The sequence below is a fragment of the Pongo abelii genome, chromosome 3 (assembly GCF_028885655.2).
Source record: "Pongo abelii isolate AG06213 chromosome 3, NHGRI_mPonAbe1-v2.0_pri, whole genome shotgun sequence".
NCBI lineage: Eukaryota > Metazoa > Chordata > Mammalia > Primates > Hominidae > Pongo > Pongo abelii.
In genome coordinates, this window is record NC_071988.2 from 101,308,000 (window position 1) to 101,428,751 (window position 120,752).

A 120,752-nucleotide genomic window follows, 5' to 3' on the forward strand; every position below is an offset into this window, starting at 1 on the left:
ATCCCATTTCCATTTGTCTATAATTAAATAACCTTATGCAAAAATCATTTGTAAGAACTATGCTCCCGTCACTCTTATTTCACATGGAATCTTAGCTCGTCTTCTTGTAAGCAATTCCTCTCCCTAAACCATATATTCTTCTTGTCAGCATATTCTCAGTACCTGGCATGCTGCCTGACCTATAATTGGTGTTCAGTAAATGTTTGTGAAATGAATGAGTACTAAGACCTATCCCTCAGTTAGAGGTTTAGTTCAGTTTAGCAAGAAAGATTTGGAGGTTATTGTCATTGTTGTTTTCAAATGGAGCTATGTCGCGTCGATGTTAGCAGTATAATTATAGAGAACAGGAATGAAAACCTCATGAGAAACTTCCCTGTACTTCCTTGTTCACAAGTATCACAAAATATGAATCTTTCTTAAGATATTTTACATGATTTTTACTTTAGATGGTGTCTCAGTCCATTTGGGCTGCCATAACAATACTATAGACTAATTAGCTTATAAACAACACAAATGTGTTTCTTATCATTATGAAGGCTGAGAAGGCCAAGATCAAGACACCAGCAGATTCAGTGCCTGGTGAGGGCCCACTTCCCGGTTCATAGATGGCTATCATCTCACTGTGTCCTCATACAGTAGGAGGAGTGAGGGAGCTCTCTGGGGTCTTTATTATAATGGCGCTAATCCAATCTAATCACTCCCTCCAAAAGTCCCACCTTTCAAATGCCATCACCTTGGGGGGTTGGGATTTCAACACTGAATTTTAGGTGGACACAACATTCAGTCTATAGGAGATAGAATCTGGAAATTCAAGACAAGAGGAAAAATATATGTAATGTGTAAATGTTTCATATTTGAATCTTATCCTCAAACTCAGATATTCAAGAATTTCATATTATTTATTTTGTTCTAACTAGTGAATTTCTACTGCAGCAGAAAGTCCCTGGACTGATAAAACAATTTCAGTTAATCCTGTGACTCCCCCATTCCCTTTTCTAATATTTATCTACAATTATAGGGGCTTCCTCAGTGACCAAGTATGTAGATATGTGGAACCAGTGGAGGGAGAACAAGTAGAATCTGGTCTTCAGTGTCATCTGTTCAGTTCAGTTGGCCACATGCCAACCAGCATTATTCTGAAAGAAGGGAGGGAGTGGAGGATTAATTTAGGAGAAAGGATAGTGGGAAGGAAAAAAGAAATGCAAAGAAAAACTTGATTAATATCTCAAAAATATTATCTCACCTTTTTAAATTAGAATCCCATATTCCAGTTTTTATTTTATCACATCCCTACCCAAACTTCTTCCTTGTTTTTATTCGTCTTTCCACAAGCTCTCTGCACCCCATTTCCACTTTCCCCAGGGTCTGATTTCGCCTGGCTCAGGCTGTTTGTTTCTGTCTCACAGTTGTCCTGCTGCCAATAGGGTGGGATGACCAGGCTGGGCCAAGCTATCCGGATAATGTCATTCCTGGCAGGAAGAGAGATTTGCAACAGTAACACACATTGCGCCTTCCTCACATTCCGGACACTCCCAGGAATCATGAGGGGCCCACTTATACAAATTTGGCTCTCCAGTTCATTCATCTGGCAGCCAAGACCCACAAACTAAATCTGGTTTCCAGCAACAGCAGTGGTAACATCAATATCAAAACTGGTTTGGTGCATTCTACAAATATAAAAATTTGCTCTTTTTTTTGGCTTTGACAAGTACTCCTGCAAGCAGTGTTTCTGGAAACCACCTCCAATCATTATTTTTACTGAGAATTTAACTTTTTATGAATAATAACAATAATGACAACTGACATACAGTAAGCACTTTTCTAGGCTTAGGCTAAATATTTTACACACCCTCTCTCTCTAAATTCTCATTACAATATCATCTCCATTTTACCAGTAAAGAAATAGGATTTGGCTGGGCATGGTGGCTCATGCCTGTAATCCCAGCACTTTGGGAGGCCGAGGCAGGTGGATCACCTGAAGTTGGGAGTTCGAGACCAGCCTCACCAGCATGGAGAAACATCATCTCTACTAAAAATACAAAATTAGCCAGGCGTGGTGGCGCATGCCTGTAATCCCAGCTACTCGGGAGGCTGAGGCAGGAGAATCACTTGAACGTGGGAGGCAGAGGTTGCGGTGAGTGGAGATCATGCCACTGCTCTCCAGCCTGGGCAACAGGAGCAAAACTCCATCTCAAAAAAGAAGAAAGAAAGAAAGAAGGAAAGAAAAGAAAGAAAGAAAGAAAGAAAAGAAAGAAAGAAAGAAAGAAAGAAAGAAAGAAAGAAAGAAAGAAAGAAAGAAAGAAAGAAAGGAAGGAAGGAAGGAAGGAAGGAAGGAAGGAAGGAAGGAAGGAAGGAAGGAAGGAAGGAAGGAAGGAAGGAAGGAAGGAAGGAAGGAAGAGGATTATAGAGAATAGTTTAGCTACTTGCTTAAGGTCACATGACCTGCAAATATTGAGTCGAGAATTAACCCAGAATTATGCCAGACCTGGAACTCATATATAGATGAGGTACAGGTGTACACGTGTCTTTTTGATATAATGACTTCTTTTCCTTTGGATGGCTACCCAGTAGTGGGATTGCTAGGTGGAATGGTAGATCTATTTTTAATTCTTTGAGAACTCTCCATACTGTTTTTCACATAGGTCATACAAATTTGTATTCCCACCAGCAGTGTATAAGCACTTCCTTTTCACCACATTTGTGCCAAAATCTTTCTTTTTTTCTCAGCTTCTTAATAATGACTATTCTTGGCCAGGAGCAATGAATGTTTTAATCCCTGCATTTTGGGAGATCGAGGTGGGTGGACTGCTCGAGTCCAAGAGTTCAAGACCAGCCTGGGCAACATGGTGAAACCCCAGCTCTACCGTGGTCCCAGCTACTCAGGGGGCTGATGCAGGAGGACCTCTTGAGCTCAGGAGGTGGAGGTTGCAGTGAGTCAGGATCACACCACTGCACTCCAGCCAGCCTGGGTGACAGAGCAGAACCCTGTCTCAAAAAAAAAAAAAAAAAAAAAGGCCATTGTGGTTGGGGTAAGGTAGCATCTTATTGTGATTTTAATTTGCATTTACCTGATGATTAGTGATGTTGAGCAGTTTTTTTATGTTTGTTGGCCGTTTGTATATCTTCTTTATATATATATATGTATATTTTACTATACTTTAAGTTCTAGGGTACATGTGCACAATGTGCAGGTTTGTTCCATATGTATACATGTGCCATGTTTGTGTGCTGTACCCATTAACACATCATTTACATTAGGTATACTGTTGGTGGGACTGTAAACTAGTTCAACCATTGTGTATATCTTCTTTTGAGAAGTGTCTATTCATGTAATTTGTCCACTTTTTGAGGGGATTACTTGTTTTTTTTCTTCCTGATTGGCTTGAGTTCCTCATAGATTCTGGATATTAGTCTTCTTTTGTATGCATAGTTTGCAAAGTTTTCTCCCATTCTGTGGGTTATCTGTTTACTCTAATGATTATTTCTTTTGCTGTGCAGAAGCTTTTTAGTTTAAGTAGGTCTCATTTGTTTATTTTTGTTTTTGTTGCATTTGCTTTGGGGTCTTAGTCATAAATTCTTTGCCTAGGCCAATGCTCAAAAGAATTTTCCTTGGTTTTCTCCTAAAGTTTTTATGGTTTCAGGTCTTAGATTTAAGTCTTTAATCCCTCTTTAGTTGATTTTGTATATGCAGACCCTGAACTCTTAACCACATCATATTGGCCAACTGAATTGATACAGAATTTGTAAAATGATCTGTAACCTAAAAGATAATACCAGCAAAATCAATGTACTACAAAAAAGAGAAAATTAGATTTGTATCAGTTGTTCTGGTTTAAAAAAATGTTTATTTCTCAATTAAAATACTAGCATAGGTTTATAAATTACAGTGAAATATATCCTAAAGATTTATACTGTCGCAATGATGAAAGTAGTAACCGGAAAACCAAAAACAAAACAAAATAAACAAAAAAAAACCTATTCAATTAGGTTTGCTAATTCAAATTTCCACCTTTGCTCCTTTTTATAATTTTCTTCTCTTGGTACTTGGGGAAAAATACTATGGATATGTTCTTACTGTCAGTTAAATTTTAAAAATAATAAAATAACTGTGGAATGTGCATTTTTTTATCTTCACGCTATGAAAAGAAAGCCTGAGGTAGCTGAACCACCACTAAGCTAGGAATTAGAAACTACATTTAGTGAAAACTCAACCACTAACTGACTATGAAAACTTAGTAGACACATTGCTTAATCTCTCATAACTAAAAAAACATTCTGCAAAATAAGAGGGCTGGACTGAACAAGTTTGCAGGTTCCTTCCAGCTTGAAAATTCTATTACATCAATTATGTGGCTCAAATTACCAATATCCCTTTTCTGAACTAGCGGGCACAGAGGGAGTTCTTAAAGAAGAAAAACATACCAGGAAATTAAAAATAATTAAGAATATCATTAGAGATTAAGTCCAAAGTTCTACATTTCTAAAAGATAAGTAATTCTACTCTCTCAACTGTTGATGTCCTATAAATTCAGTTGAAATGACCCAACAATAGAATTTTTATATAATCAGGGGACATTTATCTTAAGTATCCCTCCACCTCCTTTATAGTACTGTCTCACTTATTCTCATATTGAACATAATTTACTCCACAAGTTTTCTCTGACATCCTCTGGAAAAAGATAAATAAGTGTATCCCTTATACACCCTAATACTCTGTGCATTTCCTGATACAGATTTTTAATGATTTACTGTGGTATGAATTGACTCTTCTTCCAATAATATCATAAACTCCATCTGAGAATCTCTTTTTCTCACCAACACTTACAACATTTCCTGGCACATGGTAATTGTTCAATAATTGTTGACTAAAATTTTCTGTAGTGTAATTTCCTTATTTTACAGATGAGAAACTGGGGCTCCGGGACATGAATGCTAAATTCCCAGTAAAGAGCTCTTTCCAACACACACCACTGCCTCTGAAACTTTGAAGTATGTATTATATATTTTCAGAGTAACTTTAAGTAGAAATAAGCATGATAATAATCATAAGATGCAAATATGATAAGACGTATGTGGAGTTTAAAAATCTTGCTCTAAAAAAATACAAGCAGAAAAGTTTTTGAATTGCTAGCTGTGGTATATAGATATAATCAAAGAAGTTGGTGACAATTACTCAGCTTTTAAATTAGATCATAACCATAACCGCTTAATATAACATAGATGTTTACCTCCAGGCCATGGCAACAAGATGAGAAAAAACTCAGAATTATAGGACTTAGAAGGAAAGAGAAAGTTGGAAACTTTTAATATCTAGTTAATAGATGGAAAGCAATAATTTGTAAGCACACACACACACACACACACAACACCACACCACATATACACATATACACAACGCTTTTAAAAATATTCACAGGTATACTTGTGCATTATACAAAAATATTCTGCCTCAACTCTATAAAGTTATAAAAGATTAGATGAGTCATCAGTATAGGTCTACTATGAATCAAACACTATACACATGATTTTATTCCTAAATCTGACTCTGACTCATTGAATCATTTTGAGTACTTAAGTTCCCAGAGTCCTCCACAGGCAAAGTGTAAGAAGCCAGTGCCCATTTACTGATATGGAGCCATCATCAGCCCACCTCCAAAACTGAAGGGAGAAGAAGCCTAAAGTGGAGGATAAGGAAGATAAGATAGATATTAGGTTGCCATTACTTTCAATGGCAAAAACCGTGATTACTTTTGCACCAACCTAATGTCAAGAGAAAGAAAACTAAAAGAAAGCAGAAATGGGTCCTCAAACAGAGCCCAATTCCACAGCAGCCACCTGGGGCCCATAAGAAAGTACTATGGGAACAAAAGCCAATGTTTTAAGGATGGCAGAGTAAAAGAGGAAAAAGGGTTATGACTATCACTTGAAAAGATTCTTATGATTCAGTATAGTTTACTATAACAGAAGAATTCACTGAAGAGAAGTGATTTATATTCTAAAATCAAACTATTTAAATCTCACTAAAAAGTTTAAAATAAGCACCTCACACAGATAGCTCATTTATAATCTAGCATTTATATATACTTATAACTAACAACATCTAACTGGTAATTACCAATACTTAGTAATTTGTATATTAATTAAAGTATATTAATTTTTGTTTTTGTTGCATTTGCTTTGGGGTCTTAGTCATAAAGGGAAACTTCTTTCCTATTTCTTTTTAGAATCCTTCCTTTCTTCTTATTTGCAAATCATTGAAAAGTTGTCTCTTTCAAAAGCTTTTGGAAGGAGAACAAACATACCTTTCCCTATGTAAACAATCCAATAATTTGGTTATAAAAATATATCCCATACTACCCTGAAATTCACAAGTGCCAAGGTCACTAGGAAATGTAACCAAGTGTCTGCATCAAAGGCAAAGTGTTTATATTAAGATAGAAAAATATGACTTCCACATTGGAGATTTCTCATAAATATTTAGAATATTATGAAATAGCTTATCTCCTTTGATTTAGATGTTATAAATCAACTTACAATAATAAAAATAGGACAACTGTGCATTTGTATGCAGAACAATGCTTGAAAAATAGAGAAGATTAATTTTTTTTAAAAGGCAGAGTCTCACTATATTGTCCAAGCTGGTTTCCAACTCCTGGCCTCAAGCAATCCTCTCTGCTTAGCCTCCTGATTAGCTGAGATTACAGGCATGAGCCACCATGCCCAGCTATAGATGCTAGATTTTTTAAATTGCATTTTTTTAAAGTATAAAATATGTATCACTTTAAAATATGCTTTAGTTTCAGCAAGGTAAAATAAACCATCAAAACTTCAGAGATCCTTTAGAGCGTTTTATAAAAAGAAAACTAGCAGAATTATTATGTGACTAAAAGTGAAAGAACTCCTCAATCCATGCTTATGTAGAAGATTTTTAAACTTTAATCACTAAAGAAAATGACCTAAGTTGGGGTTATCACTTCTTTAAGGCCATGCTATCTACCTTACCTAATTTGACTTTCTGTCCTTACTAATCTCAAACCTTGAGTGGATTCTTACTCAAACTCTGTCTCTGCTTCTTTGCTGTGTCTTCCCCACAGCTTGGCTTGGTGTATTTTTTGTTGTTGTTTTTGCATTTTTAGAAAAATATAACAAATGAAAAGTACTGCTTCCTTCTCATTGCCATTTTATGAAATTTTCAGGTTATAAGATTTTCCTCTAAACGTCTGTTGAAGAAAGAGGAATCCTTAAAAAAAAAAGAAGTGATCACTCCTTCACCAGGAGTAGGGATGGGAAGAAATAATAACCCAAGGGAGAAAAAGTGATAAAAAACAACTGCTTATAGTGGTGTTTGGAGAAAATTATGTAAATATTTATGCAAAGACAGCTTTGCAGAACACATCGAGCTGCATTAGAACTGCTCGTGCCAGTGTGCACAGGCAGCCTCACAGTTGGATCAACAGCCTGAAAAGCAGATGTGCCAATTTCCTGTATTTGATTATGATGATTCCTAATTATGCCAAAGCTGTGGCAATGTCCTTCCCTAGAATGACTCTTAATTTTGTTTTGCTAAACCACACACACAACCTGTTTTGGATGTGTAATTCATTGTCACGTTAAGTCTATGAAATACTCATTTGTTTGCTTAATAGTTCTGAGGACAATAATTCTCAGGGATGCTGTTTTTTTTTTAATTTTGTATTCTCAAGCACACAGTGGAAAAAAGAAAGAAAATATGCATAGTGATATAGCCATGCTGTTCAAAATCAGTGAGGCATAGACTTTCCCACCACTGTCTACAAATTAAGGGAATACTGTTTTATGGTTGTTCTTCAAAGGCCAGTTTTCTCATTTCACTTGTTTACATTTACAATGTCATTATCAACGACAAAAAGAAAACCTCAGCATTGGCTGGGCATGGTGGCTCACACCTGTAATCCCAGCACTTTGGGAGGCCGAGGCAGGCGGATCACCTGAGGTCAGGAGTTCGAGACCAGCCTCAACATGGAGAAACCCTGTCTCTACTAAAAATACAAAATTAGCCGGGCATGGTGGTGCATGCCTGTAATCCCAGCTACTCGGAAGGCTGAGGCAGGGGAATTGCTTGAACCTGGGAGGCGGAGGTTGTGGTGAGCCAAGATTGTGCCATTGCACTCCAGCCTGGGCAACAAGAGTGAAACTCGGTTCAAGAAAAGTAAAAAAAGAAAAAGAAAAACAGAAAACTTCAGCATGGATTGTAAGTTATAGAAAACTAGTAAGAAACATATCAGATGCCAAAATTAACAAATAGCATGACCATTTAGGTACTTAGAACTTAATAGTAAGATAGCTGAAGGGGAAAAAAGCAAAATATGATTAATTAGTAGAGCCATAAAACCTTCCGTAAGAACGTGTATAGTTACAGGAACATTTGCTAACCAAGACTTTAACAGATACATTATTTTGCAGCTCTGATCCCATAATATTCATATTTGCTTTATAATTTAAAATGTGCTTTTTATTTATAATCCCTTTTTATTCTGTACAATGATCCTAAAAGTTCAATATTGTTGATATTTTCATTTATAGATGTAGAAATGAGTTCAAAGAGGTTAAATTACATGTTCAAAGTAAACAGTAGAACAAGGACTTAAGCTTTGACCTGTAAGTAGACCATCAATTATTTATTAAGTACCTATTTATTAACTAGGCTTGATCCATATGAAAGATAGTGACAGGGCAAAGCTTAAGTCTGGCACCCTCCCGTTTCAAACTTTTAAGGAACTGCAATGTCATGTCTCTCCCTTCCAGGGCTCTAGCGCCTTCCTGCTGCTCCATGGATGAGGAAGCAACTTAGGCCCTTCTACCCCAGGGAGTGACCCATGCTTTAGATATTTCTCTGCAGTTTTCTCTCAAATTCCATCTACTTTTCCTATTTCTCAGCCTAATCTAAGCCTAATCTCCTCATTATGGAGAAACTTAGAGAACTTGATTGTGATTTGCACTCAAATGTAAGCTAGGTGAAGAAAAATTGTTTGTTTTCTTTTATCTTACATTTCCAACAGAATCTCTAATGTGGACCTGGAGATACTGTAGGCTTAGTACATTTCTGTTAAATAAATGTAGTTGTAGTCCATCCTTAAACTCACAAAGCTGGCTACCTGCCTGTCTTATTTTTTATTTTTAAACAAAGTACACTTAGAAGAAAGAATGCAATATGCAATATACAAAATTAAGAACTTAATGTAGGAGTTGAGAGTATATAAAAAACCAAAAGAGCCTGAGATGGGCCTAGATAGAGGTAGTTTATCTGAAAAATGTTCTCTAGAAGCAGGAATGAGGAAGTGTGTGGAGAAAAAACACCCAATATAGAGTTTTATAAGCAAGATTGCCATTGTAGGTGATAGGAGCTTGACTCTCTCAAAATATCTTAACAATGTACAGAACACATTCCAGACTGTCCAGTGACAAACAAAAGGTTGGATAATTCATCTGAGAGCTCCAATGATGGAGGGCCACCATCACAGTGTTAATATCCCTACACTTCCAGTAGCACAAGCAGGTTCCCAAAGCTTTGTAGAAGGCCCTGACAAGGAAAGTAGAAAGACAGGATAGTGGATGCTATTAACACAAGATGAGTCTGAACTTACATGGAACTAAACATGGGAGCAGCAGCTAAAATTTAAGGTTGGTGGAGAGGATGTGACACAAAGCACCAAAGGCATCTGCTCCAACAACACAAAAGAAAATCAAAAGATATTAGTGGTATAATTATTCTAGTTACTGAAACTAGAAGAAATTTCTAGAATTCTTGGAATTCAGGAAGAATACTATCTTCTGATCACTGAATTAACCAAATATCTCAAGCATTGTTACTTCTCTTTTCAGCTATTCACCAATGTTGAATGGCACCTAAAAATCAGTTCAAACTTACAGAAATGCTGCAAGCTTACCAACAGGATTCTTAAACCACATGTTTAAGCAGAAAAGAGAAATCTAGGGTATATTGTCAAATTAACTTACACCTGAAGACTGAAACATAAATTTAGGAATAAATAAGATACTAAATCTAAAATAGTACTTTGTGGGCATGCAATCAACTACAGCATTTTATAAAGGATTGAGAGTGTGTAACATTTGGATACTAAACTAGAATTTATTTTTAAACATAGTACATTTAGAAGAAAAAATACAACATATAAAATTAAGAACTTAATGTAGGACTTGAGAGCACATTATATAAAAAAGGAAAATAATCTTTTTCATTTAGAAGGAATCCCCACATTACTTAAATCTGAGAAAGGTAAACTTAGGCTGTAATATGTGCCCTGGACCAATTTCCCTACCAGCTTTTAAGAAAACTATGAAGGCTTAGGGTAGATTTACATGGTTCAGGTAACTATTACATACAAAACCATTATATGCAAAATTTCTGGATGCTGCAGAAATGATGACGTGAATAAGTCAAAGTACCTGACATAAGGAAACCTACACTTGGTTTGGAAAGTAAATCTCTTGCTTTTGTACTAGTAGTACAGTCAATGCATTACACTTGCTAAATAAAAGATGAGGGAATAATCCATAGGAGGCAGATAATGCTATGAACTTGGTTGTAAAACATAGCTTCATAAACAAAATTAAATTTGGACTAGGTATAGAAGAATGAAAATAATGAAGATTTGGAAGACAGAGGAGAGCTTTTCAGGCAGGAGAAATCTAAATATTACTCTTGAACAAAAATCTTAAAAATAAAAAATAAGTTTAAAATAAATAAGTGAGTAGAAGTGCATCCCTGGAGCATTAGATAAATTTTTCTCACAAAATGAAAATATATTTTGAGGAAAAAGGTAACATAAGATTGGAAAGCTAGATAGGAGTCATATTTAAGAGAATTGTGAATGCCAGCACTGAAATTTAAAGTTTAGACTCCGAACAATAGTCATTGACGATTTGGGGCAGGTGGTGGAGTGAGAGGAAAAACATTGTTTTCAGAATATTGGAACAATGTCAGTGATGGCTGAAGGGAAAAAGATCTTTTGTAGTCCAACTTCAAATGATCCCAAAATCTCCACCTGAATTAAAGGCATAGCAAAATGTCTTTAATTTGAAAAATAAATGTAAATCCTCTCTGGAGAAAGATACTCTTTCTCAGGCCTCAAATTATGTCTACAATGTTTCATATGCAATGACAGACAAGCAATTTAAATCAATAAGAAAAAAAGCTACAACCTAATCAAAGCAAAACAAAACAAAAACACATGAAAAAATAAAAAAAGAGCTAGGGGATGCCATCAGAAGCTTTAAAAAACTGTTTGATAAGTTAAAGAGAATAAAAATATTTTGACCGAACTAGAATTTATTTTGAACAAAGTAACATTTTAAAAAGAAAAATGCAATAAACAAAATTGAGAACTCAATGTAGAGTTTACAGCAGATTATATAAGTTGAAGAGAAGACTAATGAGCTGGAAGGTGGATCAGAGGAAAAGATTCAGAGAGAGTATAAAGAGACAAAAGTATTAAAAAAAAGAAAGAAAATCATATTAAAATTATAGAAGAGTAACAAACCTAACATATGTATAATTGGAGAACCAAGAAGGAAAGAAGAGAGATAATCAGGAAGATGAACAGAAATGTTGGAAGTCAGAAGAACATAAGATGACTTCAAGCTACTGAAAGAAAATGACTGCCAACTAGGAGTTTGACACTACAGAAAAGTATCTTCCAGAAACTGAGGAGAAATAAAATTATTTTAAGACAAATATAAACAGAGGATGTGTTGATTTCAAACCCATATTGAATTTTAGGAAATTCTAAAGAGTATTCTTTACACTGGGGAAATATGATCCCAGATAGAAATTCAGAAATGCAATACAAAAATAACACAAAGTGGCAAATATATGAGTAACTCTAAATAAATATTAACTGTTCAAACAACAATAATAATAATGTCTTCTGAAGTCTAAAATTTACCAATAATGTAAATAGATGGCAATACAGCATAAAAATTGTGAGGGAGATAAATGGAATTAAAGTGTTCTAAGATCCTTCTATTATCCAGAAAAAGAAGAGTACTAATTTATACTTCTTTGATAATTTAATGATGCACACTAATTTCTAGGATAGTCACCAAAAGATAATAAAACAATGCATGGCTTTTAAGATAAGGCAGGGGGAAAAATAGAAAAATTCGAAAATCCTGAATGAATCCAAAGAAGGAAAGAAAAAAAAAAAGACAAAAAGAAAAACTAGACCAGTTGGGATGAATAGAAAACACACAAAAGTATGGTAGATTTAAACAAAAATCTATCAAAATTGAATTAAATGTGGCTAGCTTATGTTCCAATTAAAATATAAGGATTATTAGAATGGAATTTATAAAACAAAACTCAACTACCCGCCTACTAAAATAGATAATGCATATATAAGTGCAGATAAAAATGGGGGAAGGGAGAGCATCAGGATAAACAGCCAATGCATGCGGGGCTTAATGCCTAGGTGATGGGTTGATAGGTGTAGCAAACCACCATGGCACAAGTTTATCTATGTAACAAACCTGCATGTCCTGCACATGTGTCTCAAACTTAAAATTAAATTAAACTAAATTTTAAAAACAGAAAAAATTGAATGTATAAGAATAAAGTAAAATGAGGTTTATATTGCAAACACTAATCAAAAAAAGCTGATATCCCCATATTAATATCAAACCAAGTAGGTTTTAGGGCAAAAAGCAATATTAGGGCTCAAGAAAACATAATAATAAAAAAAAGTTTAATTCACCAGGAAGATATAGTTCTAAACATGAGAAGCAAAAATTGAGAGAACTAAAAGAAGAAATAAATAAATCTACACTCATAGTGGGATATTACAACATACTTCTCTCCAAAACTAATAGAATATGCAAATAGAACATTAGTAAAGATACGAAAGATTTATCAACATGATTGACAAAATAATCTAATTTTGTCATGTAGTAGATACTGCTTGCAGCAATAGCAAACTACATATTCTTTTCAGATGCCCAGAGAACACTGACAAAAAAGGACCATATGCTGGGACATAAATTAACATTGTGTACAAAGTATTATCTTAAGCCACAATGAAAATAAACTAAAAACCTATAATATTAATTAAAAATGATTACTGGAAAAATGTTTATGTGTTTGAAAATTAATAATAAACTTCTAAATAGTCAAACGGTTAATGAAGAAATTAAATTTTGAAATTAGAAAATATTTTAAATGCATAATAGTGAAAGTTCTGCTTGTCAAAATTGTGGGATACAGCTAAAGCTAAGTTTATGATCTTAAATGAATATTTTTTAAAACCATAGTTGAAATTCAATGAGACATGCATTCATTTCAAGAGAAGAAAAAGACCAGCCCAAAGAAAATAGAAAAAAAAGAAAATGAAACATAAAATTAATGAAATAGCAAACAAACACACCATAATGAGGATCAGCCAAACCAAAAGTTGATTCTTTAAAAACAAGGCACAGCACATTGAAAGGGCATGTGAAGAAAGGAAAACACAATGCAGTAGTCACAGATTTGGCTAACAGGAAAATTCGAAAATTGAGTATCAATATTTCATCTTTAAATGACCTATAACACTGATAAAATAAAGATTCTTATCGTTAAATTTTTAATGTTAAAACTTGGTACTCTTGCTTCTGGTCTAAGCTCCTCCAGTCTCTCTCTCCATCTCATTACTTTCAGTGGGATAATGTGAAATTCCTCAGTGATGCACATTGCCTTAGCATGGTTTATGAAGCCTTTAATGGTATAGTCCTTATCTATCCAGTATCATTTTCCACTACCCTCTATCCTGTACTTCATATCTCCGAAATAACTACTTGTAGTTTCTCAAACACGTTCATGCTTAATTCTACTTGCAATTTCATGTGACATTAATGGGAAATAAATGATATTCTTATTTAACCAACTTGTATTAATAGCTATCCTTCAAGAAGGTATTAAGTATTCTCATTGTGGTCTTTCCTGATGTCCCACCTACACCCAAATAAATACACTTTCCTTTGTGTTCCCATATACTCCATGTTCCCACATCAACTATAACACATACCTTACCATTTTATAATTACTTAAACTTTGACTTTCTCAAGTATTTGTGAGCAGCTTCAAATTTTAAAACTCCATCTCTAGGACTTTAATAATTATGAACACAAATAATTGAAAAAATAGAAACTTCTATTGAAAACCTTCTTACAAAAGACAGACCACTATCCTCTATGTGATCCCTCATAGAATGCCTAATTTTTTTAACTACTACCATGCAAGCTTCAGAAGGTAGGATGTTTTTAAATTAGAGGCCATTACATTATAATCCATCTGCCAGACTATTTTTAAAAATTAAGTTAACCCTTTCTTTCATTATGTGATCTTATGTCCAACATCCACTGTTGATCAAGGCACTTAAATAAGCTTTAAAGTAGCAACCAGGTGGTCCTGCTAAGTTTTGAGGCTATAACTCCACAGGGACACAGGGAATTACTCTCTACTTACTTAAAGTCTAGTGTGAAGGCATGCCATGATGAGAACCACTCTAATTAATAGACCATGTATCTGCAGGACCTATGCACCTTGGGTTTTGGGGGAATAGTCTTGGTTTCAGTTAGTCTCTTCTATTTCCCCATAAGTACATAACAATCTGTGAGATATGTGTTTCTTTACGTGTGTTTGTGTGTGTATACATACATATATAATATATATATACACACACACATAAATATAGTCATCCATCTCCTATCTGTTATCTGTCTATCCTTCCCCAAATGTTTCAAAAAAAGATGTTAAGATGAATTATGAGAATAAATATAAAATATTTTCAACAAAAAGTGCTGGAACAACTGAATATTCACATGCAAAGAAAAAATGAATCCTAATACAGATCTTATACCCCTCACAAAAATTCACTGAAAATAGATTATAGACCTAATTGTACAACACAAAACTATAAAATTTCTTGAAGATAACATAGGAGAAAATCTAAATGATCTTTGGTTTGGTGATGACATTTTAGATACAACACCAAAGGCATAATGCGTAAAAGAAAGAATTGAAAAGCTGGACTTTTTCCAGAATAAAATAATTTCTGCTCTGTGAAAGACACTGTCAAGAGTATAAAAAGAAAAGCCAGAAACTGGAATGTGCAAAAGGCAAATCTGATAAAAGACTGTTATCCAAAATATATAAAGAACTCTTAAAACTCAGCAATAAGAGATCACTCAATTACAAAGTGAACCAAAGGCTTTAACAGACACCTCACCAAAGAAGACACATACATGGCAAATAAACATATGAAGGAACATCCACTCCACATCATGTCATCAGAAAAATCCAAAGAAAAACAACTGTGAGACACCATTACGCATCTATTAGAATGACCAAAATCCAGAACACTGACACTACCAGATGCTGGCAAGAATGTGGAGAAACAGGAATTCTACTTCATTGCTGGGGGGAATGCAAAATGTTGTAACCACTGTGGAAGACGGGCAGTTTCTTACAAAACTAACACGCTCTTACCATAAAACCCAGCAATCACACTTCTTGGTATTTTCCCAAAGCAGTCGAAAACTTATACTTACAAAAAAAAACTGTAAGAGATGGTTACGGCAGCTTTATATATAATTGTCAAAACTTGGAAGCAACCAAGATGTCCTTCAGTAGGAGAACTGCCAAATAAATTGTGGTGCACCAAGTGAATGGAATTCTACCGAGCACTCAAAAAGAATTGAACTATCAAGCCATGAAAAGATATGGAGGAAACTTAAACGCATATTACTAAGTGAAAGAAACCAATCTAAAAAGGCCGCTTACTGTATGATTCCAACTATATGACATTTTGGAAAAAGAAAAACTATGGAGACAGTAAAAAGATCAGCGGTTTCCAGGGGTTAGGAAGGATGAATCGGCAGAGCACAGAAGACCTGTAAGGCAGTGAGAATATTCTGCATGATACTATAATGGTAGATACATGTCATTACACATTTGTCCAAACCCATACAACTTACTACAACAAGTATGAACCCAAATGTAAACTGTAGGGAATAATGATGTGCCAATGTGCGTTCGTGAAATATAACAAATATACTACTCTGGTGGGGGATGTTGATAGCGGGGAAGGCTATGGATGTGTGGAGGCAGGGTATACATGAAAACTCTCTGAACCTTCCTTTCAATTTTGCTATGAATCTAAAACTGCTCTAAAAAGTCTTTAAATTAATTAATTAATTTAATGTAATGTAAAAGGGTAAGATTTTAAACCAAATCTAACTTCACATGCCTGTAATCCCAGCACTTTGGAAGGCCAAGGCTGGAATATTGCTTAAGGCCGGGAGTTTGAGATCACTCTGGGCAACATGACAGAAATTCATCTCTACCAAAAAGAAAAAAAAATTAGGCGTGGTCGCGCGCCTGTAGTCCTAGCTACCCTCAGGAGGCTGAGGTGGGAGGATCCCTTGAGCCCAGAAGTTTGAGGTTACTGTGAACCATGATTGGGCCACCACATTCCAGCCTGGACCACAGATGGAGTTTCTCTCTCTTAAAAAAATTAAAATGAAAATAAATAAATAAACCTAACTATAGCTAGCTGTGTTAGATTCTCTGGAAACACAGAATCTAAAAAAAAAAATGTTTAAAGCTCTATGACAATCATAATACATTTTTTAATGATTTATAAATAAAATAAGGTATTTTAGAATTACTTCATTGGGAAAATTTCTTCCCAAGTCTTTTAGACTTAGACAAAATGAAGACAAATAACCTGTTACAAGTCCAAGGATGGTGAAGTACTCAGAAAAGCCTATTTCCAAAGCGTGTATTGAATAGGTTCACTTTTCTCCATCCTCGCAGCCACTCCATCACGGTCCAAGCTACTATTATCTCTCCCTTGGAAAATTAAATGGTTTTCTATCTAGTTTCTCCTTTTCCACTCTTGGCAGTCTTTAATGCACGTTTTACATAGCAGCTAAATTGATATTATAAAACCACAAACCTGATAATGATACTTCCCTGTCTACAGGGAAGTGCTTCAGTGGCTTCCTACTGCACTTAGGATGAAATCCAGATTCTTAGCCTGATGGCCCCTACCCACACCCCCAGCCATCTTGGGTTATTCTCCCCTCATGTTTTATGCTCCAGGCATATCAGCGTTCTTCCCACTCTTTCCTTCCTTGAGGTCTTTAAACATACTACCAATTCTTCCTGGAGTGTTCTTTCCCCCACCCATAACCTGGCTAATTCTTAAACATCAATTCTTCGGAGTTGACTTCCATTTCCTCTTCCCCCACAAATCTAGGTGAAGTCCGTTGGTTTGGGTTCTCTGGAAACCAGATTCTGAGATGGAATTAGGAGTGTGAATTGTTTCTGAGGGGCAACGCCTGAACAGGAAAGCTGAGAAAGCAAGATTGAGCAAGAGATAGCTTCAGACAATGATGCTGAAGACACATTCTCTGCCAGACCAGCCAAAAGATCTGGAGCAAAGATTCTCCATTGCAAGGGTCTCACATTGGATAGCAATGGCTAATCCCTTACATGACTGCCTTTTTCAGCCACGGACTAGAGTCACCTCTTCAAAGCAGAAGCTAATCCTTATGAAGCTAAAAGCTGAAGATTACGAGCTAGCCACCTGCCTTGGGTCTTGGCAGGAAGTTATTTCTTTTTTATTTTATAATTTTTTAGAAAATACAGATGGGTTTTTGCTATGTTGACCAGGCTGGTCTTAAACTCCTGACCTCAAGTGATTCTCTCATCTCGGCATCCCAAAGTGTTGGGATTACAGGCATGAGTCACCACAACTGGCCAGCAAATTATTTCTTTATTTTAAAATTTTTTGAGGTAAAACATCCATATAAAATGCACCATATTTGCCATTAAGTGTACAGTTCAGTGGTGCTCTAAAAACAGTCTTTAAACATAAGAATACATTTATATTCTTTCCTTTTCCCTTCATCCCCCTTCCTGCTACCCTTCCTCCGCTCTAGTAACCACAAGTCTACTTTCTATCTTAATGAGATCCACTTTTTTAGCTCCCACATATAAGTGACAACATGTGATGTTTGTCTTTCTGTGCCTGGCTTATTTCATTTAATAAAATGACATCCAGTTCTATCCGTGTAGCTGCAAGTGATAAAATTGTATTTTTTTATGGCTAAATAATATTCAATTGTGTATATATACCACATTTTCTTTATCCATTCATTCACTAATGAGCACTTAGGTTGATTCCATATCGGGGCTATCGTGAATAGTGTTGCAGTAAACATACGGTGCAGATATCTCTTCGATATATTGATTTCCTTTCCTTTGGATATATATCAAGTGGTAGAATTGCAGGATCATATGGTAGCTCTATTTTTAGTTTTTTGGAGGAACCACCACACTGTTCTCCATGGTGGTTGTACTAATTTACATTCCCATCAACAGTGTATGAGGGTTCAACTTTCTCTACATCCTCTCCAGCATCTGTTAATACCTGTCTTTGATACAAGGCATTTTAATTCTAATGAGATGATATCATTGTGGCTTTGATTTGCACTTTTCTGATGATTAATGATGTTGAGCATTTTTCATATATCTGTTGGCCAATTTTATGTATTCTTTTGAGAAATGTCCATTCAGATATTTTGCCCTTTGTTTAATTGGATTATTTGGTTTTTTGCTATTGAATTGTTTGAACTCCTTATAAATTCTGCTTATTAATCCTTTGTGAGAAGGATAGTTTGCAAATGTTTTCTTCCATTTAAGGTGTCTTTCCACTTTGTTGATTGTTTCCCTTGCTGTGAAGAAGCTTTTTAGCCTAATTTGATCCCACTTGTCTATTTTTGCTTTGGTTGCTTGTGCTTTTGAGGTCCTACACAAAAGTTATTTGCCAGGCCAGTGTCCCAGAGGATTTCTCAATGTTTTCTTCTAGCAGTGTCATAGTTTCAGCTCTTAGCTTTAAGTCTTTTATCCATTTTAATTTGACTTTTTTGTGTGGTGAGGGAGATAGGGGGTAGTTTCATTCCTCTGCATACAGTTATCTAGTTTTTCTAGCACCGTTTATTGAAATGACTCTCCTTTACCCATTGCATGTTCTTGGCACCTTTGTTGCAAATGAGTTGGCTGCAATGCATGAATTCATATCTGGTTTCTCTATTATATTCTATTGGTCTATGTATCTGTTTATATAACATTACCATGCTGTTTTGGTTACTGCAGATTTGAAGTAAATTTGGATGTCAGGTGGTGTCATATTTTCATATTTCCAGCTCAATTCTCTTTGTGCAAGTTTGCCTTGGCTATTCAGTCTTGTGGTTCCATATAAATTTTAGGATTTTGAGGGGCCAAGATGAGATCTCCAACAAATGTGTCTACAACTTAGGCAAGGCAGAAGGTCTGCACATACCCCTTGGAAAGGGGGTAGAATCCAGGGATCCAAGCAGCATTGTTCTGCAGGCCCCATTTCCACAGCACTTCAAAAGATAAGACACACTGCCTTGGAATCCCAACCAGCCACCAGCAACAGGGTGGAGACTGCCTGATATCTAATGGAGCCACTGGGGAGAGGGGCAGGCACCATCTTTGCTGTTCGGTCAACTCAGCTGTTCCAGCCTGTGGGCTTTGGAAAGTCCAAACAGTCCAGATGAGGAAAGGTGCCCCTAGCAGTGCAGCACAGCAGCTTTGCCAGATTTTGGCCATACTGTGCCTTTAAGCAGGCCCAATCCATTCCTCCTCACTGGACAGGGCCTCCCAGCCAGGCCCTCCAGCCACCCCCACCCACACATATTTCAGATAGAGCTCTGATCTCTCCCAGGGATGGAGTGCCCGGGAGAGGAGGAAGGGCCACCACCTGGGTTGGTTGTACGACTACATCTCAGCCATTCCAACCGACAAGCATTGGAGAGTCCAAGCTGACACAGGCAGAGGCGGTTCTCCAGCATGACGCAGTCGTTGTGTCAAGATGTGGTCAGAATGCTTCTTTAAGTAGGACCCTAATCTGCTACTCCTTGTGGCGGATCCTCCCAGCTGGGTCTTCCCAGTCGGGGCCTCTGGCCACCCCCACCTGTGTTCTAGGGGCCAAAAAAGCTCTAATTTCTCCCTGGGACAGAGTGCCTGAGAAGCAAGGCAGGCCACCAACTTGGTTGTTCCGGTTTCTCAGCCCATTCAGCCTGTGGGCCCTGGAGAGCCCAAACCAATTGAGGGCTGAAAGTTATCCTCAACACAGCACAGCTGCTCTACCAAAAAGCAGCCAGACTGCTTCTTTAAGCAAATCCCTGATCTCATTCCTCCTGAATGGATAAGACCTCCCAACTGAGGTCTCCAGCCACCTCCTACAGGAGCATTGGGGCGGGAAATAGGTCAGTAACCCCCCGGGACAGAGCTTTCATAGGAAGGAGCAGGCTGCCATCTTTGCTGTTTCACAGCCTTCACTGGTGATACCTCCATGTACAGGAAAAACTGAGGCAATTAGGGACTAGAGCGGATCCCCAGCAAACTACAGCAGCCCTATGGGAGAGTGGCCTGACTTTAAAAAAACAAACAAACAAACAGAAAACAACAACAACAAAACTCAACAAAAACCCTATCCAAAGGTCAGCAACCTCAAAGATCAAAGGTAGATAAGCCCACAAAGATGAGAGAGAATCAATGCAAAAATGCTGGAATACAAAAAGCCAGAGTGCCCCTTTTCCTCCAAATGACCACAACACCTCTCCAGCATGTGCTCAGAACTGGGGTAAGGCTGAGATGACCAAATTGAGAGAAGTAGGCTTCAGAAGGCGGGTAATAACAAACTTCACTGAGCTAAAGAAGCATGTTATAACCCAATGCAAGAAAGCTAAAAATTGTGATAAAACAATACAGGAGCTGACAGCCAAAATGGCCAGTTTACAGAGGAACATAACCAACCTGTTAGAGCTGAAAAACACACTACAAGAACTTCACAATAAAATCACAGGTATTAATAGCATAATAAAGCAAGCAGAAGAAAGAATTTCAGGTCTTGAAAACTATCTATCTGAAATAAGACAGGCAGACAAGAATAGAGAAAGAGAATGAAAAGGAATGAACAAAACTTCTGAGAAATATGGGATTATGTAAAGACACCAAATCTAAGACTGATTGGGGTACCTGAAAGAAATGGGGAGAATGGAACCAAGTTGGAAAACATACTTCAGGATATCATTCAGCAGAAGTTCTCCAACCTAGCAAGAGGGCCAACATTCAAATTCAGGAAATCCAGAGAACCCCAGTAAGATAATCCATGAGAAGATCAACCCCAAGACACATAATCATCAGATTCTCCAAGGTAAAAATGAAAGAAACAATGTTAAGGGCAGCCAGAGAGAAAGGCCAGGTCACCTGCAAAGGGAAGTCCATCAGATTAACAGCAGAAACCCTACAAGCTAGAAGAGATTGGAGGCCAAAATTCAACATTCTTAAAGAAAAGAATTTTCAAAACAGAATTTTATGTTCAATCAAAGTAAGCTTCACAAGTGAAGGAGAAATAAGATTCTTTTCAGACAAGCAAATACTGAGAGAATTTGTTACCACCAGACCTGACTTGCAAGAGCTCCTAAAGGAAGCACTAAATATGGAAAGGAAAAACCATTAACAACTATTACAAAAAACATGCTGAAATACACAGACCATTGACACTATAAAGCAACCACATAAATAAGTCTGCAAAATAACCAGCTAGCATCATGATGACAGAATCAAATTCACACATAACAATACTAACCTTAAATATAAATGGGCTAAATGACCCAATTAAAAGACAAAGAATAGCAAGTTGAATAAAGAACCAAGACCCATCAATATGATGTCTTCAAGAGACCCATCTCACATGCAAAGACACACATAGGGTCAAAATAAAGAGATGGAGGAAAATTTGCCAGGCAAATGAAAAACAGAAAAAAAGCAGGGATGCAATCCTAGTTTCTGACAAAAGAGATTTTAGACCAACAAAGATAAAAAAATTCAAAGAAGGGCATTACATAATAGTAAAGGGTTCCATTCAACAAGAAGAGCTAACTAACCTAAATATATATGCACCCAATACAGAAGCTCCCAGATTCACAACAAAGGTCCTTAGAGACCCTCAAAGAGACTTCGACTCCCACACAGTAATAGTGTGAGACTTTAACACCCCTGACAATATTAGACAGATTATCAACAGAGAAAATTAACAAAGATATTCAGGACCTGAACTCAGCTTTGGATCAAGCGGACCTGTTAGATATTTACAGAACTCTGCACCCAAAAACAACAGAATATACATTCTTCTTATCACCACACAGCACTTGCTCTAAAATTGATCACATAGTTGGAAGTAAAACACTCCTCAGCAATGCAAAAGGACTGAAATCATAACAGTCTCTCAGACCACAGCACATCAAATTAGAACTCAATATTAAGAAATTCACTCAAAATTACACAATTACATGGCAATTGAGCAACCTGCTCCTGAATGACTCTTGAGTAAATAATGAAATTAAGGCAGAAATCAATAATTTATCTGAAACAAATGAAAGCAGAGACAACGTACCAAAATCTCTGAGATGCAGTTAAGGCAGTGTTAAAAGGGAAATTTATAGTACTAAATGCCTATATCAAAAGGCTAGAATGATCTCAAGTTAAAAACCTAACATCACAAATAAAAGAACTAGGGAACCAAGAGCAACAAACTCCAAAGCTAGCAGAAGACAAGAAATAACAAAGATTAGAGCTAAACTGAGGGATATAGAGACAGAAAAAAAACCTTCAAAAAACCAACTAATCCAGGAACTGGCTGTTTAAAACATTAATAAAATAGACCGCTAGCTAGACTAATAAAGAAGAAAATAGAGAATGTTTAAATAAACACAATCAGAAATGATTAGGGGGATACCACCACTGATCTCACAGGAATACAAACAATCATCAGAGAATATTACAAACAACTCTATGAACATAAAGTGGAAAATCTAAAAGAAATAGATAAATTTCTGGACACATACACCCTCCCAAGACTGAACCAGGAAGAAATTGACTCCTTGAATAGACCAATAATGAGTTCTGAAATTGAGATAGTAATAAAAACCCTACCAAACAAAAAAACCCCAGGACCAGACAGATTCACAGCTGAATTCTACCAGAAGTAAAAAGAAAAGCTGGTACCATTTCTACTGAAACTATTCCAAAACATTGAAAAGGAGGGACTCCTCCCCAACTCACTCTATGAGGTCAGTATCATCCTGATACCAAAACCTGGCAGAGATACAACAAAAAAAGAAAACTTCAGACCAATATCCCCAATGAACATCGATGCAAAAATCCTCAATAAAATACTAGCAAGCCCAATCAAGCAGCACATCAAAAACATGATGCATCAAGATGAAGTCAGTTTCATCCCTGGGATGCAAGGTTTGTTCATCATACACAAATCAATAAATGTAATTCATCACATAAACAGAGCTAAAGACAAAAACTACATGATTATCTCATTAGACACAGAAAAGACCTTTGATAAAATTCAATATCCCTTCATGTTAAAAACTCTCAATAACTTAGTTATTAAAGGAACACACCTCAAAATAATAAGAGCCATATATTACAAACCCACAGCCAATATCATACTGAATGGCAAAAACTGGAAGAATTCCCCTTGAAAAGTGATGCAAGACAAGGATGCCCTCTCTTGCCACTCTTATTCAACACAGTATTGTAAGTTCTGGCCAGGGTGATCAGGCAAGAGAAAGAAAGAAAGGTATTCAAATAGGAAGAGAGGAAGGCAAAACATCTTTGTTTGCAGATGACATGATCCTATATCAAAAAAACTCCCATTGTCTCAGCCCGAAAGCTTCTTGAACTGATAAGCAACTTCAGCGAAATCTCAGAATACAAAAATCAATGTGCAAAAATCGCTAACATTCCTATATAACAACACCAGGCAAGCCAAGAGCCAAATCATGAGTGAACTCCCATTCACAATTGCTACAAAGAGAATAAAATACCTAGGAATACAGCTAACAAGGGAGGTGAAGGACCTCTTCAAGGAGAACTACAAACCACTGCTCAAGGAAATCAGAGAGGTCACAAGCAAATGGAAAAACATTTCATCCTCATGGATAGGAAGAATCAATATCATACAAATGACCATACTGCCCAAAGCAATTTATAGATTCAATGCTATTCCCATTAAACTATCATTGACATTTTTCACAGAATTAGAAGAAAGTATTTTAAAATACATATGGAACCCAAAAAGAGCTCATATAGTCAGGATAATCCTAAGTAAAAAGAACAAAGCTGGAGGCATCACAGGAACAAAGCTGGAGGCATCACAGTACCTCACTTCACACTAAAAGGCTATAGTAACCAAAACAGCATGGTACTGGTATAAAAACAGACAAATACACCAATGAAATAGAATAGACAATTCAGAAATAAAACTGCACAACTACAACCATCCTATCTTTGACAAACCTGACAAAAACAAGCAATGGGGAAAGGATTCCCTATTTAATCAATGGTGTTGGGAGAAGTGGCTAGCCATGTGCAGAAAATTGAAACTGGACCCCTTCCTTACATTATATACAAAAATTAACTCAAGATGGATTAAAGACTTAAATGTAAAACCCAAAGCTGTAAAATCTCCTGAAAAATATCTACACAATACCATTCAGGACATAGGCATGGGTAAATATTTTATGACAAAGATGCCAAAAGCAATTGCCACAAAAGCAAAAATTGACAAATGGAATCTAATTAAACTAAGGAGCTTCCACACAGCAAAAGAAAATGTCATCAGAGTGAAAACACAACCTACAGAATGGGAGAAAATGTTTGCAATTTATCCATTTGACAAAGGACTAATATCCGGAGTCTACAAGGAACTTAAACAAATTTACAAGAAAATAACAAACAACCCCATTAAAAAGTGGGCAAAGTCCGGGGGTGGTGGCTCACGCCTATAATCCCAGCCCTTTGGGAGGCAGGGGCAGGTGGATCACGAGGTCAAGAGATGGAAATCCAGACCATCCTGGCCAACATGGTGAAACCCCATCTGTACAAAAAATAGAAAAAACTAGCTGGGCATAGTGGCACACACCTGTAGTCCCAGCTGCTACTTGGGAGGCTGAGGCAGGAGAAGCGCTTGAACCCAGGAGGCAGAGGTTGCGGTTGCAGTGAGCCAAGATCATGCCACTGCACTCCAGCCTGGCGACACAGTGAGACTCCGTCTAAAAAAAAAAAAAAAGGTGAGAGGATCACTTGAGGTCAGGAGTTCGAGACAAGCCTGGCCAACATGGTGAAACCCCATCTCTACTAAAAATACAAAATTAGCCAGGCATGGTGGCTGGCACCTGTAACCCCAGCTACTCATGAGATTGAGACAGGAGAATCACTTGAACCTGGGAGACGGAGGTTGCAGTGAGCCGAGATCATGCCACTGCACTCCAGTCTGGGCAACAGAGCAAGACTCCATCTCAAAACAAAACAAACAAACAACAACAACAACAACAACAAAAGACATACATGCAGCCAACAAACATATTTTAGAAGCTCAACATCAGAGAAATGCAAATCAAAACCACAGTGAAATACCATCTCACAGCAGTCAGAATGGCTATTACTGAAAAATCAAAAACAACAGATACTGGTGAGGTTGTGGAGAAAAAGGAATGCTTTTACACTGTTGGTTGGCATGTAAATTAGTTCAGCCATTGTGGAAGACAGTGTGGTGATTCCTCAAAGACCTAGAGGCAGAAAAACCATTTAACCCAGCAATCCCATTACTGGGTCTATACCTAAAGGAATATAAATCATTGTGTTACAAAGATACATGAACATGTATGTTCCTTGTAGCATTATTCACAATAGCAAAGACATGGAATCAACCTGAATGCCCATCAGTAATAGACTGGTTAAAGCAAATGTGGTACATATTTACCATGGAATACTATGCAACCATTAAAAGGAACTAGATCGTGTTCTTGCAGGGACGTGGATGGAGCTGGAAGCTATTACCCTCAGCAAGCTAACACAGAAACAGAAAACCAAATACCACGTTATCACTTATAAGTGGGAGCTGAATGATGAGAACACATGGACACACGCAGAAGAACAACACACACTGGGGCCTGTCAGAGGGTGGGGTGTGGGAGGAAGGAGGACATCAAGAATAGCTAATGGATGCTGGGCTTGATACCTAGGAGATGGGATGATCTGTGTGGCAAACCACCATGGTGCACGTTTACTTATGTAACAAACCTGCACATCTTGCACATGTACCCCTGTACTTAAAATATGGAAATCAAATAAATCAATAAATAAATTCTATTTCTGTGAAGAATGTCACTTGGTATTTTGATAGGGATTGCTTTGTGTTGTCTTGCCATCTTAACAATATTAATTCTTCCAACCCATGCACATGGAACATTTTTTCATTTTTCTGTGTCTTCTTCAATTTCTTTCATCAGTGTTTTATAGCTTTCCTTGTTTAGCTCTTTTAATTTTTTGGTTAGATTGAGTTCAATGTATGTTATGTTGTTTGTAGCTATTGTAAGTGGAATTGCTTCCTTGATTAATTTTTCAGATTTTTTTGAAATAGAAACAGATACTTGAAATAGAAATTGTATCAAGTATCTTAGTTGGTGTATATAAATGCTATTGATTTTTGTATGCTGATTTTGTACCCAGAAACTACTGAATTTGTTAACAAGTTATGACAGTTTTTTGATAAAGTCTTTAGTTTTTTCCAGATATAAGATCATGTTACAGAAACAGGGCTAATTTTACTTGTTATTTTGCAATTTGGATGCCCTTTATTTCTTTCTTTTGCCTAACTTCTCTTGCCAGAACTTTCAGTACTCTGTTCAGTAAAAGTGGTGTAAGTAGGCATCCTGAGGTTGTTCCAGATTTTAGTAGAAAGCCTTAAACTCTTTCCCATTTAGTACAATGTTAGCTGTGGGCTGGTCATATATGGCCTGTATTATTTTGAGGTATGTTCCTTTTATTCCCATTCTGATGAGGTTTTTTGCCATAAAGATGTTGAATTTTATCAAATGCTTTTTTGGCATTTATTGAAATAATCATATGGCTTTTGTTATTGATTCTTTTAATGTGGTATATCATGTTTATTGATTTGCATATGTTGACTTATTCTTGCATCCCAGGAATGAATCCAACTTGATTATGGCAAATAACCTTTTTAATACATTGTTTTGTTTTGTTGTTTTGAGATGGAGTCTTGCTCTGTCGCCCAGGCTGGAGTGCAGTGGCGCAATCTTGGCTCACTGCAAGTTCTGCCTCCCGGGTTCACACCATTCTCCTGCCTCAGCCTCCTGAGTAGCTGGGACTACAGGCGCCTGCCACCATGCCTGGCTAATTTTTTGTATTTTTAGTAGAGATGGAGTTTCACCATGTTAGCTAGGATGGTCTCAATCTCCTGACTTCATGATCTACCTGCCGCAGCCTCCCAAAGTGCTGGGATTACAGGCATGAACCACCGCGCCCAGCCTTTAATACACTGTTGAATTCAGTTTGCTAGTATTTGTGTGTGTGTGTGTGTGTGCGTGTGTGCTTTTGCTTGTTTCTATTACTTTATTTGTGATCAAAACATCTCCTTAAAATAACTTGCTATATCTTTAAGATGTTTTTCATAAGCCTCATGATAACCACAGTGCAAAAACCTGTAATGGATACATTAAAAATAAAAAGCAACAAATAAAACATCTTACCAGATAAATCACTTCAACACAAGCAATATAGTAAGAATGAAAAAGTCTGAAAACAACCAGAAAATAGGCAATAAAGTGGCCGTAATAAGTCCCTACTCATCAACAATAACATAGAATGTAAATGGTCTGAAATCTCCATGTAAAATGCATAGATTGGCTGAATATAAAAAAATCAAGACCCAACTATATGCTGCCTTCAAGAAACCCACTTTACCTACAAAAATGCACATAGATTGAAAGTGAGGGGTTAGGAAAATGTATTCCATGCAAGTGAAAACCAAAAATGATCAAGAATAGCTATGTTTATATCAGATAAAACAGACTACAAATCTAAGAATGTAAAAAGAGACAAGAAAGGTCACTGTATAATGATAAAGGGGTTAATTCAGCAAGAGAAAATATAACAATTATAAGTATATATTCACCCAACACCAGAGCTCCCAGGTATATAAAGCAAGTATTAAAAGATCTAAAGGGAAAGATAGAATGCAATACAAAAATAGTAAGGGATTTTACACCACACTGTCAGTAATGGGAACATCATCCAGACAGAAAATCAACAAAGAACCAGTGGAACTATACTGCACAATAGGTCTAATAGGCCCAAGTGATGTTTACATAACATTTTGCTCAACTGCTGAAAAAAATACATTCTTTCCACTAGTGCATGGAACATTCTTCACAATAGACTATACCTTAAGCCACAAGACAAGTCTGAACAAATTCAGAATAATAGAAATCATATCAAGTATCTTTACTACCAAAATAGAATAAAACCAGAAATTAATAACAAGAGAAACCTTGGAAAATGCACAAACATGTACAAATTAAACAACATGCTCCGCATTGATCAATGGATCAATGAAGAAATTAAGGATGAAACAAATGAAAATGAAAATACAACATACCAAAATCTATAAGGCACAGCAAAAGCAGTACTAAGAGAGAAGTTTAAAGCAATAAACACCTATATCATAAAAGGAGAAATAAATAACCTAAAAACACATCTCAAGGAACTAGAAAAGCAAGAACAAACCAAACCCAAAATTAGTAGAAAGAAAGAAAGAATGAGGGCCAGAGTAGAAATAAGTAAAATTGAGACAAAAAAATACAGAATATCAACAAAAAAAATGTTGTTTTTTTGTAAAGATTAAAAATTCAACAAATGTTTAGTTGCACAAGGAAAAAGAGAGAAGATCCAAATAAATATATAAAAATAGAAACAAAAAAGGAGAGATAACAACTGAGACCTCAGACATACAAATAATAATTCAAGACTAGTGTGAGCAACTAACTATATGCCAACAAATTGGAAAACCTAGAAGAAATGGATAAATTCCTAAACACATAAAACCTACCAAGATTGAAATATGAAGCAATAGAAAACCTCAACAAACCAGCAATGAGTAATAGAATAAAAGCCATAAGTCTCCCATCCAAGAAAAGCTGAGGACCTGATGGCTTACTGCTGAACTCTACCAAACATTTGAATAATCAATCAAACTCTCAAAAAAGTTAAAGAGGAGGGAATACTTTCATAAATTCATTCTATGTAGCTAGAATTACCCTAATAACAAAGCCAGATAATGACTCAACAGAAAAAGAAACTTACAGGTCAGTATCACTGATAACCATAGATGCAAAAATTCTCAGTAAGTCTTTTCTTGAAGGAAGATCTGCATAGCTCATCTCTGTGTCCAGTACAATGTCCCTGCCTTTCTTCTCCTCAAAGCATTTTTTACTTTTCCTTCATTTCTCTATAATTTGAAACTTGTTTTTGTGTATTTATCTGTCCAATTGCTGATTTCTCCACCAGATGGCAAACTTCATGAGAGCAGAGGTTATGTTTATTTCATTTTCTACTATACACCCAGCACCTAGCACCATGGCTGGCACATTGCAAGAACATGAATGTTTGATGAACAAATGAATAAATGTTGCTGACACCTTAGGATAATTTGCCTTGAAGGTATTTGTAACCAGGATCCTGAGTGGTCAACAGATGCAAACCACTGCACATGACCCAAGCCTCTACAAGATTCGGAAAATTCTGCTTTTCCCTGCCAGGGGTATTGCTTTTTCAACTAACAGGCCTTAGTCTAGCCTGTGAAGTTTGGTCTCAGACTCTTGTGGTCTGACCTATCTTGTTTCTATATCCAGCTTAGAATAAAATAGTGCCTTCAGCTTCCAATCCTCCTGAGTTGTTGAGAATCTAATTTCCTTTCATCTGTGGCACTAGGTAAAGTCATGAAGAGCTAATTTGAGTGAAGTCCTGGTAACATCATAACCACATCTACTATCAGCTACTGTTTCCTGCCCCCCCAAAAATCTAAATTTTCTTCTCTCTAGGCATTGAAGTTTGTATGTTTCCAACATCTCTTTTCTCCCAAAACTATTTTCATGCTGTGTTATACTGGGTTTTATTGCCCACTCTCCAGCTGAGCAGTCCTCCTGACTCTTAGCTTGCAGTTCTCATTCAGGAATTTCTGCTACCCACTCATGGGGCAGAAGGGAGGGGAGAACAGCCATTAAGGCTATCAAATATTACAAAATTGAAGATCCCACTGCTGAAATTTTAACAGCTGCTCTCCATACTGTCTCCTAATCTAAGCTTGACCATGTGGTTCTCAATAACAATTTAGGGAGGAGGAGTTCAGAGCATCTAGACTATAATTATTAAATGGGGAGAAAAAATTGGAGACCCCAACAATGATCAATTTGGTGCCTTTACAGAGGACTAGCCTCACCCAGTCATCATTAGGAGTTTCCTTTCAGTCTTCTCAGTAATGTGGTTGAGGAAAAGGATCCCCAGGACTGGGTTCAAAGCCCAGCTCTGTCATATATTAGTTGCATAATGTTGGGCAATTTACTTAACTTTCCATGTCAACATCTTCATAAATATAAGGAGGTAAAATAAAAGCATCCGCATATGAAGTGTTTGTAGTGATTAATAAAGTATTGTATACAAGTTGCCTAACAAAGTTTCTGGCACAGAAACAGAAGAAACACATAAAAATGTTATTGATTATTGTTATTTTCTGTATCACCACTCTTTTCTTTTGTTCAATTGTCACTCTCTCTCACCTTCCTTCCTCCTACTTTCTAGTCGCTCTGTCTCATTCTTTCTCTGAGTTTTTCTATAAACGAGGGGAAAAAAGAGGCTTATCTACTCATGCCTTCACTAAGAAATTAGTCATTTGTTAATAATGAGAGGCAATATTGAAAAGTGGTTGGTATGGTAGACTCTGGAGCCTGATGTCTTGTTTAATATTGTGTCTGCCACATCCTTTCCTGTGTATTCTTGGGCAAGATACTTAACTTCTCAGTTTTCCTATCTGGAAAATACAGATAATATTTGTGTCTGCTTCACACAGTTATTTTTAAGATAAAATGATTTATATGAAGTACCTAGTGCATAAGACTTCTGGATAAATATTAACTTTATTTCTTACAGCTTATTTTTATTTAAAAATAAAGAAAAGAATTACTAAAAATAATAAATAAATAAATACTAAAAAAAAAAAAAAAAAAAACTCTGGCATGAACAAGGGAGCTATCAGGGGTCAGATAGCCTCTCCCTGTTATACATCAAACCTCCAAGGTACTGTGTCTACTGAAGACCTTACTTTAATAACTTTCCCAACAGTCAATTCTCTTTCAACTAACTTTTCTCTTCTCTCTTGGGAGATTTCCCCTGGGTTGCCTGTTAGTGACTCACTTCCTACTGGCAGTCTTGTTCACACTTTAAACTTCCTGACAGTTAGTGAATCACCTCTATATCCTGCCTTGTTATTTATTTATTTTTGCTTCTCCTTACCTGCCCCTACCCCCACCCCACACCAGCCACCTAATTCTCCTGGAGAAATCAAACAGGGAAGAGAAAAGATATTAGGGGCCAGAACATTGGATATCCATGGAAACTCAATGCCTTAAATACCTTTGGATGAAGCTTCAACTCAAATGTTGGTAAAATGTCTCCTCCCTCATTTCTCTTAATGTTAGAACCTACAATCTTTCAATTCTAACCTGTTATTTTCTTCAAAGCCTTCAATTAAAACCTCAGGTACAAACACTTGTATTTGTTTAGTGAAATATTTTTTACATGAAGAAGACTTTGGAAGATGAAATTCTAGACAGAAGAGGTAGTGTGATGAGAAAGAAAGAGAGGATGAGAAGGGGAGGATGAACAGCAACGGATACCTGTAAAAAGAATGGGGATGGTGATAGTATAGGTAAAGAGAGAGGATGAGCAAGAAAGAGAATTTGGAGAGACTGATGAAAAAAAACAGAAAATGAAAAATAAAAACTGAAGAAAGTAGAATATAATTAGCCTGGTGATTAAGAGTACTGGTTTTAGAGTTAGAGTAACTGTTCACTTTACAGCTTTAATACTCACTAGCCATGTAACCCAGAGCAAGGTAGTTAACGTTTCAGTACCTCAGTTTTCCTATCTTTAAAATGGGAATAATAGTAGTACCTACCTCTTAGGGTTGCTGTGATTAATGAGCTAATGCATGGAAAGCGTTGTGAACAATGTCTAGAATGTAACAAGTGCTCAATAAATGTAGCGGTGGTTATTATTAGTAGGAATATTTATTCTTATAACTAAGGTCATCAGAGCAATTATTGCTTTCTTAAATTATCAGTATTTATAGCTATGACAACTTCTGAATGTCTACAAATCCAAATAATTAGAAAAACTTTTACTAGAGATGCCCAATATATTTGTCAGTGATATTAAATGTTACTATCTCACTAAGAATGTGCTAAAGAAAATTCAGCAAAACAAATTATTTACAACTTGCACAAATGTGCTACAAACATCCAGAAGAAAAATTTAACTGCATTTTTGTACTGCACTTAATGTATCTATTTTAGAATATCGAGGCACTTTCCTAGAGCCAGGACATCCTGTTTTAAAATACTAGGGTCAGCGGGGAGGGAAGACTCAAAAGTCTATGTGTTAAATGTGTGTCCATACATTTCTCAGGGAACTGACCCCAAATCCCAGCGTGTGTGTGTAACTGCCTCAGATACCTGAAAGTAAACAAAGCGGATAACTAGTCCTGCCTATTGAACCAACATAAAAGCTCTGATCAAAGAGATCGTCTCATCAGATGTTCATATATTCAAAAGTTTACTGCATCCCATAATGTGTTGACATGTTTACTGTGATTTGCTAAGAAGCGGGAGAGACTTTTTTCCACTTAACAGGAGGCTTCTTCAATCAGGCTCCTGAAGGGTTTTAGCAGTTCAAGCAGGTGAGTGACAAATGTGATTACAATCAACAGGAAATAGAAGCTAGATCTTCTGCATATTCTCCTACCCATCCCTCCCCTATAAAATATCTCACATTAAACTGCCAACATGATGAACTTCAGAAAATATTCACAGCCCAGTGACACTCACATATTCAAGCTGCTATTAACAACTACTCAGACACCTAATATTGCCTTGTTTTGTGTGACTTGAAGACTGATGAACCTGAGTTCTTTCCTTTTCACTGTTATCTGATACTATCATTTTATAGTAGTTGGAGCAGAAAAGGAAAATTGGTCTCGAGGAAATGGAAGACAATGTTTATGATATTATAGTAAAAGAAATGGAATACAGTTTACAGACCCTGTTTTTGCCACTAATCATGCCTTTGCCAATTAAAAAATGAAAACCATGTGTTTTACATGTAGTACTTTCCACGAACTTTTCACACATACAACCTCTTATAATCTTCTCAATGATCTTGAGAAGACTTACCCTCTAAGATTAATCTCTTGAAATATCTTAGGGCTAAATTTCCTGACCTATGAACAAAAAGTCTAAAATCTTGAGGAAAGAATGTTTATAACAAAATAGTCTTTTTCAAGCCTAGTAACTGTGTTACCCTTTTTTTTTTTCTTCTCTCCCTAGAAGAAGTATGAAGCTCTCAGGCAACGAAAGTAAGATTTTCTAAAATGCATGTTTTATTGTTTTTCTATAAATTAGTTACTTATTTCTCAAGTTTGTTCTAATTGAAAAGTTAACTTTGCTAATTCAAGGTGGGTCAGTCCCTTTCAAATATCTCAATCTGTTTTGGTTTCAAACTCTGTTTCATGTTTTTCCTCTTTCTCCTCCCCTTAAGGATAATCTAAATTCTAGGAGACTTACTTTTTGTCTCCAGGATCAGAACTGGAATGTCTATAAAGTATGACATCATCCTCCATCCACACTGGCCAAAGTTGAGTGTTTTGTTCATTCAGGCTTTGGGTACCATTCTGTCCCTTGATGCTTGTCCTGGCTTGGGCGGTGTATCCTGTCATATACCAGCCTACATTTAACCCTTGCTTCTAGAGTACATGGGGGCTCTGGGAGGTTGTCTTTGGACCTATGATCAGACACCTCTTTCAGTAATGTTCCATTGTCACTCAGGCATGATATTGGACTTGGGACGTCTTTTACTTTGCAGTTTGGGAGCTGCACCCTCTGAAGCTCCATCTGCTATGGATCCCCATACACTTAGTCAGGCTTTCTTTTGTCCTCCCTGTGAGGTTTACACTACACAGAATGGAAGTAAGCAGGAGCTCTTCTGGCACCCATTAAAGCCCTAGTAGGGCCTTCTCAGACTTTTCTTTTGCCACCAGCTGATCAGAATTTCATCTCCTTTAAGTGATCAAAAAAGTCCCTGATCCTATATCATCCTGCATTTTTGTCAACTCTATAATGCACAGGATAAATTACATATCCTGCATCCTCTTGATGTTCAAAATCTACCTCTTGAAATTTTAAGGAAAAATATATTGTCTCTCAAGAAGGCTCATGTAAATCAAAAGCACTGGCTTTTCGACTGCTAACAGTTTCTGATGTAGAGTAGTAATAGTCTATTTAGTCTACTCTTAGAGTCAGTAATATGTAGTGATTAGGCACTTGGTTTCAAGGGCCAGAATGCCCAGGTTCAAATCTCAGTGTAAATGTATACTAGCTATCTGACGTTACATAAATCAACCTGTCCAGTTTCTTCATCTGGAAAAAAGAGCATAATAAAGTTTCTGTCTCAAAAGGTTGTTGTGATTAAATAAGCTGAGCACTTAGTACAGTGTCTGGAATGTATATAGTGTTTAGGACGGTATGTGGCATATAGTAAGCAGTTTTTTTACTATTAAAATTATCAAAATTATTGTTAACTTAGGAGCTGAAAAAGTCAAGAATTTGACTTAGGTCTTGCTGAGATCTCTTGTGTTTCTCATCTTAAGGCAATAGTCTGCAACCTAAATAGGGAAATATTTAAAGATATAATTCTGCTATAAAGAATTAAATCTAGTAGCTTTCTAACTACTGTGTACCCCACTTAGACTGTATTGAACATAAACAAGTTGTTATAATGGCTAAAATGGACCCAGTAAAAGATAGCAGTTTACACCTTTTTCAAGTGTATTTAGATTTATCTAAATTTAGATTCAATAAATCTAAAAATACTATCTCATAATTGTATGTACTCTGTGAGGCCTTTCTTGATGCGTACCCTCTGCCTTCCCATAGATTCCCAATACTCCTCCTCCACCATCCCCACATAAAACTAAATGTGATTTCTCTACTTCGAAGTCTCATAACTCTTTTTCTATCTCTTATGTGTACTTTCACTAAATATCAATTACTGCAATTTTTATACTTGTTCACTCTCTCAATTTGGATTGCTTGCAACAATTCCTTTTTCTTTACTGACAGTGTCTGCTGTAATGCTTCATACTAAGAAGGTTACAAATAAATGCTGTTGAAACATCTCTATGAAATGAAGCCAAGTAGTAAACTAAGTAATAAAGTAAAAAGATGATAAGAAACACTGAACGAGATAAATGCAATGAATCATAGTAGTTAACAGTATAGACTTTATGTAAAGCTGTAACAGGTTTCAGTCCTAGCTCTGTTATGCTGTGACCTTGTACAAAAGTCTGCACAGTCTTTTCATCTTAAGCTGGGGACATTTAAAACCATATGACAGGATAGTTGTGTGAATTAAGATTACGTGCAAAGTACTCAGCACAGCATTTGGCATATGGTAGCCATCAATTAATAGCAGCTATTAAGCCTGAGGAGGTGATACCAAAAACTTTGTATGTACCTCAGAGTTTTGGCTAAATGGGTATTCTGATTAAAACTATTCAATTAGAAAGTTAGAGCCTGTGCTAGTCTGAAAAATGGCCCACCAATATATCCACATCCTAATCCGCAGAACCTGTGACTATTACCTTATATGCCAAAAGGGACTTTGTAGATGTGATTTAAGTTAAGGATCTTGAGATAAGGGAATATCCTGGATTATCTTGGCAGGCTTAAGGTAATCACAGGGATTCTTCCCCAAAAGAAGGAGTTCAGAGATTAAAGAGACGGTAGGAAATGTGAAGACAGAAGCCACATGCTGTAGTGATCGTGAGCCAAGACAAGCAGGTAGGCATTAGAAACTTAAAAAGACAAGAAAATGGATTCTATCCTCAGAGCCTCCAGAAGGAGCAAGCCCTAAGATTAATTTTGTACTTCTGACTTTCAGGACTGTAAGATAATTAATACCAGTTGTTTAAAAGCACTACGTTTATGGTAATTTGTCATAATGGCAACAAGAAAATGAATCCAGAGATTATGAAATAAAAATCAAGGTATTACTACTTTGAAAAATAATTTGATAATTTATTATAAAGTTAAACATACATTTACTCTATGACCAAGCAATTCCACTTCTAAGTACATTCCCAAGAGAAATGGACACAGAGTCTTATACACAGTTATTCATGGCAGCTTTATTCATAATAACCCCAAACTGGTAAGAACCTATATGTCCATCTGAAGGTGAATGGATAAGCAAATAACAATGCATTCATTCAATGGAATGCTACAGCATTGCAATAAAAAGGAACTACTAATACAATAACATGGATAAATCTAAAATATTTTCCTGGCTGAAGGCAGAAACAAAAGCATAAGTACTGCATCATCTCACTTTTACATGTTCTAGACAAGGCAAAATTAATCTATAGCAATAGAAATCAGATCAGTGGTGGCCCCTGGGTATGGGGGCATTGGCTGTAAAGGAACAGAAGGTAGGGTGAAGGAAACATTTTACATTTTGATTGTGGTGGTGGATATATGGGTGTGTAAATGTAATAAAACTCATTAAATTGTCCTGACAAACCAATGGCTGTATTCAAGACCTTAAAAATGTTGAAGACGTTAGTCTAAACTACAGCTTTAAATCCATATGGATTCCAAATATTTCATTCTAATTTCCACAAAGTAGCCTGGGAAATTGCCTGAACAAATACATATCTAATAAATTACAAGTAGTAGAATTTAAAAACTTATGCTATTCAAAATATGTAAAGCATAAAAGAGTTGCGCTTTTTTTTTTTTTTTTTTTTTTTTTGAGACAACGTCTTGTTCTGTCGCTCAGGCTGGAGCACAGTGGCATGATCTCTGCTCACCATAACCTCCACCTTCTGTGGTTCAAGTGATTCTCATGCCTCAGCTTCCCAAGTAGCTGGGATTACAGGCACATGCCACCATGCCTGACTAAGTTTTGTATTTTCAGTAGAGACAGGGTTCCACCATGTTGGCCCGGCTGGTCTTGAACTTCTGGCCTCAAGCCATCCACCCGCCTCAGCCTCCCAAAATGCTGAGATTACAGATGTGAGTCACCGCACCTGGCAAGAGTTGTGATTTTTTTAAAGTATTCTTTTTTGGGGGGACATGTCTCTTTGAAGAAGACATATGTTTTAGATTGAACTACATGAAATTATCCTGGTAGGTTAAAAAAATCAAATATCAGCGATTTTGTATGATTTGATTTAAAGAGAAGTCAATTTTTCGACTAGCTTCATTTCTTAGTCAAGTACTAAAACATAACTAAAATATTGACATTTTTCTTAGAAGGTAAAAAATTATATCTTTGAGTGAATATCCCCTTATAATGTACACTTTAGAAATTAGAATAGAATGATTGTTATAGTTTTATCCTGTCAATTGCATTTCAAAGATAGTATATATTTTTTAAAGTATTTTTTTCATACAAAATGCTGTCGGTTTAAAACACCCTGCATATATTTACATTCCAAATCAGTGTCACTTTCATCATATGTTACCATAGAAGAATGTTTCTTCTGTAGTGAATTTTAAAAAAGAGCAAAAACAGAGTATTCTTAAGCAGGCAGACTTTGACAAGCTGCTCTGCAAAGCTTAAGCGCATGTTTTTGATTAATTCAGGTATCTATAATTATCTAAAAAGCAATCTAGAGAAAACCAATTTCAATCCAATTCAGGTCATTCCATGCTTCTAGTCTCAGGTTAAAATGGTGGTCTTGGTATGTTTGGAAACTGCTATCTTAGGAGTGACATGGGGCAGTAGAGATAAGATGAGTACCTATTGTAATCATAAAATAAACAGGTCAAGGCATATACCTGTGCTATCTACTTCTATTTGGTGGTAGCAGCCATAATTGACCTGGAGTGAGGAGAGTTCTGGGGGAAACCTGTAACACTTATGTCTCCTTTCTTGCTTTTTCTTTCTATTGGATTAAAAATAGAGGAGATTAGATAAAATATTTTAGTCCTTTGGAAATATACCTACTGAAAGCATAGTTCTAGGAATCTTTTTTCTTTGACCAGAAGGTGCTTAAGTGAGTTTTGGATTCAGAAACAAAAAAACAGAAGTTCTGTAAAAGAAGAATACAAAGTAATTTATCTTATTAAGATAGGAGATTTGGGTCCTGGGAGAAGTGTCTAATAAATTCCACTTTTCATTATAGAATAATACCCAAACTGCTGCAAATAAAGCAAAGAGAGGTGGTACCACCACCAGAATATATATTTTTCCCCTAGATAATTAGGAAGTATCCAAAACACATTACCTTCCATTCTTAAACTTAGAAAATAATATATATATTAATATTTTGCTTTTAATTTTTTTCTGAAAAGTCCTCCCTTTGGATGCTGTAGAAAGTGTTTCATAAAATTGTTAATGTTTCCCTCCAGAGCAATCAATTCCTTTCTCTTGTCAAACCACTCCTGATCTACTTTTTCCCAAGATCTAATTGTCCTTCCTTTCTCAGTAAGTCCAAACTTCCATATCCACTAAAATTGCAAATTAACAAAGGATATAATTCTTAAGTGTGTTTTTATATTTTTGCTGGTATAGCCAAGTCCACATATAATTCAGTGACTGAAAATAACTATGTTTGGGGGTAAGGAGACATATTTTAAATACCTCCTTTTGAGATGAAAATAAAACCCTCTTGTTTGTTTCTCCTTAAGCAATCATACTTTTAACCTTCTGTTTGTCAGATGGTGGAACTGAATATCCACTTAACATGAGCGTGGTACCTAGGTAGGATAGCATGAGTCACAACAGGAAGAAAAATAGGAATGTTTATTTCTTTATGATCTTTTAAAGTATGCTTTTTATTTTCTCCTCATTTGCCTGACTCTGAGGCACTGAATACTGATTATAAAAGACACATTGGTGCACCCAACTTCAGTCCGTTTTATCCATCTGGGTAGAGAAAGTTTGACAGGCGTGCGTGGGAGTGGATGTGTGTTGTGAGAATGTATAAGCAGGAATACAGGCTTGAGAGAGCGAGAAAGTGAGAGTGAGAAAATGGACTGTGAAAATTTAAGTCTACCCCAAATCCTGATTAACAAGTCTGTTATTTAATCTTCATTTATCTTTACTCATTTTGTAGTCAGGGCACACGGGCATGATTTTTGTCAAGGAAGTGTTCTCTGATTAGAAATGCAGAGCCAATAGACCCGAGGGCTCTTATTTGAAATGCTTCCCTGGACCTTATCTTTGGATATCTGTCAGTAAATACAGAGACACTTGGGAAGGTCTCAAGTGTAACAACTAAAGCAAAACGTAGGAGATAAGATGGTCACCCTGGTAATGGGAACAGACACATTCAGGCCTGCAAGCTTCCTATTCAGTGCATTGCCTGTAGGCTCTGATCCCTACCTTCAACTAGACCTACTTTCATTAACTGTGCCTTATTATTTTTCTCCTATACTCCCATTATTGGCTCTATTTTGGTTTTCCCTCTTATCTTTCATCTTCCACTTCTTTCATTTTCTCTAATTTCTCATCCTTTTCCTCTTAAATTCCTATTATCCTTTATGTCAGCTACTATAACTCCTATTTTCTCTTTTGACATATTTTATAATTTTTTTCTTCTATAAACATGCATTTCATAAAATCTTAAAATTATCAGATAATTTACTTTTTTTTTAGTGAAGTAGATTATATCAGATCCTCCTTGGACTTACTTCTCACTTAGGGGAAGTACACGGAGTTAATAAGCCTACAGGGTTGTTCACAAAGGGGAAAATGGCACGTGTTAACCAGTGACCCAGAGTAGCGATAGCAGTGACTAGTATTTGTAGAATATTTCTACAAATTCCTTCTCCTTAAAATTATTTAATTCTCACAATTAATCATGTTAGAATGAAAGAATCAAGACTTAAAAGTTAAACCTCTTCCTCAAAGTCATACAGTTAGCAAATAGAACAGTCATGAGCCCAGGCCCTCTGACTGTAAATATTATTGTTTTTAAACATGTAATCTTCAGCAGAGAACTGGTCTTAAAAGCAAAAGTCTACTGTATACACAGGTTGAGCCGAAGGTGTTTCCTGTGAAATATAAGCTTTAATTTAATGTATTTACTATTGGTTGGCCTGTGCCTGCTTTTGTAAATGAAGTTCTATTGGAAGAAACAGCCACACCTAATTGTTAATGTATTGTCTCTGGCTGCTTCCACATTATAATGGCGTAATTGAAGAGTTGCAACACAGACCATATGGTACAAAAAGCCTAAAGTTTTTACTGTTTGGACCTTTTCAAAAGTATTTGCTGACTCCCCACATTAGATAAATTTTTACTATGGTTCATTCATAAAAATCAGGTAAAGGAGTAAGAATAGATTGTAACCAGCAAAGTATTATTTCCTTAGAAGTGGACTGTGTCTATACATAGCTGCCAAATTAACTATTTTAAGATTGTTTTTGAATAACATCAAGTGCCAGTCACACTACAGTTGACTAATTCTACCCTGGGGTACTATTAATAAGTTATTGAAAATCAATAGTACTGAAACAATTAGGTAGTAGTCCAGTTATTTTAAACACATGAACTCAAATCATAGAGAAATTCCTGAGTTTCCAAGTGGTATTAAGCAGAGATTTTTCTGATATTAGCTAATCTCCCCTAGATGAGAATTAATTGATTTGCTTAAGAGAGAAAAATATTGAGAAATATTTCTGTGTTTTGCAGAGATTAAATCTGTTGGATGTTCACTGCCTTGTCTCGATAACAACTAAACAATATGATGTGACAGATGTTTCAGAAACTCATGTAATAATTATACGTCTCTGTTTTTAACTTCTCAATTCATGAAGCTATTGGCCCTGAGGAGATGCTTTTTACCTCTGTTTCTGGTGAACACCAAAGGATAGTAAATGAGAATTTATTAATATCCAGCTTAAACAGCTAGAGATAAATCCAATAAACATTATTTTTTCTTGAGTAACAACTTAAATGCATACTCTAAGAGTTTATTAAGTTCTTTTTGGAAATTCTACTTTTATCAGGTACTATTTCTCTAAGAAATGAGTTTCATATATCTACTCTATGCTGAATCTTTCAAATAAAAATTCTTTTGATTTTTTTCTTTCTTTTGCCTCTTTTACAATAATTACCTGGTTTTTACATACAAAACAAAATTTTTAACAATTTTGAAGATTTTGGCTTTATTTTCTCTCAAACTTCGCCATTCCATTTTGGAGCTTAAATCTTTTTAGTTTACACTTAATGTGGCAGCATGGCCCTTCTTCCTGGTTGTTTCAGATGTCTTACCCCTTTTGCTTTCCTTTCCATCATATTCTTGAATATAGGGATCAGAACTGTAAATAACAGACACATCTGCACCTTGATTTTCTGTAAGAGGACATTGTGTTCTATTTTGTTTCCTTTCCCTTTCTTGTGATTGTCAGAATTCCATCAGCCTTTAATGGACTCCTCCCTGTCCTCATAGAAGAGTTCACAATGATCCCTGTGTTGTAATAGATAACTCCAAGACCATTACTCTGCCGGTATAGTTTGGATTATTTTTTTTCTAAGTTCATTGACTCATTATTTTATCTTTGTCCCTTTTGTGACTCATATATCAATTTTCTGTCCATAAACGTAGCTTCATGAAGTCTTTCTGCAGTTTATTTCCATCAGCTTGGTATTTTCATTAACCAGAAGAGTTTAAGGTCACTGGCAAACTTGGGAATTTCAATGTGAACATTTTCTTTTCCACAGTTTATGAAGATGTTAATAAGAGCAGCTTCTGAACCCATCCCTAATACTAAATTATTAAATAGATCACTAAAATACAACAATTTATGGGGAAGAATTAAACCTTACATGTATTATTTCAGTTATAACACAGTTTTGAATTAATGTGATTTAGAAAATGGATGAACTAAATCAACTGTTGTAGAAGGTGAAACAATATTTAAAGAGACCTTTAACTATTCACATTGAGACCCTGTAGAAAATTGCTACCTTTCTCAACAAAAGACAAAAAAGGGACAATCTCCACAGTAGTGAATTTGAGATTCCTCTTATAGATTCCTTTACTCTTAAACTACTACCAGGACAGATCATGTAAGTGCTATGGTCCCTTAAAATTAAGAACCAATTGTGAATATCAAATCTTTTACTTAATATCCGTGAGCACAATAGAGAACAAACTAGAACATTTCAACAAGGTTTTATTTAATGCCAGAGGATAACAAAAGAAAAATATGCACAGAAAAACTTGGACTTAGAGAATCTGGGCTACAAATTACAACTTTTTTTTTTCTAGAGCTTAAGTTGCTCATCCCATCCAAATTCTGACTGGCCTCCAAGAAAGAGGTTCTTGTTAGCATCCACCCCTAAATAACCTAAGTTTTCACATTCAGTTTCCTCCCTGGGGACTGCCCTCAAAGTCAGTGCAATATAAAGAAAATATTGACTGGATCGGTGGAGAGATGGATAGCTAGATAGACACATACATACATATATAGATACATAGATAAATAGATTAAAATAAATTAGATATCTAAAAATAGATATAGATTAAAATAAAAATACAGACATATCGATATATCTGACAGTTCTGGAATTTGAAAGCATTGCAAATGATTGTTTAGTTATACCAAGCCAACAGTTAAGCCACATATTGATGGGATGAATGTGGCAAATGTTTTTCTTCTTTTTAATATTTTCTGAATCATACTTGGAGCAGATGCTTTGTAAGCCTTGTACCACATCCTGTCAGTTCACATGTGGGTTTCAGCTGCAGCTGTGGTGGAAAGACAGATCCTGTGCAAGCTGCAAGCATCTTTACCTGTCTCAAGTGTCTGCTCTTGCCACCCCACCTTTCTTCATTATGCTGCCACAGGAGGCAGCCCAGAAGCTGGGGGAAGTTAACCCTCCACCAATTGAGGAGAGTCAATAGAAAAAGGACCCTGTCCCCTGTCCTCCCAGTCTCCTGGTCCTTTGGAGTGATAAATGTGAGTGCATTTTACATGGCTCCTGAGAGGATCCCCAGTAGGATCAAGCTCCAGTTGTACATACCAACACAATAATATACCACTTATCAACTTTCCATCATTTCTTGCCTCATTCTCCTCATTTTTAGCCATGATTTCCCCCCACCACTACCAAATAAACTGACATAATTCAAAGTTATGTCTCAGATTCTGCCTAAGGAAACCCAAAGTAATACAGTATCTGTATATCAGATTGAAAAACACACTTCTCATTGAACAGTACATTTTACCACCTGAAAAAAATGACAAGTTATCATAATAGCATTTAGCAATGATAACCATGGGTATCATGAACGCCATTAACAAATAAAAGAAAAACAGTGTTCACCCATTAAGAATGATATTGTAAGGAGCTGAAATCATAGAATGATGAAAAGTATAATACAGTTCTGTCAAAGTTGTGAAAATATGTGCTTGTTGTGGTAAAAAAATGCAAATCGAACTCTAGATATAAATTGTGGAAGAGGAACTGCATTCATGACGAGAAGTTACATAACATCACAATAGTCGTCATTTGTGAGTAACTACATTCAAATCAGAAAAGCCTTGTAAATTTTAAGCTATGTTCTTATGGTTTAAAGGTACAATAATGTTGGGATGGGAGTAATAAACAGCACCCTCTTTCATAGCCTCATTTTGGACTAATTAAGAAGAATCAAGCAGACAGAAATTTAAATATCCCTTTTATTGCTTTGAATGCCCCACAGGTTAGGGCCTTTTCTCATATTTACTCATTCAGTCACAGAAAAAACTGGCCACCATAAGCATCCCCAAATGGAAAGTTTGCCCTGTAAAACTTAATGCCAGGAGGAACCAAACTTCTCTGTGCAGCTAGATCGCAAAAGAAATAAGAGATGAGAGGACTAAAATACACCTTCCTAGTTCCTCCTTCCAAACTCAGCTTTCAAATAAGTCACTCTTTCTTCTGTAGTGAGGAGTAAGGAAGAGGATCATGAATGTCACCATGGGAAGAGGCCATGAACGTCATACTAGTTAGTACTCTCCATGTAGAATGAGACTCAGGCCTAGGGAAAGAGCAAGCTGTCAGCCCCCAGCAGACTGGACAGTGGTTGCTATGGATCTGTCACCAGATGAATTATCCCGCAATCTCCTACAACTCTCAGCATTTTCTACTTCTAGTTTCTCTACAGAAAAGAAAGTATTTGTTTCTTAAAGTGGGTTTGGTCGGGCACAGTGGCGTTCACCTGTGGCCCCAGCTACTCTGAAGGCTAAGGCTGAAGGATTATTTGAGCCCATACTACACTATGATTGTGCCTGTCAATAGCTACTGAACTCCAGCCTGGGCAACAAAGCGAGATCTTGTCTTTAAAAGTAAACAAACAAATAAATAAATAAAATCTATATTTTAAAAGTGGATTGAGTCTGTTCAACATAGGGACATCCAAGGAGGTTTAATGTATCAGTAAGAGTATCCTTAATGTCCAATTTACTTATCTAATGAAAACATTGAACATGTAATAGTCTTTCAAGCATTAAAAATTATCATTCCTGTAAATATCTACACTGTATTTACATAATCAATAAATCAACATTTATCCAAATATTTGAACATTGACTACAAACTTATTTGCTTGTATTACTGTAAAATTCAATTTAAAACAAATCTACTATATTATAATCTCCTGATGCTCTAATGCTTTAAACTCCTTAAGAAATAGACAAAGCACATGCTCAAAATAACAATAATTTGAATTTATTATTGCACTTATACAAAAACCAAAAAATTTAAAGCATTTCAAATTTTTTTCTGGAATTTAAAATCCACATATTTACATTTTATTTCTTTATTAGCTCTATTCTTGTTCTATTGCTTGTGCTTATTCTTATCTATGTGTTACAGCGAGGTTAGCAGACAAAACTTCCTAGCACAAATCTTAACAGACACAAACGAAAAAGCGTTCTATTCATAGCCTAAGCAGCCAATTCTGCATTATCTGTCAACAGATTCCTGATTGGGATATGGGACAAATATACACCTAAACTTCATTTCCCTAACATTATCATTCTTGGTGTACTACTTACTATTGCTGCATAACAAATTATTCTTGAAACTTAATGGCTTAAAACAAAACTATTATCTCACAGTTTCTGTGGGTCAGAAATCTGGGGACGGCTAAGCTGGGTCCAAGATAAATTTCCAATTATATCTCATTATGATTAGTAGAGTCATCAAGAAGTCTCATGTCCTAGGAGATAAAGGGTAAATCATGTGAAGATGAAGTTCCTCTGTAAGACACTTACCTCAGCATATACAATTAAACCCTCTTTCTATGTGGTTATTGAGAATTTGACTAGTGGCGTTGATTATGGGTAGCCACCAGTACTGATCAGTACTTTTTGTTTATTCCTACTTTTCCAGGAACCATTTGTTTTACACATTGTTCTCTGTATTAGTCATATTTACCCAGAGAGAAAAATACATCACTATAATTTGTAAAATTCATACTTTTAATGGAAGGAGCAAAACTGTTCTCTACTTATTAAAATTATTCTTGAAACATAATCTTATTCTGCTATATTCTCTTGCTTTTTTGTTTTCAAATTTTCACACAACTTTTTCTTTTTGATATGTTATTATGAATTCATAGGCTTTCACACAATGTATGTCAATTAATAATTATTATTGTGATTTGATGCTCAATTTTTAATAAACAGTAGACTTTTCATTAAATAGCTCCTTTATCTTTTCAGGCTTTATCCCCTGACATTTGTAAAAACATCTTTTCTCTCTGGTAAAAACTGTATGTTTCAGACATATTGCTTCAAATCCTAACTTCTTCCTGCTTCAAGTCATTGAAACAGCTACCCTCTAAGGAGTCATGATTCTCTTCAGTGAAAAACAGCATCAGAAAAAAAAATTCTGGGCATTAGTGGTACACACATTTGTGTTGTTGTAAGAGAGAGGGCTAATAATTGTTAATTTTAGAAAAAGATACGAAAGAGTTTACCTTTTTAAGACCAAGTTTCAAGTTGATTTTCCTAATCTAATATGTTTAATATTACGTTGTTTTATTTTACTTTTTAAAAATGAGTTTTTGCAGACTACTAACAATTTCTAGTACATGAAAGGCAACCAGGTGAGTAAAGCTCACCATTCATAATTTCCTAATGAGGAAATGAAGAACTTCCTGATTTAGTCCAAGCAACTCACGTCAACAGAATAGTAAAACTCATTTCAGTTCAGTAAACATTATTGAGCAATCTTTGTGTGCACCCTCAACATTTCTCAAAATGTGCATTCCTGTGATTTTTTTTTTTCTCTATGATTTAGCAGCTTCTCAGTGATAAAGTGCAAAGGCTTTTCACTCATGCCTGTTTAAAACTGCTTTTAGGTAAAGAAAGAAAAATCTGTCTGGAATGTCTCCAAACTCATCAACCATTGTTAGTATTTGGGAAGCACATCCACCATCTCTAACACTTCTCCTAAATACAGACAAATATCTTTACTTTTATAATTTCTACCATTTCCTCTACCAACCACTATCCCCCTACTCTTTCTACATTTTAAAGGGTAAACATTGTTATATACACAGAAGATAGAATGAACCACATATGCAGTGACATGCATGTGTGAGTGTGTGTGTTTATATGTATAGTTGGGTAATGTTTTTTGCATACCTTCTGTGGCAAACGTTGTTATTTGGCTGAGCCAACATTCACTCCTGTCCTCATTTGCTCTTGCTGCTTCACATGGTAGCAGGTAGGAAAACTAAATTCTCACTTGAATGATCACCAGCACAATTAGGCCATGTGACATCATCTGGACAATGAGATAAGAGCTGCTAAATCTACTTGCAATTGAATCTTTATTTTAGAATATTTTTCTGGAGGAAACCAAAGTAAGGCAACAATGGAAAGGTGATAGCTTTTGTAGTACTCTAGCAACACAAAAAGCCTTACTTATGGTGAATTGGGATGAACTACAGGTGAAAGAGGATATGTGGTATGTGCAGCATCTCAAGGGTTTGAGAGTAAAGGAAACAATAAGATCTGTGGAGGTGTTTGTGTGTTCTTGTGCGATAAAAGTGGCAAAGGAAGATAAGATAAGAGTAAATCAAAAAGTCAGATCACTCAGCTATCAACTCAGAACACAGTGTGGAAACCATTGGTCTGGTGTGACAGTACTTAAAGAGACCCTTATCTCCAGCAGCCAGAGGACAGACTCTGCTAAAATTAGGCTATGGATTTTACTGGGAAAGTAAAAGTTACAAATAAGGCTAACTGTACAATCCATTAGCAATTCCCTATGTTACAGTCCTGGCCCTGACAAGAAAAATAGAAAACTAAAATTTAAAATCAGAATATCTGAGTATATACACATGAATATATTAAACCACTAAATCTCCCGAAACTTTTTAGTTAGCAGAAGCAGCTTTCGGCTCTTGGGCAGAGAACAGCCTTTCCTTACCTGGAGACCATGAAAAGGCCTCATCTGAGGCAGGTGCCCCACAAGATGATATCTGACTTTCTGAAGATCTGCTCCCATTTCTGCTCATGGCTTCTAGGTAAGTGTTTCTCAAACTGTAACATGGATCTGTATCACCCGGAAAGCTTGTTAAATCATGGATTACTGAGTCCCCATCCCTAGATTTTCTGATTCAGTAGGCTTGGGATGGGACTTGGAATTTGCATTTCTAACAAATTCCCAGACAGTACTCCTGGTCCAGAGACTGTGCTTTGAGAACCACTGCCTTAGATCAACAATCAGGAATAACTTTCAACCTAACCCTGACTAGGGAAGTACTATATCTGGTATAAAAGAAAAAGATTATTTACCCCCAAAACCACAGAAGCTGAGGCTGGGTGTGGTGGCTCACGCCTGTAATCCCAGCACTTTGGGAGGCTGAAGTGGGTGGATCACGAGGTCAGGAGTTCGAGTCCAGTCTGGCCAACATGGTGAAATCCCGTCTCTACTAAAAATACAAAAAATTAGCTGGGTGTGGTGGTGTGCACCTCTAATCCCAGCTACTCAGGAGGCTGAGGCAGGAGAATTGCATGAACTCAGGAGGAGAAGGTTGCAGTGAGCCAAGATTGTGCCATTGCACTCCAGCCCATGGGACAGTGTGAGACTCCATCTCAAAAAAAAAAACCATAGAAGCTGACAAACTTGTATTCAGATCATGACCAAAAATGAATCTGTGGGCATAGAGTAGCAAGGGGCAGATATAAAGCTGTTTAAGAGAGTGTGTTGATCTACAGACACTCTTCCATGATCAGGACCCTGGGAGCAAAGATGCTTTGAGCCAATCTTATCTTGCTGCTGGGATAGTCCTTGAAACATGAAGATGATAATGGCCTATAATAAATGAGGTAGAATTGCTAGAATTGCCTTGGTAGAGTATTGATGATGGGGCCAAAATCTCATATTATTATATATGACAAGAGAACCCACCAGTCATATTCCACAGGAGGGCTAAGAGGATACTTCCTTTATTAAAGCACATCATAATTTATTTAGTAATGCACTCTTTGTTGGCTTTCTTTCCTTCCTCGTCTCACTCCCCCACTCCCTTACCAGTGTTCCACAGATTATCCCCCAGATAAGCTACTTGCACTCAAATGTTTGTTTCAAGGGAGGAATACATATTAAGATATACAAGTAAGCAGAGAGGAAAATAAAAAGTTTATTTCCTTTCTCATTTAGGATTCTGGCATGATCATCACCTGCATTGCCTGTCATTAACAAAGGATGTCCAGGAGATTAGAATCTGTCATGTGCCCATTAGGCACAAAGAAAAGACCAGGAATAGCACCCACTGAGTCTTTCTCTTGTGAGGTTTGTAAGAGATTTAGAAATTCTTATGTGAAGTAAATGAGTTAAAAGCCAGACGGCCAGCTAAGGGGGATGAGAAATGTGGTGGCATCATTGTTGAAACTGCTGAGGATTGGTAATGCTGCCAAGACTTATGGGGGAGGCAGTTCTGTAAGTGGAGGATCCCTGTTCACTGGCCATGCCAAGAGACCCCACCACAAGTTTCATCAGATGCAGACTTTGGCAGGTGATTCCAGAAGGGTACCTAGTTGACTATGAGGGACAAAGAACATTTCCCAGAAGGCAGGGAGAACCTAAAGCCCATCTGAGATCAAGCCCACTGCTCCTATGACCGAGAAGACCTATATGCCCTCTTGAATTCAGATGTTATCTTTCAAGCAGAATAGAAGAAGGAATTCTCAAAGAAAGCTGTACTTTGAGATGTCTGAGTAGTTATATTTGATAGGACTGTTTTAAGCCAGAAAAGACTGAGATAATTTTAACTGGAAGTTTAAATTCTGCCACTGCACAATCCATACCATCCAGCACAGGGGGCTCCAGAAGAAGTTTTTACATGAATATCACCTCCACTATATACAGATTTAATGTGTTCAAAGAAAGAAGTGTACCCACGCTTTTCTTCGCTTGTTATGGGAAAAATGCTTTTGATAAGTAATTTATTTTAAAATGTAGCCCTTGAATATTCCAAGAAGTTCATGTGTACACAGAGACTTTCCAGAGATGTAGAGAAAGAAAAAGGCAAGGGCATCAGCACAGCAGGTTGCATAGACAAAAAAGTCCTTGGGACGCAGCCAGCTGCACTGACCTGAGACCAGGAAAGAAGTGGGGCCATGAGCTAGAGGATTCCAAACTTCAGGAAACCTGAAAGCAGGCCAAAAATGGATAACAACCTTCTCTGTCCCTTTTCCTCTCTCTGGAAACTCTTGTCCTCCCATTCAATTCTCGTGTATCTATCCTATGCCTTCTCTTACCAATTCAGCCACTCTGAACCAAAATATTATTAAGAAAGATAATCCCACATAAAAGGCAACTCTAGATACTTTAGGCCTAAAGAAATTTGTTTAAGACAAAAAAGTAATGTATATTGAAATCATTAAAATATATTGAATTAAATATTACAAAATGGGTCCTGATACAGCAACCAGAAAAAGCAATGTGAGGATCTCAGAGGTTAACTTGCTCACACAACTGTGAGAATGAGCTTCAAATCCATGTCAGTGTTACAACGCCTTGAATCACAACTCTATAGAGGACTTTACAAAGTGTATATAAAAAATGGTATTGTTATCAGAAATCTAAAACAGAAAAGATAATACCATACATAAAATTTCCTTTACAGGTGGAATCTGATCATTAGTATGGGGAAAGGAAGAATGAGGATTAGGCCATCCATATGGCTGTGAAGTAAAGGAAATGTTGGTAATGAGGGAATCAAGGGGTATCACTAAACCCTCTGTCAAGGAAAGTAGCAAAGTAAAATAATTAAAGCCCGACTTTGATACCAGATAGGTTGGATTTTAATCTTTGCTCTGTCACCTGCTACCTGTGCAATCTTGAGCAATTTATTTAACCTTTCTGAGAATGAACTGAATGTTGTAAAGATTAGCTGAGATCATATAAAGTTTCAGGAACATCATAGATACCCAGTAATTACTAATCTTTTCACTCCATTCAAACCAGTCCCCTCATCTAAGAGAAGGAGAAGTGGAACATAAGGTAAATTAGACTAAATATACAGGGAAAAAGCTAGAAATCCAGAGAAAAGCACAGAAAGAAGATAAAAAGTCAAAACACTTTGCAGAAGGTGCCTTGATTTTCTAGCACATACATTCTGATAAATCAGAATATTTTTATATTTGTGTATTTTTATTTCTAATCTAAGATTCCAGGTATTTTCATCATTATGACACCTATCAGGTCATTCCCAGCCTCCTCAAAATCCTCTGGAGTGGCTGGGCGCGGTGGCTCAAGCCTGTAATCCCAGCACTTTGGGAGGCCGAGGCGGGCAGATCACCTGAGGTCAGGAGTTCAAGACCAGCCTGGCCACCATGGTGAAACCCCATCTCTACTAAAAATACAAAAATTTGCTGGACATGGTGCTGCGTGCTTGTAGTCCCAGCTACTTGGGAGGCTGGGGCAGGAGAATCGCTTGAACCCGGGAGGCGGAGGTTGCAGTGAGCTGAAATCATACCACTGCACTCCAGCCTGGGTGACAAGAGCGAGGCTCTGTCTCAAAAAAAAAAAAAAAAAGAAAAGAAAAGAAAAAAAAATCCTCTGGGGTCCATCTGAGATCAGGGCCAAACTGAAAAATTTGCTAAAATGATTATCCCAGACCCTATGCCCAGAGGTTCTCATTTAAAATATCCTACTGCATGTTTACAAAAGAGGCTAATATTTTGAGATAACAGGTTTCTCTCCCCATTTCTCACCCCTATTACTTAGTTTTCTTGTTGCTTTTCCCCTATTCAGTCAGAAGCAGCATTACTTTGAGGTACAAAAAGAACAAGAACCTAATTATTACTTTTTAATATACCTTTAAATTCCACGAAGTCTACAGCTTTGAAAGAAGGAAAAATGCTTATTTTGAACAACAAAACCAAGGATTATTCATAAACAATAGGTTCAGGGATGAGCTAGATACACCCATTCTCCACCTACCCTTAACCCTGACAAGGAAAAGGAGCCTAACAGAGAGAGAATAGAATTCAGTGTGATTGTAGAATTCCTGACAAGTAAAGATGAAAAGGAAAAAAAAAAAAAAAAACAACCTCCAAAGCTTAGGTACAACCTCAGGAAACAAGGCTGGAGTAGAAATTTGAATCTGAATTGAGAATAATCCTTAATTTCCAGGTTTAACTTAATGTGGGTAGATTAATTTTTCTGTCATCAATTGGGAACAGTGGCTCTAAGCAGAAATTAAATTCAATTACATGACAACTTTATAAAAGTTATACTTTTCCACATATTTAAAAAATGGTACTATCTACTATAATTTAAAAGTTTCCTAAGTACTTTTGATACAAGTAGTGTGCAAAACACACTGAGAAGTACTGTGAACTTTACTGAGTAGTTCTAGATTCCCTCAGCACAGACCTCAAGCCTTTCTATAAAATAAGAATAATGGTATCTACTTCATACGGTTAAGGTAAAGATTTAATGAAATTATGTGTATTACTTGGTACATAGTAAGTTATCAATAATTATTAGCAGGAAAATATTTCTTATCCCTTCCTGATATTTTCTTCCATATTGGAGAGACCTTAATTAGCACAACTGCTGGCATCTTTTATACAACTTTATCATCTGTCCCAGGAAGTGGAATGACTTATCTGATTGGTAGATTTTGGAAAAATAAACAAGAGTTTTGTCAGCTCAGTTTCTTCCTCCTTCCTACTGGGAAACTATTGCTAGTGGCCTTTTACTGGGAGTTTCAGACCGTAAACTCTGTCTCTGGAGGAGTAATTAATATGATGAAGCTTCTCCTGGTCCAGGATTATCTGTCCTTGGGCAACTCTACTTACCCTGTGTTCAGTTGGCAGGCTTCTTTAGCCCTCACACCACCTAACTTACCTTCTCTAGGCAACAAAGGTGCCATTTTGGCTTACAGCTGGCATTCCTTTTTATTATGTATCAGTTTGTTTTAAAATTATGTAGTCAAGAAGACTGTTATTTAGTTAGTTCCTAAGGAATCCGAGCACTTATTTTAGATGGGTAAGTAATATCTATATAATTTACAAAAAATAAACCCTTGGTTTTTATGTACTCTTAGATCAGAAATTTTATGTAAAGAAATATTTGAAAGAGTATAGAAATATATCTGCATAATATTTTCATAATATTTATGCAAAACAAGTTTCATTATTGAAAAAAGGTAAATATGCGATAATAGGTCATTAGTTTAAATATGGCACATCTATAATATGGAATACTATGCAGAAATTAAAAATGATATTGTAGACTTCCAATGTTGACCAGATGAAATAATTCAAATCAGATTTACTCTCCCACTTTAAACATGAAAAACATGAATAAATATATGAAATATATGAAAAAAATACTTTTCAGACATGAGACAGCAGGCCAAACAGGACTGTGATCTCTGAAAGTTGGGAAACAAACAAACTGAACCCTACATTTGCACTAGCTTACAACTTGCAGAAAGTTTACAGGCCACAGTCGAGGAAGAGCCAGAGACCAGTAGCATTGCTGAGCTGAGGAAGCAGAGATTGGAATTCATAAGAATTCATGTATTTGAAGGGCACAAATCTTAGGAGTAGTACAAATAGCAAGTATGACTATGAAATCATAGATGATGTTCTATGCATCTAACCTGTCGAAAATAAAAAAGTAATTTCAATTAGCTATGATAAATAAATATTCTATTCTCTTTACTAAAAACAATCCTACAACATTTTTGTCACAAGAGAGGCAATCAAAGTGTATGCAACAGAGGCTGAGACAGGAGAATCTCTTGAACCTGGGAGGCTGAGGTTGCAGTGAGCCAAGATCCTGCCACTGCACTCCAGACTGGGTGATACAGTGAGACTCTGTCTCAAAAAGAAAAACAAAAGTGTGCAACAAAAAAGGACGAAGAAAATATTATAGAGATGCCAGATATTGATTTAAAACTCATGTTGCTTCTATTTTTCTGGATTTTATAATGTTTGTAATAATTGCCAGCTTTTCCATTTCTTTAGTTTTTATAATTTACTTTCTCCTTATAAATAAATATTTACTATTCTGCCTACATTTCTATTCCTAATTTTGTATGTTTGTTCTTAATGAAGATCTCCAAAATTCTATAAGCTTCAGGTCCCATAAAACCTGGATCCTCTCTAGACATAAATGTTAAGGTCTACTTAAAGAATGTCTTATTGTGTACCACTGAAATATGAAGCACACTTAGGAGATAATTAAATTTATTAATGCAACAGTCCATGTGCTTCCTTCCAACAGAATAGTTCTGAATTATCAATGAGATCATCGATGGGAAAGCACTCTGTAAAGTATGAAGTGCTGTATCAATGCAAACTATTATCTTTATTATCCTTTTAAATACAACCAGCTGAAGTTCTCAACATTTGTTTGATAATTCTTTAGTGATGTTCCACTAAGTGCATGGCACTTCAGGGGCTGTGGAGGGTATAAAGATGAAATACATCCAATACTTGCCTTCAGGGAGTTCATTGTTTCCAGGATGAAAATACTGTACTGAACACAGAATTAAAAGAGAAACTCTATGTCAGTGAATTTCAAACTTTTTTTTGTTACAATTCACATTTTAAAGTGGAGATCATGGCCCAATAAAAACACATACATGCACACTTACGAACACACATATTCATATACCCACTAAAAGTTTCACAAAAAAATTACATTTACTACATACTATAATACTTTTCTGTAGTTTTCTATTCTATTTTACTTCAATCTTTAAAATGCTGATCACAAGTTTTTAAATAGATTTTATAACCTCCTAATCAATCACAAGCTACCATTTGAGAAATACTGTTCTAGATGATAATTTTGTCCTGCTGGGTATATGGACTTAAAAATCCATGAACATAAACTCAGTGAAAATCTCCATTAGCTCTAATAAAATTTGAAGTCTACTGGGTGAAAAACTAAAGACATTGAAGTCCTACAGAACCCTTTGCCAATTATTCATATATATTTTATTAGATCAGAGACATCAGCTGTCCTTCTATATACATACATACACACATATGTGAGAGCACACACACATATGCTCTCACACGCCTTCTCTCCCTGTATCTATATGTTAAATTTGATTGCTTTTGCACAGTGACAACTGCAGTGAAAGCTCCCTGCAGGGAATCACAGGAGTCTGAGTGAAAGGGTTATTTTAGTGGTTCTTCACTATTCGAGAATTACATTGAGGCACAAGAGCTTTCTGACAGGACTTGGCAAGCTTTGCATTGTAGTCAAGATTGTTTATTCTGTTGGCAGATTTGTCATAAAGGGGTTTGGTTCTTTTCTAAAGTATGTTGTGGAAATATGTATTTATAAGTATTCCATAAAATATTTTATATTTATTTTATAGAATGGATATATAGAAATGCTTTCTTAAGTCCTTATTGGCAACATTTGTACATGAGTTTTTATGTATGTGCCATTATAATGGTAAACATTTACTTAGAAAATGCATCATGTTGATGGAATAATGCTGAGATCCTACCTCCTCACCACAGAACTTACCTGTATTTAAAATTTACTTCCCATCATCAACTCTATGTGTGTTCAGAAGAAGATGATTTACAAGAAAAGATACAGTCACAATAAAAAGAAAATATGGTTTAAAATAAAATATTAATAATTTTGTATTCTAGTTGATAAAATGTTTACTCAATGTATTTCTCTCTTTGCATATGAATGAGCAATTATAGCATTGCCCTTCTTTGTATTTTGCTCTTCATCAGAATTCACCAGAAGATTCACTCCCTTTGGCCATTTCAAGCATGGGCAAAACTAGGTTGGAGTAAGGGCCATGACCCAACAACTTTGGGGCATCCAAGAAATGTCCCTGGTATAACTCCTGGAGTCATGCACAATAGCTTGTGCTAGTTGCTTATAAACCCTCAGCTGGTTTAGCCATGCTACAGTGCCATGGAGACTAGCTACAGAAACATTTAGTGAGGTGGTCATCAGGAGGTGAATAGGATGAAGGGATAAGGAGGTGGGGGAAATTAGAAATATGTGATAACCTGTTGTTGATTGAACAATAATTTTCTTGCTGTTAAATTGGTAGTACTGCACTTCCCAATCTCCAAAATCTCTATTTTTTCAGTTCATCGGCCAAGTTCATTTTTGCTGTAGCCCACTGTTTCCATAAGTTCTGTTTTTCTGTGTCCTAGTCTTTCCGATATGACTCTTTCAGATCTTCTAAGTCTGCTAAATGCTGTTTCTTCCAATTGAAATGTCTTCCCTTACTCTCCAAAAAAACAGGCTCCTATTCATCTCTCAAGATCATGCTTAGATATGTGTCCCTCTGTGAAGCCTCTTCTGACCAAGTCCAGTAGAACGAATCACTCTTTTTCTCATACCATGATTAAAATGAGTCTTGCATAGTATTTCGGTCTTTTCTTCCTCTTCTACTAGATTACAAGCTTCTTGAGAGTTGAATCTGTGTTACGTTTTTATTCTATCCTCAGTGCCTCTTATAGAAGCTGGTTCTAGGGTACTGAATTGATTTGTTGATTAATTAATCTATTGATTAATGTGTCTGTCTTGGATTCTCTGCTGTTCTTGAGACCCCTACTTTATTCTGAAGCACTTTTTTCTATTCTTTCTGAATTTTCAAAAATGTATTTATTAAAAGTTCATGAGAGTAGCTTGTACCTATTTTGAAGTCTGCCTTCTTTACTAAAAATTTAAGCTATATCATGACCCAGTCTCACTTGAGAATTGTTACCATCAATGGTGGATGATACCACTCTCTGGAGTATGTCTGTATTACTTTGTTTCTTTCTAACGATCAGAGATAAGCTATTTTGAAAGCTTTTGTCTTGACTATTACTTTTTTTTCTGAAAGATTTTGCAATTAGAACAGATAATCTAAAATGACATGGGTTTATAAATAAAATCAGGACAGCAATTTGTTACTGTTTCTGCTGAATTTGAGAATGCTTTCCCCTCTAAGCCAGACATGTTCTCTGTCCAAAGATGAAAAATTTTAAGTGTCAATAGTCCCTAAGTTGTCATCATGATTTCTCAGTAATTGCTAATTCTCTGTAGGTTTTTTCCTGTCTACTATACCTGGGAGAAAAGTATTCTTCACTTATTATTACTTATTATTTTTTCCAGGCAGCATTTGCAAGTATTCCACCTGTGATGAAACTCAATTGTAACTTCCTTTTGTCTTGCCTAGAATTCAGAGACATGATTTTTTCCTATTTTATGTGTGGATCTAAACATATCAAAAGACTAATATGATATAATTTCAAAACAAAAGGAGCTTTTATAAAGGAATTTTATTTATTTATTTTTTCAATTTAGTGACAGAACATTACAGAAAAGAGAGCAGCAAACTTAGGCCATCTTTTTTAAGAAAAATAGCTGGATTTATCTGTCTTACTGTACCTATGGGAAGGAAATTATTATTACATGATAGCATTCAAGAGATCTCAGGCCCCATTTGGGGATTTTTTCATAAGCTCCCCTATAACATAGCTCCATCTACTTTTCCTATATAAAGGTCAAACCATAGAATCACTCCTTCCAAACAATCGTCACTTATAGGTAAGAAGAGGTTTATCCCCGAACCCCAGTTACTGACAATGAGACTACAGGGCAGGCAACTTTAATAGTTGTTCTAATGCAAGTTTCATTACTATATGTGTATGTATATATATATATATATATATATATATCTTTTTTTTTTTTTTGAGGTGGAGTTTCGCTCTGTTGACCAGGCTGGAGTGCAGTAGTTCAATCTTGGCTCACTGCAGCCTCCACCTCCCAGGTTCAAGCGATTCTCCTGCCTAAGCCTCTCAAGTAGCTGGGATTACAGGCGTGAGCCACCACACCCCGCTAATTTTTGCATTTTTAGTAGAGACAGGGTTTCACCATGTTGGCTAGGCTGGTCTCAAACTCCTGACCTCAGGTGATCCACTCACCTCAGCCTCCCAAAGTGCTGGGATTACAGGCATGAGCCACTGCACCCAGCCTCATCACCTTATATTAGAGTTTCCTGATTCCTGATCTTATTTTCCTCTTTAGAACAACTCTTAACACCCCTTTCATAAGTATTCAGTTCCTCCTCCCAACATTCTGTTACTGTCCTTAACATCTGTTTATAATTATATCTTGGATCTCAGACTAAACCTGGAGATAATTTGCTGACCTTGCCAACTATATTCCTACTCCTCTTCCCAATCCTTCAAATTACTATTGTTGCTGTCACAGAGAATTATTAGGTTGAATATTAGATGGGGAATATTTCAACAATCTTAGCAAGAAATAGCTGGACTGTGGCAGTGGCAGTGGACATAAAAAGTTCACATTTGAGAACCATTTCAGAGTTACAATCAAATAATTTGATAATGGGATGATGAAAAAGGAAGAAGCTGGTAAGCAGAAATGGAAATCAGACTGCGCTTCTAGTTAATAGTTACTGCAGAAACTTGAAAGGAAAAAGTGAGCATGTGCGTATGTGATATCGTGGGAATCCATCAAAACAGCTAAGGATGACTAAATAGTTTGTCTTACATTAGATCATTTTTGACCTATATAGTTTCATTTGTTTCAACCTAAAAGAACTAAACCCAGAAGGAGTCATTCTCATCATTGACCATCTCGTTGGTACATTCACAATTTTCCATCTCCAATATTCCTTCTACATTTTTGTGCATCCTGAAAAACAGTGGTGAGTAGTACGAGCCTCCTTAGATCTCTAAACTACCAGTAAATCTACAGATGCTTTCTTTTTAATAATAAAAATGCTAGATAAGTGCACTTTCACAAAGATTATAGCATATTATCCTCACAGTAATATCCCCAGGGAAGATATTATCCTCATCATACATATGGAAACAAGCTCAAAGAGGTTAAACGGCTTGTCTGATGACAAGTGGAACATAATGACCTCTAAGTACTCTCGCTGTTCTTTCCACTTTGTGTCTACTGCCCATCTATGAAACAGAAAGGAGGAGGTTATTTTCCATCAGCTATGTGCAGTTAGCAGAGAAAACAAAACAAAACAAGGCTGACTTTTATTTCTTACATAATGATTATCTCAAAATTGTGATTTTTTTTACATGGGCCTGAATGCTTGTAGCAGCTTAAAAGTATTAAAATTCTCATTGTTCACCTTTTTAAAAGTAATCATATCCATAAACTTCCTCTTACATTACATCCTATGGAACTTCAGTGTGGGAAAGACCACTGGACACCCTCACAGTAAAGAAACTTCTCCTCTTCTTCTGCCAAAATTTGCCTTTCCTGGTGTTATCTGCTTTCGCCTCGTGACTGCATGTTGTCTAGAGAACATACCCAGTGCATTTTCTTTGTTTCACAGAAGAGGCCTGCAGAAGACTTTGGATTTTATTTTGAAAAATAAATAAATGCCCTTGAAAAAGGATGAATGTATTCCCCTAGGCCTCTTTCATTAATATGAGCTTCCTGAAACATAGAGTTCAGTAGAGAGATTGAAGGTTAGAGTCAGAAGACCATACAGACTTGGAGAGGCCTTAAAAAATAAGAGAGAAAAATGTGGTTTATTAGTTATACTAGTTACAGAATGAACAGCATATTGTATGTGCTGTGTTAGAGGTATGTTATGAATAACAAAAGCCCTGGAGCATTTACATATTTGTTTTCAGCAATCCTGGCAGTTGGATTTCACCATTCTATGCCTCTTTGCCAGAATCACTAAACACTGGTACATATGGCATCTGAAGTACCATATGCCATAGAAAATGTTAGCTGATGCCTATACTTCTATATTATATTTTTATTTCAGATTTTTGCAGTTTGAACAAAGAATAGTAGAAAAAACAAAATATTGGACAAGCAGTAAACAGTAAAGTGAAAAAAATGCCTTCAGAGAAAGCAAATAAAGGAAATGAATCCACCATGAGTTAACATAGCTATATGGTAATGAGTCAAATATGGGAAGTAATTGTTTTGCATGAACGAATTTCCATAGCCTTTCATTCTATTATTTTGGAGCTAAAGGCTGCAGCATGAAGAGTGAAGGCCGACATATTATTTTTACCTTATTCTTTCTGACATTTCTTGCTAGAATCAGAGTCTTCATTTGATTGAAGTTAATTAGCATGAAGGCTATAGTCAGCAACGTATAATATCCTAGTTAAAACAGAAAAATTCAAGTATAAGAAATTATTTTGCAATATTTATTCAGGTTATTAACTGGGATTTTCAGTTAATATGTAGGGTTTTTGTTTTTGTTCTTAAACACAGCAAAACTATAACATTAAAATCAATAATAATTGAATAGCTAGGTTTTTCAAATCAAGCAAAAATTTCATGGCCAACCTTTTATCAATAAGAAAATTATCAAAATAGCTAGATAGCTTGATATGTAACAGGTAAGTGATGGCCCGCTGGGAATGACTTGATAAATATATTAATTCCAGAAAAAAATGCTCATTCACAATTTTCCAAACATTGTTATAATAGCCTCAAAAACTAGAGGCAAACTTCTTAATCTGAATTTGGATGATGGTGTGGAATAGGCAAGTGATCCAAAATTGTGGAAACTGATAAGATGTCACGATAAATGACTCAGTGTTGGAATTAATTTAATGAAATAGGAATGAGGGAGAAAACATGTTAGCATAAAGTGTAAATGTTGAAATATTTCAGCTTAAAATCATCTAGCAATATTAATAGCTTTAAAGTACATTTGTGTGGTGTCTTATAGCTTAAAAAGCATGTTCACATCCTTTCTCATGTAAAATAAACACGATGCAAGTTAGATCCTAATGCTTTCCTCTTTCAAGGATAAGAAAACCAGCTCAGAAAAGTTGCCTTCTTGTCCTTATGTCCTAACTACCTACTGAAATTACCTCCCATTGTAGAAGTAATCCTGCTACAAATTGGAAGATTAAAAACAACATACCTTTTCAGTAGAATCCTATATCGCCCAATGAGACCCAAAATTGAATTTGACATAGAATCTTATGCTTTCTTAAGAGTTGCTCTTCATGGGGGCTATTAAGAAGTCTGTGTAAACTTAGGGCTGTATTTTCTGTCACGATCATTTCAAAAACAAGAATCCCAGGCTCCCAAACGTACACAAAGAAACAAAATGTACATGAGGGTTCTTCTATAATACCAGTGTGATCCTCACTTAAAAGAGCTCTAAATCTAAAAATGTAACAAAGTATATGTATTTGTTTCCTAGGGCTGCCATAACAAGTTACCACAAATGGTGGTTGAAAACAACCAAAATGAGTTATCTCATAGTTCTGGACACCAGAAGTCCAAAATCAAGGTGTCACTCTCTTTGAAGGATTTAGGGGGAAATTCTTCCTTGCCTCCTCCCTGATGGCTCGAGGTGATTTCCTGGCTTGTGGCTGCATAACTCCCATCTCTGCCTTTGTCTTCTTATGATCTTCTCATCTTCCTATGTGTTGCTGTCCTGTGTTTCTCTTAAAAGGATGTCATTGGATTTAGAACTCATTTACATAATCCAGGTTGATCTCATATTGAGATGCTTAATTGCACCAGCAAAGACCCTTTTTCCAAATAAAGTCACATTCTCAGGTTCTGGGGATAAGGATATAGACATATCTTCTGAGAGTGGCATCATTCAACCTCCTACAGTCCACCCTCTGGCCCCCCAAAATTCACACCTGTTCCACATATAAAATATACTCATACCACTCATATTCTGCAAAGTCTCAACCATTACATCGTCCATTCTAAGTACAAAGTCCCATCTAAATATCATCAGCTCAAAAGTCCCAATCTCATCAACTAAATCAGGTACAAATTAGTCTGAGTGTATTAGTTCGTTCTCATACTGCTATAAAGAATTACCTGATACTGGATAATTTATTAAGAAAAGAGGTTTAATTGACTCACAGTTCCAGAGACTGTACAAGAGATATGGCTGGGGAGGCCTCAGGTAACTTATAATCATGGTGTAAGGGTGAAGTGGAAGCAAGCACCTTCTCCACATGGCAGACCAGGAGGACGACAGAGAGCAGAGGGGAAAGTGCTACACATTTTTAAACAACCACATCTCATGAAAAGTGTATCACGAGATAGCACTGGGGGGATGGTGCTTAACCATTAGAAACCACCCCCATGATCTAATCACCTCCCACCGCGCCTGACCTCCAACAAGATCACAATTCAACATGAGATTTGGGTGGGAACATAAAGCCAAACCATGTCACTAGGTATGATCCCTTCTGGGAAAAAAACTTTTTCTGTGGACATGTAAAACAAGAAAACAAATTATCTGAATCCAAAATACAATGGTGAGACAGGCACAGACATTAAATATAGACAGTATAAACTTTCTCATTCCAAAAGGGAAAAATTGGAAGGGATAAAGAGCCACCAGTTCCAATTCAGTTCGAAATGGGACAATTTTGTTAGGTTTCAAGGCCCATGAATAATGCTCTGTGCCTTGATACTATGCCATCTGAAATTGTGGCAGCTCCACAGGCCTCTGTTCCACCTGCACGGTCTCCTCTAAAGGAATAATAAAGAGAGTTATTATTCCTTTTGCTTAAGTGGGAGCACATGTTTGCAGTTGCAGTTTCCTGCCAGTGTAGTTTTGGAAGCCCAATGTCTTTCTCTCATGTTGTCCTTTCTCTATTCCTTTCAGTCCAAGCTAGGAGTGTTCCTGCTGATATGACATTCTCAATAACTTTGTGGATCTCCTGCGTATGTCACAAGGGTCTATGGCATTAGACAAGAAAGTCCTCCATAGATCTTTCCTGGATAACCCCATCTCTATCCCTGGCTTCCACTGAGATGGCTGAGTGGATCCATTAATCACAGACCTAAGTGCATCAATGCAAGTTTATCCAACTATTTCCTTGGCATCTTCTCCATTGCACACTTTCCTGACAGTGACTTTCCTCATTTTAGCATGCTTTACAATCTGGATAGAACAATAACCTCCTGATTTATCAAGTGCAAATTCCTTTTTGCTTAACTGTCTTACTTTATCTCTTTCCTACTGCTTTTCACTAAGCAGGAAAAAAAAATAGGCCACACCTTCAATGCTTTACTTGGAAATCATTTTAGCTACCCATCAAATTTTATTGTTTCTAATCTCTGTTTTCTCCTCAACTATAGAACACAATACAGCCAAGTTTTCTGCCACTATATAACAATTCCTCAGTTATGTATAAAATGTTTTCAATCTCGATAACATGTTCCTCATTTCCTGACTCCTTAACAGAATTGCCTGTAACATTCCGATTTCTACCCACGGTCTCTTCAAGGCAATCTAGGGTGTTTTGTTTTGATTTTTATTATGTACCCTAATTTCCTCCAGCCTCTACCCATTAACCAATTGTTATACAATTACACTAATTATGACCTCTGAATATTGGCACCTAGGTTGTTTACTTCTTCACAGCAGGCAAGGATCCATTAATTTATAAGCATACTAGGGCCAAACTCAAATTTTCGTATATCTCATTGTTTTAAATATTCCACAAATAAGCATATTTTAGATGTTTAGAGCCTGTTTGCTTTGAATGCCCCGTGGAAGTGCACACAGCATCTCCTAGCCATAGGATAAACTCCAAATCTGTAAAGATCCCAAACTGCTGCTATGCTCTGGAACCCTCTCACCTAGAGAATCCCTTCTGGGCTACTGAGTGACATCATGTAGACACATAAGTTCCGTCTCCTAAGCCCTCTCCCACAGAAGTACCCTGTCTTATTTCCCTTCAGAGTGGTGGCCCCCACACCATAGCCTCTGGAGAGTCTCGTGCAGTGAGAGACTTTTCCTAATATACAAATCTGTCAAGGCATTTTCCTGATAAAGCCTGCATGTGGTACCACCACCCCATGCCCATATCTCTTCTTTACCACCCCATAAATATCTTGAATCTCCCACAAGTGGCAATGAGAATAGGATATCCACTTCCATATTTTTAGACATTTGTTGCCACCTTCCAGCACTACAGTGTTTTGTTTAGAATGTTGCTTTAAATAAAAACAAGTGTGTAACTTCTTCAGATTATCTTCTTTCACTCAGCTTAATTCTTTTGAGATGCATCCAAGAATTGTATACATCACTAGTTTCTTTCTTTTTCTTGCTGAGTAGAAAGTGTTCCATTGTATGTATATACCGAAGTGGTTTATCAATTCATCCACTGAGGATATTATGCTTGTTTTCAGTTTTTAGAAATTACAAATACAGCTGCTGTGAATGTTAGTTAATAAGATTTTGTGAATATGTTTCATTTCTCTTGGGTAAATACCAAAAATATGGGATTGCTTGGTTATGTAAGTGTATGTTTAACTTTTTTTTTAATTGCTAAACTATTCCAGACTGTCTGAACCATGATCTAATCACCTCCCACCAGTCCTGACTTCCAACAGTCAGGATCACAATTCAACATGAGATTTGGGTGGGAACCCAGAACCAAACCATATCACTAGGTATGATCCATTCTGGGAAAAAATAGTTGTCTTTCTGTGGACATGTAAAACAAGAAAGCAAGTTGTCTGAACCCAAAACACAATGGTGGGACAGGCACAGACATTAAATATAGACAGTATAAACTTTTTCATTCCAAAAGGGAAAAATTGGAAGGGATAAAGAGTCACAAGTTCCAATTAATTTTGAAGTAGGGGACAATTTAGTTCAGTTTCAAGGCCCGTGTAACTCCCATAAAGAATGTATGAGAGTTAAAATTTCTCTGCATCCTCATCAGCAATAGGTATTTTCAATATTTTTAAATTTAACTATTCAATATTGAAAATTATGTGGTTTTAATTTTCATATCTACAGTGATGAAAAATAGTAGATATCCTTTTGTGTGGTTATTTGTATCCATATATCCTCATTGTTGAGTATCTGTTCAAATTATTTACCTATATTTTAATTGAGTTTTTTATTTTCTTACTGTTGAATTTTGAGGGTTCTTTTTCTATTTTGGACAGAAGTCCTTTGTTAGATATATACATTGAAAATATTTTATCCTAGTACATAGCTTATCTTTTCATTTTCTTAACAGTGTCCTTCCGAGAGCAAAACGTTTTAAATTTTTAGTAAAATCCAATTTATCTTTTTTATAAATGAATTGCACTTATGATATCATGTCTGATAACTCTTTGATATCTTGCCTAACCCCAATTCATGTGTTCTTCTAACAGCTTCATAGTTTTAGGTTTTACATTCAGATCTATTATCCACTTTGCATTAATAGTGATACAGCCTTTCCGCGCTACCTACAGAAGGGTCCATACAGCTTTGTTATGAATTCCCGTCGTAACTTAAAGGGAAACTTTCACAATGTCCGGAGCCCTTGATGTCCTGCAAATGAAGGAGGATGTCCTTAAATTCCTTGCAGCAGGAACCCACTTAGGTGGCGCCAATCTTGACTTCCAAATGGAACAGTACATCTATAAAAGGAAAAGTGATTAGATCTACATCATAAATCTGAAGAGGACCTGGGAGAAGCTTCTGCTGGCAGCTTGTGCCATTGTTGCCATTGAAAATCCTGCTGATGTCAGTGTTATATCCTCCAGGAATACTGGCTAGGGGGCCAAGCTGAAGTTTGCTGCTGCCACTGGAGCCACTCCAATTGCTGGCCGCTTCGCTCCTGGAAACTTCACTAACCAGATCCAGGCAGCCTTCCAGGAGCCATGACTTCTTGTGGTTACTGACCCCAGGACTGACCACCAGCCTCTCATGGAGGCATCTTATGTTAACCTACCTACCATTGCTCTGTGTAACACAGATACTCCTCTGCGCTATATGGACATTGCCATTCCATGCAACAACAAGGGAGCTCACTCAGTGGGTTTGATGTGATGGATACTGGTCCAGGAAGTTCTGCCCATGCGTGGCACCATTTCCCGTACACACCCATGGGAGGTCATGCCTGATCTCTACTTCTACAGAGATTCTGTAGATTGAAAAAGAAGAGCAGGCTGCTGCTGAAAATGCTGTGACTAAGGAGGATTTTCAAGGTGAATGGACTGCTCCAGCTCCTGAGTTCACTGCTACTCAGTCTGAGGTTGCAGACTGGTCTAAAGATGTGCAGGTGCCCTCTGTGCCTATTCAGCATTTCCCTACTGAAGACTGGAGCGCTTAGCCTGCCGCAGAAGACTGGTCTGCAGCTCCCACCACTCAGGCCACTGAATGCGTAGGAGCAACCACTGAATGGTCTTAAGCTGTTCTTGCACGGGCTCTTAAGCAACATGGAAATAAGGTTGACGAAAAATAAATATCAGTTTCTAAAAACAAAAAAAAAGATATAGGTGTAAAGTTTAACTTTTCCTTCTGTTATGTTTTGTTTGCATGTGGGTGTTCAATTGTTCCAACACCATTTATTTTTTCAAAGAAACCACACCTGTTCTTTCTCTATTTACTTATTTTGCACCTTTGCCAAAAATCAAATAGTTATACCTATATGGATTTATTTCTTGATGGTCTATCCTGTTCCAAGACTGCTCTAGACTGATGTATGAGTCTGTTTCTTTGCTAATACCACATTTTCTTGATTATTGTAGTTTTGTAGTATATCTAAAAGTCAGGTGCTATGAATTCTCTAATTTTTAAGACTGCTTTAGTCATTTTAATTCATTTGGCTCTCTATATAAGTTTTAGAATCAGCTTGTCTACATCTACAAAAAAAACCCACAAAAATTTTGTTAGAATTTTGCATAAAATTATAATTTGGCCAGAATTAACAAATTTCCTCCCTTTAATATTCTAATCCATGAGCAAGCTTTATCTTTCTGTTATTCAGATTTTCTTTGATTTCCTTCATCAGCATTTTGTAGTTTCAGCACACAGATATTGCAGTTTGGTTAGGTTTGTATTTCTTCTATGTATTTCTTCTCTGTAGAGAGTTTTGTAATTTTTTTTAAAAAATTTGTTATCAAATTGTTCATTGCTAGTGTGCATAATAATGATTGTTTTGTGTTTTGACCTTGTAAACAACAAGGTCTGTGTTCTGTGTTCTGTAACCCTGCTTGACTTACATATTTATCCTTGGATTTAAAAAATAAATTTCTGGGAATTTTTATGTTGGAAATCATGTCATATGAAAATAAGCACAGTTTATTTCTTCCTTCTCACCTCATACATCTTTTATTTTATTGTTTTTCTTGATTTATTGCAGTCACAACTGCGATTACAGGTGTGCGCCACCACGCCCAGCTAATTTTTGTATTTTTAGTAGAGATGGGGTTTCACCATGTTAGCCAGGATTGTCTCTATCTCTTGACCTCATGATCTGCCTGCCTCGGCCTCCCAAAATGGTGGGATTACAGACATGAGCCACTGGGTCCAGCCTGAAATTCTTTATCAAGAATGGGATACTGAACATATGCAGAATAATAAAATTAGACCCTTTTATCACCCCATATACATACATCACCTGAAATTACAAAACTAGTAAAATAAAATATAGAGGAAAAACCTTCTTGACATTGGTTTTTGCAAAGATTTCTTGAATATGACCCCAAAAGCACTGACAATAAAAGCAAAAATAAACAAACTGGATTTCATCAAACTAAAGAGGTTCTGTACAGCAAAGAAAACAACTAACAGAGTGAAGAGACAACCTATGAAATAAGAGAAGATACATGCAAACTATACACCTAATGAGAGGATAATATCCAAAATATGTAAGGAAGTCAAACAACTCAATAACAATAAAACAAATAACCTGATTTTTAAATGGGCAAAGGACCCAAATGAACATTTCTCAAAAGACATTGAAAGGGCTAACAGGTTTATGAAACTAATCATCAGGAAAATGCAAATTAAAGTCACAATGAAATATCACTTCACATCTATTATAATGCCTTTTATGTTTAAAAAAAGATAGAAGATGTTGGTGAAGATGCAGAGAAAAAGGAATTCTTGCACATTGCTGGTGAGAATGTAAATTAGTATAGCAATTATGGAAAACAATATGGAGGTTTTTCAAAAAATTAAAAATAGAACTACCATATGAACCAGCAATTCCACTTCTGGGTATGTATCCAAACGAAATGAAATCAGTATGTGAAAGAGATATCTGCACTCCTGTGTTTATTGCAGCATTATTCACAATAGCCAAGATATTTAATAAACTTAAGTGTCCATCAACAGATGAATAAATAAAATGTGGTACATATGCACAATGGAATACTATTCAGCCTTAAAAAAAGAATAAAATTCTGTGATTTGCAACAACATGAATGGAACTTGAGGACATTATTCTAAGTAAAATAAGTCCAGCACAGAAAGACAAATACTGCATGATCTCACTTATATGCGAAATCTTTAAAAGTTGAATTAAAAGATGTAGAGAGTAGAATGGCAGTTACTAGGGGCTGGCTGGGGACAAAGAGAGTATGGGAAGATGCTGGTCACAAGGTTTAAAGTTTCAGTTAGACAGCAGAAATAAGTTCTGAAGATCTATTGTATAGCATGGTAACTATAGTTAATAATAATGTACTGTGTACTTGAGAATTGCTAAAAGAGCAGATTTTAAATATTCTCACCACAAAAAAAAGTATTTGAGGTGATGTACATGCTAATTGTCTTGATTCAATTATTCCAAATGTATACATATATCAAAGCATTATGTTGCACTTCACATATGTACACAATACAACTTTTTAAAAATATAAGCCAGTGCGGTAGGTCATGCCTATAATCCAAGCACTTTGGGAGGCTGAAGCAAGAGGATGGCTTGAGCAAAGCTGTTCAAGACCAGCCCTGGCAACATAGTGAGACCCTGTCACTACAAAAAATAAAATAAAAAATTATCCAGGCATGGTGGCACACACTTGTAGTCTCACCTACTCACGAGGCTGATGTGGGAGGATCACTTGAGCCTGGGAGGTAGAGGCTGCAGTGCACTGTAGTCACATCACTGCACTCCAGCCTGGGTGACAGAGTGAGACTGTCTCAAAAAATTTGTACATCTATATCTATATCAGATATACATCAAAAATTGTCAAATGCCAATTCAGGATCAATTGATAAAATGTGGGTTTTTCTTCTTTAGATTGTCAATATGATGAGTTACACAGATTACTTTTCAATTATTGAACAAACTTTGCATTATTTGAGTAAATTGCATTTTTCCTTAGTGCTGATTTCCTGTTTACTTTTTATATAATGCTGTGTTCACTTTCCTAATATTTTACCAGGGACTTTGTGTCTATGTTCATGAGGAATATATTGGTCTTTGGAATTTTTTTTCCTGTATCACCTTTGTTTGAATTTTATTCATGGTTTCATAAAATAAATTATGAAATATCTCCTTTATTCCATTTTCTGGAAGAAAATATGTAGCATTAGTGTTATATCTCCTTTAAATATTTAGTAGAATTTAACTAGCATTAGTGTTATAACTCCTTTAAACATTTAGTGGAATTTAACAGTTAAGACACCTAAGCATAAAGATTTCTTTTTCAGAAAGCTTTTTAGGTTAACTTTGAATTCGAGTTTTTAATAGCTGTAGGACCGTTCATATTATCTATATCATTTTGGGTAAGTAGTGGTAATTTGATGTTTTTCAAGTAATTTGAATTTCACATAATTTGTCAGATTTGTTGCATTTATCAATAGTATTAATTTAGTATCCTCTTAAAGCCTGCAAATTCAGTCATGATGTCGCTTCTTTTATTCCTGATATTGGAAATTTGTGTCTTGTCTCTTTTTTCTTTGTAAATCTTGCTAGAGCTTTATAAATTGTATCAATCTTTTAAAGGAATCAGCTTGTGTTTTCATTGATTATTGTGTTTCTGCTTTTTATTCATTTAATTTTTGTTGTTATTTTTACTATTTCTTTCTGTTTTTTTTTTCTTGTTTCTACTTTAAGGTGGAAGCTTAGATTTTTTTTTTTGAGAATTTTTTTCCCCCTCTCTTTCCTTTCCCTTCTTTCCTTACATTCCTTCCTCCCTCCCTCCCTTCCTCTCTCTCTCTTTCTCTTTCTTTCTTTCTTTCTCTTTCTTTCTTTTTTCTTTCTTTCTTTCTTCTTTCTCTTTCCTTTCTTTCTTTCTTTCTTTCTTTCTTTCTTTCTTTCTTTCTTTCTTTCTTTCTTTCTTTCTTTCTTCTTTCTTCTTTCTCCTTTCTTTCTTTCTTTCTTTCTTTCTTTTCTTTCTTTCTTTCTTTCTTTCTTTCTTTTCTTTTCTTTTGAGTCTCACTTTGTCACCCAGGCTGCCTCAGCACAAACATGGCTCACTGTACCCTCCATCTCCCAAGCAATCCTCCAGCTTTGGCCCCCAAGTAGCTGAGAAAACAGGCACACATAACCATGCCCAGCTAATTTTGTATTTTTCTTGAGATGGAGTTTAGTCATGTTGCCAAGACTGATCTCAACCTTCTGAGTTCTAGCGATCTGCCCAGTGTGGCCTCCCAAAGTGCTGGGATTATAGGCATGAGCCACTGCACCTAATCTCTTCTTTTCTGATAGATGCATCTTGTTGTCATAAATTTTAATCCAAAGAGTGAATTAGCTGCATCAAAAAAAAATATTTATGTATTTTCATTTTTCTTCATTTCAAAATATTTTGTAATTTCTCTTGAGATTTCTGCTTTGATACATGGGTTATTTCAATATGTGTTATTTAACTTCCAAGGGTCTAGAAATTTTCCTGTTAATTTTCTGATATTTGTTTCTTGTTTAATATCCACTGTGGTCAGAGAACATCTTCATATATTCCAAATATTTTAAATTTGTTAATTTTTTTTTATGTTCCAGGACATGCCTTATCTTGGTAAATGTTCCAATTGCATGTGGAAAAAAATGTATATTTTGCTGTTGTTTGGGGGAGTGTTCTATAAATGCCAATTAGATCCAGTTGTTCAATAGCGACATTTTTTCTTCTATATCCTGCTTGATTTTTTGGTCTACTAGTTATTCTGTTACTGAGAAAATAGTATTGGGGTCTTCAATTATAATTGTATATTAGCCTATTTACCTTTTAACTTCCATTCATTTTTGTTTTGTGTAATTTAATGTACTATTACTAGGTGCATACAGATTGAAGATGGTTTTATCTTATTGAAAATTTGACTCTTTTAACATTATATACTGATCCTTTAATCCCTGGTAGTTTTTTGGCTATAAAGTCTATATTGGTAATCATTATAGCCACTGCAGATATCTATTGATTAATATTTTCAGGTATTCATTTTTATCACTCTTTTTTTTTTTGCAGCTCAGTGATTTTATTTTATTTATTTATTAATTAATTTATTATTATTATTATTATTATTATTATTATACTTTAGGTTTTATGGTACATGTGCGCAATGTGCAGGTAAGTTACATATGTATACAGGTGCCATGCTGGTGCACTGCACCCACTAACTCGTCATCTAGCATTAGGTATATCTCCCAATGCTATCCCTCCCCCCTCCCCCACCCCACAACAGTCCCCGAAGTGTGATGTTCCCCTTCCTGTGTCCATGTGTTCTCATTGTTCAATTCCCACCTATGAGTGAGAATATGCGGTGTTTGGTTTTTTGTTCTTGCGATAGTTTACTGAGAATGATGATTTCCAATTTCATCCATGTCCCTACAAAGGACATGAAATCATCATTTTTTATGGCTGCATAGTATTCCATGATGTATATGTGCCACATTTTCTTAATCCAGTCTATCATTGTTGGACATTTGGGTTGGTTCCAAGTCTTTGCTATTGTGAATAATGCCGCAATAAACATACGTGTGCATATGTCTTTATAGCAGCATGATTTATAGTCCTTTGGGTATATACCCAGTAATGGGATGGCTGGGTCGGATGGAATTTCTAGTTCTAGATCCCTGAGGAATCGCCACACTGACTTCCACAATGGTTGAACTAGTTTACAGTCCCACCAACAGTGTAAAAGTGTTCCTATTTCTCCACATCCTCTCCAGCACCTGTTGTTTCCTGACTGTTTAATGATGGCCATTCTAACTGGTGTGAGATGGTATCTCACTGTGGTTTTGATTTGCATTTCTCTGATGGCCAATGATGGTGAGCATTTTTTCATGTGTTTTTTGGCTGCATAAATGTCTTCTTTTGAGAAGTGTCTGTTCATGTCCTTCGCCCACTTTTTGATGGGATTGTTTGTTTTTTTCTTGTAAATTTGGTGGAGTTCATTGTAGATTCTGGATATTAGCCCTTTGTCAGATGAGTAGGTTGTGAAAATTTTCTCCCATTTTGTAGGTTGCCAGTTCACTCTGATGGTAGTTTCCTTTGCTGTGCAGAAGCTCTTGAGTTTAATGAGATCCCATTTGTCAATTTTGGCTTTTGTTGCCATTGCTTTTGGTGTTTTAGACATGAAGTCCTTGCCCATGCCTATGTCCTGAATGGTAATGCCTAGGTTTTCTTCTAGGGTTTTTATGGTTTTTGGTCTAACATTTAAGTCTTTAATCCATCTTGAATTGATTTTTGTATAAGGTGTAAGGAAGGGATCCAGTTTCAGCTTTCTCCATATGGCTAGCCAGTTTTCCCAGCACCATTTATTAAATAGGGAATCCTTTCCCCATTTCTTGTTTTTGTCAGGTTTGTCAAAGATCAGATAGTTGTAGATATGTGGCATTATTTCTGACGGCTCTGTTCTGTTCCATTGATCTATATCTCTGTTTTGGTACCAGTACCATGCTGTTTTGGTTACTGTAGCCTTGTAGTATAGTTTGAAGTCAGGTAGTGTGATGCCTCCAGCTTTGTTCTTTTGGCTTAGGATTGACTTGGCGATGCGGGCTCTTTTTTGGTTCCATATGAACTTTAAAGTAGTTTTTTCCAATTCTGTGAAGAAAGTCATTGGTAGCTTGATGGGGATGGCATTGAATCTGTAAATTACCTTGGGAAGGATGGCCATTTTCACGATATTGATTCTTCCTACCCATAAGCATGGAATGTTCTTCCATTTGTTTGTATCCTCTTTTATTTCCTTGAGCAGTGGTTTGTAGTTCTCCTTGAAGAGGTCCTTCACGTCCCTTGTAAGTTGGATTCCTAGGTATTTTATTCTCTTTGAAGCAATTGTGAATGGGAGTTCACTCATGATTTGGCTCTCTGTTTGTCTGTTATTGATGTATAAGAATGCTTGTGATTTTTGTACATTGATTTTGTATCCTGAGACTTTGCTGAAGTTGCTTATCAGCTTAAGGAGATTTTGGGCTGAGACAATGGGGTTTTCTAGATATACAATCATGTCATCTGCAAACAGGGACAATTTGACTTCCTCTTTTCCTAATTGAATACCCTTGATTTCCTTCTCCTGCCTAATGGCCCTGGCCAGAACTTCCAACACTATGTTGAATAGGAGTGGTGAGAGAGGGCATCCCTGTCTTGTGCCAGTTTTCAAAGGGAATGCTTCCAGTTTTTGCCCATTCAGTATGATATTGGCTGTGGGTTTGTCATAGATAGCTCTTATTATTTTGAGATACGTCCCATCAATACCTAATATATTGAGAGTTTTTAGCATGAAGGGTTGTTGAATTTTGTCAAAGGCCTTTTCTGCATCTATTGAGATAATCATGTGGTTTTTGTCTTTGGTTCTGTTTCTATGCTGGATTACATTTATTGATTTGCCTATATTGAACCAGCCTTGCATCCCAGGGATGAAGCCCACTTGATCATGGTGGATAAGCTTTTTGATGTGCTGCTGGATTCTGTTTGCCAGTATTTTATTGAGGATTTTTGCATCAATGTTCATCTAGGATATTGGTCTAAAATTCTCTTTTTTTGTTCTGTCTCTGCCAGGCTTTGGTATCAGGATGATGCTGGCCTCATAAAATGAGTTAGGGAGGATTCCCTCTTTTTCTATTGATTGGAATAGTTTCAGAAGGAATGGTACCAGTTCCTCCTTGTACCTCTGGTAGAATTCGGCTGTGAATCCATCTGGTCCTGGACTTTTTTTGGTTGGTAAGCTATTGATTATTGCCACAATTTCAGCTCCTGTTATTGGTCTATTCAGAGATTCAACTTCTTCCTGGTTTGGTCTTGGGAGGGTGTATGTGTTGAGGAATTTATCCATTTCTTCTAGATTTTCTAGTTTATTTGCGTAGAGGTGTTTGTAATATTCTCTGATGGTAGTTTGTATTTCTGTGGGATCGGTGGTGATATCCCCTTTATCATTTTTTATTGCATCTATTTGATTCTTTTCTCTTTTTTTCTTTATTAATCTTGCTAGCGGTCTATCAATTTTGTTGATCCTTTCAAAAAACCAGCTCCTGGATTCATTAATTTTTTGAAGGGTTTTTTGTGTCTCTATTTCCTTCATTTCTGCTCTGATTTTAGTTATTTCTTGCCTTCTGCTAGCTTTTGAATGTGTTTGCTCTTGCTTTTCTAGTTCTTTTAATTGTGATGTTAGGGTGTCAATTTTGGATCTTTCCTGCTTTCTCTTGTGGGCATTTAGTGCTATAAATTTCCCTCTACACACTGCTTTGAATGCATCCCAGAGATTCTGGTATGTTGTGTCTTGGTTCTCGTTGGTTTCAAAGAACATCTTTATTTCTGCCTTCATTTCGTTATGTACCCAGTAGTCATTCAGGAGCAGGTGGTTCAGTTTCCATGTAGTTGAGCGGTTTTGAGTGAGATTCTTAATCCTGAGTTCTAGCTTGATTGCACTGTGATCTGAGAGACAGTTTGTTACAATTTCTGTTCTTTTACATTTATTGAGGAGAGCTTTACTTCCAACTATGTGGTCAATTTTGGAATAGGTGTGGTGCGGTGCTGAAAAAAATGTATATTCTGTTGATTTGGGGTGGATAGTTCTGTAGATGTCTATTAGGTCTGCTTGGTGCAGAGCTGAGTTCAATTCCTGGGTATCCTTGTTGAATTTCTGTCTCGTTGATCTGTCTAATGTTGACAGTGGGGTGTTAAAGTCTCCCATTATTAATGTGTGGGAGTCTAAGTCTCTTTGTAGGTCACTCAGGACTTGCTTTATGAATGTGGGTGCTCCTGTATTGGGTGCATATATATTTAGGATAGTTAGCTCTTCTTGTTGAATTAATCCCTTTACCACTATGTAATGGCCTTCTTTGTCTCTTTTGATCTTTGTTGGTTTAAAGTCTGTTTTATCAGAGACTAGGATTGCAACCCCTGCCTTTTTTTGTTTTCCATTTGCTTGGTAGATCTTCCTCCATCCTTTTATATTGAGCCTATGTGTGTCTCTGCACATGAGATGGGTTTCCTGAATACAGCACACTGATGGGTCTTGAGTCTTTATCCAATTTGCCAGTCTGTGTCTTTTAATTGGAGCATTTAGTCCATTTACATTTAAAGTTAATATTGTTATGTATGAATTTGATCCTGTCTTATGATGTTAGCTGGTTATTTTGCTCGTTAGTTGATGCAGTCTCTTCCTAGTCTCGATGGTCTTTACATTTTGGCATGATTTTGCAGTGGCTGGTACCGGTTTTGCCTTTCCATGTTTAGCGCTTCCTTCAGGAGCTCTTTTAGGGCAGGCCTGGTGGTGACAAAATCTCTCAGCATTTGCTTGTCTGTAAAGTATTTTATTTCTCCTTCACTTATGAAGCTTAGTTTGGCTGGATATGAAATTCTGGGTTGAAAATTCTTTTCTTTAAGAATGTTGAATATTGGCCCCCACTCTCTTCTGGCTTGTAGGGTTTCTGCCGAGAGATCTGCTGTTAGTCTGATGGGCTTCCCTTTGATGGTAACCCGACCTTTCTCTCTGGCTGCCCTTAACATTTTTTCCTTCATTTCAACTTTGGTGAATCTGACAATTATGTGCCTTGGAGTTGCTCTTCTCGAGGAGTATCTTTGTGGCGTTCTCTGTATTTCCTGAATCTGAATGTTGGCCTGCCTTGCTAGATTGGGGAAGTTCTCCTGGATAATATCCTGCAGAGTGTTTTCCAACTTGGTTCCATTCTCCCCGTCACTTTCAGGTACACCAATCAGACGTAGATTTGGTCTTTTCACATAGTCCCACATTTCTTGGAGGCTTTGCTCGTTTCTTTTTATTCTTTTTTCTCTAAACTTCCCTTCTCGCTTCATTTCATTCATTTCATCTTCCAGGGCTGATACCCTTTCTTCCATTTGATCGCATCGGCTCCTGAGGCTTCTGCATTCTTCACGTAGTTCTCGAGCCTTGGTTTTCAGCTCCATCAGCTCCTTTAAGCACTTCTCTGTATTGGTTATTCTAGTTATACATTCTTCTAAATTTTTTTCAAAGTTTTCAACTTCTTTGCCTTTGGTTTGAATATCCTCCCGTAGCTCGGAGTAATTTGATCGTCTGAAGCCTTCTTCTCTCAGCTCGTCAAAGTCATTCTCCGTCCAGCTTTGTTCCGTTGCTGATGAGGAACTGCGTTCCTTTGGAGGAGGAGAGGTACTCTGCTTTTTAGAGTTTCCAGTTTTTCTGCTCTGTTTTTTCCCCATCTTTTTGGTTTTATCTACTTTTGGTCTTTGATGATGGTGATGTACAGATGGGTTTTTGGTGTGGTTGTCCTTTCTGCTAGTTTTCCTTCTAACGGACAGGACCCTCAGCTGCAGGTCTGTTGGAGTACCTGGCCAGCCGTGTGAGGTGTCAGTCTGCCCCTTCTGGGGGGTGCCTCCCAGTTAGGCTGCTCGGGGGTCACGGGTCAGGGACCCACTTGAGGAGGCAGTCTGCCCATTCTCAGATCTCCAGCTGTGTGCTGGGAGAACCACTGCTCTCCTCAAAGCTGTCAGACAGGGAAATTTAAGTCTGCAGAGGTTACTGCTGTCTTTTTGTTTGTCTGTGCCCTGCCCCCAGAGGTGGAGCCTACAGAGGCAGGCAGGCCTCCTTGAGCTGTGGTGGGCTCCACCCAGTTCAAGCTTCCCTGCTGCTTTGTTTACCTAAGCGAGCCTGGGCAATGGCGGGCGCCCCTCCCCCAGCCTCGCTGCCTACTTGCTGTTTGATCTCAGACTGCTGTGCTAGCAATCAGCTAGACTCCGTGGGCATAGGACCCTCTGAGCCAGGTGCGGGCTATACTCTCCTGGGGCACCGTTTCCTAAGCCCGTCGGAAAAGCACAGTATTCGGGTGGGAGTGGCCCGATTTTCCAGGTGCCATCTGTCACCCCTGGAAAGGGAACTCCCTGACCCCTTGCGCTTCCCGAGTGAGGCAATGCCTCGCCCCTGCTTCGGCTGGTGCACGGTGCCCTCACCCACTGACCTGCACCCACTGTCTGGCACTCCCTAGTGAGATGAACACGGTACCTCAGATGGAAATGCAGAAATCACCCGTCTTCTGCGTCGCTCACACTGGGAGCTGTAGACGGGAGCTGTTCCTATTCGGCCATCTTGGCTCCTCCCTCATTTTTATCATTCTACTATTGACCTACATCAAATATATTTGAACACACTATTTTGTAGACAGCATAAATTTGTTTTGTGGTGGTTTTTTTTCCATCTTTTCCATTGGTGTGTTTAGAATATTTTCATTTAATATAATTATTGATAAGTTTGCATTTAGAGCTACCATTTTATTATTTGTTTCTGTTCAGTGTATCTCATTTCTGTTCTGTTTTCCCTTTCCTATTTTAGGTTAAGCATTTTTTAGTATTCTGGATTATATGGTAACTTTGTGTTTAACTTTTTGAGAAATTACCTACTATATCTTTGCCAATACTTATTATTATTTTTTTCTTACAACCATTCTAGTGTTGTGAAGTGGTAGCTAGTGATTTAGGTTTATCCATTGTTTTTTATTAAATCTTTTTGTATAGCTTTTAAGCAATTGCACTAGGGCTTATAAGATAGCATGCTAGTTTTGCGCAGTCTACGTGGAATAAGTATTTCACTACTTTAGGTAGACTATAGATATATTACCACCATATGTGTCTTTTTACCCTCCCTCCACATTAAAACCCCATCAAAGAATATTCTCTCACCTGCAATGTGTGCAGTTGTGATAAAATATGCGTACATAAAATTTACCATCTTAACACTTTTCCTTAAGTGTACAGCTCAGTGGCATTAACTACATTCACATTGTTGTGCAACCTTCACCACCATCCATCTCCAGAACTTTTTCATTGTTTCAAACAGAAACTCTGTACCCACTAAACCATAACTCTCCTTTCCTCCTCACCCCACTATTCTACTTTTGGCCTCTATGAATTTTACTAATCTAGATACTTCATACAAGTAGAATTATAAAATATTTGTCAATTTGGATCTGGCTTATTTTCCTTAGTATAATGTTTTCAAGGTTCATTCTTGTTGCAGCATGTGGCAGTATATCATTAGGTTTTATGGGTAAATATTATTCCATTATATACATATAAGATATTCTGTTTATTCATTCATCAGTTGATGGATATTTGGGTTGTTTCTACTTTTAGTTATGAATAGTGATCCTATGATCATGGGCATACAAGTTTTTGTGCGAACATATCTTTTAACTTCCCTTGAATATGTTATCTAAGGATAGAATTTCTGGATCATATGATAACATAACCTTCTGAAGAACTGCCACATCCTTGTCAACACTTGTTATTATCTGTCCTTTTTATTATAACCAACCTAGTATGTGTGAAATGGTACCTCATTCTTTTGATTTAAATTTCCCTCATTACTAATAATGTTGAGCATCTTTTCAAGTGCCTATTAGTGATTTTTAAATCTTCTTTAGAGAAATGTCTATTTAAATCCTTTGCTCTTTCTTAATTGCATCACTTTTTTATTATTGAGTAGCAAGGGCTCTTTCTATACTGTAGCTATAAGACTCTTATCAAATATATGATTTGTCAGTTCTCAATATTTTTGTTGCTTTTAATTTGAATGTCATATTATAGAATTCTTTAGAAAATCCAAAATCATGAAGATTTTACCTCTATGTTTTCTTCTAAGAACATTCAGTTTTTAGGACTTTGATCCATTTTGAGTTAATTTTTGTGCGTGGTATGAGGAAAGGGTTTAGCTTCATTCTTTTGCCTGTGGCTATCCAATTGTCCCAGCACAATTTGTGGGGATTATTCTTTCCCCATTAATGGTTTAGAACCCTGTGCACAAAATGAGTTGGCCATGGAGATATGGGTTTTGTTCTAGATTCTCAATTCTGTTGCATTGTGTTATGGACTGAATTGTGTTTCCTGCTCCCCATATACATGTATTGAAGCCCTAACCCATCTATATTTGGAGACATAGCCTTTAAGAAGGTAATGAAGATTAAATGAGGTCATAAAAGTGGGACCCGAACCCAATAGTACAGGTATGCTTAGAACAAGAGGAAGAAACACCACAAGTGCAGGCTCATATAGAAGACAGTGAAAAGGCAGCCATCTGCAACTCAGGAAGAAAGTTCATACCAGAAACCATTCCTGATGACACCTTGATCTTGGACTTTCAGCCTCAAGACCTGTGAGAGAATACATTTCTGTTGCTTAAGTCATCCAGTCTGTGATATTCTGCTATGGCACCTAAGCAAACAAATAAAAATGTTTGTCTTGTGCCAGTATCACTCTGTTATTATTACAATTGCTTTGTAGTAGGTTTTGAAACCAAGATATATAAGCTCTCCTTATTTATTCTTTTCAGGTTTGTTTTGGTATTCTGAGATCCTTGCAATTTCACATTAAGTTTAGAGTCAGCCATCAATGTCAGCAAAGTCAGCTGGGATTCCAATAAAAATTGTGTTGAATCTGTAGATCAGATGGGCTATATTGCCATTTTAACAATATTAAGTCTTACTATCCATGACCATGGTATGTTTTTCACTTATTTAATCTTCTGTAATTTCTTTTAACAATATTTTGTAGTATTCAGGGTATAAATTTTGCACTTCTTTTGTTAAATTTGTTCCTATGGGTATTTTATTCTTTCTGATGCTAATATGAATGAAATTGTTTACTTAACCTATTTTCTTATTGTTTATTGTAAGTGCATAGACATATAAATTATTCTTGCAGAGTGATTTTGTATCCTGCAAAACTGTTTAACTTAGTTATTAGTATAGCCACTCCAACTTTCTCGTGGTTGTTGTTTGCTTGAATTTTTTTTTTAGATAGGATCTCACTCAGTCACCCAGTTTGGAGTGCAGTGGCATCATCTCGACTCACTGCAACCTCCACCTCCCAGGTTCAGGTGATTCTCATGCCCCAGCTTCCTAAGTAGCTGAGATTGCAGGTGTGTGCCATGATGCCCGGCTAATTTTTGTACTTTTAGTACAGATGGGATTTCACCATGTTGGTCAACCTGGTCTCAGATTCCTGGCCTCAAGTGATCTGCCCACCTCAGCCTCCAAAGTGCTAGAATTACAGGCATGAGCCACTGCACCTGGTCTTTGATATTTTTAAATCTTTTTATTTTCAATCTATTTATGTCTTTGAATATAAAGTTTCTCCTGCAGACAACATATAGTTAGAGCATGTTTTTAAATCAAGTCTGATAATCTCTGCTTTTTGATTTAATTGTTTAATTTACCCTGATAAGAAGTTTCTGTTGCATGTATTTCATCCAGTATACAATTCATACTTTTCCATTCTTTTGCATGTTCATAATTTGTTGTTAGAAACTGCACATTTTAGATAATATATCATAGCAACTCTGGAAACTGGTACCCCGCCCCCCTCTAGGATTGCTATTATTATTTTCTTATTTATTTGTTTAGTGAGTGCTGAGTTATTTTAGTTGAAGTCTATTCCCCGGCTTCCATTCCCTCACTTCTCAACATACACACCATGGTAAGCCTCTGATGCTCTCTGATCGGGGAGGCACAGTTCTGGGTGTATCCAACAATTATCCTGGGATGGTAGTGGTACTGGTAAGATTCTCTCCCACCCTTTCCCTGATTACACCTAGCTGTTAAACTCTACTAATTTCTGGCCTATTGCTTAATTGTTTCCAACAGTGCCCTGGAACATAATTTTTTCTTTACAAATAAATCCAATTGGCTGGGCATGGTGGCTCATGCCTGTAATCTCAGCACTTTGGGAGGCCAAGGCGGGTGGATCACCTGAGGTCAGGAATTTGAGACCAGCCTGGCCAAAATGGTGAAACCCCATCTCTAATAAAAATACAAAAATTAGCTGGGCATGGTGGCAGGCACCTGTAATCCCAGCTACTCAGGAGGCTGAGGCAGGAGAATAGCTTGAACCCACGAGGCAGCAGTTGCAGTGAGCCGAGATTGTGCCATTGCACTCCAGCCTGGGAGACAGAGTGAGACTCTGTCTCAAAAAAAAAAAAAAAAAAAAAAAAACAAATAAATCTAATCATATTGTGACACTTTACATGAGAAATTTTGTGAGATCAGTGTTTGCTATTTGTATTAACTCCAAGAGAGCTCCTCTCAGCTATCTTATTTCCCAGTTCTCTCTTACAAACTAGCTGGCCTACAGTCTAGGCTATATCTTCATTTGGTCCCAAAATTTCCTCTCAATTGCTTTTCACCACAACTTCTACTATTCTTGAGAGTGTGCTTAAGTTTAAAATTATCTACACTTTGTTTGGAATAAAGTAAGATCCCTTGGGAAGAGATAGGGAGTTGCCTGTTTTATGGCCTGATTCTCTCCCTAGGCAAAATTTCTGAGCTAGAGCTCAGAGTTGGGGGTGGAAACAATGACAAGCTTCTCTCTGAGTGACACCCTGGCTCTAATTGCTGAATGCTTGGTGGACAGGGTGAGACAGGAGTTTGCAGGTCTTTCAGCTTGCCACTCATGGCGTGGAACCTTTACTTCAAAGGCCAAGGAAAAGGCTCCCAAGGCTCCAGTATTCCTGTTAACAGCCCAATTGGTTCATCTTACCCACTGCCCAGAAAAGCCAATTCCCTGAAAACAGCAGATACTGCAGCAAAGAAAGATTTTAAGTATTGAAAGCTCAGAGGCTAAGGATAATTTGGCAGGCAGGGGGTTAGGGACTAGGTCCTGCTGATTGGTTCAGGATGAAATCATAGGTGTATCCAAAATGTTCTTCATGTGCTGAGTCAGTTTCACGGTAGGGGGTCACAGGATTGGTTAAGCCAATTCCCTGGTATGAGTCACAGACCCAGGTGGCATCAACTGGTCGGCCAAAGTGCAAAAGTCTGAAAAATACCTCAAAGACCAATATTGGGTTTTGACAATACTGTTGTTATCTATAAGAGCAATTAGAGAACTTACAAATCTTGTCACCTTCGGAACTGTGGCTGATTATCATTTAACTACATCTACATCTTACCACAATTCATTCCCCACTCATAATCCTAAGCTTTTGGCCTTTCATTAGTCGGACGAAGGTGGTTCCAGTCCCCAGAGGGGGTCAGTTTTTTGGAGAGACTATTATCCTTTATTTAAAGTTAAACTATAAACTAAATTCCTTCCACAATTAGCTCCACCTACACCCAGGAATGAGCAAACACAGTTAGCTTGTTAAGTTAGAAGCATGGCAGTGTCAGCTAGGTTACATTTCTCTCACTGTCATAATTTTTGCAAAGGTAGTTTCATTCTCAATGCACCACACCCAAGGTACAACTTCCTTTTTACAAGAAAGTGTTGGGTGGGAGAAGGAAGCTTCCTCCTCCCAATTGTATTCACCTAATACTTAGCCTCAGCAACAGGCAGCTAGGGGCAGGACCAAAAAATCTCAAGTTATGTCCTATTGCAATGAAAGCCCTGCAGCTGACACCTAAGGAATATAAAGAGTCATATTCTCGGCTGCAGCGTCTGGAGTAGAGTCTCTGCCTCACTGAGCTGGGAGGGGCAAGGAAAGCAGTAGTTTCAGTTCAAATGTCACAGATTCACCTCTCTTGACAGATATTCATAGATATCCTCGAATAGGTATTTCTTTATTTGCCGTTTGCCCTTAGGACCATTTCCAGAGAATTTAAGTGGTTGTTTCTTTACACACAATTTTCACCAGTTTCACTGAGGGGTGGCTCAGCAGAGTTTCCCACATTGCCATTCTAGAAGTCAATCTATTTCACTTGTATTTATTGTTTAGCTATATATGTTACTTACAAGACTCACCTTTGCTTTCCACTCCTAATTTTCTGTTTTCCTATAGCTAACTCTGTCTCTCTCCTTTGAAACAGTGACTTCCAACTTTGTATCAGTCCTCTCAAGTTTTCAAACTATTAGTTTCTAGGAGATTTAGAAATCAGGCTTTTGTTTGTGCTGATGTTTACAGTGAATACTCAAGACCCTGATATTGGCTATAATTTTTTTTTTAGAGTTAGGGTCTTGCTTTGTTGCTCAGGCTGGATTGCAGTGGCACAATTTTAACTTACTGCAGCCTTGAACTCCCAGGCTCATGCAATCCTCCCACCTCAGCTTCCTAAGTAGCTGGGACTACAGGCATGTGCCACCACAATCAGATAATTTTATTTATTTATTTATTGTAGAGAGAGAATATCGCTATGTTGCCCAACCTGATCCTGAGCTCTTGGTTGCAAGTTATCCTCCCAGCTCAGTCTCCTAAATCACTGAGATTGCAAGCATGAGCCATGACAACAGGCCTTGAGTATAATTTTAATCTAAGGCTTCAGGAAAGAGAGCATCCTTCTCCACCACTGTCCTCTGTCATTTTTTTGTCTGTGGGTTAGTTCAGGTTCAGGAGGAAGAGATAGGGATGGCAAAGTTGGAAAGAGAAAATGTTACTTCAATCTAAAATCTACACAGTTTGTGAATTCAAGGGAAGCCATTAGTAGGAGTTCCTACTGCTGTGTGGCTGATTTGTTATGAGGTAGTCACCCTTTGTTGAAGCCTGGCCGGCTTCCTTGAAAACAATCAGCAAGTGACTAACCAGGCATAGCAAGACTGGTGCTGACACAGGAAACCACCAAATGATGAGAGACCTGGGGATGCCCAAAGGAAGTCAATAAAAGCATACTCTCAAATTCTTCCAGATTTTGGCTTGCAAAGCCTCCCAAGACTTCTGGAAATCCTTCCTAAATGCTACTAGGAACGTTCCAGCCAAAGGGCTCTGAGAAATGATTCTTTAAAATCTTGGATGCTTAAGTTTACAAAGCCCGTTAAGTTGTTACTCCCAGTTGAAATTGTGCATGAAAAAGATGTTTTCAGAAAGAGTTCTCAGATAATTCTATTTGTGAATGATAGTAGTAATGTAATGGTTATTCTCCATTTGTCTCTCCAAAATCCATTCTCTATCCTTTCCTGGCTGTATATTGCCAGAGGCTGACTCATGCAGATTCGTTAGCATGCTCCAGAACCCTGCTGGTTAGTTAGTTTCCAGTTGGGTTAGGCCATTGGAAGGCATTAACATGAAATTGGAGCATGTGAGAAGAGAAAAGATGAGTTATTTCTTCCCTGTCCTCTCCTTGCTACACCATTGCCTTTGTGGCAGTAGCTGTTTCTGTAGGTCTCTCACCGGGCCCTTCTTCCAAGGTTCCAGTCCTTAGCATACTGTAGAAACACTAATTCCTCTCCTAAAATATTCTTGTTTTGCTAGTTTCTGTGTCCCTCACTCTCTCGTTTGTTCTCATCACCTGGTCCACATCTTTATAGCACTCCCTTACCTGAGGATGGGGCAATTATTTCCAAGACCACCAGTGGATGGCTAAAATCACAGATAATACCAAATGCTGTATATACTATGTTTTCTCTGATACATACATACCTCTGAAAATAATTGATTTATAAATTAGACACTGCAAGAGATGAAAAATAAGATAAAATAGAACACATATAACAATATACTGTGCACTCACCTATATATATACATATATAAAGGGGAATTTATTAAGTATTAACTTAAACAATCACAAGGTGTCACAATAGGCTGTCTGCAAGCTGAGGAGCAAGGAGAGCTAGTCCAAGTCCCAAAACTGAAGAATTTGGAGTCTGATGATAGAGAGCAGGAAGCATCCAGCACGGGAGAAAGATGTAGGCTGGGAGGCTGGGCCAGTCTCTCCTTTTCACATTTTTCTGCTTCCTTTATATTTGCTGGCAGCTGATTAGATTGTGCCCACCAGATTAAGGGTGGATCTGCTTTCCACAGCCCACTCACTCAAATGTTAATCTCTTTTGGCAGCACCCTCATAGACACACCCAGGATCAATACTTTGTATCCTTCAATCCAATCAAGTTGACGCTCAGTATTAACCATCACAAGTCCACCCCTTGTCAACTTGAACCCATATATATCTCCTGAGATCATACATAATCTTCAAATAAAGACAATAATAAGGTCATAATTACACTTAAAATAATACAACTATCTTTCATACAACCGGAAATGCACCAACACCCCCATCCAAATACTATCACATAAGGTTAACAATACTTAAATGCTGATATGAAGTCAATTAATCTTATATCACATGATAAAGGAAAAGGAAATAAAATGAAGATAATTTCTCAGTAAAGTGTATACATGCACAAACATGTTTTTAACAAAAGAAGGAGGAAATACTCATGACAGTTACAGTCCTCCTTTCTGCAGCTGGTCAAGTGGTCATAGCTGGTATTTATGACTACCTTCTCCTACTGCCCGTTCTGTATTCCCTTTATCTTCAGGAAGCACCTCAGCACGTCATTTTTTTTTCCTGGTGGAGTGACCCAAACCTTCATTCCTGAGGGGTCTGGACCATTTGTAGTTCTGCCTGGATTGGGCTGTTGTACTTTCCCATTGACCTTAATCACAGGGCATGGTGATACTAAGAGACACCCTAATGGATCTCCTGTATTCCATGCATATTCTTTCGTTACCTCTGTTGTGGAGTAGTAGACTGATTTCATCTTGATAGTCTGGGTCAATAACCCCAGCCAACACTGTAACTCCCTTCTTAGTCTGTTGACTTAAAGGTAGGAGGACCCCAAACTGTTCAGATGGAAATCTTAACTTCTAGTTTAATGGAATGGTTGTTGTGTCTCCTGGTGGCAGCGTTCCTCCCTCCAGAACTAAGACCTCTAGGTCTGCAGAACGTGAGGTTATGGGAACAGGAAGCAAAACTTTTGCTAGTGGATCACTAGAGGTGATGGTGAGTGGTGCCACTTCCACTTCCACCCCTTGATTCCTGGACCTGTGAATCCTGGCAATGGGGGTAAGAGAACCATATATTGGACACTGATTCAGAGCATACATGGCCTTCTAGAGAACTTTGCCCTAGCCCTGCAAAGTATTGTCACCTAGTTGGCATTGTAATTGTGACTTCAAAAGGCCATTCCACCATTCTGTCAATCCAGCTGCCTCAGGATGATGAGTAACATGCTAAGTCCAGTGAATTCCATGATCATGAGCCCACTGTCACACTTCTTTAGCTGTAAAGTGAGTGCCTTGGTCAGACGCAATGCTGTGTGGCATATTGTGATGGTGGATAAGGCATTCCGTTAGTCCACAGATGGTAGTCTTGGCAGAAGCATTGCATGCAGTATAGGCAAACCCATATCCGGACTAAGTGTCTATTCCAGTGAGGACAAACCTCTGCTCTTTCCATTATTGAAGAGGTACAGTATAATCAACCTGCCACCAGGTAGCTGGCTGATCACCCTGAGGAATGGTGCCATATTGAGAGCTCAGTGTTGGTCTCTGCTGCTGGCCAATTGGGCACTCAGCAGTGGCCACAGCCAGGTCAGCCTTGGTGAGTGGAAGTTCATGTTGCTGAGCCCATGTGTAACCTCCATCCCTGCCACCATGGAAACTTTCTTCATGGGCCCATTGGGGCAATGAAAGGGGTGGCTGGGGAGAAAGGCTGAATGGTGTCCACAGAACAGGTAATCCTATCCACTTCGTTATTAAAATCTTCCTCTGCTGGGGTCACTCATTGCTGAGCACTCACATGGGATACAAATATCTTCATGGTTTTTGACCACTCAGAGAGGTCCTTCCACGTACCTCTTCCCCAAATTTCTTTGTCACCAGTTTTCCAATACACTTCTTGCAAGTCCCTGACCATCCAGCCAAACCACTGGCTACAGCCCATGAATCAGTATATAATTGCACATCTGGCCATTTCTCCTTTCATGCAAAGTGCACAGCCAGGTGGCCTGCTTGAAGTTCTGCCCACTGGGAAGATTTCCTTTCACCCACTGTCCTTCAGGGATGTCCTAGAAAGGGGCCATAGTGCTGCAGCTGTCCACTTTCGGGTGCTGCCTGCATATCGTGCAGAACCATCTGTGAACCAGGCCCTTGTCTTCTCTTCCTCTGTCACCTGATCATAGGGAACTTCCCATAAGGTCATTGGTGCAGGCTGGGGGAGAGAAGGCAGGGTGGCAGGAGTGGAGACCATGAGCATTTGAGCCACTTCCTCGTGTAACTTGCTTGTGTCTTCAGGACCTGCTCAAGGCTGATCAGATATATACCACTTACATTTGATGATGGAATGCAGCTGTGCAAAACCCACCTTGTGGCTGGATGGGTCAGAAAGCATCCAGTTCATGATAGGCAGTTCAGGTCGCATGGTGACTTGATGACCCATAGTCAAACTTTCAGTTTTCACTAAAGCCCAGCAACAGGCCAAGAGCTGCCTCTCAAAAGGAGAGTAGTTATCTCCAGAAGATGACAGCAATGGAGGCCTAGAGGCCTCCACTGTGATTCACCTATGGGGGCCTGCCAAAGGCTCCAAACAGCATCCCCATCTGCCAGACACCTCAAGCACCATTAGATCTGCGGGTCATGTGGCTCAAGTGGCAGAGCAGCTTGCACAGCAGCCTGGACCTGTTGCAGAGCCTTCTCCTGTTCTGGGACTCACTCAAAACTGGTAGCCTTTTGGGTCACTTGATAAGTGAGCTGGAGTAACACCCCCAAATGAGGAATGTGTTGCCTCAAAAATCCAAATAGACCCATTAAGCATTGTGCCCCTTTTTGGTCGTAGGAGGGGCCAAATGCACCAACTTATCCTTCACCTTAGAAGGAATATCTCAACAGAGCCCACACCACTGTACCCCTAGAAATTTTACAGAGGTAAAAGTTCCCTGAATTTTAGTCAGATTTATTTCCCATTCTCTGGCACATGAATGTCACACCATTAAGTCCAGTGTGTTTGCTACTTCTTGCTCACTGGATCTAATCACAATAATGTCATCAATGTAATGGACCAGTGTGATATCCTGTGGAAGTGAAAAGCAATCAAGATCTCTCCAAATGAGATTGTGACACAAAGCTGGAGAGTTGATATACCCCTGAGGTAGGACAGTAAAGGTATATTGCTGACCTTGCCAGCTGAAGGCAAATTGCTTCTGGTGGGCCTTATGGACAGGAATGGAGAAAAAGGCATTTGCCAAGTCAATGGCTGCATATCAGGTATCGGTAGATGTGTTAATTTGCTCAAGTAATGAAACCACATCTGGTACAGCAGCTGGAATTGGAGTCACCACTTGGTTAAGATTACAATAATCTACTGTTATTCTCCAAGGTCCATCTGTCTTCTGCACAGGCCAAACGGGACAGTCGAATGGGGATGTGGTGGGAATCATCATCCTTGTGTCTTTCAAGTCCTTGATGGTGGCACTAATCTCCACAAGCCCTCCATGGTTGCAATATTGTTTTTTGTTTACTAATTTTCTAGGTAGAGGCAGCTCTAATGGATTCCATTTGGCCTTTCCCAACAAAATTGCCCTCACCCTACCAGTCAGGGAGCCAATGTGGGGGTTCTGCCAACTGCTAAGTATATCTATGCCAATTATGCATTCTGGCATGGGGGAAACGACCACAGGATGAGTCCAGGAACCCATAGGACCCATTGTAAGTCAGACCTGAGCTAAAACTCCATAATTACCTGACCTCCATAAGCCCCTACTTTAACTGGAGGACCACAGTGACATTTTGTGTCCCCTGGAATCAGCATCAGCTCAGAGCCAGTGTCCAATAGTCCCTGAAATGTCTGATCATTGCCCTTTCCCCAGTGCACAGTTACGCTGGTAAAAGCCTGGAGGTCTCCTTAGGGGAGGATGGGAGAAAGATTCACTGCATAAATTGTCGGTAATGCAGTGGGGTCCTTTCTCAAGGGGACCTGGCCTCCCCTTCATTCAAGGGGTTCTGGGTCTGTAAACTGGCTCAAGTCTTGAAATTGATTGAGGGACTATGATTCTCTGTTTTTATAATTCAAATTAGTCTTTTGTTCATTTGGACTAGAAGATTTCTGCTTGCATAAATTAAATAGGAACATAATAGGCTTCCTATCATTTTACTTCTAGGAACACTCTGATTAATTAGCTCAGAGCTCTACATGAGTCAGACTATTCTGATTGCTACTTTGCCTCTGCTGTCCATTACGGTAGCTATACCCCCCTTGCCTTTGACAGTTGAGTGCTACTGCTTGGCCCCTGCCACCTTGGGATCCAATTATTCCCATTGTATTTAAATTTTGTAGTTGAGTTACTGTGGTTCCCACTGTCAGATCTGACACATAGAGAAGAGCAATTACTGGGCTTGTCAAAGATGCAGGTGCTGCCCTCACAAATCTGTTTCACAAGGCATTGGTCAAGCGTATACCTTCTGGACCCTCCCAGCTGGGATGCATAGGTCAAAAGTGACTAACCCACTCCATCATCCCAATCTCCCTAAGCCTTTGGATCCCTTCCTCTACATTAAACCAATGGAGATTAGGCATTTCCAGCTCACTGGCAGTGGGCCATCTTTTAATCCATATTTCAGCTAACCAAGCAAATAAACTATTGAAACTGTTTAACTCCCCAAGCTGCAATATTAAATGCAGAGTCCCAACTTAGTGGGCCCAAATCAATAAATTCAGCCTGATCCAACTCCATGTTTCTTCCACCATTATCCCATACCCTAATATCTATGCCTGTTCTCCAGATTTCTGTTTATATAAATTAGAGAACTCAAAGAGTTCTTTTCGAGTATAGTGTCCCTCCTCATGGGTCACACTCTCAACTTCACCTCTAGGGGCCCTCCGGGACTTCCATCTAGTTATAGGTCTAGAAGCAAACAAAAGAGTTGGGAGTGGCTACTGAGGAGAATCAACATTATCTTGCCTGAAAACTGCCACAGGGGAGGCCATCACTATTGCCTCAGGCAGTGCAGGATTTATCTCCTCAGACAAAGGTGGAAAGGCTGATAGCTGCATGGGTTGGGGAGGGGATGTTGCCACTACTGTGGATGGGGAAGCTGTTTCTTCTGGCAAAAAGATTCATCAGAGTTTACAAACTCAGTGTCCCCAGCTTCATCTGGGTCCTCCCACACATCCCCATACCAAGTTGCAGGGTCCCATTCTTTTCCAATCAATGCCCCCACTTTAACAGTAGACACGTGGCAAGGCTGTACACGCATCTTTAATTGCAGGAGAGCCACTAGCATGATAAGAGCTTGCGTCTGTTTTTCCACAGTTTTAGCTCTTTCTCTACACGAGATAAGACTCTCACTTAGTGCAATCTTAGCAGATTTGAGGCTCAGATTGAAGCTGGGAGACAGAATCCCTGAGTTCATCATTTTCTTTCCACATTTTGTCCACTGAACTTAGGAGCAACCAACCAGCTTCATTATGTTCCTTGGTTCTCCGCATATGGTCAAAGGTATTATGTATAGAGTCAGTAAACTCCTTTTCTCATATATATATATATAAAGGGGGGGTTTATTAAGTATTAACTTACACAATCACATGTCCCACAATAGGCTGTCTGCAAGCTGAGGAGCAAGGAGAGCCCAGTCCAAGTCCTAACACTGAAGAATTTGGAGTCTGATGTTCAAGGGCAGGAAGTATCCAGCACAGGAGAAAGATGTAGGCTTGGAGGGTCAGCCAGTCTCTCTTTTTCACGTTTTTCTGCCTGCTTTATATTTGCTGGCAGCTGATTAGATTGTGCCCATCAGATTAAGGGTGGATCTGTCTTCCCCAGCCCACTGACTCAAATGTTAATTTCTTTTGGCAACACCCTCACAGACACACCCAGGATCAATACTTTGTATCCTTCAATCCAATCAAGTTAACACTCAGTATTAACCATCACATACTGTAATAAAAGTTATGTAAATATGGTCTTTCTTTCTCCCTCTCTCAGAATATCTTATTGAACTGTACTCACCTATTTTCCAACCGCAGAAAACAGAATCACAGATACAGGGAGACTACTCATCTCTTAATATGATTCATTTGGTATTTCTGATTCCTCTTGGGTCTCTGAGAATTGCCATATTTCAAAACCTTCTATGTGTATCATGATCTCTAAACTTCATGATAACCCTCCAAGGCATCAACATTAACCCATTTTATAAATGGGGAAATATTACTTAGGTAAATAAAATACCCAAAGTCACACGCCCAATGAGTCGCAGAATGGGAATTCAAATCCCAGTCCTTGTAACATCATGAGTCATTTTCTTTGTTTCACTTAAATTTGTAAGTACATTCTAATTATATTACTAATGCAAATACTAATTTCATCTAAATATAAGATAAATTTTACATTAGCTGTCTTCTGAACAAATTAAGACCAAGCCCTTATTTTGAAATATTTGATAAAATTCACAAAGAAACTGCTAAACTCAAGAACAGTATCCCTTTAATCACTATAATGAAAACAGAAAACTTTTATTTAAAACAATGAAAAAACTTGATAAGCTATACTCTTGTTTAATGTTAACAGGAACTCTTCTTTGATCTTCAGTTTCTTTGTCAGACACCTTTGATTGCAACCCAACAACCATCCCCAGTCCCTTATCCCTATCTTTTTATACTTTAAAGGCTAATTTTCCCAGACTCTTTTGCATGTACATGTGGTCAGGTGATCCAGGTCTGCCTAATGAAAGTGAAAGTATTCCTTTCACTGATTAAGCAAACAACCACAGTTGTTTGCCCCGTTCCTTTCTTCATGTTTAAAACGATGGTTTGATGCTTGGAATTACAGCAGCTATATTGTGACCACGAGCCAGCATACCCAAGGTTGCTAGATTTAGCAAATAAATATATGTAATGGCCAACTAAAGTTTCAGTTTTAGATAAAATATGAATAAATTTGTAGTATATGTCCCAAATATTTTATAACATATACTAAAAAGAGTATAACTGTATAGATAATACACACAAACATATATATATAAACTGAAGAGCTTAAGTTAGAGTCAACTTAAACACCAAGTTCCATAAACTGTCAAAGCCCTGAGTTTTGTTGTTGCTTTATTAAATTGTGAATGGATAAAAAGAATGTAAAATATGTATATGGCATAAAGAAAAACAATACACTGAACACTTTGTTAATTGCCACCCAGCCTAAGAAAAAGAACAACCTCAAAGGCAACCTCTATCCTGGATTTTGTGTTTAATCTTCGTTTGCCATTTTAATAATTTCCTTACTTTCCTTTGTTCATCTTTATCCCCTCTGAAAAGCTAAGAATGGAAATAAGACCTTTGCCTTTTACGATGCACTGAAGATATCCTGACAGTCTTCCTCCCCTTAGCCCCCAAATTACTAGTCTATGAGAATTATGCAAAATTTAAAACAGGAAGGTGCTCTTCATCTTGGTCCTCAGAAAAAAACATGACAAAGGTTGACCTTTAGAGAGGTAGTTAGTTTTCTAGATAAAAAGAGATACAAGTGACAAACCAAAGAGAAGGGGAAATCCTACACTTAGGGGGTTGAGGTTTTGGTCTTTGTGTGTTTTTAGAGAAGCAACCTCAACTTTCAGGTTTCTGAAAGGGCTCCCCTGCTTTTCCTTCAGCTTAGCCCTAGGCAAGCAGACCCCCTGCCCAAGCCTCCCTCCTGAGATCCTGCATATGCTTTCTTGCTAAATGACTCTTAGCACTGTTATCTCCTCACGGGATACATCTGTTGGGTGCCTCGCATCCTCAGCTCCACTTTCATCTCTTCTATCTCAACACATTGTTTCCTGCACTCCTGGTGCCAGGGTGGAAGGAAGCCATCCCGCCCGGCCGCGCTTGGGGATTGGCAGCCAATGAATGATTGGCAGCGGGCATCTCTGTCAGAGCTTTGGCATGCTGCAGAGTAGAAGCCCCGTGCTAATGAATGCCATCTACACCTACCAGATGTGCCACTGGGTGACATGCCAGATCTTTTACATAATGCCATTCTGCCGGACACAAGACAGCTGGGGGGTGGGGAGGTGCGTCTTTTAATGCTTTGGGATGGGAGTAGATCTGGCTTTCCCTTATTTTATTTCTTATTCAGACCACCCGCCACTGCCCATACACCCAATCAGCTCTCTTTACATTGGGCTAAGGCTCAGGGCATCTCTCTCAGAGACAGTGGCGAAGCAGGAGAGTTTGAGTTCCCAGGACATATCTCCTGTCCATGCTCATCATTTCCTTGAGTTCGCTCCCTGCCCGCATCCAGATTCAGGAAAGGGAAATAGTTTTCGAAATTAAAGAAATAAAAGCACTAATGGGATCTGAAATGAAAGGAAGGAAGGGGAAAAACTACACTTCCCATCCTCCCCCTCCCCCTATCCCCTAATATTCTCTTCTTCCCTAGTCTAAACGTGCAAGGATGAGCTTCCCACACCCCATCCCTCTGGCAGCTTCTCCTGTTCTTTCCTCTTCCACCGTCCACAGGAAACTGGAGCGTGTTTATCCCCAAGGGTGATATCCTGTTAGTGCCTGTCCCACGTTCTGGCTGAAGTAGCTGTCTCAAGGTGGAGGCGTCCAAAAATCCGTGTTGTTTGGGGAGGAATGTTTCCTGGAGTGGGATGGACAAGGTGGGAAGAGAAGAAAATGAGCAAACCACTTCTGACGGACAGCGGGTGCGTGAGCGTGTAGGAGTGCTTGGGTTGTCCTCGCCCAGCTCTCCATCCCCGGAGGGAAAATGGCTGGAGGGGGCTGGTGGTTGCCAGGAGGGTCCCCTCTCTTTCGCTAAACCTGCGGGTACCGGGCTGCCCTGTAATCGGCGGGACTTGAGAACGGCAGGCCTCCGCTCCTCCTCCCCAGGGGCCGTGACCCTCACACACCTCCCCACACCATCCCTCCCACGACACACACGCAGTACTTGGAGCGACTGGGCGCCACTCCCACGCCAGAGCCCTGCCCCGCGCCCGCCTGGGGCCGAGCAGCCTGGCCCCTTCTCTTGTACCCCCACCCCCGCCCGCTGCCGAGGCTCCAGATGGCTTCTCCTTGGGCTCGGCTCGCGGCCCCCAGACGCCGCTCGGCAGCAGCCGGCGGTCGCTCCCTCCCTCCCAGCTGCTGCAGCAGAGACCGGGGCCATTTCGCTAGGCGGACGGGCTCCGCGGCAGGCTCGGATTGGGGTGGGAGCGCGGCCGCCGAGGGGCCCGCAGTAGCTGCGCTCACGGGGAAGGAGCCCCACAGTCCCCAGGTAAGGAAGCCGCGGGGCAGGCGAAGGGCGGGTTAGGAGGAGCCTGAGCGTTCCAGTACCCAACCCTCTCTCTTTCTTGACCTTCCTCCCCTCTGCCCCTTCATCCTGGGCGTGGAGGGCGGAACAGTTTCTGGACCAGAGCACCCGCGAGAAGCAGGGAGCTGCCACACAGCAGCCAGAAGGGGGCGCCAGCACCCCGGGGCCGGGGATACAGGGCTGGCTCTGCCCCGGCGAACGCTCCCTCCGCCGCAAAGATGCCCCCTTCCGCTGGAAAGCGGTAATGCCCACCGCCCACCGCGACCAGCCCTTCCCCATTTTTCTCAGTTCTAATTGTACTCCTCTCTCGTTTCCTTTTTGCTTCTCTCTCTCTCCCCGCTCCCTCGTCCTCTCTTCTTCTCTCTTTCTCTCTGCCCTTGTTCTCTTACTTCCCCCTCCCTCCCCGCTTGCACCCCGGTACTTTTCCTTCTCTTTTCTGATCACTGGCGGGGGGGAGGGTTTGTCGCCCGCCGGGAGGTAGTGTGGAGGGGATGGACGTGTTTCACGCTCTGGTTCTGGCTCTGGCTCCTCTCCATAGGTGCCTCCCTGGGTGCTCGCGAAAGCAGCCCTGAGAATGGCAGCTCTCAGAGGTTGAAGTCATTCTTTTCGGGGGACGGGGCACGGCGACTGTTTGATTGGGGGGTGAATTATGCATTTGGGGCAGCGCTTCCCTGGAATGCAGAGCTGGGGATTTCCCTTGCTAGACGGATGCTTAAAGTTCAGTGGCTTTGTACTGAGCCCCTTTCTCCCACCGAAAAGTCATGACAGTCCAAAGTATCTCTCTCTCTCTCTCCCCCCACCTCCCCACCTCTCTCCAAAACCCTAAAGACAGCCTCCCTGGACAGTCTTCACCGTTTTTTTTCAGAAGCAGTTGCGCTGGAGGTGGGGAAAGGGAGGGAAGGGACATTGAAAGGCCGCAGTGGCTGGCATCTCCGCGCCCGTCAGATGTCCTCTCTAATACCCCAGTGTTCTGGCGCGTGCCCACAGTGCCCCCAGACCCTCCGCTCGCCCGTGCGCCGAGGTCGTCGGGTTTTAGACCCAGAGAGCACGTTCCGTAAGCTCCCGGCCCAAATCCCCTCGGAAAAATTAATCACAACGACCAGCGGATGCAAAATGTGTGCCTGTGTTGAGTCTGTCTTTTAATCCCGAACGTAATTCTAAAAAGCAGCATCAGACAAGAGCTTTATTAATCCCTTACACGAGCAAATGCGATCTCTGACCTACTAGACTTGTTTTCCTGCAATTTCACAAAAAGCCTCGCTAGAGGAATGTGCAAGGACAGAAGGGAAACTGAGGAGACCCGCAACTCATTAGCAAAATAATAGGGTGCACTTCAATAAAAATGCGGTCCTGAAGTGGAGCGGACTCACCGGCAAGGAGCCCGGAAAATCGACAGGGGCGGCGGCAAAGTGAGTGATGGGGATTGGAGGAAGGGGTAGGATTGGAGGAAGGGCCTCAGGCACAGAGTGTGGTTGGGAGCTGGAGTGGGAACCCAGTTCTGTCTCTTACGAAGGCTTAGGGCCCATGTGACTTAATTTAGGGGCTGTCCCCTTGCGAGGGCACTAGGACAACCGGAGGGGCCTAGTTCAGAGTTTGATCCCTTGGGGCCTGTTTCTCGCACTTGAGATTTCACTATCATGTCGTTCAATTAATTATATTTCCCTTCTCCCATTTTATTCAAAACCGTCTTCCACTTCCCTCATAATCGTAATTTGCGTCATTGCCTTTTATCGTTGATTAATTAGGAAGCCGAAAATGATAATGGAGGGTCGGGCCAATAAATTAGCTTTAGGAACAGACGGACGGACGTCCGAGGCTGCTGCATGGGTGGGCGCTGTCCACCAAAGCTAGCGGGGGCCACCGTCGCTGCCGCTGGCTGCTCAGGAAGGGGTTAAGGAAAAGGCGCGCGGTACTGGCTGAATGGAGAGATCCACTCTGAAATAAACCCGGTGGCCACAAGGGAAAACTTCTCACTGCACTAAGTGGAGAGACTCCTGTGACGCTTAGCTTTTCCCGTTTGGTATAGAAAAGGAAGGACTGGTTTGTTATAGAAATGGAGAAGAGGAAGGATGGGGTAGGATAAGAGTCAGACTCCTGTTACTTTCAGAGGCCTCCCTACTAGCGGGTAAACAGGTTTAAAGTCTGGGCCTTATTAGGAGCTTTTTTTTTTTTTTTTTTTTTTTTTCCAGAACTGGAATGTTAGATTTACTTTTGCATCCTTTCCTTCCTCTTTCCACTTACCTACTGGTCTGAAAGAGGGAAGAAAGAAGGGAGGAAATAAGGGAGGAAGAAAGAGAAGGGAGAGAGAGAAGGCGGGCTGGAGAGAGAGGGAAGGGGGAGAGAGAGAGAGAGAGAGAGAGAGAGAGAGATTGTCAAGATCAGATCAGTTAACTCCCTGGCCAAAGAGGAAAGTTGCTAATGTGGAGTTGCTCCCTGCCCTCAAAGAAGAAGCAGCTCTGGGCGGGTAGGGTCTCCTCTTTTCTCCCTTCATGAAATCGATCACGCCTCCAGAGGGCTGAAGGAGAGCACTTTGCCACTCTTCACAGCTACGCCCTGGCCTCTTTAGCTTTCAACTGAAAACCAATTAAAGGTTTCTATAAATCTGTTAGTGCCCCTTTTATCTGGGGACCCCTGATGCATGCGTTATTGCCCTTTAGATGCCTCTTCCGTGTTTTGTTTTACAATTGTTGTATCAATATAATGCGGCCTTTCTTTTGCTGTCTCTATAGATACAGATACACAAGGAAAACCAAAGCTATTCAGGCTCCTCGTTTGTCCAGCAGCCTAACAGTGGTGCCCTTTCTCTGCTGCTGCTTTCCCTGCTTCGCGAGCAGCAGTTAATGGTAGAAGCAGATGGCTACTGATTGGGGGAGCTTTGTGGCTCTAATACTGAATACTTTATGGAAAAGGACTTTATCATGCTTTGTTGGGCAGAGGAACAAGGGATGAGATTTATGGCCAGGAAAAATAAATCTTTTTCCAAGTTGTGGCTCCTTCTCACCAATGTCTCCTTTGCCCCCGGGGTAGAACACTGAGGAATTGGTTTTATTTTATTCTCCTTTTTGCTAACAGCACCTTTTAGTCAGGGTAGTGGACTAAGAGCCAGAAGTTTACGAAATACCCCAGGTTGTTACTGTATCAGCATTCTCTGCCCTCAGGGGGGAAAAAAAGCAGAAGAATATCATCTTGAATGCTGTTTCGGGCCATGTTTTTTTTTAATGTCCTCTTAGTTGATGGGTAAAATATTATTGTCCATTATTTTATTATCTATGAAGAACAGAAAAGAATGCTAAGAGCTCCCATTTGAAGTCAGAGGATGATACTGGTATTGAAGGACAGTGGGAAATGATGGGGCATTTGGTAATGCAGGTATGCTTCTCTACATTGAAAGGGTCTGAGCTATGGAGATAATTAGGGGATATCTGCGAATTTAGGGTTTGGGGCTCCAAATTGAATTTCTAAGGTTTGGGGGATATACAGAGTCCAACCCTATACTGCAGGCCTAATTCACCCCAAGATAGCCCATATCGTTTCTCTTTTCTTCTCTTCACCTGAGTTTTACTTCTCTAACTTCTCTTGAGTCGGGTTTGCTCCGTGTCTGTTGTTGGGTTGTGCCCCTTCTCTATATGCAGGGGAATGCAACCTCCTGCTCCTCCTGTCCTCAGAGTCTGTTCTTCTAGAGTAATGTCACCCCCCTTCCTGAGATCTGTAACAAAGTCACTCAGAAATGCTCCTATGGAGCCCCAGATGCCTACTAGCAACCTGGCACCAAGTGATGGCAGTCAATCCCAGCTCTGGGTCTCCATTCCCATTTCAGACAGACTCTTTGTCTCCCTGATTTTTGAAATGTCATTTTCTGTTCAAGAAACATTTGTTGAGTGTCTTTCATGTTCCAAGTCCCTTTTCTCTGCCTTTTCAATTCTTTTACCTTGTACCTAAACACTAAAGACAAAAGGCCAGGAGGACAGGCATTCAGCTCCCACAAGGGTCACCTAACTTTCTACCACAAGCTACTTCCTTCCAACTCTCCAGGCACTACCACCCCACACACTGACATGCATCTTTGCATCTTGTTTCTCTCCAAAGAGGAAAAAAAGTGGGAGGAGAGAGCTGAGATTTTAAAAATTCTATTTCCAGCATTCCAAAGCAGAAGACACTGAGATGCTTTAAACTTTGGGCATTTCTTTTGTGCTAGGCTGAATGCTCTGCCAGCCTCATCACACTTAATTCTTATGCTGACCCTTTAAATATGATGTTATGGATGTTAGATATTATAATATCCCTATTCCACAGATCCCCCTGCTTCACAGGAAACAAAAGCATAGAGATGCTAACTAACTCAAGCAAGTGGCCTAGCTGGGATCTGAACCCAGGCTTGACCTGCAATATTCATAGCCACTCTATGAAATAGACGTTGTCTTTACTATTTTACAAATGAAGATACTAAAGTTCAGAGAGGTTAAGTAATTTGCTCAAACACACAGGTAGGAGATTACAGACCCATGGTTCAGACCTGAGTGTTCAAAATCCCAAATATCAACCTCTTAACCACTGCCTCTTGGATCATTCAGAAGGAAGAGCAACTGGGAACCCACGACTGACCGCTATTACCTGATCCCCAGTCCTAGACTGGGCGGAAAGTTTCATATAACGTGAGACGGTGCGCGTGGGGAAAACGTAAAGCTCCCGTTCAGGGCTGCTCCTGCGCGGAAGCTGCGTGGGCTAGGAGAAGGAGGCTCCGCCGGGCATCGCGAGCCAGACAGGGGGCTCCGTCTGTCGTGCGGCCCACAGTGCTCCGCTCGAAGCCAGCGTGCGGGCGCTGGGACAAGGAGTGAGGGCAGCCACGGGGGGAACCCGCCCTGCACAAAGCTCCAGTGCCAATGGTGTAGCTGCTGCCTCCGGGCACCAGTTACCTCGTCCTGCCAAGCTCCGGGACTTGGGTGTGTAGGGGAGGGCTGGAGCCATCCACCCGGTCCGCATCTGAGCCACAGCCCTTCACAGGAGTGGGGAGGTCACGCGCGCTCTAGGGGGCCCAGAGCCCTGGTCCGCGCTGGGAGGCCCGGTTCCCAGGTTTCTCTGCCCACCCCCAGAACTCGGCTTTTGGCCGCGGCGCTGGAGTTTACCATCAACGTGTTCACATGCTTCTCATCCCACGGAGTCGCCCGGATCAGCCTTTAACAGTCTGACTTATCGGCGTTTCTAACGTGGCACTGCGACCCTGACCCTTGGCGCCTCTACCAGTCCTAAAGAAAGAACTTGCAAGCTGGGCATGGGAGGAAGGAAGTCAAATATCAATCTACCGGGCAGGCCTTCCGCAGCAAACTGATTGCTCTTCCATTAAACCTGGGGTGGGGGTGGGGGTGGGAGGTGCGCGGTGCGGGCTGGGAAAGAGGGAAAGGATGACTGCTTTTCCTTCCATTTCTCCCTAGAAGCTTCGGGAAATCCTCAGCCCTCGCTGGGTCACTTGGAAAGTGGGTGCACAATACAGTTCTTAGTTTTCTAATGAGGAAGCAAAGGCAGTGTTAGTAACAATAGGCAGGTCTGAAATGGGTATTTAGTATGTACCAAGCGTCGTTCTCTGCTTGCTAAGTATCACCTCAGCCCTAACCTTATGAAAGGGGTCCCTTTAATGCCCTCAGTTCACAGATGAAGGACTGAAGTACAGACCAGTTAAATTACCTGAGGGTGGGGGGGCTGGGATTCGAAGCCATGCAGTCCTGGTTCCTCTGTGGAGTTGTGGGCTTTCCTGAGCCTGAATTGTTGGTCCTTCTTCTTGGGTCACTTCTCCAGACTTCTAAGGAGAATGCTCATTAATGAAGGCATTGAGACCATCTCGTGTCCAAGACTGAAATGAAACTAGCCCTGGCTCTTGGAAGTGATCCCTTACCATCTGCTCAGCAACTGGCTTTCCAAAGCGCGCTCGCCCTCGTTCCCTTAGAGTCCTCACTGCGATCCGGGAGGCAGCTCTTGCCAGCTTCAGTTCAACCGGAGGAAAACCAAGGCTGAGCTAGGTCACCGACAGCCCAGCTACTAAGAAATGGGAACACAGGCTCCTGCCCTGCTAAACGAGATCAGGCGACCAGCTGGTCGAGGTCGTGCACAGAGGCAGGGAGAGAGGGTGGTGGAAAGAGTGTTAGGTTCCCGCAGGCCCCGCCCTTGGAACGCCTTTCCGCAGGTAAAGTGGTCACCTAGCGGGAAGCAAGTGATGGCACTGATTGCCGATGGAAGGCTAAAGAACATGGGAAATGTGGCGGGCCCTTGGGAACTGCATTTCTTCCCTGCTTCGCCCGGGGCTCATTTGGAGCGTACCAAGCGCGCCGCTTGGCCCCACACTGCCCCACATTCACGGTTTGCGCACTGTGCGTCTACAAGGGCGACGCCGGGCAGATGATGGCTTGTTTTGTTCTGCCCTGTTAGCCTCCTGTGTCAGGGCTCTGCACTCTTTGGTGAATCAGCTCAAACGATGTGATCCGTGTCTGCGCCTCCTGATACTGTGCGGGCGTTGCCCTCCTTGGATCTTTCCCAGGGAAACCTGATTTGCCAACATTGAAGTCCGTGATTTGGCCTTCTCTGCACTCTTAGTTCTGTCGCTGTACCTTTCACTAAGACATGGGCACCGGACAATGTAGACATCAGGAAGTGTCCGAGTCTAGCAGGCACTTCTGTGCCTTGTCTTGCTTCCCAACCTTAGGACTCAAACTCAGCTGTGTGGGGCCTTGAGGAGGAGCAGCTAATTCCGTCCCCCAGGTTAGAAATGAAACTCGTTGCACTCAGTGCATTGGCATTGGCTTTCTAGAGGGTATTTTCACAAGTTCAGGGGAACCCCACTTATCTGGAACATAGATGTCTTAGGACTTCAGTAAACTGACTCTAGAATATAGATAATGCTGTTGGGTAGCTGATCACACACACAAGATATTAGATAGTAATATTATACTCAGGAAATATATTCTTTATAACTCTATTCAATTTGCTCCCTTGGGACCAATTGCTGTTCTGTATGACTTCACACAAACTATTTTCTCAAAACCATCTTACATGAAAACATCCAAAAAAGAGCACTGGCTACTTAATGGACAAGCATCCAAGTAAAATGACAGTCCTAAAACTTATTTTTAATTGCTGCCTTTGACAACATTCACCCCAACCTTCTCAAACACGCACCCATACCCATATATGCATAGAGGACCATTTCTGCTCAGGTATAAAGTTATTCAGGCCTAAGTTAAATTCTAGGCCTAGCAAATCTCAACATCTCTAGGTCATTATATTCAACATGTTTATTCTTAGGAATGTATGAGTGTTTTATTTAGCAATTCTGGGTATTATTTCTTTGAAAAATATGAGTTTTCCTTTAAACTTCCTTAAAAGGAGATTATGAATAATACCATGGTTACTATATTACATTACAGATACTATCAAATCAGCCTGGGAAGCAGCTTTTCGCTCAGCAAGTTCAAGAGAACAAATATGTTATAATCCTTGCCTATTCTTGCCTCCACTTCATAATGTAAGTCCAGAAGTGTTTATGGTAGTCATGATGTTGCTGTATTTGTGACATGTTGATCTTTGAATTTTTTTAAGGAGACCACCTTTCCAAGTATTAGCAGTGAGGAAAGACTTACATTGGTAGCTTTCAAGTGTTTTTGAAAATCTTCTGAAAACTAACACCTCTTCATATAATGTTTTGGGAGACATCCCCCATTGATGCTAAATTAATACCCCTGGATTAAATCACAGAACAGCTGGGATTAATTGAACTGAAATCATGAAAGATAGTTTTCACTCAGAGTTCAGTTGGCAATATGAGCAAGGGAGCAGTTTGGGAGCATAATTTGTGAAGAAATTGAACCATATTTCCAATACTCTTTAATACATGGTAAATAATCACTATTGTGGTTCCTAACTGGTATCTACTTCTCAAATCCTCTCTGTCCCTCTCTTTCTTCCTTTCTTTTTACTTTCTTTCTCTCGCTTCTCTCTTCCTTGAGAAAATGAAATGTCTCTCTCTTTGGGCCTCAGGAAAGTGTACCATGGGTTTATTCCAAGTACTGGACATTTGTGTCCCCTGCCTAGACCTCTTTCCCAGAAGAGCCATGCTTTCTGCTGCTTTTTCCCAAGCAGCCTAAATTCTTACAGTCCATACCTCAGAAAGCTAACTGGGATTAGATGTCAAGGAGTGTAGTCTGCCCAGGATGTATATGCTGTGTGTCTATCGTTGCCTCTTTATTTAACTCAGGAATTACAATCCACCTAAAACAGAGAGGAAAAGGGTGGCACACAAGTACTGAATTGGGATGATGTCCATTCTCCTGGCTGTGTGAAGAAATTTGATGTAAAGCCTCTCAATGTTGTCACATTCCCAAGGCCTAGAGTTAGACTTCTCAAAATTTCATTTGAGACTGCTGGACACCAATTTGAGACTGCTAGACATCCCCTGATCCGCAGTCTGCCTAAAAATCCTGACCCAGAGGGTAAGGAGGTTCAGAGTGACTGATGGAGACCTGGCTACAACCAGTCAACCCCCTTCACACTGAGATGCGTTCAAAGGGTGTGGTGTCTAAGTCTAAGAAAAACTTTGGAGCCTACAGATTTGACAAAAATCCAAGCCTTTTCTTGCCAGATCTTTACACACTCATCTGGGGAAGAGTATAAAATTTGGGAGAACCCAGGGGGTCAAAATAGTGGATATTGGATTTGGTTCAGAGGTCACACTCACACAGATGAGTATGAGGCACTGCTTTCATATCTGTTGGTAGCTGTGCACAATGTCACTTCGGTTTGCTAGCCCTTCTAAAAGTCATACTCAGAGGCCATTAAGCCAGTTGACTACAACCCAGATCCAGGAGGGGAAGATAATAACATATAGCTTTCAAAGACTATCCCATTCTCAGCTGAACTCCAACACAAATGTAAGTAAAACTTGGGAACGGCTCAGAGAGAAAGTTTTAAACTTGAGAAAGGTAGATTATCATTGTAATGATAATGGTGGTACTAGTAGCTTCAGGAGAAGCAGGATTAAAAGCAGGACTATTTACGAGGAAAAGCCCAAGAGAGAAAAGTATGAGTCAGGAGTAATGATCCCTGCAGTTGGGAGCCTGAAGGCCTTCGTTACAGGCTACAAAATTACCCAACCCTGAGTCTCTGGCTTTCCCAGGGCCAGCCTGGAAAACATTTGCTCATGTAATACCCAGTGAGCCAACTACAATACTTAGGGTGAGGAACAGACCCAAACTGAGTTTGCAATGTATACTTATAAAAAAAAGAGTACCCCTTCCCACACCCCACTGCCTCACATCATCCTTTATCCAGCTCAGCAAGCATGGCTCTTCTCGACTCACCAAAATGTAAAACAAACAAACAAATAAACAAACCCCTCTGGGTCTTTTTAAAAACCCACCATGTATCATTCTCTTGATAAAGGCAAAGTGGTAGAAAATGAGTTAACAACCCTCTGAACATTTTTGGCGCAGGCCTGGTGTTTTTCTTAATTGACCAGCCCATCATTTCTGTTTCTCTTTCATGTACAAGTAGTCAGTAAAGTTTATCCCTTAAAAAGTTCTTTATTCTGAATGGTGAGGCTAGGTAATGCAATACTCCTCCTTGAAGATCTATTCTCTGCCTCCCTCAACCCTCACAGCCCCTTCCAGAGACCTCCCTGTGGGAAATTAATAAGCTTAGGAAGGAGCTGCCACTGTCTGCTCCACTGGCATCCTCTTATTTTCCAGTGTGTGGGTTTTTTCCCCTCTTTCACCATGAATTGCCATACTCTTTTGACAATCAAGCCTTTGCTGGCATAGTGCTTTGGCAATAGAGTTAGAGGTGGGTAAGCCAGGACCTAGAAAGATATAGAAAAAGAAAAACAGTGTGTTTTCATTCTCGTGGGATAATAATCTTTACGTGAATTATTCCTGGAGATGTTACCTGCCTCTTATCACAGAAGTTGAAATATTTTGGGCTCCATTTTTCAACCCTGGGAAGAGAAAGAGTGTTCTCTTCCTCTTCCTCATTCTAATACTCGCTAAGAATTAAAATTCCCTTTCTTACCCTTTCTTCACCCTCTCACTTAGGTCATAAAAGCCACCTGGGGTATCATTTATCAACCTCTCTCCAGCCCACTCTTCCAAAATAACACTACAGTTTCCTACATGTGTATTTTTGCCAGGACTCCAAAGAGCCTTGCTAAAGTGGAACAAGGTGAACATACCCACTCTTCATTGTCATTCTTCTAATCACTTAATTGGAAATAAAATCCTAGGGAAGAGAGCTCCAAATACATGCATAAACCCATTGTTCCATGTGAATTACATAAAACTATTGACTAGGTACATTTTTATAGTACTGTCTGAGGCTGAATAAATGCCTCAACCCTTCATTTAGTATCAGTGAATTCCAGTAAGTATTAATGCAGAGTGATTTCAAAGTAGTTTATGTACCATTTTAGCCCATAAATTTCTACAGAAATAAAAATAATTTGTAGATTTTCTTTATCCCCTATTAATTATTATCATTTAGGACATTTATATTACCAAGCAAAATGTGTACCACTTAAATTACTAGAAAACTCTTCAAGTAAGAATTTTGACTAAATCTTACTTATATTGTTTTGTTATGTCAGTTAATTAACTCATAATAAAAAAGGGTAGGTCAGATTCATAAAATGTGAGAAATTCTTATATTTAAGGATCTTTACCTGAAAGCAGTAGGAAAAAATTAATTAGAGGGCAAAAAAGTGAAACTGAAATGAAGCATCTGTTGGCCAGATTCTCAATAAATTGCTCCCTTCTCAGATGTATAAAATTGTCGCTGTTTTCTAGCTTAAGACTTAAAAAGGTCAAGCTGTTCCACCCTCAACTTAAGTACCAAAAACATTATTTTATACAAACTGGAGTCAAGGTTTTAGTACCTCAAAAGAAACATAGTTTAAATGGTCTCTATATTTAATAAGAGAAAGGCCAGGCACAAGAAAAATGCCTTCCATTTAGAGTTTATTTTCTAAATGTCCACATTCTGGAGTAGAGGCTTATATATTTACAATATGTAAGATAATTTTTTAATGGCTTGCATGGACAGATGACTCTTCCTGAGAGATAAACTTCCAATTCTCTAAATAACAACAAAAGAAAGCACTAAGGAGTGTTCTGTTCAGCAGATTAATGAAATTATGTTCTTAAACACTGCTCCTCACACACCATATTGCATTTATCAGTCTGTAGTTTCTGAGGGACCACATGACTCTCTTATGGCTACTTTTCTTTCTTAACTTGAAGTTGTTTACAACCGTGCCTCTTCTGCTCTTTATTTTTCTTCTTTCTTCTACTCTGAATTAACTTAAGTTTCTGGCCACTATTCTTCAAACCTGAGGTTTATTTTCTAGATGTTTGAGACATTATTTTCACATTTCTAATTCTTCCACCCATTCTTTAAAGAAGTATTAGGGGACAATGTGTCCATACTTGTGTGTGTGTGTGTGTCTGTGTCTGTGTGTGTGTAGAGAGAGAGAGAGAAGTGAATCTAGTATTCAATGGAGCAACCAGTCAGAAGACAATTGGTAGCTCAGTACAGCTGCAGATTCTTATATACAGGCATGTGAGAGAGCCCTCATTGCACTGAGCCTTGGGAGTCACCCTTAGCCGAAGTAGATAAAATTGCACATAGCCAAAGTACATAAAACTGCACTTCAAGAAGCTTTCTTTGAAAAGTCAGCAGCTAACCTGAAAACTAAGGGATTCCCCATTTTCTCTCAATATATGGGGATTTTGCAGCCCTTCCTTCTGTGAATTTCAGCTTAGTTCTAGGCAGCAATTCGGAACTTGCCTGGGGTACTGACCAGAAAAGAGAAGGAAATACACACACACAGACACACACACACACACAGAGAGAGAGAGAGAGAGAGAGAGAGAGAGAGAGAACAAGGAAGAACATGAACTTCACGGGAAAGTCCTTGCACTTGTTTCTCCTCAGCGAAATCCTCCCCTGGCCTCCTGGGACTGCAGTTACCAGGCTGTCAAAGCCTCAATACCCCACTGAGTTCCAGAGAAGGGTCTCAAAGCTGGGAGAGGATCAAACTAACATGGTAAGCTTCTCTTTGCCAACTCTCCAAATACATTATTTCAACACTAGGAAAAACAACAACGAGGCTGTCTCCTTAAGTTGTGGTTCTGCCTCCTCCACTTTAGCTAGCTACACAATCCAATTTATCCTAATGCTGACAGATTGCCCACTTCAAAGTAGTAGTGGTGTGGGTGGGGCTGAAGGAGTTGAGAAACTCTCTATACCACTCAAAGGCCTTTCTTCCTTTAGGAGTAGAGAATTGAACTGTGAAAAAGAAGCCCGAGATCCCCCAGCGAAATAGTGTTGCAGCCCCGTTGAAGGAGTCAACTTGCAGGCTGTTAAAGACCTCAAGTCATTAGAATCAGCTGCTGCACTAAAGGGGCAAGTCAGCGCCTCTAAGTGGCTTAGCGCACAAACGAGGCTCCCGAGACGGCCTCGGCAACTCCATCCCCTCCTCCACCACCACCCGCTGGATGTGAAAAGCTTTCCGGAGCCCATCTTGGTAATCATTTTTATTTGTAATCACCCTTGCCCCCCAACCCCAAGACCTCAGAGTGCCAACAGCACTCATTATAGGACTCCCTCTGGGGCTGTTCAGAACGCACCAAGCAGAGGGGGAAAAAAAACCCACAAAAACAAAAACAAACAAACAAAAAAAACAGGAACTGTTCGAGTCCAGTAACCTGCGCTCTTCCCACCAACCTCCCACACCCCACCTCCGCCCACGTACCCGTGTCCTGGGACTAGGAGGTACCGTTATGTCCCCTTCCGAGGTCTGGTGACATTCTCACTCCAACCTCATCTCCCAAGCCACCGGAAGGCTGAGCCAAGTTCTCACCAAAGCGCATCCTTTCTGAATTTTGCAGGGGGAAGCTTGGTAGTGTTGGCACTCCTGAAGAGAGACGACGCCCGTTTATCACCCCCAGGCAACTAGCTGCGCAAATCAGCCGTGGCTCCAGGGCTAGAGAATCCCTGGAGCTAACCGCACCCCTCTCCCTTTCACCGAATGCGAACTCCGGGGAAATACGCACGGGGTCCGCACGCGCTGGGTGTCCAGCTCTCTGTCATAGCTTCTCCAAGTGCCTAGTCAAACGGGGAAAGGCCCTCTCCAATCATTTTGGTACCTTCCTTTCCAATCCTGAAACGATTTTCCCCTCCTAGCAGTCCCAGAGGGCCCGAGCTTTAGGAGGAGGTGGGCCGGGACGCTCTCTGAGAGGCGTTGCCACCCGGGGTAGGCGCTCAGGATCTGCGGGGCGCGGGCAGGCCGGGGGAAAAAGCTGCGAGGCAGGCGGCGCCGGAGGGAGCGCCTGGCCCAGCAAAGAGTTAAAGGGAGGGGACGTGGGCTGTCACGCGTCATTGGGCAGATTATGTGCAGCAAACAAAAAGTGTGTGTCTGCGTGCCAGTCAGTCACTGCATCGGGTCCATCTGTACAACTCTCTCCGTTTCTCCGTCTCTCTCTCTCTCTCCCTCCCTCCCTCCACCCCCCAATCTTTTTCTCCCCATCTCTCCATCTCTCTCTTATCTCTTCAGGAAGAGCCTAAAAGGCGGCAACACCAACACCTCTTGACATGGAAATACACTGATACAATAGGCAAAAAGAAACACTCGATTGCATCTTCCCGGTTCCAGGTGGCCTTATCTGGGAGATTCTATACCGACCTTATTCCTGGTAAGTCTATTTGCATTGATGTGGAAGGGGGATGGGAGGAAGACAGTTAGGTGGAAAGAGTAGAACATTATGTCTTCCGTCTCCTTATTATCCAGAAGAGAGAGAAAAATAATTCTTGAGGGGCTCTCTACTGCCAGTAATATTGTACAAAAGGAGGAGCGGGTGGGGAGCACTTTGCCGGAGAAACCGGAGACTGGGGAGCGCGCGGCCGCCAGACAATGCCTGCCTAGAGGGACGGGCTAGTGGCGGGCAGCAGCGACCGGCTTTCAGAAAGCCCCACCGGCTCTGGGGTATATTCCCAGGGCAGGCGGATAAGAACCTGGGCCTGGAGCGGGGCACGGAGCTGTGAAACGTTGGGTGGCAAAGGCGACCGCACGCAGGCGGGCGCTCCTAGGCTCTTGCCCAGCGGTTATTGTGATGGGCTTGAGGCTCGTGGCGCCTGGCGCTGCGACTCCGACCGCTATTAGCGCGGCGTAGTGAGGACCTTTTTGCCGTATTGTTAGGTAGAACTGCATTTTAATGACTGTGTCCCTGCTGTTGCCAGAAGTGACGGGGCGACCTCCCGGCACAATGAAATGCTTGTGTGAAAGAGATTTTTAAAAGGAAGAGAGAAAGTGGGGCATAAAACGCTGAATTGAAGGAAATTGAAAAGAGGAGAATAGGATTCCGTTGAAAAGGAGATGAGAGGTTATGGGGTTTTTTTTAATGTATTTTAATTTGAAATGAAAAAATCAGGAGGTCTACCTTGTATGGGGTAAAAATGACCAGGGATAGATGATGTAGAATGATAAAGTTTCTACTTTATGGATATTTTCCCTTATTTCTGCTGTCTGGGAGATACAGCCCAACACTTGACATTTGGGGGATGCAAGAGGATGAGTGGAAAAATGAGGCTAACCAAAGTTTTAGGCTATGTTAGCTGGAATGGGGGGAAAAGCACACCTTGTAATCACACATGTAAGGTTAACTGGTTAATATAAATTAAAATAAAAATAGATGTCACTGATATTATTCCATAATGAACAGCTTTGCAGGAAAAGAATTAGATCTACTCTTTCCTGCTACTTTAATTATATAAAACATACATAAATAATTGCCAACAGTGACATTATTAGGGAACAACAAACTTGGAGGAATCTTTTGATTAGTTTGAAATACTAAGCAATGCAGCTAGTTCAAAGCTAGTTTAAAAATTTAAATACCTGTTTTTTGTGTGTGTGTTTTTTTTTTTTTTAGTGATAAGTCTTGTATGGGGTGTCCAGAGGAAGGAAAATGTCCCTTTATGACAGCTTAATAGAGAACCCTCCATTGGGGCATTACTTTCTAAATTGCTGCGGATTAAACAGCTGGAGAGCCCACTGAGGAGTGCTCAAGCAGGGCTGCCCCCTCTCGCCCAAAAAGGGTCATATGGGGTAGGGGGAGTGAAAATTTACCAGTCATTACACACAGTATTTCAGACTGGGGACACTTTAGGCCTGTCCTGTACCTGCTCACTTCATGAGCCACATGTGACTCAATCCACCCCCTTGTATAACAAGGTAACCGAGATTCACTCTCATCCATAAATAAGCATGTCCAGAAAAGAAATTACCTCTGCTTGCTGCTTTTAATTAAAGCCTCAGAGGAACAGTGTTGGATTATGGTAATGAGCAGACATACGTCCCTTCTTGTAGGCTGCAGAGAAAGGTTAGCTGACACAGAATTAGTGGCCCTGACATTCCACTTGAAATCCATTCGCCATGCTCCGCTGTCTCCGCCTGCTCACTAATGCTGCTCCCCTCTTTGGAAGAAAAGAAGGCACCCAGTTCAATACATAGGCAGACAGGCACTTTCCCTCAAGGGTTAGAAGTTTCTTTCAGTAAGAGAAGTCTATAGGCTGCTTAAAAAAATTATATATGTGTGTGTGTGTGTGTGTGTGTGTATGTGTGTGTGTATATACATACATATATAATTCTGCCTTGAACTTCACCTCCAAAACCTACCCAATCCAACATCAAGGTAATGCAAAAATTATCTAGTTTTTCCTAGCCCTTTCTTTTCTTTCTCCCAAGCAGTCAGCTCCAGATCTCCCACTATTCTAATTATTTTAACAAGTATCCCTTAGTTTTCATCTTTAAAATATGCCATGTTTATCTGCTTTAATTTTGAAATAAGAGCTATGCAAAAATCAGGCATGTGCAAGGAAAATCTACCTAGTATTTGGACAGTTCTGCTTGGGTTAATGGCGTTAAAAGCAGTAATGTAACTCACTTTCTTGTGCTGTGTGTCTATCTCCAGTGATGGAGGATACGGGCATCCAGCGAGGCATCTGGGATGGAGATGCCAAGGCTGTCCAACAATGTCTGACAGATATTTTTACCAGCGTTTACACCACCTGCGACATCCCTGAGAATGCTATATTTGGTCCCTGTGTCCTGAGCCATACTTCCCTATATGACAGCATAGCTTTCATAGCTCTCAAGTCTACTGACAAGAGAACAGTACCGTATATCTTTCGGGTAAGTCTCCACTGTAGCTGTGTAGGTGTATGAGGGTAATGTCCTGTTGGAAATGGACTAAAAATAATTCTAATGACAAGTGGAGATAGGTTTTGCCTGTGGAAAAATGCAATAATGCAAGCAATCCCATTTCACACATCAAAAATTAGAAAAGGAAAATTAAATTCAGATTATTGTCAACTGATTTTTTGGAATAAATGACAAAATTTGATTTGGAATGTTAGAAATATCTAAATCAGTGCTTCAGTTCTGGATTATCCTGGTGATGAACACGACTTCCTAAACTCTGGGAGATTTCACTGGGGCGGAGGCTATTTGCATACTAACTAGTTTCTGCAAGTTCTTTGACAAGTATTGGGTACATCTGCCTTCCATTTGAGGAGGCTTCTTCATCCCTTAAATATTAGTTTCTTTGGTAATATTAGCTAGTGCCCAGAGTTTGTATTTAAATAAAAATGTTAATGGTTTTGACAGTAAAGCATCATCAAATCCATATGTCTGAATTGGAAGATAAAAGGCCTCTCATTTCCTATTCTTCTTTACAAAGAAAAGCTATTAATTGTTCTAGCCAAGATTAGGAACATGATTGCCATAGCATAATTTCTAACATCTAAGCTTGCTTTATTTCTGAAACAAACAAAATTCTCCATAGCTTTGTAATGTGGAATAACTTAGAAGTAAACTCTCAAGGGGTTAACATTAAATTATAAGAAGAAATTTCCTCATTTAGTATTCAACCAATATATAAAAACGGTGACTTAAATAAACTATATGAGTGATGCAGTGTTTCAAAGAATGGTTATCTTGCCTACTGGTTACAAACATGAGTATAGGTCCCAGCTTGGGCCAAAGTTTTGGAAGCGTGGTCTCAGATAATTTTTGGAAAAGACTAACATAGAAGAAATGGTCTTGATTCTTCTGATTTCATTCCCTCATGAGGGTTCCTCTCCCCCTCTCCTTCTTGTCTTCTTTCATTTATTTCAAACCGCAGGTAGACACCTCAGCAGCAAATGGTTCCTCAGAAGGTCTCATGTGGCTGCGGTTGGTCCAATCGGCCAGAGATAAGGAAGAGCAGAACCTCGAAGCCTACATAAAAAACGGACAGCTGTTCTACCGCTCTCTCCGCAGGATTGCCAAAGACGAGGAGTTACTAGTTTGGTACGGGAAAGAACTGACTGAGTTACTCTTGCTCTGCCCCTCTAGATCCCACAACAAAATGAATGGTAGGTTGGCTCGCGACCGGCGTGTGGGCCCTTAACTAGCCGGGGAGAGACGCAGGGAGCGGCAGGGGCTCACCCGGCGCGTTGGCGCGCCTTTCTTCCCTTTGGGTGTCCCATAGGAAGATTCTGAGATATAGTCTGGAATGAAGTTAAACAGATAGGTGAGGATAAAGCGAGGAAACTTGCTTGTTTGCTGTATTCCCCCCAAATCAGGAGGGAAAGTTAGATCAGGTTGGTCATTCTTTTCTCAGGCACTCGGGCCCTGAGAAATGAAGGTGGATTTGTCAAGGGGATGGTGGCAAACTGGCTTGGGGGCGATGCTGAGTAATCATGTGGTGTGCGTGTGTGTGTGTGTGTGTGTGTGTGTGTGGTGTTTGCTCACTAAGCAGGGTCGTCCCCTTACACATGCCTGGAATGCAGCCAACGTTTCCAGTTTGAGTTCCCCTATGTGGCGCATCTGCGTTTCCGCTGCCCCAAGAGACTTCACAGCGCTGATATAAGTCCCCAAGACGAGCAAGGCGGCGGCGTGGGCACCAAGGACCACGGGGGCGGCGGCGGCGGCGGTGGCAAAGACCACCAGCAGCAGCAGGAGGCACCTTTAGGCCCGGGTCCCAAGTTTTGCAAAGCCGGCCCCCTCCACCACTACCCATCTCCCTCCCCCGAAAGCAGCAATCCACCCGCTGCCGCCGGCGGCAGCAGCGCGAAGCCATCCACAGACTTCCACAACCTGGCCAGGGAGCTGGAAAACTCCCGGGGAGGCAGCAGCTGCTCCCCAGCCCAGAGCCTCAGCAGCGGTAGCGGCAACGGCGGAGGCGGCGGCCACCAGGAGGCGGAGCTGAGTCCCGACGGCATCGCCACGGGCGGCGGCAAAGGAAAGAGGAAATTCCCGGAGGAGGCGGCGGAGGGCGGCGGTGGCGCGGGTCTGGTAGGGGGCCGGGGCCGCTTCGCAGAGCGGCCCCTCCCGGCCTCCAAGGAGGATCTGGTGTGCACACCGCAGCAGTACCGAGCCTCGGGCAGCTACTTCGGCCTGGAAGAGAACGGCCGCCTCTTCGCGCCGCCAAGTCCCGAGACGGGCGAGGCGAAGCGCAGCGCCTTCGTGGAGGTGAAGAAGGCTGCCCGCGCGGCCAGCCTGCAGGAGGAGGGGACAGCCGACGGCGCGGGCGTCGCCTCCGAGGACCAGGACGCTGGCGGCGGCGGCGGCGGCGGCTCCTCCACGCCCGCGGCCCCGTCGCCGGTGGGCGCCGAGAAGCTGCTGGCCCCGCGGCCCGGGGGCCCGCTGCCCAGCCGGCTTGAGGGCGGCAGTCCTGCGAGGGGCAGCGCCTTCACTTCGGTGCCGCAGCTGGGCAGCGCGGGCAGCACTGGCGGTGGGGGCGGAACGGGCGCCGGGGCCGCAGGCGGCGCGGGCGGGGGCCAGGGCGCCGCGTCGGACGAGCGCAAAAGCGCTTTCTCGCAGCCAGCACGCTCCTTCTCGCAGCTGTCCCCGCTGGTGCTGGGCCAGAAGCTGGGCGCGCTCGAGCCATGCCACCCCGCCGACGGCGTGGGACCCACCAGACTCTATCACGCCGCCGCAGACCCTCTAGCGGTGAAGCTCCAGGGGGCCGCGGACCTGAACGGAGGTTGCGGGTCCCTGCCGAGCGGCGGCGGCGGCCTGCCTAAGCAGAGCCCCTTCCTGTACGCCACCGCCTTCTGGCCCAAGAGCTCCGCTGCCGCTGCAGCCGCGGCTGCGGCGGCGGCCGCGGGGCCGTTGCAGCTGCAGCTGCCCTCGGCGCTCACGCTGCTGCCGCCCTCCTTCACCTCGCTGTGTCTGCCCGCGCAGAACTGGTGCGCCAAGTGCAATGCCTCCTTCCGCATGACCTCCGACCTAGTGTACCACATGAGGTCGCACCACAAAAAGGAGTATGCGATGGAGCCCTTGGTGAAGCGGCGGCGAGAGGAGAAACTCAAGTGCCCCATCTGCAATGAGTCCTTCAGGGAGCGCCACCACCTCTCCAGGCACATGACCTCGCATAATTGACTCGGAAAGGACCCCAGCTTTCCACGCGCGCGCACGCACGCACTCACAGTCAAGCCACCTGCAGGAATAAACACGCGAGAACATCCACCGCTTCCTTGCACCCCGAAACACTGCACAAAGACACATACATTCACCCCCTCAACGCACACACACTTCCTCTCCTCCCAGGAACCTCATTCAAATATTTACCCGGGACACACACACCCACACACACACACACAGACATACACACAAGAGCCAGGATGGTGGAGTTTTGATTGGGTGGGTTGTTTGAGGGGGTCTTCTTTTGAATGCACGCATTTTCACTTTCCCCAAAACAAAGGTACATTTTTAAAAATGTCATATATTGCAACATATTGATGCATTTGTCATACGTTTCTACTTAAATTATTAAGCACTTACAATTTAGATGTAATAATTATATGTAAGGGCAAAATTTATTTTAGATATAAAGTAAAGGAGGAGGGTGAGATGCTTTCTGCATTTCTTGATGACAGTTTGTGTTCTTACAAAAATAAACAAAATGAATAAAGAGGGGTCGCCATTCAATTTGAGTTTCCAGGGGGAAGTGCATGTATAATGAAATGATAATGGACTTCAATGAAGAATGTCATCAATTATGTACATATGTATTTTCTTTTAATACAAAGTGTAATTTTGTGCCAGTGAAATGGAGTCTGAATAGTTATGTGTTTCTTTTATCCCTGGAAATATTTATTAAACTTTATAGTTTATCCGAGTATGTTGGATGCTTTGACAATAAATGACTATTTTCTTCAAAGCAAATATTTGGAAAGTTTTTAAATTTTATTGTTGTAGTTAAGGACTATACTTTGAGTAAATGTCATTTATTTTCACTGAGTTCATGAAAAGAAGGGAAGAAACAGCATAAGAGAGAATGATAAACCTGGCACCATTTGCATTTATGTACTCTAAGCCAATTTTGAGCCTAAAAGAAGATAAGTTTTTATTATCACTTTGAAAATATTTAGCTGGAAAGTGTTGTGCATCTTGATCAAAGACAAATCATTTAGACAAAGATGCCTGCCATGCAGCTAACCTGTCACTGGGACACCAGCATTCTTTTCAGCAGCAGGATAATTAGCATCTTCACAAATGGTCTGAGACAAACAATGTTCAGTCTGGGATCTGTGAGACCAGATGAGAAGCCCACTTTAGTTTCTACTAGTGATGGCTAAATAGAAGGGTATCTTGTTCTCTAATGTCATTACAATGGCATGCTGTCATAATCTATTTAGAGATCCTGTGGGGGAGTTTCCCTAAAAACCAAGGTGGAATGACCATAGTTTGATCATGGTCTATGTATTGCAAGGCCCATCTTTCCTTCTAAAGGCATGGACAACTGCATAGCCTCTGCAAAAAACGTGTCCTGAAACATTACAATGCAGAAAAATCTGACGATTGCCCTCCTCTTTCTACTCTTCCCTTTATGAAAAGTACTTCTGTACTCTTTACACACTGATAACTAATTAAATATTGAGTGTAGGAAGTCTAGGTGTATGTGATATGACCAGTAACCATTAGACATAAAACCAAATGAACAATAATTCTTTAGGCCTTAGGATAGCATGCACTTAATCCACAGGCATCTTCATAGTCACTCTGGAAACAGGCACTGCACTGGTTTAGCTATCACAGGAGTTGTCTCATTTTTTTTCTCCTTTCTTCACATCCTGAAGACTCTCCCCTCTATATGAAGGTGGATGCTTGTGAAAAGGTCTGACATGGGAAGTGTATAGAAGGTCTCATTACAGGCTTTGCAATGGTTTTCCCTAGCAGGATATTAAAGCCTTCATTATTTTAGGACCTCTACAAAGCAAGTTATGATTAGGGCAGGGAGCAGGTTAAGAGTAGGTATAGAGCAAAATGATGTACCTATTGGGAATGTGACCTAGACTGCTAAAAAAGCAGGTGTGGTTCTTTAAGATCATGCAAATATATATATATTTTTGCTACATTTCTTTGAGGCCTGCTGTCAGTTTTCCTAGGCAACATTTGGATGATCTGAAACACTAAACCCCAGCAAACTGTCTAAAATTCTAATTCTACCTCTGCTATTCACAACTAGTGTGACCCTGCATCTTTGTTGACATAATTTGATTTACTTGCAGCTTGGTTTTCTCATCTGTAAAATAAGCAAAGCAGGTTCTGCTATTTTTTAAAGTACTTCTAGCACTGGGAAATATTTTTTTTCCCCTGATGAGTTAATCAGGCTCCAATTGAACACAAAGAGGTCTTTCTAGAGAAAGGTCAAGATTGTGAAGGAAATTTGACGACAAGAAGTGAGGAAGCAAATTGAAGTCAAATTTGGAGGCAAATTGAATCCACAGATCCTTAAATCACAATGCCTGATAGGCCGACTAAATTGTCCATGTCTGGGGCACTAGATCTCTGGAGCAAAAATCTCTCAAAAACAAACAAGCAAGCAAACAAACACAGCTTATCCTAGGCCTTTCAAAAAAAAAAAATCTTGAATGCCCTTTTCCTTTCTATCTGATCCTTCTGGAATCTCCTTTTCAGGAAAGCAGCTTTACTTTCCACTGAGGATTCAGACAGGGATGAAGTGAGGTCTAGAAAAAGGTAAATATTGCTTTTTGATATTGACTTCGTTATAGGCTGGAATCATATTTTCTAAAGAGTACGTATAGACGCTTTGCCACGAGTAGACACTTGGTGAGCCTCCCCTGTGTTTTCTTTTGTACAGTCATTAACTTAATCGTAGGATCAGGAAGAAAGCCGAGCCTTGGCTGAGCTACTGCCCAGGCGATCCAGGTAGATGGGTTAGTGGCAGACAGTTTCGGGCTGGGTAGCTATGTTGTTCAATCTGTCCACAAGACCATTTTGGCGGGAAGTAGTAGAGGAAGGATGCCCAAAGCTACTTTTGCCTTCAGCCAAGGCAAACTCAGAAATGTTTTATTTTAATGCTGCATTTTCAAGCTTTCAGAGGTATATCATAAACTTCTCCTGTGTCTGAACCTTCTCAGAGGGGAGTTTCTAGGATTTTATAACTTCATCCGTCTGCCAAAGTAGTTGAGGTCACTCACAGCTGAGGAGGAAATGAGGTCACAGGGTCACGCAAACATCAAGCCAAGTTGGTCGCACGACGTCCAGGCAGGTGGCCAGGCTTCCAGTGCCGGAACCATAGGTCCTAAAGACGGGAAATTGAAAGCCAAGCGGTTGCTGCACCAGCATTTGTTGCATCCCAATCAGTGGAAGAATGTCCAGAATTGACCCTGCGCTTGGGGCCAGAGAACTCCAGGCGTGTCTGCCCAGAAGATTCCGAGTCCCTGGCCTCATTTGCCTCTCTACTTCTCCGAGGACTTTGTGAGTGGGGGCCACCTGTACTTCCCAGGATGTGCTTGCAGGGTACAGCTTACGCCCACAGGCATGTGGAAACCGGAAGGCCCAGGAAGGGACGCACACATCTCTCTTTCCAGGCCTTGGTGAGCCAAGATGGAAACCGGACGCTCTTCGGGAAAGTTCCCAAGGTCCCAGCGGCCCACTCGTAAGCTCTGCGGCCATGCGACGCCCAAAGCCCCGCGTATTGCAGCCGCAGTCGCGCGCGGGCTAGTTGTAAGCACGGGTGCGCGGTGTAGGAGAGGGGGATCTCTCTCCTGGGGTCCTCACTGCCGGCCTCCCAACCCTTGGCCCGCGCTGCCTGTTCTTTAAGTTTGTTTTCTTAGGGCGCCCTGCCCAGAAAACATGACCCTGAACGGGGAAACCTTGAACACCCAGGGCCAGTCACACTCAGAAAAGGGCTGGGAAATGCAGTTCTCCTCCTCCGCTCCCATTTCGAGGGCAGGATCTCCGAGGCAGCCTCTCCGCGCGGTCCGGCGCTTACCATCTCTCTCCGTCTCCAGTCGACCCGGACTTTCCTCCCCCGTTCTAGGGCGGTGCAGCCTGCTCAGGTGCAGGAGAGCGTGCGCCACTCAAGCGCTGGGACCAGAAGGGAGATGCAGCCAGGACGCGGAGCGCCGCAGAGGCTTGGAGTGCCACGAGCATCCTCAGGGAGGTGTTACATTTTCTCTTTTCTTCTACCTTTGCCCAATCCCATGTCCTGGAATCAATTCTGCTCATTCTATGGTAGCTTCCCTCAACTCCTCCTCACCTCCACACTTTTCCGTCTCTCAAGCGCTTCTGGAGCTTTTCGTCACCAAAGGAACTTTCTGGAAAAAAATTCCTTTGGTGACTCTTCACCATCCACTAGGCAACTCACTGCTAAGGTGGCGGTACCAGTCCAGAGGGAGACTGCACTGCTGCGCTGTCAATTAGCTGGGCACTAGGATGACCCCAGCACCCAGGGATGGAAAGAGGTGGGCAGGCGCCAACGCTCTCTCGCCCTCAAATGCACACACACACACTCCACACACCACACACACCACACCAGATACCACATACACGCACCACACACCACACACCACACACTGACCACACACCCCACACAAACACACCACATACACCACGCACACACTTCACACGCCACACACACTCCACACCACACACATTCCATACCAACCACACACACACACCACGCACACACTCCACACACCACACACACTCCACACCACACACACACACCACACACACACACACCGCACACACACCACACACACCACACCACACACACACCACATACCCACACCACACACACACCACATGCACACACCACACATACCACACCACACCACACACCCCACACTCACCACACACCCCACACTCACCACATATACACACCACACATACTACACACACCACACCACATATATACACACACCACACGTACACACACACCACACCACCACACATACACACCACGCCACACACACACACACCGCACACACCACATACACACACCACACACGCACTACACACACCACACATCACCACACACGTACACACACACCACACTACACATACACACCACACATACACCACACACATACACACATGCCAGACACACAGCACACACACAGTACATACACACACCACACACGCACTACACACACCACACATCACCACACACGTACACACACACCACACCACACATACACACCACACATACACCACACACATACACACACACCACACACATATACACACGCCACACACACAGCAGACACACACAGTACATACACACACCACACATTACACACATACACACACAGCCACTGTCCCCCGCAACACACACACACACACACACACACCCCCAGCTGCCTCCTGAACAGTTTCTCCCAGCTTGGAAATTTCATTTTTTTCCCGAAGGTGAAATATGACCTCAAAGGGGTATAGAAAATTTAGCCTGCCCAAGAGCTAAACTGGGATTGGGGTGAGAAGGTGGGCCTTCTCACTCCCTTTTCCTCCTCCAAATGCATTTTATTTGACAGAGGGCCCAGAACGTTGAGGCAGAAACGTATGCCTCAGGCTGATGGGCCTGAATGATTGCCTTCTAGCTTTGTAACCTGGCTGGGCAGCAGCCATGGAGCTCTTTGCCTCTGCTTCATGGATCATATTCCCAAGGCAACCTCTGCTTTTCCCACTTTAGATACGGAACTTAGAACTTTTTAGAAACCTGTATTCTCCAGGACTAGTGAATAAAGAAACTGAAAAAAATTTAATTCTTTTATTTTAATCTTTAGGATTAGAGGTCTGGTACAGGTGTTCTACTTGAATAGCTAATCTGGTTATGCTATTATTATTTACTTATCTCTTTTCAAGTTGTGTGTGAGTACTAGAATATAAATTATGCATATGTGCAGACATGTGCATATGTGTTCAAATATGTAAGTATATATTACAAACTGATACACATATTTATATATACAAACATACATATACATTTTAATCCACACACAGGCACATAACTGGCAGGCATTATTCTAAGTGCTTTTCATGTGTTGACTTGCTTTAATTCTCACAGCCTACCCAAGGGCTACTGAGAATCCCATTCCATCATGTTTCAGCATTGTGTAGTTGGTATGGTTGTCACTCTGAAACAGAAAGATGAGAATGTGATAACGTAATGAAAAAATAGTGACTCTTAGGTCAGGAGACCGGTTCCAAATTTTGTGGCCCTTCCATTTATTTATCTGTTTCCTTTACTTGAGCATGTGAATAATACCACTTGTGGGCTTATCACATAGCGGTATCTTGAAAAGCAAATATAATTCTACATGTAGCAGCTTTTTATACTATTGAATATGATTGACTCTCATGTTGGTAAAAGAGATATGCTTTTAGCCTCAACTTATCTTTCTCAGGTAGTCAAAATGCTCTCATACCTCTATAAGAAGTATTTTTGTGACCTTGACTTACTTTAATGATCTTTTCTCATTTTTAACCAGAAGTGGGAGTAATCGCTGGTTTGATTTTGTGGTTGTTCATGTAATTACTCAGGATTTTGCTCTATGCCTCAAGCTTACAGGAGAGTCACTGAAAAAATGTTTGATACATAATATCATGTAAGCCTATAGGTTCATTCATTTTATATATATATATATATATACACACAAACACACACACACTCCACACACACACACGCACCCCACATAAAACTATGTATATATATTATATATACAGTTATATGTATATAGCTATATATATATATATTTTAGTTGGCTTAGCTGTAATAATCTTAAATTATAAATACAGTGTGTTGCTAGTGCTTAAAAATTGTAAGTCAGCCTAATGCTAAGGACGAAAAAGGCTGTAAGAGGAGTTCTAGATATAATTTGCCATGCTGTAGGAAGTATGGTTACAATGCAGGAGAGAAGGGTATCCCTTTTCCTAGTTACTATGTAACAAATGGCACCTTGCTTAGAAAGCTACACTGTGCTCAGTGCTTAATGAAAACAATGTTCCCTCTACAGATCAAAATGGATCCCTCACTCCAGCTCAAGCTTTTTCCTGTTTTTAAATGGATCTTTAAAAATAATGCATGACTTAAAAAATCATAAAGAACTCTAATGCTGCTAAAACATGGAGACTTGAAGAATGCATACAATATCTTGTTTTCCCAAATTATTTAGAGAATAAATTCTTTAGGTAAAAAGTAAACAAGGAAGGAAAGGAGGGAGGGAGGAAGGACGGAAGGAGAAGAGAAGAGGGAGGGGGTAAAGAAAAGGAAGGAAGGACGGAAAGAAGGAAGAGAGAGATTGGGAAGAAAAATAATCATGGGATGAATTTATCTAACTTTTTGTTCCTTTACTTCTTTTCCCACAAATGTCCAGCCACCAATTCCAAATTCCTCTCATCCTCTCACACTGTTTTTTTTTTTTTTTTTTTTTTTTTTTTGGCATTTTCTTTGGAGAAGAGCCTTACTGTGGGTTTCAGAGTAGAAATCCATAAATCAGTCCCACCGTTGACTAAGATCTCTTGTGCACACCTGCTTCTAGGGTT

At 39.6% G+C, this 120,752-nt stretch overlaps 1 protein-coding gene and 2 long non-coding RNA genes across 13 annotated transcripts; 1 reads left to right on the top strand and 2 right to left on the bottom strand.

Moving 5' to 3' along the window:
• Positions 1 to 396: 396 nt before the first annotated feature.
• LOC134761288 (uncharacterized) lies at positions 397 to 59,908 on the bottom strand. The gene is made up of 3 exons (XR_010139735.1): positions 59,820 to 59,908; positions 1,244 to 1,469; positions 397 to 1,136 (listed from the first exon to the last, which is right to left on the bottom strand). It is a non-coding gene; the product is annotated as an uncharacterized LOC134761288 (long non-coding RNA).
• A 32,139-nt stretch (positions 59,909 to 92,047) lies between these two features.
• Positions 92,048 to 99,233, bottom strand: LOC134761289 (uncharacterized). Its single transcript, XR_010139736.1, has 2 exons — positions 99,004 to 99,233; positions 92,048 to 93,214 (listed from the first exon to the last, which is right to left on the bottom strand). It is a non-coding gene; the product is annotated as an uncharacterized LOC134761289 (long non-coding RNA).
• Positions 93,151 to 114,100, top strand: PRDM8 (PR/SET domain 8). 11 transcript variants are annotated; one of them, XM_063723480.1, is made up of 8 exons: positions 93,151 to 93,278; positions 101,293 to 101,390; positions 106,184 to 106,436; positions 106,801 to 107,054; positions 107,466 to 107,604; positions 109,882 to 110,102; positions 111,094 to 111,325; positions 111,709 to 114,100. In XM_063723480.1, exons 6-8 carry the CDS (start codon positions 109,884 to 109,886, stop codon positions 113,334 to 113,336), a joined length of 2,079 nt encoding a protein of 692 aa, XP_063579550.1. In that variant the 5' UTR covers positions 93,151 to 93,278; positions 101,293 to 101,390; positions 106,184 to 106,436; positions 106,801 to 107,054; positions 107,466 to 107,604; positions 109,882 to 109,883; the 3' UTR covers positions 113,337 to 114,100. The 11 variants fall into 11 exon arrangements, with proteins under 11 accessions (XP_063579550.1, XP_063579549.1, XP_063579544.1 ...); XM_063723478.1 differs by lacking the exon at positions 93,151 to 93,278 and adding an exon at positions 93,735 to 93,844; XM_063723475.1 differs by lacking the exon at positions 93,151 to 93,278 and adding an exon at positions 94,796 to 95,289.
• The last annotated feature ends 6,652 nt before the right edge of the window (positions 114,101 to 120,752 follow it).

Bases quoted from the DNA above. Each gene is read 5' to 3' on its own strand.
- PRDM8 (XM_063723474.1), top strand. From the start codon at position 93,635: ATGGCTTCTCCTTGGGCTCGGCTCGCGGCCCCCAGACGCCGCTCGGCA. The intron at 93,845-107,465 runs GTAAGGAAGCCG...TTATCTCTTCAG, and splicing joins AGGAGCCCCACAGTCCCCAG to GAAGAGCCTAAAAGGCGGCA. The intron at 110,103-111,093 runs GTAAGTCTCCAC...TTCAAACCGCAG, and splicing joins CAGTACCGTATATCTTTCGG to GTAGACACCTCAGCAGCAAA.